Here is a 144,179-nt window from a genome sequence, read left to right on the forward strand (position 1 = left end):
CATCCTCCCTAGTAATCATTTATTGCTCCCAAAAGAATTACCTATATTCCCCATCTCTCTCTCTCCATTTTGACATAAGGTTATATAAGTATCTGGACCCCATTGGGATATTGGGTAATCACCCTGTAAATTCCCCTATGCACACCAATAAATTTACATGCTATTTCTCCTATTAATATGCCTTTTTTCAGATGATTTTTCAGCAAAATTGCAGAGGGCAAAATTTTCTGTTGACCTCTACATACATGTGTACCATAAGTTGTTTTCCATTCATTTGGGTAAATACCTAGGAGAGCAGTTGGTAGATCACGTGGTAAGTCCGTGTTTAACATTGTAAGAAACTACCAAACTGTCGTCCAAAGCACCATTTTGCATTCCAACAGCAATGAACAAAAGCTCCTTTCACTCCACATCTTTGCGGATATTTGGTATCATCAGCAGTTTGGATTTTTAAAAAAGTATTGATTTTTAATTGTGCTAAAATATTGAAGTAGACTTAATAAAACAGTTAAACCAATAACACAAGGTAACATTCTTATATAAATAGCAGTCCATGACAGAATGAAGAATAAACCATGGCTTAAATTATTTCTAATTCCAAATATACAGATCATGGATTACAGCTTGAAAATGTGTTTGCTACTGCATGTATACAGCAGCATTTTAATTTCACAAGACAGCAAAATTCAAATGCAAAGAGAACTTTATGATTCAATGTTTTAGTGCTGTTGGTAAAAAACCAAGTGAAACAAAACACCAAAGCTGAGAGTACTATAAGCATCATAGCTAGACTTAAATCAAAATATACACTATTACTAACACATGCAGAGTATTTTTATACTCATACGACTTTTTAAGGCTTTAATGCAAATTGATTGGTTTAATAAAATTAAATACATCTGACCCATTCCTGTGTAAATGTACATAAATAAACCAAATCTCTGAAAAGTAATCTGGAAAAGTTTAAGACATGTCTTACATAGTAATACTTACATTGGTTTATGAAGTGGTAAAGTTAAGATTACTAATTCATGATAAGAATTAGTAAAAACAGTAAAGAATATAATCAAGAAAACAGGGATTAGAGCCCATTGAAAAATTTTTGCTGACCATTTCTTAATTTTTTTATTCCTTTAAGTGTAAAGCATTTATGAATTACAGAGTTCATTTGGCACCCCATCATAAGCCTGTGATACCACTGTGCTGGTGCCTCATAACATACCCATTATTTTATTTGGCTTTTAATATCTGTTGCATATCTAGAGTTTTTTTAATTGGTATCTCTATAGAGGCGGGCATTTTGCACTGTATTTCTTATTGTATTCTATTACATGTGGTAAAAGATAAATATTTTTATAGAGGCACACAGAAAAAAATAGTCTTTGGATTTTGTCTGAATTTTATTACGAAATTGATGGCAAGTAGCTTTTTAAGAATTATGAACTATATTCAGCTGCAATTAAGCAAATGGAACATAAAATACAATTTTAAGAATATGGACAATGATGGAGTACTTTATAATGATGTATCCAAATTGCTGTATTTTAATACAAAATTGCTATGCTTTAATGCTAGTGTACAATATTGCTTGAAAATAAATTAATTTTTACCTTCGATAATAAAGCATTTTAGTGATATCACAAATGATACAATCCCCTTTGGCAGAGTTAACTGCTCACTCTACTGGGCTCCCTAGGTTTTTTCCTGGTGCCTTTAGCATATATACAATACTTATTACAGCATTTTGGATTTTAGCTGTTCTAATAGATGTGTAGTGAACTCATTGCTGTTTTAATTTGCAGCTCTCTAAAGATATATGGTGTTTAGCATCTGTCAGGTGCTTATTTGCCATCTAAGTATCTTCTTTGGTGAAGTGTCCGTATCTTTTGTCCATTTTTTAAACGAAATTTTTTACTTACTATGTGATTTTAATTCTTTCTATAGCTTGTTTTTTAGTATTTTATTTCCTTTTACAAAAATATGTTTTTAATTTCTCATAGAGACAGGGTTTCGCACTGTTGTCCAGACTGGGTGTCCAACTCCTGGCTTCAAGCAATCCTCCTGCCTGGGCCTCCCGAAGTGCTATGATTATAGCCACCTCGCCCAGCCTCTCTGTATACTTTGGATTCAAGTTCCTTCTCAGAGGGAAGTCTTACAAATATTTTCTCCTAGCCTGTGGCTTATCTTTTCATTCCCTTAACAGTATTTTTTTTTGCCAAGCAGTTAATTTTATGAAGTCTGATATCGATTTTTTCTTCCATAGATTATGTCTTTGATATTGTATTTAAAAATGCATCTTCAAACCCAATGTCTCCTTGATTTTCTCCTGTTATACTCTGGTACTTTTATAGTTTAATATTTTACTTTGGTCTATGATCCATTTGGAGTTAGTATCTGTGAAATGTGTAAGGAAACGTCTAGATTTATACCTATGCATTGGATGTCCAGTTGTTCCAGCAACACTTTTTGAAAAACTATCCTTTCTCCAGTGAATTGCCTTAGCTTCTTTGCCAAAGACCAATTAGCAATATTTGTTTGGATCCATTTCTGGGCTCTTTTCTGCTCCATTAGCCTACTTGTCTATTCCTTTGCCAATACCATACCATCTTGGTTATTATAACTTTATAGTATGTCTACAATAATAATTGTTAAATAACCTTTATAATAGCACAAATAATCCCTATTACCTTAAACTTTTACTTCTATTTCTTAGCATGTACCAATTCTACTGTAAAATTCTGCTGTTCTTAACCCTCAAGACTTTATTTGCTCACTTTATCTACCTTTTTGTTCACCTAGAAAACTCCTACTTAATAAGACACTTCTTCCAAGAAGTCTTTTAAGACTGTACCATTGTGGAGGAAGTGTTTCCCTCAAGGGCTTCCATAGAATTCTTTGCTTACTATACCTGTAGGAATTATTACTATATTTTTGTATATCCCTGTTACCAAGATCAGTGCTGGCACACGGACATTTAAACACTGGTTAGGAAATTACTAATGAGTATTTGTCTGTATATAAATATAACATAGCTGAAAACTAGGCTAAAGACAACAGCAAGCTAGGAAACTGATTTTGGAAAATGAATGATGACTAGTTGATTAAAAAGCTGGTAAAAATTAATAAATGACTACTAAGCTTCCATGGAGAACTTCACTCCTCTGTCTGAACCAATATTTTCTTCATTGATCATTACTGCTATTCATCTATTTATTTAATAGTTTCTTTATAATGCTGGATTCTGTACTAAATGCTAATAGAACAAAAAAATGAGTAAAATATCTGTCCTAAGCCCATCACAAATAATAATTTCTTAAGAAATAAATTTTAACTGTTATTTTCGATTCAGGGGTATATGTATAGGTTTGTTACACAGATATTATGTGATGCTGAGATTTGGGGTGTGACTGATCCCATCACCTGGGTAGTGAGCATAATGCTCAATAGTTTTTCTACCTTTGCCCACATCTCTTCCTCCCCACTCTAGGAGTCCCAGCGTCTTTTAGTGTCATCTTTATGTCCATGTGTACCCAATATTTAATTTCCACTTATAAATGAGAACAAGTGGTATTTGGTTTTCTGTTCCTGCATTAATTTGCCGAGATGGCCCCTAGCTACATCCATGTTGCTGCAAAGCACATAATTTCATTCTTTTTCATGGCTGCATAGTATTTCATGTTGTATATGTATCACTTTTTTAGAAAATCCAATCCTCTGTTGATGGGCACCTTGGCTGATTCCATGTTTTTGCTATTGTGAATAACACTACAATAAACATACACGTGAATGTATCTTTTAGGTAGAATGACTTATTTTCCGTTAGATATATACCCACTAATGGAATTGTTAGGTTAAATGGTGGTTCTATTTTAGTTCTTTGAGAAATCTCCATACTACATTCCTTTTTCTCTGCAGGTTCAACAGCATCTGTTGTTTTTCTAACTTTTTAATAATAGCCATTCTGATTGGTGTGAGACGGTATCTCATTGTGGTTTTGATTTGTATTTCTCTGATGATTAGTGATATTGAGCATTTTTCTTATGTCTGCTGGTCACTTGCAGGTCTTCTTTTGACAAGTGTCTGTACATGTCTTTTGGTCACTTTTTAATGGGGCTTTTTGGTTTTTGCTTGTTGTTCCAAACCCTTATATGGTTTGGATATTAGACCTTTGTCTGATGCATAGTTTGTGAATATTTTCTCTCATTCTGTAGGTTGTCTGTTTACTCTGTTGAGTTTCTTTTGCTGCCATCAGAAATAATTAAGTTGCAAAGTAATAAGTGCCAATTTATCAATGGGAACAAAGCCATAGACATAAAAAGAAGACTAAGATGGTGTAAGAAGATGAACATAGAGCTTAGCATCTTCCTTTAACCAATGGTTTAAAACATGCAGAACAAAACATAATGAGTTAGTTTGCATACTTGGAGTTGGTTTGATTATAAATATTTTAAACCTTCTAATCTATTTTATATTAATGATGATTTAAAGAACTTATTAATAGTATATATTAAAATAAAATGCAATCAGCTTCTATATCTGTTAGTATATTTAGCAGCTCAAGGTATCATTGGGAAATAGGCTGGATGACAGACGTGCTTTCCCCACATGAAGCAGTCCAAGAGCCTTCTAAGCCTTTATGATCTAAAACTACCAAAGAGAGAACGGATACTTGAACTGAGGTTGCAGCAGGAAAGATTTTTATGTAAATTTCCATTTATCCTTTCATAATGGCTTGGACATGAAATGTATTCCACCTACATGTCAAAGTTTTCATTTTCTAACACGAATTCCTCCCAGAGCCTCAATGCCAAGCTGTGTTCTCTCAGCCTTTTCTATCAACACGAGATAACAATTTATCTGACAGTTCTGTGATGAACATGTTAGGCAAAATTGGATAGATTGCTCTACCGTCACTGCATTATTATTCCTGCAATTCTAACTACAAAATGCTTCTTTCATGGATTAAGTAGGCAGTTATGATTAAATGCCTGGGCCCCAGCTATACTTGTGATTTCTTTCTTTTCACGTAAAAGACTGACTTGATTAGTAAGTTTTAGCAGCCACAGTATAATTTACTGTTAACATATAATGCACATTTGCAAGAGAATGTATATTACTGAATTTGTTGTAGACTAGATTGTTATATTTTCCATTTCCTTAAACTCAATTATCCTCAGCAAGTCACATTTACCCTGATTATATCCTGGTTAAAACATCTGCACTTTTGATTGCCCATATACCTCCCTGAATTTTCACTCTGGATACCAAAGAAGGATAATATTCAGTTTCATCTTTGACATGGAAGCATTTACAATTTTTCTGAATACAGATTGAACAAAGAACTTATTGCTTACCTCCCTATAAAGACAAGTTAAAGCATCTTTTTCTTCCATAATAACAGTTCTCAAAGGAATAGCACAGAGGGTCAATGTGTGGAGATGAATTGGCCACTATCTGTTTTGGGGGGGACTAGGGGCACAGTGTTCTCACAATCAAAAAGGCCTTAAGAAAGGAATAACTCAGAAAGACCCACATTTTTTTTTTTGAGATGGAGTCTCGCTCTGTCGCCCAGGTTGGAGTGCAGTGGCGTGACCTTGGCTCACTGCAAGCTCTGCCTCCTGGGTTCACGCCATTCTCCTGCCTCAGCCTCCTGAGTAGCTGAGACTACAGGCGCCCATCACCACTCCCGGCTAATTTTTTTGTATTTTTAGTAGAGACAGGGTTTCACCGTGTTAGCCAGGATGGTCTCGATCTCTTGACCTCGTGATCTGCCAGCCTTGGCCTCCCAAAGTGCTGGGAGTACAGGTGCGAGCCACCGCACCTGGCCAAGACCCACAGATTTATAATGGTTTTCTTCATGAGAAGAAACTTACGGAAAATTATATATTTTATGTAAATGTAAGATTCAAAAAAAGTCTGAAAGGTGCTAAGGATAAAAAATGCTGACCGAGTATGAGTTTACGCATGAAGTTTTGGGCACTGCCAAAGCACCAGGCTGTGGAGCTGAGGAACTTGGCTTCTGTGGCTGGAACAAACTCAAAGCTCCCTCAGGAGAGAAACCCTCTGATGCCACCAAGTTTACCTCCAAAAGGAAGCTCTGTGTTAAGAGACCTTATCTATCTTGGTCACTGCCAGAAGCATGAGTTTCCTCAGCTTATTAAAGCAAAAGTTTCAAAATATTAAATTATTACCGACTAGTTCACGGATAGCTGCTGTTGTGACTCCTCCAAATGATCTCCTACTGCTCCAGCCCCTTCTTGGTACTAGATGCTTCAGAGAGGCATCACCTGGCAGAAGGGTCATATCTGGCAGAGAAGAGCACTTCCAGGATACTGTCTGAGCACCACCAGTGTCAGTTCTGACTAATACTCCAGAACACTGGTTATCTAGTATCCTGGCTATCACTCTGTACCCAGTGATCTCAATAACACCACTGCACCCAGTGTTTTGGATATCACCTCTGCACCCGGCAATCTGGATATCACCCCTGTACCCAATGTTCGTATCTGCATCCAGAGGTCTGGATATTACCAGTGCATAGCACAGTGTCTGACACATAGTAGCTACTCAGTAACTTTTTCTCAATAGATTGATGAATATATAATCTATTTACTTATGTTATTTTTTATTTACACACTTTGCAGAAGCATTACCTCTGTGTTAGTTTAACCCTACACAGTTGTGTTCAGTAACAAAGTATCTAGCCCATTCATTCTGCACTGCTATTATCTCTATTTCCAATGCCATTAATCAAAACAACATTGAGTAAGCACCTACTAAGTGGCTGAAACCCTGGGCCTTGGAAAGACCCTACAGGAGTGAGCTGGAAATATGTTATATGCTTGGACTTCTTCCCAAGAGCACCGATCTCATAAATAATTCACAACTAGAAGAGAAAAGGAGATGTCAAAGAAATTAAATGACTCATAAGTGTGCTACTATTCTTCAGGCTCATCCTGACCTCTTTTTGGTTTTGGTGAGAGAGTCTATTTTTTTGACCATCTAAAAGACATAAAAATAGACACCAATTATATGACAAATTGCGAAAGCTTGAGGAGACCTCTGGATAGACATAGAATCCAAACCCAAAATAATTTATACTCATTGCCTACCTACTGCGTACCTAGCACTGTGCTGAGCCATGTGCACACAGCATTTCAGGCAGTGCCCACCACCATCCTACGAGCAAGTACTAGTCTTCATCCCATTTTATAGATGAGGTAACTAAGTTGTGGGGAGGCTAAATAATTTGTCTAACAGTACACGACTGACAAGTGCCAAAGACAAAATATAAATTCCTGTCTATCTACCTTATAATGATGTAAATTTAGGAGAGCCAGCTTCTCTTGAATTGTAAATTTTACGCTAGAATATCCAATATTTAAACTAGAGCATTCCTTGAACTTTTGTTTGGCCACTTTTTCTTTCATCTGACACACTTTGGTATGGTAACACTCTCCAGCATTTTCCTTGCACCCTTTTTTCATCATGCTCTTCTCTCCAATTCCCTCATCCAGAATGGCATGGCTTCCATAAGTGACTAAAAACCACCCTGGCAAAATGAGCTAGCATCTGCCCTGCTACAATTCAGACAGATCTGGATTTACTTCCTGACCCTCCTCACTTCATCCAACCAACACCTTGCCTCCCCTGTCCCCTGGTGCCCTTGACTACTGGTCTGTTTTCTATCTATTGTGACTGTATACACAGCTTGCCACTGAAGCTTGAGTCATAATCTATTCTATCTCTATCTCTGAAAATGATCTTTACTTCAACTTTCCTAAAGGATATAGATTTCGCTCTTCTTTGGCTCTGATAATTTGTGCCCAAACTTCAGACAAGTAATTCCTCAGATAAGCCTGCTGCTACCCTACTTGCATCTTACTTTTGCAAGCAGTTTCCATTCTTAGGCTAATAATTGAAGGCAGGATCAAGATATTCTATCTTCCTAGCCTATCCAAAATACCAAAAGGTTTTGTCACATTCAACAGTAAGTCAATATGGGATTATGTGCTATATATCTTCGTATTTTTCATAGTACCCAGCCCAGCCTTCTGCACTTAATATTACATGAATAAGTTAATCAATAAATGAAGGAATAGTTGGTTGTTTGATGAGCAGCTGGAGAAGAGCTGGCATAGCACATAGGTAAAGTAGAATATTATTTCATAGGTACCACTTGTATTTTTTTATTTCTACACAAAGTGTTTAAGAAATATTTGTTCATTAAGATTATTAGCATTGACCAGTAATTGATTTTGAGTCACTTATTTGGCTTACAATATTGTTAACTTATTAGCTACAATGTGTAAGACACCTACTGTATAGCAGCCAATATCTTGAGTACTTTCACAATTTTTCATTTTATAACGCAACAAAAGTTGAAGGTAAGTGTTAGTATCCATTTTTTACAGTAAAGGGAGGATAGAAGGTTCAGAGAGGTTAAGTAATTTGTGGAAGATCTGTTAGGAAATGAATAGGAGTCATGGATTTGATCCTACGTCACTCTAATTCCAAATTCTGAATCATTTTACTCTTTCTGCTATTTTGCACTACTTCATTGTAAAAGCAGTCTTATAAAATATCCTGCTAAAATTTTTCAGGTTTTTTTCAGGAGATGGAACTAGCACATTGTTTTTCATTAATACATTACAGCAGACTAGGTTGCAAGATCAGCTAGCTGTTTCCTAGCAGAAAAAAAGAATGACCTTGAATAAATGGAACCCAGGGTCAGTATATTTTGATGTGAGAAAAGGAAGTTGAAAAGATTCAGAGAAAGACTTCTACCCAGATTAACAGGGAGGTGAGTTCATAGTTCAGGGCTCTAAGTGACTGAGGAATAAAATTAGAACGCTAAATGCCCAGATGAGACAGTAACAAAAGACAAAAGGAGAAACTAATCAGACAACTGGGTAAGAGGATGATAGTGAGCAATGGGTGCTGAAAACATGCTTTCCTAGTTCACAAATATTTTGGGGAATAATTAAGACTTGTAGGGAGAAAAGTGAATTCCCAGCTCTACCTTCTCCCCATCTCTGGATTTGATTATAGGGATGAGGCTATTACTACAAAAAACTAACAGGGTATGAGAGGATAAGAGAAGTAGAAGATAATTCCAACCGGAAATAACATCAACTTTTAAAAGTTACCTAATGATGGATGAGGGCATTCAAGTCAAACTACAGATGTACTTTAAAAACTAAAAGCATGCCAAGCTTGAATTAGGGAATAAAGTAGAAGCAACCATTCTTGTGCATCAAAATGCAAAATTATTTGGTGGCTGCTGGTACTTTTAGATATAAGTCAATTTAATAGATAAAAATTTGTAATAGAAATGGCAGCCAGATGCAAAAGGTGACACCAAGCTATGGATAAATTCTTACTTCAGGTCCACAGGTCACCATAAAGAGTCATCTAAGCATGACCACTAGGTCTTTAGCTTGTAAAAAGTGAAATAGAGGTTCCTCTTCAAAGAGGCTTTCCTCCCTGTCTAATTAGGAATAAACAATAACTTCTCTTAGAAGCAAAATTTATTCAAAGGCCTGCACTAACATTCTTAGATGTCTGCTAGCCATAACAAAGAAATCAATGGACTTTATGTTCTTAGCTCCCACATTTTAGCCTAAATATTTGCCCTGGCATGCTTATACTGGTCCAAGCAAGCATTAGGTCATAGCCTGTTCCTCTTCCTTATTTGAAGGTGTTTTTACCTTTCTCAGCATTCCACGAGGTACTTCCTCCTTCCTTTGTTCTCCTCTGCCTTTGCCTCTGTTGGAAATGAGTAAGTTGCCAGCCAATCGGGACAAATACAGAATGTGAGGTCCCATTCCAGCCAGTGGAAACTGAACTCAGCAGTAGCATGGATGCGTCAGGTTATAAATGACCCTGTCTCCTTTGTTTGGTGTACTCTTGTGGCTAAACTGCTGGTGAGTGAACCCTTTCTGCAAAAAGTAAACTAGCCTTGCTGAGAGATCCCTTGTCTCAGTGTTGATTTTTGCGACACTGAGCATCTGTTCCCAACAAGCTGAAGTACCACAAAATGGAGTTTTTGGCCTCTCTCTCTCCACTTAAAGAATACACTTTTAAGGCTGAACATTTGTCTTAGGTTGTTAGAAAAGCTTAAACATGCAATTTTATCTGATATGAACTTAGGAATGTGCCCCAAGTTTGCTTTCAGGAAGAGATTTTTCCAACTTTATAAAAATCTTGCTCTTCTTTTTTATTGATGAGTTTCTTGAACTATGTCTGTGCACAATACAAGTCCTTTCCATTGTAGGTAAAGGTAGCCACTCAAACCAACTACAATCAGATGCCCTCTGAATCCCTTTGACTATTTCTCTTTGTCTTTGTGCTTGTTTCCTTGTGCTATTGTTTCTTGTGGCCTCATCAGGGACTTTTATTTCTAAGACTTCCTTCAGGCTACTGAGCTATGCACACAGGAAACTGGAAGTGCCTGAGAACTTGCATTCCCCCAGGGTGGTTTTAAAACAATGATTGATGGTGAAGGAAAATGAGAGTCCAGCTTTCTGGCCTCAGGTCAGGAGAGCTCTGAGGTTGGAGAAATTGTCCAGGGACTTTGCCTGAAATCATACCTTACTCTTCTCTCTGTAATGTTTCCTCTATTTCTTTAATAAATTACTTGCACATGAATCCTCATTGCAGAGTCAACCTCTAGGGAACCTGACCTAAGATACCAGCTCACATTAAAAAAGGCTGAAGTCATTTTAGTGAGGCTACTACAAGAGGCAATGACATGCTCTTGGAAACTGGAACTCAAAAGCACTTAGGTCCTAGTGCTTCTCTTCCAACCATTTACAATCCTTCCCCTCTGCTCTTCTGCTAGGAAATATGACCCATTAACCGGTAGACATGGCTCCCATTTTGGCATGGTTTTCAAACATTTTTGGTCCATAGTAATACCACAACCCAACATTCCCTCACATGTGCACATACACACAAAACATATAAACATAAAACAAATATTTGTGAAATAATGCTTGCTCTCCCTACCTGTGATAAACTCCATTTTCACTGTTTTCTGTTATAATTGAGTCTATTTCATTTTTTTTAAATGCTAGCAGCAACCAACTAAATTGATTTCAAGGCCCATTAATGGGTTATAACCAGTACCTTGGGACATTAAGTGTTTGCATCTAAATGCTAATATTACTACAAGAATTGTCCCAATAAGTCATTATCATCCACTAACACCTTGTGCAGCAGCTCATTATTCATGCAACAAATGTGTTTAGAGCATCTGCGCTGTGCAGGACATTTTTGCTGGGAGCCAAAAGGATACAAACATAAGAAGACATCAAACCTCACCTTTAAAAGTTCACTATTAGGAGCCATAGTCACAAGCAACAGAAGCCCATTTCGACTGACTGAAATAACATGAAATATATATCATATACACTATACAGTGTTCAATATGACTATCTATATAGTTTTATAATTACAGAGATGTAGTAGATGTTGATGATAGATAGAGAGAGAGTCATTTTTCCAGGACTATCAGGAGAGGGAGAGAACAAGGTAGAGAGTTGTACAGCCATAATTACAGTCATCATTGCACCCCAGAAGTGGAACTTTGCTGCCTCTGCTGAGCCCTCCAAGCTACAGCATATATGGCCAGCACTCCCAGCCCACCCTGGACCCCAGTTGCTATCACTGACATCACTGCCATTGCGGCCTTGGAAAAGTCTATGTGGCAGCCACAATAGACCTCACCAATACTAGATGGAGTACCCTATCACCACATCTCTGAAGCATCAGCTCTGGAATATAAATCCAAAGTGATTGTATCCTACTGTTTAAATCTGAGCCATGGGCCTTTGCATGGTGACTAAGAGTTTAGACTCTGGGGTGAGATTCTTTGGCTTCAAATCTTGGCTTTCCATTTACTTGCTGTGTGATCATAAAAATGTTACTTTCTCTCTCTGTGCTTCAGTTTCCTCAACTGTATCAATTAGATAGTAGTAGTACCTACTTCACAGGGTTGTTTAAGTATTAAATGAGTTACTACTTGTAAAGTGCTTAGAATCAAATGTTGGGGTTGTGACGAATATCTGAATTACTGGCAGCAAATCCGTATGGGTATGCAGCAACCTCAATTCTGGCCTCCTCACAAGAAAGAACTTGACTGAGGGCCATGAGGCAGATAAACAGACAGAGGCAAGTTTCAGAGCAGGGGTGGAAGTTAATTAAAATGCTTTAGAGCAGGAAAGAAAGGAAAGTACACTTGGAAGAGACCCAAATGGGCACCATGGAGATCCAATGTGGCATTTGACCTTTGGACTTGGGGTTTTATATGTTGGCATACATCCAGGGTCTTGCTTCCCTTTTCCTATGATTATTCCCTTAGGGTGGGCTTCTGCATGTGTGATATCCTTGTACTTTGGAGGTGAGCATGCGCAGTGTGTTTAAGAAGTTGTATGCTAGACAAATAACAAGTTCTGAAATTGAAGCAGTAATAGCCTACCAACCAAAAAAAGTCCAGGACCAAATGGATTCACAGCTGAATTCTACCAGAGGTACAAAGAGTAGCTGGTACCATTCTTTCTGAAACTATTCCAAATAATAGAAAAAGAGAGACTCCTCTCTAACTCATTTTATGAGGCCAGCATCATCCTGATACCAAAACATGGCAGAGACACACAAAAATAATTTCGGGCCAATATCCCTGCTGAACACCAATGCAAAAATCCTCATTAAATACTGGCAAACAAAATCCAGCAACACATCAAAAAGCTTATCCACCACAATCAAGTCAACTTCATCCCCGGGATGCAAGGCTGATTCAACATACGCAAATCAATAAAGGTAATCCATCACATAAACAGAAACAATGACAAAACCACCTGATTATCTCAATAGATGCAGAAAAGGCCTTTGATAAAATTCAACACCCCTTCATGCTAAAAACTCTCAATAAACTAGGTAATGATGGAACATATCTCAAAATAATAAGAGCTATTTATGACAAACCCATAGCCGATATCATACTGAATGGGCAAAAGCTGGAAGCATTCCCTTTGAAAACCAGCACAAGACAAGGATGCCCTCTCTCACTACTCCTATTCAACACAGTATTGGAGGTTCTGGCCAGGGCAATCAGGCAACAGAAATAAATAAAGCGTATTCAATTAGGAAAAGAAGAAGTCAAATTGTCTCTGTTTGCAGATGACATGATTGTATATTTAGAAAACCCCATCATCTCAGCCCCAAAACTCCTTAAGCTAATAAACAACTTCAGCAAAGTCTCAAGACAGAAAATCAATGTGTAAAAATCACAAGCATTCCTAGACACCAATAAGAGACAAACAGAGAGCCAAATCATGGGTGAATTCCCATTCACAATTGCTAAAAATATAATAAAATACCTAGGAATACAACCTACAAGGCATGTGAAGGACCTCTTCAAGGAGAACTATAAAACACTGCTCAAGGAAATAAGAGAGGACACAAACAAATGGAAAAACATTCCATGCTTATGAATAGGAAGAATCAATATCATGAAAATGGCCATACTGCCCAAAGTAATTTATAGATTCAATGCTATGCCCATCAAGATACCATTGACTTTCCTCACAGAATCAGAAAAAGCTACTTTAAATTTTATATGAAACCAGAAAAGAACCTGTATAGCCAGGGCAATCCTAAGCAAAAAGAAGAATGCTGGAGGCATCATGCTACCTGACTTCAAACTATACTACAAGGCTACAGTAACCAAAACAGCATGGTACTGGTAGCAACACAGATATGTAGACCAATGGAACAGAACAGAAGCCTCAGAAATAACACCACACATTCACAACTATCTGATCTTTGACAAACCTGACAAAAACAAGCAATGGGGAAAGGATTCCCTATTGAATAAATGGTGTTGGGAAAACTGCCTAGCCATAAGCAGAAAGCTGAAACTTGATGCCTTCCTTATACCTTATACAAACATTAACTCAAGATAGATTAAAGACTTAAAGGTAAAACCTACAACCATAAAAACTCTAGAAGAAAACCTAGGCAATTCTGTTCAGGACATAGGCATGGGCAAAGACTTCATGACTAAAACACCAAAAACAATGGCAACAAAAGCCAAAATTGACCAATGGGATCTAATTAAACTAAAAAGCTTCTGCACAGAAAACAAAACAAAACAACAACAACAAAAAAACTACCATCAGAGTGAACAGGCAACCTACAGAACGGAAGAAAAGATTTATAGGCCCCTCATCTAACAAAGATCTAATATCCAGAATCCACAGGGACTTAAAACAAATTTACAATTAAAAAACAGACAATCTCATCAAAAAGTGGGCTAAGGATATGAACAGACAGTTCTCAAAAGAAGACATTTATGCTGCCAAAAACATATGAGAAAAAGATCACTGGTCATTAGAGAAATGCAAATCAAAACCACAATGAGATACCATCTCATGCCAGTCGGAATGGCAATCATTAGAAAATCAGGAGCAATAGTTGCTGGAGAGGATGTGGAGAAATGGGAACTCTTTTACACTACTGCTGGGAGTGTAAATTAGTTCAACCATTGTGGAAGACAATGTGGCGATTCCTCCAGGATCTAGAACCAGAAATACCATTTGATCCAGCAATCCCATTACTGGGTATATACCCAACTGATTATAAATCATTCTAGTATAAAAACACCTGCACACGTATGTTTATTGTGGCACTGTTCACAATAGCATAAGACTTGGAACCAACCCAAATGCCCATCAGTGATAGACTGGATAAAGAAAATGTGGCACATATCCACCATGGAATACTATGCAGCCATAAAAAAGGATGAGTTCATGTATTTACAGGGACATGGATGAACCTGGAAACCATAATTCTCAGCAAACTAACACAAAAACCAAATGCCACATGTTCTCACTCATAAGGGGGAGTTGAACAATGGGAACATATGGACACAGGGAGGGGAACATCACACACTGCGGCCTGTCGGGGGCTGGGGGGCTAGGAGAGGGATAACATTAGGAGAAACACCCAATGTAGATGACAAGTTGATGGGTGCAGCAAACCACCATGACATGTGTATACCCATGTAACAAACCTGCATATTCTGCACATGCATCCCAGAATTTAAAGTGAAAGAAAGAAAGGGAAATCTGAACTGTCCATTATGTATTAAAGGAACTGAATTAATAAAAAGAATACCCCAAACACATAAAAGAAGTTGTATGCATGGTCATTTGAGGTTTTCTTCCCTTTTCCAGTGGAATACCCTTGGAAGGTCATACTCCATCATTTTTTCCCTTAATGTGCATGCCTGAGCCTACTGACCCAATTCCTGAGATTTTATTGGAAGCTGATTACCAATTTCAAGTGTTTTATCTGTTTGGAAAATTCCCTGTCCCTGGTGTGATCAATTATCACTTTAGTGTGACAACTTTGGACCATCAGGAAATTGTGTCTCCTTGGTGCTGGATGCAAATTATCATTTTTAAAAATTCATTATTTTTTAATTTTACTTTAAATTTTAGGAAACGTGCAGAACGTGCAAATTTGTTACATAGGTATACGTGTGTCATGGTGGTTTGCTGCACCTATCAGCCCATCATCTAGGTTTTAAGCCCTGCGTGCATTAGCTATTTGTCCTAACGAAACCTGCCTCATTGTCTGAGGTGTCAGCCGAAGTTTAGTCTTGCAGCCAAGGAAATCAAGGACACAGACACTCCAAAGGTGAGGTTAGAGCAGAAGTTTAATAAGCAAAAGGAAGAAAGCTCTCTGAAGCAGAGAAGGGTCCCAGAAAGATGGGCTGCCATTTTACAGTGAAATGCAAGAGTTTTAATAGACAAGCTGGTGTGGAGGGGTGCTTCATTTACATAAAGCATTAGTTTCTTAATCCCCATCCCACCCTTTCTAGTGCTTATATGGGCTTTTTAGCCTGAGTTACTCCATGTTGCTTATCTCTTCCTACTGCTCATGTATTAAAAAGGCAGGGGGCAGAACACTACAAGGTGGATGTGCCTGGTTCAAGGTAGCTCTCCTAATTGATACTGCTGCAAGCACTTCCCCTGTGTGAGCCACCTTGTCTGAACATGTCCAGAAAAGGAGAGGGCTGTGCTTACTGGGGCCCACTGTATGTCTGTACATCACACAGGAGGCCCCTTTCTGAGTTAGATGCGTTAGAGCTTTCCTTCCTTTATCTGTGTTTGCAGCCTGATCTGTCAGGTGATTCTTTACTGAAAGAGAAATTACCTCTTGGGTTATTTTTTGTCAGAAGAGAAGATGCTTTTTGTCAGAAGGGAATTCTACTGAGGACCCTGGCCCTATCTGCCTAGTTCATCTCTCTCTCTCTCTCTCTCTCTCTCTCCCTGCCCCCCATCTCGCATTCCTTCCTCAGGAGTGGAGACCCTAACAGTTGTTAGGGGGTTTGGGCAACAACTCGTCTAGCTACTTCCTGCTGGAGAGGGTCACTGAGTGGGGAAACAGCAACTAGGGTTCCTCCTGAGGTCAATCTAGAGGTCCTCAGGAGAATGGAGTGTCCAAGTGTGTGTGTGGGGCAGGGGCAGGGCTCAATTTGTAGCACCATTTGGAGTTTGATAGCTTCTAGGTGAGGAGATGAAGCTGGTCAGGAGATTTAACAAACATGGTCCAAATATTAAAGCTAGTACAATCATTAATAGTGGATTAATAGTGGGCCTGCCAAAGAGAGGAGCCAGGATCTCCAGTTTAGCCATTTAGACCAAGAGCCCCATAACTCTGACAGTTGTTATATCTCAGAAGCCTGATCAGCTAATTTTTGGGTGGCATACCTCACTATCCCTGATTAGTTGACATAGAAACAGCATTCTTCCTCCCAAACAAGGTGTAGGTCACACTTTTCAGCAGTTAAGAGGTCTAGAACCTGCCTATTTTATAGAGCAGCTGCTGCCAACGAGTCTATTTGATTTTGTATAGTATCAATGGTTCGGACAATGTCCTTTAAACTTTTTGTCAAGTCTTTGGATGAGCCTTCATAGTAGGACAGAGAGGTTGCTAGTCCTTCAGGCCCTGTCCCTACACTTGCTGCTATTCCCAAGTGACATAGTTTGGCTGTGTCCCCATTCAAACCTCAACTTGAATTGTATCTCCCAGAATTCCCATGTGTTGTGGGAGGGACCCAGAGGGAGGTAGGTAATTGAATCATGGGGGCCAGTCTTTCCGGTGCTATTCTCACGATAGTGAATAGTTCTCATAAGATCTGATGAGTTTATCAGGGGTTTCCACTTTTGCTTCTTCCTCATTTTTCTCTTGTCGCCACGAGGTAAGAAGTACATTTCACACCCCCCCACCCCCGCTATCATTCTGAGGCTTCCCCAGCCATGCAGAACTGTAAGTCCAATTAAACCTCTTTTTCTTCCCTGTCTCAGTTATGTCTTTACCAGCAGTGTGGAAACAGACTAATACAATTGGTAAGAAAATGTCATCCATACAACATTTCAAAAGGGCTTAAACTTAATTTTGAGGGGTATTTCTTATTAATAGTAGGACCATGGGAAGGAGACTAGTCCAGGGAAGGTGAGTCTCTTGAGACAACTTTCTGAGGTGTCTTTTGATAATGTCATTTCTTTTTCTACCTTTCCTGAGGACTGGGGTGTCCAGGCACAATGGAAATGATATTGTATGCCTAGTGCCTTTGAGACCCCCCTGAGTGACAGCTGCTTTAAATGAATGGCCATTGTCTCTTTGGAGGTATTTAGGGAGTCCAAAGCAGGGAATTATTTCATTGATTAATACTCTTACTACCTCGGATGCCCTTTATGTTTGACATAGAAACGCTTCCACCCAGTTAGTGAACGTATCCACCCATACCAGGAGATACTGAGTGCCCCTCGATTTTGGCATATGGGTGAAGTCTATTTGCCAGTCCTCCCCTGGATAACTTCCCATTCTCTGAGCTCGAGGGGGAAGAAGCCATCTGTTGAGGGAGGTGTTTTTAAGGCAGATTTCACAAGCATTAACAACCTGCTTGACTGTTTTTAGTAGGTTCTCCTCTGAGAATAATCTTTGGACACATTGATAAGTTTTACTCTTCCCTAGATGAAAAGTTTGGTGAAGAGTCTTAATGACCTTTCACTGGTTGGAGGCCAGCAAGTGGATCTTGCATCCTCTGACTGCAACTATTCTGATGGCTAGAAAGTGAATCCGTGAGAAATGGCCCATTCTGTTTCTGCAGGAGAATACTGAGGCTTCATTTCCCTGATGGAGTCTTCCCAGATTAGAGGGCCTTCGAGGGTGTTGGCACTCTGAGGCTTTCATGCTGCTGACTTGGCTGCCTAGTTGGCTAACTTATTTCCCTCAGCTATTTCATCTGTTCCTTTCTGATGTCCTTTACAATGCATTACTGCTACTTCTTGTGGAAGGAAAACTGAAGATAACAGCCTGCTAATTTCCTGATGGTATCTCGTGGGAGACCCATTAGGAGTGAGAAAGTGTCTCTCCTTCCAATTGGTGGCACGAGCATGGAGGATAAGAAAGACATATTTGGAGTTGGTATAAATGTTAGCTGTTTTTCCTTTGCTTAATTCAAGTGCCCTTGTGAGAGCTATCAGCTCAGCTAATTGGGAGCTTGTGCCTAGTGAGAGAGACACACTTTTAAAGATTCGGGGTGACTACTGCATACCCTGCCTTATAGACTCTCAGCTCTACAAAGAAGCACCCATCTATAAAGAGGGTCCAGCCTGGATTTTCTAGGGGAGTTTCCCTGAGATCCTCCATGGCTGCATAGGTTTCTATTACAACTTACTCACAGTCATGTTCAGGTTCCTCAGTTTCCTCTGGGAAGAAGGTGGCAGGATTCAGGTGAGAGCGTTTTTAGTTGGGCTGCAGACTCCTCTACTAGTAGAGTCTGGTATTTAAGGAGGTGGCTCTCTGTTAGCCAAAGGCCTCCTCTAGAGGACAGAAATTCTGCCACATTATGTGGGGTATAAACAGTTAAACTATTCTCCAGAGTTTATTTGGTGGCTTCTGGCACCAGTAGGGCCACTGCTGCAACTGCCTGGAGGCAGGCTGGCTATCCTTTAGTCACCAGGTTCAGTTCCTTACTTAGGTAACCCACTGGCTGTTGAGCTGGCTCCTAGGTCTGAGTTAAAACTCCCAGGGCCATTCCCTTTCTTTCTGACATGTAAAGACAATGCCTTCCCTATTGGAAGACTAAGGGTTGGTGCCTCAGAGCTTGTTTTAACTGGTCAAAGACCCTTTTTGACTCTGGATCCCATATCAAGGAATGAGTCTTGGCTGCCTGAGTTTCCTTTATTAACTGGTATAAGAGACAGGCCATTTCCCCATTCCCAGGTATCCATAGCCTGCAAAATCCTATAATGCCCAAAAATCCTCTTAGCTGCTTTAGGGTTTTAGGGAGGGTGAAGGAAGAAATGGGCTTAATCCTTTCTTCTCCCAGTGCTCTGGACCCTTCAGATAACACTAAACCCAGGTACTTCACTGAGGTTTGGCAAAGCTGGGCCTTGGATTTTGAAACTTATATCCCCTATTGGCTAAGAAATTGAGAAGGGCCTTGGTGTCTTCCAGAGAAGCTTTCTCCGTTGGAGCACAAAGAAGAATGTCATCTGCATACCGTAGGACTTTAGCCTGAGAATGAGAAAACTCAGAAAGGTCTTTAGACAGTGCTTGTCCGTACAAGTGAGGGGTATCACAAAACCTTTGTGGCAACATCGTCCAGGTTAACTGGGCAGTCTGGCCAGAGGGATCTTCGAAGGCAAATAGGTATTGTGAGTCAGGGTGTAGTGGTATGCAGAAAAAAAAGGCATCTTTTAGGTCGAGCACTGTGGACCATTTAGTTTCCTCAAGTATTTGGGTTAGCAAAGTATAAGGATTAGGGACTACTGGATGAATTGGGACTATGGCCTCATTAATGAGGCAGAGGTCCTGAACTAGTCCCCTTCCCCACTGGGTTTCTGCATCCCTAATATTGGGGTGTTGCAGAAACCAGTGCAGTGTTTGAGAAGGCCTTGCTTCTTCAGATTATTAATAATGATCTCTGGCCCTTTTCCAGCCTCTGGCTTTAGGGGATATTTTCTTTGGTTAGGAAAAGATGTGGGATCCTCAGGATGTATTTGGACCAGTATAGCAGTTATAACTTGGCCAATTTTCCCCTGGCTTGCCCACACCTCTGGGTTAATATTGGTTGACACCAAGGGAAGACAAAGAGTCTGTACTGGGGCCATAAGGATGCTGGCTCCCATGCCAGCTAAAATGTCTCTACGTAATAAGGTAGTGGAACTTTCAGGTATGACTAAAGAGGCATGTGTAAATAGTAGTTCCCCCTAGCTACAACTAAGGGGTTGAGAAAAATATAGGGTTAGAACCTTTCCTGAGACACCCTTCACAATCGTGCTATGGGAGGAGGGGAAGCCTGGATTGGAGAACAGAGAGACTGGCTTCAGTGTCCAGAAGGAGGTCTACCCTCCTTCCTTCCATTTCCAGAATCACCTGGGGCTCCTGGGTGTAATGGCAGTTTGGGCCACTGGAGCTGAGGAACTGAGCCCTGGGACCCATGGGTCCTGCTGGAGCATTTGGGAGACCAGTTCTGGACCTGGTGACCTATGTCTCTGTGGACAGTCTGACCTCTAGTTGTCCCTGCCACAGGCTGGACAGGGTCGAGGTGGCTTCCTTCTGCCTGGACAGTCCTTCTTAAAGTGCCCTGGTTTGCCACATGGATAGCAATTAGTGGATCCTGAACTTTACAGGCCTCTAAAGCAGCCATCAGAGACTCCATACTTCTCCTGTGCTTCCTCTCTTTTTCCTGGGCCTCCTCCTGATCCCTATTGTAAAAGACCGAGATGGCCACCCTCAGGAGGTTCTCCAGAATACTATCTGGTCCTATAGCCTGTTTCTGTAATTTTCTTCTAATATCAGGGGCTGCCTGAGTAATAAACTTGTACTTTAGGACTAGCTGTCCTTCAACTGAGTCAGGAGACAGGGAAGTATGTTTTATTAAGGCCTCTCTTAGCCTTTCCATGAAAGCCAAGGGATTCTCATCTGGTCTCTGATCTGTTGTGGACAGCTTAGAGTAATTAAGAAGTTTGGCCCTAGTTTTTCATAGGCCCTCCAATATGCACATTAAAAAGTGTTTCCTCTTCCATTCATCTGTGGGGTCACTACAGTCCTAGCCAGGGTTTTCAGGGGGTATTGCCTCTCTTCCTGTTGGGAATGGTTGTTCTATAATTTCCTCCGCTCCCTTATCTCTACTCTTCTTTTTTGGCCTGCTATAAGAAACATGTTGTTCGACCCTGAACTTTTCTGCTGCCTGCCTCTCAGCAGCTGTTAGGGTTTGGTTTAAGACTAACGTAACATCTCTCCATGTGAGGTCATACACCTGGGCTAGATTTTGGAAAGCCTCTGTATACCTGTTGGGGTCATTAGAGAACCTACCCAGGTCTCCTTTTATTTGTCTAAGGTCTTTCGATGGGAAGGGAACCTGAACCCTACTGGCACCACGTCCATTGGGCATTTCATGCAGGGGTAAAAGTGAAACTGGGGAAGTGGGGAGTTTTGGAAGTGGTGAAACTAGAGGAGCCAACAGCACAGTTGGAGGAGGGAGCCCTGGATAATGGGGAGAGGAGGGGCTGAGACACTTAATAGTTGTCTCAGAGGATTCCCCAGAAATTTGTTTTCTTAGGTTTGGGGAATCATTCTCCATGGGTGTGCCAGATCTGACTGCTAAAAGAGCTGGGTCAATTGTGCATTGCTTGCAGAGATCTGTGTTGTCCCATAGGGCAAAGAAAGCCTGTACATAGGGACTTCAGATCATTTAACCTCCCATCTACAGAAAAGATCTAATTGTTGGATAATATTAAAATCAAGACTTCCTTTAGAAGGTCAGGTTTGTCTGTCCCCAAGCTAGTAAGAAGGCCACCCCCTTGTGCAAAAGAATATAAGCCACTTTTTCTTCAGAGTCTTGGGGTCAAAGGACTTCCACTGCTTCAGAATGCACTCGAGAGGAGTGTAGGCTGAAGATGGTTTGTTACCCATCTAGAAAGAGCTGGGGAAGGAAAGACATCCCTTAGTCTTCTCCCTCCTTTTGGAGTGACCCAGGTGTAGAGGAAGACAGTGGGGGCATCCCCACTACTATTCTCCTTCCTTTGTTCCCTGGGCCCTGGCATCCATTAAAGGTACTGCTCCTGGGTGCAAGCATGATTATTCCTGCCTGACCCACTCCTCCGGATCCATGGATGGAGGACCCAGAGGAGTGGGTCAGGCAGAAATAGTCACGTTCACCTGTGTGAGAACCTAGTCTTTCGCTAATTCCCCTTTGATTCCTTAGATTTGTGTGGCCGGCGTGTCTCCCCTATAGATGGATCTCGGGAGAGACTATGTAATAGTTGCATCTGGGCCAGGCCCCTCAATGAAGGCAGCATTCTGAGTTGGGCCCTATAGTCTGCTATTATGGTCTGATAACTGCCAAACCACCACCTGATAGTCATCTAATATTCCCGGTGTGTGGTGGGGGAGCCCTCTGCTGTGCTGCTGATGGCTGACAAGGTTCCTACTCTAACACAATGGCTACTGCCATGAAGAATTGAAACAGGGAATATCTTGAGTTTCAAATTTTATGATGAGAGATGAGCTCAGCATCCAATCAAAACTCAAAAATTGCTCACACGATGAGCAATCCAAAAAAGAATGACCAATGTCTATTATCTAAGCTAGTAGAATGGCTGAAAGGATGAGTTTCATGATAGATTCTTGCCCTCTGAGATAAGCACTCTGTGGAAATGGAACATGGTGTGAAAGGAAAGGAAAATCTTGGGAGCCCAAACCCACTATAGCTAAGGGAAAGTTAAGCCTGAGAACTAAGTGATGTGAAAACTACCTTCCTTTTGTTCCCAAACAGATAGCTGTAATTTCACATTATGATTTTATCCTATGTGAAAATATAGATTTACTGAGCACAAGATGAATACACAATTCACTTTTCCCCTCCCTCCCTCTTTCACATGTAAAACGTAGATTCGTAAGCTCTAATCAAGGCCTCACAAGAATAACTACCGTACCAACTTTTTTTCCCTTTCCTCCTTTCCTTCCTATTTGTTTCTTTCCTTTTATATATTTAAACCCTCAAAAACCTCTTTGGGAAAGGCAGAGGCTACAGATCCTACTGTAACTTGTGTTTTTTTTTGTTGTTGTTGTTATTTTTCCCCAGGTGCATCCTCAACCTCGGCAAAACAAACTTCTAAATCAACTGAGATCCACCTCACTCTCTTTTTAGTTTACAATAGGACGCACTGTGAAAAGGTCTGAGGCTTTGTAGGCCCTGGACTGGAAAAGACTGGCAGCCAGAAATCGGTGTGAAGAAAAATCCAGGTACAAAGCAGAGTGAAGAGAAGAGAGGAGATGATTGCTAAAGACCTCTCTACTTGACAGTTGCACCATGGACCACACCTGCTCCCCACCACACTGAGATCATATTGCATTCTACAGCAGTAGACTTCAAGTATTTTTGCTCATATATCCCCTAAAAGAATTTTGCAAACTATTTATATCCCATAGACTTTTACGTTAACATCTAGAATTTTTATCATAAATTTAAATAGCTGAAAATGTGGTGATTTCTGGCACATAATAGAGATGCTTTAAATATATTTTCCTCAAAATCTTGAAGCTTCTGATTTAGTTTTTTTAATTTTTAGAAATTGTCTTTCCTTATAAGGAAAATGACAAATAAGGTTCTCAGTTTCAAATTGAGGAAAGCAGACTTAATTTATGTCAGAAAGAAATCTGACTGTATTTGAATTGAAATGTATGTGTGAATCCACATCCCTGTGCTACCATCTGATTTCTGAATTCCTGTTTTAGAAGAGATAGAGAAGGCATGGAACTCAGCCATGAGTTTGAGGTCTGATGAAATAATGTGTTGCCCCCTCTAATATTTTTCTACTGGAGGCTCTCTTTGTTTCCTCTCATACAATAATCCCTTATGAGCTGTGAAGTGTCAAGTTTTCCCCTGAGTAGCTTAGTGGTGAAGTCCTGAGCAATGCACCATAGTCGAATTTGGGATACGTGAAGTGGGAGGAAGTCAGCTGCAAAAGGGGAAATGGGAAGCGAGAGCCCATAGACCACAGACACATTTGTAGGTTGCCAGTTTAGGAAAGAATACATTTAGAAGTATGGAAGTTTATTCCTTAAAAAAGATCTCAGCTTACATGCCCATTGGAAAATCTTCATATACCACCCATTAGTGTGTATGTCCCAGTTTAAAACAAACAAAAACCCTAGAGTAATATTTAACTCAGTAATCTTTAAATTATTATATGTAGAATTTTCCATCAGGATGCATATAATGTATTTGTTTTATATCTAGTGTTTTAGCCAATCAGTACTGATATGGTGGAATGGGTAACACTCTCCTCCTCCCTATCCCCTCTACGACTAAAAAAAAGGATCACTTAGCAAATGGTACTAATAGTTTAGATTACACATTGAATTCTACCGTCTTTTGCTAGAAGCTTAACTTTTTAGGGGGCCCTAGAATGCCTTTGGTTCTAAATTAATCTTGGCAAAATAGTTCATTTAATTGTGATATGATATGAATATTTTATAAAGTGCTATCCTACTTAAAGCAAATATATAATTCAAGAAAAAGCAAAATTTAGGATACTAAGGAATTTTGCCAAAGTGTTTTAAAGAGGAGAGCCAATGAGATGGGGAGGTACTGAGTCCTTGGTTCTTTACCTACCATGGTAGGAAGCCTCAGGGCCTTTGGAGCCAATACCAGCAAACCACTTCTGCAGAGGTCTGGCCTCAGAGCAAGGATCTTTCTGTACCACATGCTCTAAAGAGCTTGTGCTGACCACATATATTTAGACAGTTTTTAACCTAGGTTCCACAATTATTGTCAAGTTGGTTTTAAAAAGAAATCTTCCTTTCTTTCTCAAACATGTACATGACTGATACAGAATTCTATAAGAAATGAGAAATTCACACAGTAACCTTTATACATTTTCATGGCTGGCAAAATTCTTAGGGAACTTCTGTGTTATTCAATTTGTCAAGGCAATTCCTGTGTGGCAAACCACGTTTTTCATTCTCAATCCTTTACTTTCTCTCTGAATGGTGAGAAACTGACACTCACAGATAGACTGAAAGCTAAATAAGTGATTAAGTGATTGAATGGATGAATGAAAACCTATTAAATGCAAAGCATCTAGCCAAATTCCTTTGGACTAAGCAAGTTTAGTTCTCCTCTCGAGGAGCAGATTATTCCTTCATTTCCTTTTCCTTCTATTTCCCTGAATTTGTCTGCAGGCAAGTGTCCAGTAATTCTAAAAACTCCTTGAAATGACTAAAACAGTAAAGCTGAGACATGACAGACTGCTGGAGAGCTAGGCTTGGGGCCAGCAATGCTGAAATCACCATGAACTGCTGTCAGGGTCTCAGGAGCAGGGCGAGGCAAGAGCAACTAGGACTATGGCCCTCAATCGCCTGTCTGATGCAATACTCTGGTTTAGTAAGAGCAGAGAGGATGGTAGAAGGGGAGAGGTGGAACAGAGAGGAGATGAGATATAAGGCAACCAAGTTAACTGATTACACAGCTCAGGTTTTCTCTTTAAATGTTAGGCTCCCATAAGGACAAATTCCACTCCATCTGTTACTAACAACAAATGAGAATAAACGTAGTACCCCACCCTCAAAGATATAATGGTTTCTTTGAAAGTGGTGAATTTAGTTTAATCTCTAACCTTTCTCTTCTATCAACACCGGATATTGTTAAAAATGTATTTTATGATTATGTTTCCAGAAATTTTTTTTACACCTTTTAACCAGAGTGAGTTTTATGTCAAGAGCTGCTAAAGGGCTCCCTAGACTTGATCTTCTGTCTGAAGTGTAAGCTTTTATACTCTACAAAGGAGATGATGTTGCCAGACCTATACACATGACTTTGTGACTAGAAGGAGGTCAAGGATTCACAGCTAGTTAGTTGTTAATTGCCAACCCAGTAGCTATTTCCCACTCTCCTTGTAGAGGGAACTCTAATTTGTTTTGGTGTCCTTCAGCACAGGTGGCTTGACCTAGCTCAGGCATACATCTCTGGTCTAAGTCACTCACGGCAATCCCACTCCTCTTGCCTGCTATTGGTTTTGTCATGAGCATGTGACACAGATGTGGTCAAGGAGTTAAGATAGAAGTCAGGTTAAGTCTTCTGGGAAAGGTTTCCTTACTCAAAAATAAAGTCACAAGCAAGACACTATCCACTTGTCCTGCTGGATGTTGTGATGGTACATGATAGCTCGTACTTAAGCAATCATTGTGTGTCTATGTGGGGAACTAGCCTGAGTATACAACTAAGACACTGAGCATGGCAGGGTAGAAGACAGAAATAATTTGGATCCTTGACAATGGCATTGAGATGCTGAATTAAATAATCCAGGTACTGTCCTAGCTTGCCCCTTCTTCTTGTGCCCTTATTATTTAAACCTTCTGTGGTGGTTTTAAAATATGTCCACAATTCTTTGATTCTGTTTCCTGTAAGAGATGAAACCTAATTGCTCTACCTTGAGTATGATTTAGTGGATTTAGCTAGATTTAGTGACTCACTTCTAACAAGCAGAATAAAGTAGAAGTGATGGTAGGCAACTACAGAGGCTACGCCTTAAAGGCACTGTGGCTTCCTCTCTAGCCACTTTCTCCAGGATTACCCAGACTGGGTGAAGCTAGCTGTCATGTTGTGAGGACACCCAAACAACCTAAGGAGATGCCCACATGGTGAGGAGCTGAGTTGGTCGCCTGCCAATCGATAGTAGGTGAGTCATACTGGAAGCCCACCTTCCAGTTTCAGTCAAGACTTAAGATGATTGCAGTCTCTGCCTACATTCCGACTACAATATCGTAAGAAACTTAGTACAATCCAGCTAAGCCACTCCAGAATTTCTGACTTGTAGGAACTGTGAGACAATATATATTTGTTGTTTTAACTCATTAAGTTTGGGGGACATTTGTTATGCAGCAGTAGATAACTAAAACAATTTCTAAGATTGGATTCTCTGACCTTCTCAGACAAAGGCACAGTAATTGATAAAATGTTCTAAAAGATTGCATCCTAAAACCAGAGAATTACAGGTTCCTCCATGGGTCTTCTGGTTCATTCTCTCTTTTTTTGAAAGATTGCGTAATGCTCTTTGAGATAAATAGATGTCTTTCTCATTAGGCCTTCCGAAAAAGGAGATAACAGTTGTTCCAGGGCATTACTTTCACAACCATCTGGTGAGAGGCTGAAATCACTCTGGTTATGATTAAACCAATTGCATCTCATTGTATCCTTAGAATAGTGTTTCCCAAACTTTCTTACAGAAAAAGTATCCTGAATTATACTAACTGATATCCTACAAAAAGAGTGCTGGAGACTTTGAGTTTTAAAATACACATACAGCATATTAAAGGCCATAGAGACTTTTTGCAAGAAAAAAAAAAAAAGGAAAAAGAAAAAGAAAAGAAAAAGAAAAAATCTGTTTAATTTTTGTAACTGAGAATTTCTCAAAGGCAGGGTGACTATAGATGGTCCCCTCCATACTACTTTCCACCAATAAACATACCTAAGAGCATTTCTTGGGGCATAAATGTTGTATCAAACACATAGAAACATGAGTGTGGATGAGAAAGAGCTCATCATAATATACACTGAATGGAATGTATTAGCATGAATGATCAAAATAATCCAAAACACTACACTCAAAATAACATAGCCATCCTACAGTTATACAGTCACATTCATTATCTGAGTAATCTGCAGCATCTAAGTTTAGACTTAGATCTTGAGTCAGAAATAGTACAAGAATTATCAATGTGCAGTTAGTAGCAAGTAAGACTCATGTACATTTATTCAAAAAGATCAGGACTGGTCTCCAAAACTCCAGACATACAGATTAGCTTCTTGTTTCCTATTAAACAACATTTTACCCCTCCTTTTAAAATGTTTATTTTATTACTGCAGGAAAATGTTTCATCTGAAACATTTGGTATAAAGAAACAACTTACAGAGATTTCTGAAATATTGATATCTGGTATATAAGACCCTGAATTAGCACACCTCTGCCAACTAAAAGGTCACGTAATTCACCTGTGATTCATACTGCCGAGGAAGCCAAAGCCCTCTTGACTGGTAGTGCCTTGGCAACAGAATCCCTGGATTCTATCACGTTAAGCCCCAAAGTCAAGTGAGTGAAGCCCCACACTCCTGCAGCGAGTAGGAAGATCACTCACAGCAATTGAGTAGGACTTATCCTAACCAGACAAGGTCCCATAAAGGAAATGGTTCTGTCCTGGGGCTGGGCCAAGTTTGACATGCCCAGAATAAAAAGATTCTTCAGTGAGGGAGCTTTGAGGAGGTAATAATTGCCTCTAACTCTTCCTTAGCATTTCAAATAATTTTTTTGACTCTTAAAATCAAACTACATTAAACCACCCTTTAAGACTTCAGCAGAAATGAGATCTATGGAAACAAATGTATGCAATTGGATATATAAGTAACCCCAATTTCTCCCTCCATGCCTATGGTTCTCGATCTCATTCCTGCTGTTTTCACTTTGTCTGCCACCCAGGAAAGGAGGCTGCTTTTATAACTCTGGTTCAAGTGAGGACACAAATTCTCTTCCTTAGTCAGTATGCTTAGTAGGAAGGAGACATGCTGTCATTTAGGTATTTGTTATCTAAAAAGAGATCTTCAAAAGAAAATAAATAGAATTATGGAATAATTTTTCAGTGGTCAAATTTTAGAAAATGGGATTCTAATGCTATAACAATTGCACCTTGGTCCTAATGGCAGGTAAATCTGTTTGGACTCCTTTCTGGCTTCTTAGCTCATTGCCCATACCCCTTTACTGAGCATTGCCATCCAAGCCAAGGACAGAATGACTATGTTTTTTTCTCACTCAGACCCATCATTCCCCAAACTTTCAAATTTCAGTTTTTCTCTAATATGAGGGATTTCTTGTCTACAGCTTTCCCAATTTCCCACATCCAATTCATCAGCAAGTCTGAGAAGGGTATCACTGAGTCCCAGAATTTCTATGAACTAAAAAATACTTGAAGAATTCTTTTTGCTCTGCTTGAGGGAAAGTCTATACTGTAGACTGCATTTATAAAGAGAACCCACAGCTACTAACCCAGTAGCTAGGGAGGACTTAGATAGTTGCAGAAACCACAAAGGGTCTATAACCAAAATGCAGTTTCGGTTGCTCGCCACTTGCAGAATTCAGCTAAAAAGAGCGAGGTTTGGTATAGAGAAGGTGACTTTATTCCAAAGCTTAGCTTAGGGGAAGAAGTACAGCCTCCTTCCTTTAAAGGTACCATTTTCCTTTTGGGGACAGAAAGCAGAGGCTTTTAAAGGGGCACTTGGCACAAATAGTATGCAGAGGAGGGAACAAGCAGGTACAGGGGCTACATGGCTTGCTTTGGTGCCTTATCTACCAGGTGGTCGAGCTGGCACCATCATGGGCAGAGCTAGGTTGTAAGGTGAATGTTGTCTCAAGATACTCTCCAGGTAAGAGAGAGTTCCATTGCGGGCATACGTTGGGTTATAAATTGACTGTTGTCTCTTGAGGCAAGCTCCAGTTAGGAGAGAATTCTGGCTCTGGTGCTTCTAAGTAAGCATATAGTTAGATAAGCTTACCATGTAAGGAGTGTCTGGTTAAGGGAAGGTAAAGGTTATAATCGCAATTCGAAAGAGCTAAGTAGGAAGTGGAAAATAGGCAAAGAGGAGGAAAGAGAAAAGAAGATGAAAAAATTGTAATTAAAATAACTCATTTTCTTTCTCTTAGAAAAATGGGAATACTCAGTTACAGGTCCACTGAGTGAAACCACATAGGACCTGAAAAGAAAAATAGACTAGGCTCCCTTAGACGATTTTCTCCCTAGAGTTAAACATGAGCTGCTCAGACATTACCTGCTGTCTTAAGCAATGAGTTGCTCAATATCCATTATCTGAGGCCCAACACAGGATTATCCCAGTGGGAAGCTCTACTAGCACAGGTGGCTGAGCAGCCTGGCGACAACAAACCTGTCCTGGAAAGATGGAGAACCTCCTGGGAGAATAGGCAGCAACCTCCAGGTGAGGGAGGCAATAATTCCAGCCAGACTCACCTACACAAATTTGGAGAGCCCACAGAGCCAGATGCTGCTTTGCCCGTGGGAGTTACCGTCATGGAAGAACACATTCTGATCCATATCTGAAACACAGTAGGGGGGGTGGGGCAAGTGGGTAAGAGGGGTATGGAAGAGCCACCAGGGAAAGAAATAGTACTTTTGTAGGTTTAAAACGTTTTAGTAATTATTTTTCTGGATAAGAAATGTAGATGTACAGTATTTTTGAAAACTGATAATTTCCCTCCAATATTTCCCCACTGTCTCCTTTGATACAATGCACTCAGAACAGTCAAGCTTGGCTCATGATCACATGGGAGGGAGGTGACAATGGAAAGCAGAAAAATAAACTTTTGCAGCCAATTCATGAGCTCAGAGAACAGTTGTTTACTGAATGTAGGCAGCTAGGACCTTATACAATATCCCAGAGATCAATTTACCCCAGCATGGCTTGGACTTAGCAGAGAGGACCAATGGACCTGAATGGCCAGGCACAAAGAAACAAGGAAATCTAAGCCTTGAACAACAGAGACCAAGTAGACTGAAGACTAGAGGGGAGGATGTACCTCTGCAGGGAGACATGCTGCAGAACAAAGAACATATGAAGTCTTACTCCCCTCCATACCATGGCACTTACTACACAGGTACATTGAAATTTAGCTATAACTCCAGGGAGAAGGCAGATATAAAGGCAGCTTGATCAAGTTTCCACTTTTCCAATAAGAATAAAATAAAAATTAAGTTTGAATATAGAGAAAAATAAGGGCATAACTGGATTGGGATAAAATTATCCCCGCAACAATCACATTAAAATAAAGAGTAAAATTGTAATGTCCACTCCTCTTGCAGAAACATAAAATGTACATCTTAGAATAAAGGAATACCATCCCCTTTCTATCATTTTAATGGTATGCCCCAGGCTTTCGTACCACACTTGGATAGGAGGCTGTACTAGTTTGCTAGGGCTGCCATGACAAAGGACTACGAACCGAGTGGCTTTAAACCACAGAAATTTATTTTCCCATAGTTTTAGAGGCCAGAAGTCCAAAATTGAGATGTTACCAGGCCATACTCTCTCTGAAGGCTCCAGGAGGGAATGCTTCTTGCCTCATCCTAGCTTCTTATGGTTGCTGGGATCCTCGGTGCCCCATGGCTTGTAGTTGAGTCATTCTCATCTCTGCCTTTATCTTCCCATGGTGTTCTCCCCTGTGTCTTTGTTTCTGTGTGGTTTTTTCCTCTTCTTATAAGGACATTGATCATATCAGATTAAGGGCATGATATGGTTTGGCTCTGTGTTGCCATCCAAATCACATCTGGAATGGTAATTCCCATAATCTTGTGTTGAGGGAGAGACCTGGTGGGAGGTGGCTGGATTATGGGGGCAGTTTCCCTCATGCTGTCCTCATGACAGTGAGTTCTCACAAGATCTGATGGTTTTATAAGTGGGTGACAGTTCTCCTTCATACACTCTCTCTCCTGCTGCTATGTAGGACGTGCCTTGCTTCCCCTTCACCTTCCACAATAATTGTCAGTTTCCTGAGACCTATCCAGCCACGTGGAATTATGAGTCAATTAAACCTCTTTTGTTTATAAATTACCCAGTCTCAGGTAGTATCTTAATAGCAGTGTAAGAATGGACGAATACAGGGCCCATTCTATCCCAGTATGACCTCACCTTAAATATTTACATCTGCAACAACCCTATTTCCAGATAATTAACATTCTGAGATTCTGAAGACATGTATTTTAGTGGAACCGTATTCAACCCTGTACAGAGGCTGTCGCCACTCTGACCACACAGTTGTCCCAAATGCATGACTACAATCCCCTTGATTTCCTACAGAGAGAACAGAAACCAAGTGGAAACTTGACGATTTCTTTTTACTAAAGGTGCACAGAAAAGTAACTGTAACACAGCAAAGAAAATGAGTTAAAACTCTACTAATAATGCCTACTTTCTGAGTGGGCATCTAGGCTATCTAGGTGTTTCTCTGACTAACACAAGGTGCTATGTTCATGGGCAGGAACTGAATTATTCTCACTCATGGAAGTGCTTTTGACTCTGTGCCCTTGGACAGTGGGCTCTCCTAAGGCCCCCAGAGAAGTATTTCTCCTTCACTATGGTCCAGCATCTACCTCCCTGACTCCATTTCCTGCCCTGGGATTAATTTCTTTACAATTGACAATAGGAATGACCATGCCCTTCAGGAGAACAGCACCTTTCGCCTTAAAAGAAGAGGGATCTTACCTAATAAATAATTCACAACATAATCAGAGAAGAGCTTAAGAGTTAAACTTCAGTACATTCTGAGGTTTTCAGTTTTAAATGATGCCAAAAGCAAAAACTGGACTTTACTGAGAAAGTGTAGCAGATAAGTGTAACCCCCTAGAGTCCAGGGGTCATATCCGTCTTTCTCACTAGAGTAACTTCCAAGATTAGCAGAATCCTGCACGTAGTGTTCAAGCATGATTCACTAAATGGACAAATCAAATTTGAATTGTTCAAGCCTTTTGAATGCTTTTTAATGGTCTCTTTCCAAGTATGGGGTAAAGATTATTCCTGTTGTATTTTTCAAATACTAATTTTCTATATACAGCTCTCAACACTTACTTCCTCTCTTCCCTGAAACTTGCTGCTATCTAACTGCATGCAGAGAAAAGGAGAATTAACATCCTTCCTTCTGACAGAGCAACAAACTTTGAAGAGACACAATCTTGGTTAAAGTATAAAACACATACTTTATGTTTTATGTACATAAAACTAGAACCTTCAGGTAGAAAGGACCCATCTATTATCCCCAAAGGAAGAATCTGCCCCAAGTCCCCAACTCCTTTGAACTCTTTTAAAGGGTACTTTTCCAGGCTTCTCTACTTCTCATCCTTGTACCAGATCCTTCCCTCTTCCTGTCCCACCAGGTAGCTCATGATTTGAGAGGGCAGCAGCCTCTCACCCACATAATCTCACAGGGCACTGGACCCAACAGTCCATGACTCCAATTTACCAGGTCACCTGATTCAAACTTAGGTTGGCCAAAGCTGACCTCCAACTTATGCCTGCTCTTGACTTCTTAGTCCTCCCCAAATTCTCCTTGTGCTGATGTTTGCACCCATTTCTGGCTGCTCTGTCTTGCTCTTGTAATCTAACCTTACTTAGTGTCTGCCTCTCTGCCTTGACTCCATTCTGGCTCAGCTTTCCCTCAGGGTTTCCTCTGGCCCTGTGTCCATCCAGTCCTTCTAGGATTACCAGTGACTCTGGCTTTGGTCTATGAGTTCTTGTAGTAACACATTCTTCCTGGCCATGCTCACCCAGGGCACTGGACTTCTGTCCCCTGCTGCATTCCTCTCTGGGTGCTCCGTTCCCTCACTCATAGTTTGTTTCTGTTATACAAAGGTTGATTCTTACTTTCCTTTCCCAGTTATCCTATATCTTTAATAAAGTCATCAGGTGGATCACCAAATTACTGAACACTATTTAGATAAACATTTTGTAAGCCAAAATTATCCAGATTTATAGTATGGGAAGTTATTGTCAATAATTGCATCCTATTTTTATTTTATTTCACGGTAAGAGTATGCTACTCAATTTAAAATCAATCTTTGCATCCAGGCAAGTGGAACTTAAACTAAAATTTCAAGATTCATTTTCTCCTTGAGAAAAAGCAGTATGGTGTAATGGTTAATGGTATCAGAGTATGAACTCTGTAGGCAGATGACACGGCCTAGTTTGCATTTCAAATCAGTCACTCACTATATGTGTGACCTCTAGAACAAGTTACCAAACCTATGCCACGTATTGGGATGATATCATTTCCAACCTCAAAGGCCTATTGTAAAGCTTAAATGCCTTCACATGTGTAAAGTACTTGGAACAGAACTTAGGGCATAAAAAGCCGGTGAATACTAGCTACCACTACTATTGTTCTTGATCAACAGCTTAGTATACTGCAGTCATCAGCTCAGAGATCACCCCTGAACTCTAACAACACTCTCAAAACCTTTTGACGAGTATTTAAGATAGATAATGACATCTTTATAACAAACAAAGTAGTTTTCTTACTGGATGAAAAGAATATAACCCTGCCATTATGGCTTGTAACAGCTGGAAAAGCAACCTGGATCAGTCCATCGATACTGGAGAGACTCTGATCTTACTTAGTATCTTACTCATAACCTATCTAGGATAGACTCACAGATAGATTTTGTTGTTGTTAATCATGCCTAGAAACTACCCTCTCCCTTGCTCTTGGTCTTCCTTCCTTTTCTACCCTCTCCCTATGACTACTTTTATTCCTGGCAAAGAGTCCATGGATCCTCACATCTTTCAGCATGGAACACCTCCTAGCAAATGAACCAAACTCCTTTACAAAGACTCATTACTTCTCATAGCAAACATCTGATGCACAAAGTAGGCTCAAGGGGCAGAGATTCTGATCCTGTCTCCTCTGGAATGATGGAGTAGGAAAAATACAAGGAGCTATCATTTCTGGCAGAGCCAGGACATCATAACCAAAGCATCAATTTCCCTTTTAAAGATATTTTAGAGCAATCAGCATTTTTCCCAGATGTTACAGTCTGGGAAATCCTCATTATTTGTAGATTCCATATTTGTGAATTTGCCTACTCACTAAAATGTATTTGTAACCCTGAAATCAATATTTGCAGCACGTCTGTGATCATTAGTGGTCATTAGCACAGTGTGGCAAAAACACTCAAACTGCCTCATGTGCAAGTTTGCAGCTGAGGTCAAACAAGGCAACATTCTACCTCTTTGTTTCAGCTCTCTTACTGTAAACAAGTGTCCTTTTCACGATCTATTTAGCACCATGTTATTTGAATTTTTGTGCTTTTTGTTGGTGATTTTGCAAGTGTAATACAGAAACTCTATCTAGTGTTCCTGAGCACAAGAGGGCTACAATGTGCCTTATGGAGAAAATGGATAAGCTTCATTCATGCTGTTGGCCATGAGCCCAAAGTTAATGAATCAGTGATACATATTATATAAGGTGTCTTTAAAAAGAAACATATATAAGACAAGGTTATGTTTTGATCAGTTGACAAAAATACTGTTATCAGAGGCTTATAGGAATCTGACTTATTTCCTCTGGGAGGCTTACTTCCTCTGGGAGCAATCATTCAATGTTCAGTTAACTTGGTGTTCATAGAAACTTCACAGATTTACAGTGAATAAGAAGAATCAACTGTACATCCAAATCTGAATTACTGCATTCAAAGAAAAATGACCATTGCTGGCCACTCGACAAGAATAGCACAGTAAGTTGTCAAAACAAAACTACTCCTTCAAGGTAAATTTACTCCTTATGTAAAGGGAAACACTGTGACAGCCTTTTGTGATAAATAAAGATGCCTAATATACCCTTACCGGAAAGAAGACTATGAAATACCAAAAACAAAATATAGTTTAAGGATAGGGATAAAAGATAAAATAAAACAAAAACAATTCTTGAAATACTGTTCCCTCTCTTTTCTACCTACTGATTATCAAAGTGCAGTTCAGAAGACAACCAGGAAGTTGCCACCTTCTCTCTGCTACCCCAAACTACAGCAGGCACGAAGTCGTATTGGCAAGGAAATCAAAGTGTCTGTCTGTCTCCCACGTTCCAGGTCCATAGAAAGAGAATTCAGTAGACACATATCTTCCCTCCCTTACAACTGGCAGAAACTTTGGAGAGAAGAGCTAAAGCAGGCATAGCTTTCTCTACCACACACCACTCATCACCCACCTACTCTGTCCTAGTGGAGGGGAGTCACAATTATAGGGATGGGCCCCGACTCTGAAGACAGAGAAGAGAGGCAGGTGACCTTGTGCAAAGATTAGGAGTACCCCGGACCACCCTCACTCTGAAACCTAATCCAAGTTTGGAGTTGCCCAAGGCCACTCTCACTTCTGGTACTCACTGCAAGTTTGAGGGTCCCTGAGACCACATTCATGCCCCATAATTCACTAGAAGGACTCAGAGGACACAACAAAACCATTATACTTTTGGTTATAGTATAGCGAAAGGATACAGATTAAAAATCAGCCAAAGGGAGAGGCACATAAGGCAAGGTCGAGATTTCTGGGTATGTATATGTCATATAATGTCTTCAATAAGTCTTCAATAAAATCCACAAAGTACATTTATGTTTTATAAAACACATTCCCTTTATGGGGTATGGAGCAAACCCTGATTCTTGCTTTAAGGTTGTTGCTGGAGAGACCACAGAATAACTATGGGATCCCAGAAATCTCTGGGTTACCAAGAAATAAATGGACATCAAACTTTTCTTCCACAAAGCAATTGTAAATAGACATTCAATTGCAAAGGAAGAAATTGATGAAGATTATGTGGGAAGTTATTAATCAGTCATATTTTCTGGATATTTAATTATCTTGTTATAATCTAGAGTATAACACCTGAGTGAAAGTCCAACATCACAACTTTTTGTATTAGTTTGCTCAAGTTGCCATTACAAAGTGCTAAGTGGCTTACACAACAGAAATTTATTTCTTATAGTTCTGGAGGCTACAATTCCAAGATCAAGATGTCAGCAGGATTGATTTCTTCTGATGCCTCTCTCATTGGTTTGTAGATGGCTGTCTTCCCCACATCTTCACATGGTCTTTCCTTTGTACCTGTTTGTGTCCTCCTCTGCACACTGTAAACAGTGTGCAGTAAACTGCACACACTCTGTAAACAGCCTGTCTCCAAATAGAGTCACATTCTGAAGTATTAGGGGGTTAGGATTTTAACATATAAATTTTGGGGACAACATAGTTCTGCTCATAACACTTTTACAATTGATGAATGCAAGCCTATTATTAATATTAGCATTTGAGACAGTACATCTAGGAATGGGATTGATACTAAAAACTTCAGTGATTCTGGACCAGAGCATGCCATATCTGTTTTAGGTCAACCAATTTAGAGGTTGACCTAACCGAATCCCACCAAAGTAAGTAAATCTACATTCTGTTATCCTCTAAATAGATTCAAGCTTATTTACAACTATGTCTTCCTTCCTAGACATGTCTACCTGTTATAGCAACATAATAATACCCTAACTACTTTGTAGCCTGCATTTTTAATACTGTGTGTGAACTTTGAATTAGATTTTTGGTAAATTCAGTACAACATTTTGTAGGATAGCAAAACTAATTTTTGTTTTGTTTTGCTTTTGTGGTAAGAGTACTTGTCTCAAAGATCAATTCCATGAGACATCATTTTATTATCATAAAAATAGTTATATTAACTTAGCTTTACAAAAGATATTTTCTTATGGTAACCATCTTAGCAAACATTTTTTCTGAGGATTTAATTGTTATTTGTTAATAAAATTTCAATCCTGATGCTTACCATAAAATGTTTATATCTTTTAATATTTTTATTGAGAATGACACCAAACAGTAAAATAAAAATGATTCATATTCTGAATTTTCTCACTTAAGAAAATCTCATGAGAGTCGCCTTTCCATCAGAAAAGTGAAAGTCATGGTCACATGTGATGCAGTCATTGCTTCAGTTCCCTGGTTCAGCTTAAAAACAGTCCCTAAAATAGGCGCTTTTGCCCTTCCTGGTGTCTTGCCTGCATCATACTAACTACATCTGCAACACTGCAGGTGTCTTTTATTCATTGCAAAGCAGTTTGTGCTATCAAATAGCAGCAAGTGCGACTCAAGACTGAAAATCAGGGACAGGGTACAAAATAATTGCAAAGAAATCTGAAATGATATAGAAGTTGATATTCTTGTTTAAAGATTTCTAAAGCACTAGTTTAAAAAAAAAAAACAGCATCAGATAATGGTACTAAAAAAAGCCTTGAAAATAGACTTTCATACTCCAGATTTAGTCAAAATATTTTACTATCATTACGCATAGAATTAAGAGGCTGTACATAAAAGAGATTAAGAACACGGACTCAAGAGTCAGAATGCCTGAGGTCAAATCCTGTGTTCATCTCATAGTCACAGTCAACGCTAGGCAAGTTACTGGAACTATCCATTTCTCAGTTTCCTTGACCACAAAATGTGACTAAGTCTAGTAATTATATGGTAAGGCTGTTTTGAAACTGAATCAGTTAAAGCACTAAGAACAGTACCTGGCACTAGGCAGCACTCAATAAATGGGGTTAAAAGTGTTATCCTCTCCCCTTTCTTCCCTTTGATCTCCCGTATGTATGCAGCTCCCATCTCATCACTGCTGTCTCCTGTAGTCCTCTTTTCTTTTTTCCATTTCCAGCTTTCTAGGCAGCTCTGACAACTGCCTCCTCTTTTGCATCTCCACTCTGCCCTCTGGCAAGTTCAATATTATATGAATAAAGCTGCCTGCTATTAGTCACTTCCATATTAATAATAGCTAACATTTTTGAGCATTCATCAGGTGCTGGTTAGGCTACCTTTTATGAAACACATTGAACTCCCTATACATCTTCTTGCCTGAACTCTCATGGGAACATACTGCCTTGATTTTCCTTGCCTACTCTGTCTTGCTCTTAAATGCTGGGCTTCCTTGGCATTCCCTCCCCAGCCCTTTCTCATTCTACACACGTTCCTCTGGGTGATGAAGAGCCCATGTCATCAATTACAAACCAAATGATTACTCTTAAACCTATATCTCTAGCTTGAACTTCTACCCTGAGCTCCAGAACTTTATATTATACACGGGCACTGAAATCTCAACTTCGATATCCCACTGCACTGCCAAGCCAGTGCAGACAGATCTGAATTCATTTTCATGCCGAAGCTATGCCCCTTTTTGCATGTCTGTCTGAGGAAATACCCCTACCTCAACGGGTTAAGTGCTGGATTTGCAGTAGTAAACAGCAAAAGCATAGGCTCTGCCCTCATGGAGCTTAGAATTTAACTGGAGGATATAGTAGAGGAAACAAGTAAATAAGTCATACTTAATTTTCGGTTTGGTGAATTGTTTCTTTGGATTTTTCCCATTAGCTCTTTATAAAACTGACAAAATCCTGGTCATATTTTGCTGCATATACTCTGTTCAGCAACTTATGTTTTTTTGCATTCAAGAAAATTGTGATTTTTATGTGATCAAATCTAATGAGCTTTCCTTTTATGGGTTTTTCTATCACTTCAAAGTTTAGAAATGTTTCTTCTATTGGGAGAGCTGATGAATATTCAAATTTGTCCCCTAGTTTTTTAATTTGTTTATGTTTCATTCTATTCTACCTATACTTTGTTTTGATGAGATATCAGTGAAGTCTTATTTATGAAGATTTCCAAAAGTCTTCTTAGTATATTGGATGAGGGACTCCTAGATGACATTCTCTTTTATTGCCGTAACATTTGAGACCACCAATTTTTGTTTTGAAATTTAAATCTTCCTTGGTTTATCGGTACAATTGTTAGGTTTCTTCCTACTTTTTGAACTTTGACACCTCTCTCCTGTACCTATTTTCTCATTCCTCTTTGTTCTTCCTCAATTTTTTTTTCTTTTTTGAGACAAGGGTCTTGCTCTGTCACTCAAGTTAGAGTGCAGTGGTGTAATCTTCGCTTACTGCAGCCTCAACCTCCTGGGCTCAGGCAATCCCTCCACCTCAGACTCCCAGGTAGCTGGGACCACAGGCATGTACCACCATGCATGAATAATTTTTGTATTTTTTGTAGAGATGAGGTCTTGCCATGTTGCCCAGGGTGGTCTTGAACTCCTGAGCTCAAGCAATCTGCAGCTTTGGCCTCCCAAAGTGCTGGAATTACAGGCATGGGCCATCACAACCAGCCTTCTTCTCTTTCCAATTGTATTTGTTCCCCACAGCTAAATTCTTGAATATCTGTTCTTAACTTGATTGCTTCTCTTGACTCAATTCTGGCCCACAGTATCAAAGATCACTTTGATTAGGATGACTTCCAGATTGATATTTTCAGCAATGATGTCTCTGAGTTACAAACCTACTTCGTTGAGCCCCTACTCACACTCAGCAAGAACACAACTTAACCTAACCTACAGTCCCCTGCAGACTTCAGTTAGCTCATCGCCCTCCTCATTTCTCCATTGATAATAAAGTTTTGTTCCATCTGTATTTTAGTCATATGTACTTAAAACCTCAGAATCATCTTCACCTCTCCTTTATCCCTCATATTTGATTAGTTAACAATGTCTATATATGCTTCTCTTAAAGACTATTATTATTTGTACCTGTCCCTACATCTCTACTTCTAACCGATTAACATTCTAAGGTAACAACTCTTTCTTGAAGGTTTGGACAACACCCTAACTGCTCTTCACACCCTCTCTTCATTCTTTAAAGTTTATTACACATTTGTTATCATCCTAACTCTTATTATACTATTTCCAAAATTTAAAAAATTAGGGTATAAATGATAAAGTCTAATGCTTTTATCCTAGTTTTCAAGGTTCCATATGAGTTGATCCTATTTGCTATAGTTTCTTATTAAGAACTTTTAAAGTAACGGGAGAAAGGAAGAGCAGAAAGGATAAAAAGGAAAAAGAAGAAAAATGAAAAAGAAGAAGCAGAAGAAGTGAGGAAAGAAAACAAGGGTTTGTTTTCTTGAAAGTGACATACTGTACTCTCACAATAAATTAACCACAAAAATGAAATTGTTGACACAGAGAACTAGGAATGTAAGAACTGAATCTGGCTTCAGGATAGTTGGATCCAGGGTCTTACATGATATCATTAGGACACTATGTCTCTCTCTATTTCACAGCCCTGTTTTCCTCAGTATCTGCTTCATTCTCAATCAGAGCCTTTGCAAAAAAGATGGAAAAGATGATCACCAATTTAGCAAGCTCATTTAAACAGCATCAGCAACTTTCTTACATTAACTGTAGATTGGCTCACCTTGGATCTTGTGCCCAACCCTAACCAATCACTGTAACCAAGGACAAGTTGTATACACAGTAAGCAGACCCAGGACACATTGCCATTCCTGGAGCTACAGCGTCATGTGAGCCCTACCTGAGACCAATGGACTAAGAGTAGAAAAGAGGAGACTCTCCAAAGAGATTTTGATCTCTCACACACACACACACACACACACACACACACACGTAAGAAAATAAATTTGAACGAGCTAGTGAGCAGGATAATCTAATAAGGTGGAGTTGCCAATTCTGCTAATCATCATCCATTGGTGAGATTTTGTCAAGTTAATTCAATTTTATTTTTGCTTTAGTTTCTTTCTCAAAAAAAAAAAAAAAATGGGCATAGAATTTATGCCACCAGCTGCTCCCAAAAAACAAGATCCTCAAATGAACCTTAACAAAGTACTGCCAACATCACAAATGGCAAATGTTTGGAGTTAAGTGTGGGCCCTACACTGAAGCTCTTCACAACGTTAATCTATACAAGTATGAAGATTTTCATTTTAAAGCCTTTCATGTTAAATCTTGTTTGGTCTGAATAACAAAACCAGAAAATACAAAGTTTTTAATTTTATATATGATGCATTTGTTTCTCAGGCCACAGTAAAAGATAATCCCCTGAAAACTCTTTCTCATTTGTCACATGGGATTGGTCATTTCCTCCCTTCCTAACTCTCATTCTTTCTAGTAGAGTCACATGTAAAGAAAGCCTAGGGACGTCCCTCAGTAGAGCCTCTATCAGGGCCTCTTTTTAAGAGGCCGACACCTGTGTAGAGGGCACTGAATTTCCTCTTTACTCTTCTTCCCCAACAAAAGATAAATTCCTTTTGGGCCCAGGCCCACCCCTACCTAATTAGGCCTTCTAATTTGGGCAGAATTAGGCCAATCAGGAACACTGCTAGATGATCACATCTATGTTATTGTTACAAGAGCAGCCACGTCTTCCTCCAAAATTGTCTCTGCTTCTTCCAATTTTGTAGACAACCAACTGGGAAACCAAAACCAATCAACCAAAAAAATATAATTCTTATATATAATAAAAAATAAGAATATACTAGTCTCCTCACTACTATTCCAATATTTTTCTACAGCATAATTTAGTTACTGAATTTTAACTCTCCTAGGACAATGGCTATTTGTAAGATTCCGAATCACAGTTTATACTTTTCACGTTAACAAAAATAGCTTTGACATTTTAAAGGTATAAATTCAAAGAAATAATGTGTAACTATAGAAGTCCCTATTTTTGTATCCACTCCTCCACAATATCTCATAGGTGTCTACACACAGTAGCTACTTAAAAATGCTTTCTTAAGTAAAACATTGTCTTTGGAGATCCTACATACTAAACTTGCTAGAGAAAAAGCTTTTTGATTCAGATTTTATTAATTCAGATTCAATGACCTTTCAATTAAGAACTGAACTAAATTATCTATCTTAGTATTGTTAATAAGAAATGTTACATAATAAATAATGGGTAATATTCAATTGCATTATATAAGGAGGGAGGGTTACTTATTGACTTTGAAAAAGGGTTTATGTTTTTACATTTACATATAAATTATATTATGCAATTATAATAGATATCATTTTTTGAGAGCTTATTGGAAGTGCAAGGAATTATGCTAATGATAACTGTCTTAAATTTTGTTAAATTATCACAACAAACCTATGAGGTAATGTAATCTGTTCTTTACAGATACAAAAACATAATTACAGAGAGAAATCATCCACATGGTATCTATAGAGGTTCAAATACCTATAAACATTAGCCTATTAATTATATTACACTCTTCCTCCTTCTAAGAGGTGAGTGCTCTTCAGAATGGCACATGAATGCAGCGATTTTAAATTATTGTTATACATAAAGTAGGACATCTTCGCAAGCAATATTTGAAAGCATATTTTAGTTATCTTGTACATTAGAAAGTAATTAAACATATTCCTCGTCAATCTTACAAATGTCTTCCTCTGAGTTACTGAGACTCCTAGACTTCTCTGCCCCATTTACTACCAGTTAGCAAGTTCACAAGTTATATTCCATATCTGTAAACCTCACTCACATTACTCATAATTTCTAATCCAATCATTGCTGCCACCTCAGTTTCCAAGAACCACATTAAATTCTTTGAATATCAATATTATATTTGTTAGAAAATCCATTTGTTAGTCCCAATTCTTGAATAATAAAAAGAAATTGCTGTTGAAAGAGGTAGGAAACTAATCTTCCTGATAAATCCAGACATATTTAATTTCCCACAAAAACCTCGTTCTAGTAATTTCATCTTTCCTGTAATGCTATTTCCCTGGTGGAAAGATCAGGTCAACATGTTCCACATTTTTGGACAGCTTTGTATTTTGGATCAGAAATGTATGGCAGCGAACAGCTGTGGAGAAAATAGACTGCAGTGTGCTGGATAAATGCTAGCCAAGTCTTACTGAAATAAATTCCCACTATTTTAGAAAAACAACCATGCAAACTATATGCCTCATGTCTTCATTGTAACTCAACTCTGGCCTATGCCATACATATGAGAGAACACTTTGGCAGTATTTGGTTCTATATCAACTATCTATAGGCTAGAATCTATCCTGAATATTTCAATTCTATTGAGTTCAAAAATCATTTGTCTTATGTACCCAGTAGAGACAAAAACAAGAGCCCCTCCCTGACAACTGTGCCTAACGGCCATGCAAAAGTGAGTTGGTTGTCCAAGACATGCCCTTATGGAAAAAATTTCTAAACACCAGAACAAATCCAACACTTCTCTCTCCTGCCCTATCAGTCTATCACCTTTCTCAAGCATAGAACAGCTCACTGTAAGTAGATGAAACGTTCCCAGCTGTGTCTGACTCATACCATGACTATGAGTCTTTCCAGTGTGGGAAAAATAGGAACTTCATCAATTCCCCATGTATAAGGCATTTCTAATTTTTTCTCATTCTCTCTAGAGAACAAGAAAGTCACCTAACTTTAAGACTTGGTGACCAAAACTCATCCAGCTAAGATAAATAACAAATAACAATATTGCTGATTCATCTCTTCCTAGGATGTACAAAGAGAAACACAAGGAAAAACAATGAAACCATGGAACCTGAGCAAAAAAACTAAAGTCATAGTAAAGTAACCAAAGACAAATAAAAGAAAAAACAAAATGAAATTCTGGAAACCCTTTCTTTCCTCAACCAGCAATTTTCCATAGCAATCTATTCCAATCACAAATAATAATCCTGCTGGCCAGCCAAGGCAATTAAAGCATATTTATTGTCCAGCACAAATGCTCTCATGTTAAATATGCTATCAAATGGGCTGAAAACATGGAACATGTGGGCAACACCATTGAATGAGACAAAGGATCAAGGTGATTGCAGCTTGCATCAACAGTGGCTCAAAAACTGCAGTCCAGTGCACAGGCAAAGATATTCAAAATTAAAAGCCCTAGGGACTTTTTTTTTTTTTAAGTAAACAACAAAACTTTATTTGGGAAATTCCTTTCCTTATACATAATGAAATCCCATCAAATGATTTTATTTGTTTGTTGTTCAATGATGTTTATGCTTTTTAAAATATATTACTTTAAGTTCTGGGATACATGTGTAGAACATGCAGGTTTGTCACATAGCCATGAGCCATGGTGGTTTGCTGCACCCATCAACCCATCATCTAGGTTGCCCTGGTGTGTCATGTTCCCCTGTGTCCATGTGTTCTCATTGTTCAACTCCCACTTATGAGTGAAAAACATGTAGTATTTGGTTTTCTGTTTCTGCGTTACTTTGCTGAGAATGATGGGTTCCAGCTTCGTCCATGTCCCTGCAAAGGACATGAACTCATTCTTTTTTATGGCAGCATAGTATTCCATGGTGTATATGATATGTGCTACATTTTCTTAATCCAGTCTATCATTGATGGGCATGTGGGTTGGTTCCCAGTCTTTGCTATTGTAAATAGTGCTGAAATAAACACACATGTGCATGTGTCTTTATGGTAGAATGATTTATAATCGTTTGGGTATATACTCAGTAATGGGAATGCTGGGTCAAATGGTTATTTCTTATTCTAGATCCTTGAGGAATTGCCACACTGTCTTGCACAATGGTTGAACTAATTTACACTCCCACCAACAGTGTAAAAGAGTTCCTATTTGTCCACAGCCTTGCCAGCATCTGTTGTTTCCTCTCTTTTTAATAATCACCATTCTAACTGGCATGAGATGGTGTCTCACTGTGGTTTTGATTTGCATTTCTCTAATTACCAGTGACAGATATATAGACCAATGGAACAGAACAGAGACCTGAGAAATAACACCACACATCTACAACCATCTGATCTTCAACAAATCTGACAAAAACAAGCAATGGGGAAAGGATCCCCTATTTAATAAATGGTCCTGGGGAAACTAGCTAGTCATATACAGAAAACTGAAACTGGACCCCTTCCTTAAACCTTATAAAAAAATTAACTCAAGATGGATTAAAGACTTAAATATGAAAATCAAAACCATAAAAACCCTGGGAGAAAACCTAGGCAATACCATGTAGGACATAGGCATGGGCAAAGCCTTCATAACTAAAACACCAAAAGCAGTGGCAACAAAAGCCAAAATTGACAAATGGGATTTAATCAAACTAAAGAGCTTCTGCACACAAAAGAAACTATCATCAGAGTGAACAGGGAACCTACAGAATGGGAGAAAAGTTTTGTAAGCTACTCATCTGACGAAGGTCTAATATCCAGAATCTACAGGGACTTAAATAAATTTACAAGAAAAAAAAAACAACCTCATCAAAAAGTGGGCGAAGGATATGAACAGAATACTTGTCAAAAGAAGACATTTATGTGGCCAAAAAACACATGAAAAAAAAAGCTTATCATCACCTTGGGGACTTTTAAATCAAAATATCAGAGACATACAAAAAGGTCTAGGAAACAGTATGAATACTGCTTTACTCACCATTTGTGTATCCTCCACCAGCTTAAGAAATAAAACCTTCGAAGTGCAATTGACATTTCCTATTTGCCCTTCCCTGAGAGCACTATCCTTATTCTCTGCCATAGGTTAGCACTATCCTGAATTTGGTGTTTGTCTTTCCCACAGATGTCTTTATATTTTTACTACATATGAATATCTCTCAAGACAATATATAAGGCCAGGTGCAGTGGCTCACGCCTGTAATTCCAGCACTTTGGGAGGCCAAGGCTGGCGAATCACGAGATCAGGAGATCAAGACCATCCTGGTGAACACGGTGAAACCCTGTCTCTACTGAAAATACAAAAAAATTAGCTGGGCATGGTGGCGGGCACCTGTAGTCCCAGCTTCCGGGGAGGCTGAGGCAGGAGAATGGCGTTAACTTGGGAGGCGGCGGAGCTTGCAGTGAGTGGAGATCACGCCACTGCACTCCAGCCTGGGGGACAGAGCCAGACTCCATCTCAAAAAAACAAACAAATAAACAAACAAATAAAAACAATTGTTTCATATATTCTAAAACTTTAAATAAATTGTATCATATTGTATGCATCCTTCTTGCTTTTTTACTTAACAATGTGTTTGTCACATTTATTTACAGTGATATAGAGGGCTTCTGTTTACTCATTTATTCTGCTATAACCTTGCATTGCACATATACATGACAACTCATTTACTTATTCTTCTAGTGGACACCTAGGTTGTTTCTTGTTTTTTCTATTACCAGCAATGTTGTTATGAACATTTTTATATAATTCTATTTGTGTAGATGATTTAGTATTTTTTTAGAGCAGGGGTAAACGAACAATGCCTGTAGCCTAAATATGGCCTACCATCTGCTTTTGTAAATAAAGTTTTATTAGAACATAGAGGTCGTATTGCTGATGGCTACTTTCATACTACAATGGCAGAGCTGAGCAGTTATGACAGAGAATGTACAGGCCACAAAACTGAAAATATTTATTATTTGATCTTTCACAGAAAAAGCTTGTCAACTTCTACTTTAGGGTATAAACTTAGCAGTGACATAGATGGGTTGAAGGCTCTATGAGTATGCAATTTTACCAAATGTTTCTAAATATACTCTAAAGTAACGTACCAACTTACATTCCCCTCAGTAATATAAAAATATATTCATTCTCCTTGTTCCTCATGCTCACCAGCACTTAAAATCTCAAAAGTTTTAAAATCGTGTCCATTAATTTGTGGTTTCATTTTAAATATCCTAGAGTTGTTATGATAGTTTATATCCATGTGTTTGTGAGGTATGCCATATGTTTTGGGGTAATACTAGAAATAATAGAGCAATGATATAACTGTACCAAGATGAGGCTAAGGCACAAAAGTGGATACCTCCCCATTTGATTTCACTTAGAGCTACTCTTTTCCAAACCTTATATTCTATTCTCTTTCCTGACACCCATGTCCCAGGCAACTATCACTCAGGATCTTTCTGTCTGTATTATGTGGACCAAGTTCTTCTACAGTGCTTACTGTGCTGACTGCAATATACAGCCTTCTACTCCTTCCCTTTCCATACAAATCATACAGCTAAGTGTTTTCCCAGAAGCCTTTGTCAAGTGGAGAAAAGAAATGAGAGAAAAGAAGGCCTGTCTTTTTCAACATGGGACACCTGGTCTCCACATTGCATCACCTAAGAGCAGTCTCTACCATCTACACCTAAGATCAGCCAGTTAGGCAAGAGTGAGAATACAGTCAAAGAAATAAGGATTCATCTGTGCCTTTGGATGCTCCCAGGGTGATGTTCCCTGTCAAGATACGTCTGGGATTATCTGGTTTTCATCATGTTCTTTGATGGAAAGAAATCTGCTTTTTATTTCTTCTTTATCTTGCGCTGGAATAGCAAGTATTGATTGACAGTCAAGGTTATTATTATTTATTTATTTGGCTATGGTAAGAGCAGTTCTCTTCCTTGTGGGTATTTCTATAACTTGGACAAGTAAATGAGGCAAGGACGTAGCTGGAGATAGCAATAGGACAAGAAGTGAAGAAAGAATCTCCTGTTTGGCAGTTATTGGAACATACCTAGAGCATTGAAATCTCAGTTTATGCCTCTGTTTTACAGTAACGTTGACCTAAGGAAATTTAAGGCATGGGGAACAGGATGAAAAAGAAGAGGGGGAAACTGGTTGGATTGTATCAATGTCAATTTCTTGACTGTGTTACTGTTCTACAGTTATGCAAGATGTTACCAATGGGGAAAGTATGTGAATATATGGAGTCTCTCTGTATTATAGTTTACAAAACAGATATGTAAAATATTAGACAGTAGGAATGGGAATGAGAAAGGGAGGACTCTTCACTTTTTACTTGATACCTTGCTTTTACTGTTCTTACCACATGCATGCATTATTTGCATTATGAGGACACGAGTCCCTGCCTCATGTCCTCTAAGTCTTATCACTTGCACCTGTCAGGTTATGATAGTCTAACCTATAGTTCACTGCAGCTGGAATTAGGCTTTTTATGATTAGATATCTTACTAAGTAGCCCTCTTCTTCAGCCTTCTCTCATGTTGTTATTGTCTTCCTTCAGAATTATTTTCTTTCTTTTTTCCTTCAACCAGTGCATCACCTTGCAGGGTGAATGATTTAGGAAGGCATAGGCTCAAAGCCCTGTCAAGCACAAACTTCCCAGATGGGCAGTGCACAAGCTGGTGCTGTGTGGCCACTGCAGCAGACGTGGCAGTGGGCCTGGGATACCTTGCGGCTGATTCAACATGTTTCCTTTCGAACACTCTCTGCATGGGTTTACAACCCTCTGAGGCTGTAACTTTTTTTCCCAAAGACTTTTCTCCTGCATCACTGGCAACCTCCTCCTCTACTATCTTTCTTTTTTCTATGAGATTAGTCATCTACCAAAAATTTCTTTCCAACTTTATCAGAACATTCTTTCATTCTTCAGGCATGATGAGTTCATGTAATATTTACTGCAGGCCAACTCTGTAAGTTTAAGTAGTGAGAATACAAAAAATTTTTAAAAGACAGGGTCCTTGCCCTCAAAAACCTCAGACACTTATGTTTATTATGGAATGGAAAGAACAAGGATACGAACCAAGTATCCAAGAAGAATGGAACAGGGAACAATGAACTCTGCTTGGGAAAGAGGAGGAAAATTTCTTAGAAAGTGATATGTAAGTTGCGTGTTGAAAAATAACAGTGAAACGGGAGAATCATCATCTCGGTTGAAGGACCAATGTATACAAAGAAAGGCACAACAAGATGGAAATATGTAATATATTTAGGGAAGTGTGTTGAAATAATTACCTTTGGGGATGATACATCCCAGTCTCATATCCTCAAAGCATCGCCATGTGTACCTCAGGACTATCAGCATGTTTAGCATGGACTGGGGCCAGAGAGGTGTATGCCTGCTAAGGAATTGTGACTTTATGTTCCAGGGCTCTGCAAATCTAACTTGAAGTAAAGTGAATTGACATTTAGCTTTCAGCCAAGCACATGATTAAGTCTCTCATGATCTATCTGTATCTGTGTCTATACCTATACCTATATCTATATCTATCTATGGCCAAGATGGAAACATATAGGTTCTGCAGTGGCACATTTGATGTCATGTGATCATCTTCAGATATTAGAACTGTCAGGTGAAAGAGGGATTTTATATTTTATGCCCATATCCAGAGGGAAAGCTGGAATCAAGAAATTAAAATTACAGGGAAGCAGATTACTGCTTTGGGCTCGAAAAAAAAAAGAGAAATTTCTAGGCAATGGCTAATAATTATGTTAATAGGAAAAGGAAATGCTTCACTGCACACATGTTCTTGGTTTGGCAGAGGTTGTCAATGTTATCATTGGTTTTACTAGTGATATGTTTTGGTTTGATTTTTTTTTTTTTTCTGAGCTCCAAAAATTGTCAAAGAGTGGTATTTCTTTTTTTAGAACTCCAAATAGATGTATTTTGATATCATTGAAACAACTTGCACTAACAAATGATAACTTCTCTCTACTTCAAAGTGCCCATTGTTAGACTGGAAAATAACATTTTTCTCCTAGGTTCAAAAAATATTGATGTCAAAGGCGGAAAGAAATAAAGTGATAAAGAAGGGTAGGGAACAGAGATACAAAGCAGGAAGTAATAAATATGTAAAATAGAGAGTGACAGGTTCCCTTCATGGTACAGTGAGGATAGTGACTTAAAAGCAAAAACTATTACCATCAAGAAATTAAGAATCTAACTTCACTGAGAAGTCAACATTAAAACAGTTTATTAGAAGTCTTTTTTTAAAAACAAAAATTTCCAAACTGCTCTTTCAATGAAGATCAGCCTGAAAGGCATAAAACCCTTGTTGCACATGTCTCATTGCTGGCTGCCAAGGAAGAATGCTAAAAAGAGCAGGATGGGAGTTAAATTAATAACTAAGAACAAACTAATTTTCCAATGAAAATGCATGAGGAAGAAGGCTAACTGAATTTTCTAGCGGGCCTGGCTTGTTTGTTTGCACTAGAAAGAAGAATGTGTCTCCATTCATTGATATTCTCTTCTACTATCAGACTTAAGCTATGCCTGCCTGACATAGAAACAGAAAAGAGAAGAGTAAGTAAAAGGTTATGGTGAGAGCCAGCTCTCAGAGTTTCCTTCTCTCAGCCAGTATTTTTTGAGTACCATCTCAATGCCTGGGATTATCAGAGTATGTATATATTTAAAGAGAAATATTATTCTTATGTGCCACCTCATCCTACAAAAAATGAGAAATTTTACAAAAATTCATACAATGCAGAAGTATAAAATTAATAGTTGAGTGAGCCAGTGAAAGAATAACATAAATGCAGGCCATCTAGGACCCTGTATCTATAGGTGTTAGATGTGAGCAACAAATTTGGCCATAAACTACACAGGGGGCCAATACAGAAAAAAGAAACACATTCAGTTCTGACTTGTGATAAGAAAAACAACTTTTCCTTATATGGAAACCTGTAAGCAATTTCTTTCTGAGTCTGTGTAAGGAGAACTTGGTGGAGATTTTCAAGTCAAGATGACATATTAAGTACCCATTGATATACTCACTTCCACTCAAATAACTAGAAATACTAAATAAAATCTGTTAAATTACACTTGTCTTTATGTACATAGCTTGGAAGAAAAGAATAATGAGAAATATCCAGGTGCCGGAAATGTCATGATTTTGAGCTAAAGTCTAGCAACCCACGGTTATAGGAGGCAGAGCCTGGGAGTAGACAGAGCAAAAAGGTTTGGAATTTCAACACTAACATGAGGGATGAGAGTTGGAACTACAAATCTCATTCCTGTAGTGAAAAACACAAAAACAAAAAGCAAACAAACAAAAACGTTGGGTTTCCTGTTTAAGAACAGGACCTGGAAAGCAAATTATCCACCTAATCCCTGATTGGAAATAGTTTCCTATGTAATCCCAAAATTTATTCTGTCATATGATTTAGAGGGCCTGTTACCCTCTCTAAATCCACAAAATCCAGAGCCGAAACACAAACCTAAAAAGTTGCAAAGGAACAGTGACAGCCTCTACAGATTAGGTAGATACCACCATGATATCCTCAAAGGGAAACCTCCACAACCCAGGACAGACACAAAGTTGCTCAGAGACAGGAGAATTCTTCAGGAAAATGGACTCACAGACAAGAATTGCAGAACATATGAGAATGTCTGCATCAAGAAAATAGACAACAGATGTAACTCACACCAACGGAAATAACAAAACAATAAAAAGGGGATTTTAAAAGGTGTATATTTAAAGTCTTCAAAGACATGAAGAAACACTTTTTATGAAACCAAAAAAGTGGTGAAATAGTATATTGATATCAAAGAATACTAGATTAAAGCACTTGAAAAAATTAGTAAATTTGAAGAGACCTCAAAAAAATTTCCAAAATGCAAGAAAGACAAATTAGATTTAAAAAAAAAAAATCAAGTGACATGAAGAATATAAACTTTAAAAAATTCTAAATAAAAATCATAAATATCTAAAAGGAATCACAGAAAGAGTAAAATAGAGGAAAAACAATATTTAAAAAGCTAATGGTTGACAGTTATCCAGAAGTGAAGATGTGGGTCTTCATATTTAAAATGCCAATTAAGGCTGAGTGTGGTGGTTCATGCCTATAATCCCAGCACTTTGGGAGGTGGAGTCAGGTGGATTACTGGAGGCCAGGAGTTTGAGACCAACCTGGCCAATGTGGCGAAACACCATCTCTACTAAAAATACAAAAATTAGCCAGGCGTGGTGGTGTATGCCTGTAATCCCAGCTACTTGGGAGGCTGAGGCATGAGAATCACTTGAACCTGGGAGATGGAGGTTGCAGTGAGCAGAGATTCCACCACTGCACTCCAGCCTGAATGACACAGTGAGACCATGTCTCTAAATAAATAAATAAAATGCCAATTAAGTATGATGACATACAGTATAGTGATATTTCAGAATATTAAAGTTACAGAAATTTTACAATTTTCCAGAAAGGAAAGAAGAGACTGCTACTACAATTGGGAGGGAGGGAGGAGGGAAGGAGAGAAAGAGAAAGAAAGAGAGAGCAGAAGAGAAAGACAGAGAATACACAAATTAAATATATCAGGAATTTAAAATGGTAATTAACATAAGTTATAATTGTGGTTTGATAAAACAAGAATCTTGGGCTATTTAATGGCAATACATTTTAAAATTTGATAAAATGGGAAATTTTCTAGAAAATGTTAAATTTTGCATACCTTCCTATAAAATGTTTTAAAAATCTTAATGGAGAGTCAATAAACATTAAACAAATTGAGCTAGTTTTAAAAACCACGCCTCCCCAAAAAGTCACAACCATATAGTTTTATAAAACTTAAAGGCACAAATAATACCTATCTTATATGAACTAGAAGGCATAGATAATCCCTATCTTATAACAACTCTTCCAAATAATAAAAAAGAAAATGTGTTATCTATGATGTTAATATAGTATTTACAGCAAACCAAGATAAAGAGAGTCCAAAAAAAGGATTTATAATCCATTTTCACTTATGAACATGAATGCAAAATTTTTAAATAAAATATGAGGTAAGCAAGTCCACCTTCATGTATGTGTATATCTATATGCATATATATATATATCTGTAATTTTATATATGTAAGGTGTGTGTACAAAATACGACATAACCAAGTAAGTTTGGAAGTATAGTTCATCATTAGAAAACCTATCAATGTAAATACATTAGGGAAAAATAGACACTTAAAAAGTCACAAGAAAAGCATAAAGTATAAGAAATATACATTTGACTACATCAAAATTTAAATGATCATCTCAATAGATTAACGACGAACTTGATAAAAATGCAACAATACCCATTCATGATTAAAAGAAAGAAAATAGCCCGGCAAAGTAGCACCAGAAGAGAACATCCTGAAGAGGAGCTTTCGAAAGCTAACAGCAAACACCTTATGAAATAACAAACTTCAGAAGCATTCCCATGAAAGCAAGAATAAGAGATGTTATTTTTCATCATATCATAAAATTTATGTATAAAAATAAGAAAACACTAACTCAAAAAAGAGTAATGTGATATATTCTATTTTATGTTTTATATCTATACTCTTAAATTGTTAAGAATTAAAACATTTGATGAATTATAAACTATAATTTTTCTAATTTACATAAATAAAGCTAATTGTCTTTATACAGAAAAAAAATTGGATATAAATCCCATCCAATGCAAAAAGAAAAACAAATGAGACATAAAGATGAGAAAAGAAACAAAATTGTCATAATTCATAGTTGATAAAATTTACCACATAGAGAAATCCAAGAAGGCAAAATGCAGTGTTTTAAAACTAAGAGGAAAATTCAGCAAAGTTGCTTTGCTCACGATTGATATTCACTCAAACATTTATATTTATTTTTATACTTAATAGCCAATTAAAAAAATTCATTCAAAATAGTAACAAAAATCAAAAGTATAGAGTTTAATCTAAAATACACAAAAGACTTTTAGCTAAAATATGCACAAAGCTATTGAAGACATAAAGAAGAATTAAATAATTAGAAAAACAGAACATGTTCATGGATAAGATTCAATATTTAAAAAAAATTCCTCTAAATAATTTATGATTTTATGCAATTCCAATCAAAAATTCCTATAAGAATTTGCAAAAAAACAGACAAGCTGATTATAAAATTTACCTTATAAAGCTGCATAAATATCAATAATTTTTTTAAGGATAACATTAGAAGTCTATTCTACCACATAGCAAGACATTAAAAATAATTTAAACCATGCTATCTTCACAAGAATGTACAAATAAAGTAATGAGACACAATAGATAGCCTTACGGTATATCACAAATCCCTGGGGAAGAACAATGTTCAATGCAGTACATTTGGTTTTCAGAAAGAAAAAAATTATATTTCTACTTCATACAAGAAAAAAATTAGATTGGTTAGGAAACTAAATGTGGAAATCAAAACTGCAAACCTATTAAAAGCATGTGTTAGGGTGGGAAAGGTTTTCTTCAGCAAGTTGCCAAAAAAAGCAAAAGAAAGATAAATATATTTGACTATATAAAATGTACAATGGCTGAACATCAAAATATACTCTAACTTACTCTATGAGTTCACTTATGTAAATTTTTAAGCAAGCAAAATTAGTCTATGGTGTTTGAAATCCGAATAGTGGTTAACTTTGAGGAAGGGGTGAGTAGTGATTAGAGAGGAGTATGAGGCAGCCTCTAGAGGTTGATGTTCTTTCTTCTGATCTAGGTGATTACACTTTCTGGAAATTCATCCAGCTGTATACATACATGTGCACCTTTCTGTATGTACATTAGCTAACTTTAAAATTTAAGATAAACACAGATAATCTAAACATGATTAAAAGGCAAACACAGCATTAGAGAGCATTTAGATTAGATATAAAGAAAACTTAGTATCCAGAATATATATTTTTGTAAAACTTCAGAAAATCAAACTAAAACAATATACCATTTTTGACCTATGGTCAAAATTGACATGAACTTTTAAGACTTCAAATATCAACAGTTAAAGAATTATGAAAAATGATATTTGCATATAAAGACATTGAAAAAAATTAACTGATTTGAACACTTTAAGAAGCAATTTAGCATCATTTCTATTAAAACTGAACATGTGTATTCCTTACAAACCAGCAATTCCACTGACGTATATACACCATAGAGCATTAATTTTCAAGCTGTATATTGTGGCTCATGAAGAAGTTCATAAATCAACTTCACGTATTATACGTATTATACATGTATTATATGTATTATAACCAGGATTTTTTCATGAAATAAAAATAATAAAATAGTTGAGGTGGGAAAATTCCAAAATATTAGTCCATGGACAGCTGCCAGTTTAAGACATGCTTATTACTAGCCCAAATGAAGAAACCAGAGTCAAGTTTTTCAAAAAACTAAATTTGTTAATTTAATTTTTTAAATTCTGAGATTGTCCTAACAACTTTTCAAGTGCAAAAATAGCTCATTCAATTATAAATTATGGTGATTCTTAACACTGGCTGTGAGATTTTTAACATTTACACCTAGCAAATTTAAAAATCAGACAATCTGTGCGCATCTTCAATTGTTTTTCTGAAATCTCACTATATTCGACATCCCAAAGCCTGACTCACTACTTTATTCCATACCTCAGCTGTCCTAAGTAGGTCAAAGTCATATATTGATTCTTTAAAGTGGTATTAATCACTCACTCATTCTTTAACATATTTAATGGATTAATATGAAGGGGGTTAAGACACACTGGTCAATTAGCTTGATTTAATTCCACACAGAGGACTTGCAAAAATATGTGCCATTGTTAACAAGGGCATGCCAATAGAAATAGATGGATTTTTGTCAATCCATCATCACTGTGAAAAACAATCCAGGGGATAGGTCAAAAACCTCATCTCTATTTGAATATAATAGTTCATGAGTACTGTATTAAGCAATCTGAGTAGGCAAGAATTTAGAAAATCAAAGGGCAGTAAAGGTCTAGAGCCCACTTGAATTAGCTCACTGGAGCAGTTGTGACAAATAGAAATGGAACAAGCTTGCTATTCTAACATGGGATTTACACTTAACTCTGACTCACTCTCATTGTATCTAAACTTAAGTTTACAGTCTAGAAATAGATGTCTATATATTGTCTAAAAGTTGAAATGCCTTGCAAGTTTTACATTAAAAATGTTAAGCAGTTAGGTATTTATAAAGCTGTAAAAGATGAAAAACTGATCCTTCAGTTACGTAAAGACTATAAAGTAATTTAAAAAAATCAATCTATGAACCAAAATAACTTCCAATATTATGAAATATTTTTAAAACATTTATTGAGTCATAAAATGTTGACATAGTATGGCAAAAGTCCTGGCTTGGTCATATTTTAGATTTCTGCCCATTGACAAATTACTTTCCACTTGCAATGTCTATAACATTTATCTTACCCCTTCCCACTTTGCAAGTGAAGAAGCTGAGGCCCAGAGAGGTGACAAGACTTTTCAAGGCCACGTAAGTATTTAGACCATAACCAAGGTTCCCTGGCTCTCAGTCCACTGATCCATGAGCTGCAGTACTTTGCTTCTCATGGATTATTTGTAAGCAGGACAGAAACTGAACCCACTCAAGAATAGTACACCTTACCCACTCAGCCACCAGTGCCCAGTGGATTTAAGTCTGAAGAGGAAAATAAGTGTTAATAAGCAGCACAAAATGCTGTATTCTTGTTTATAAAGAAGCAATAAGTGCCATGTTCCACTGATCTGCAGTCCACTTAGCAGAGCTTTCTTGATTTGACAGTAAAATAAAATAAAATTTGATGTAAGACTGTTTTTCTCCCTGGCTTCCTTTAGATGGTTAAAAACATGCTCTGAAAATATTCTAGTTTCATTTATGACTGTTTTCTATTCACTTAACTGCAAAAGGTTTTTATATGGTATTTTAGGATTATAAATTTTGCCATTTTTCTAAGATGAAAAATACTTGATTTTATGTACTCTACATTTATGGATTTCAAGTGGTCCTATAGTTCCTGGATATAATGTCTTCCTGTTGTGAACCCTACGCTTAAGGAAGACTTGAATATTACTGATTCCCTAATCTCTCCTGGTTGTATGAACTAGAGTTCCAAATACAAATGCCTTCAGAGGCTAAGCAACAACATAAATACACAAAGTGACCATTTTGAGTGGTGAGGACTTAACAAGAGAGTTCACGTCATTTGTTTTATTCTACCTGGATTTTGAAATCAAGTAGAATTATAACAGAAGTATTGGGGAGAGTGTCAGTGAGAAATTAGCTAAAAGCTTTGGAAGAAGGGAAGAAAAACTGAGATGATCATTTAAAAATGAAGGTCCTGCTTTCTTTCAGTTCAGACTCCAGTCAAGTGCTGAGTGACAAATCCCAAGGAGGAGGCAGGATTCGTGCTCTAGCAGCCTCCACAAGAACCAAGCTCAGGTTGCCTAAATAGTTCAGTGCTGTAAATAGTTCAGTTCCAGTACCATGGCTCTTTTATCCTAGCTTTCACCAATGATGACTACACTTTGTTTTTAATCACCTATAGTTCCCTTCCTATGCTTTATTTTGCCTGAGAAAATGCCTTTAATTCATTAGTTTTAGCTAAGAATAGATTATCCTAAACTTACATCATTAAAAAAAAAATAACTGATGTAGATGAATGAGCCAGAAAGCAATAAAAAAACTGAAGCACAAAGAGTACCCCTGGCATTCTCCAATCCCAAACCCCCACATTCTATCTATAAGAGGAGAGAAATCGGTATCACAGAAGAAATGTTCAAGTAGCTTTTCCTTTCTTAAATAGTTGTTTCCCTAAACTGTGCTTCTAAATACCCAATTAACTTCTCAGACCGAATGATGGTGATAGAGGCAGGAGGCAGAGAAATCCTAGGCAGACAGGGGCAGGTCCCCAGCAAAACCATATCCCTGAGCCAAAAAGCTTGAAACCTGCAGCCCAATCCCTGTCTGCCTCCTCTCTCTCAATTGGTTCTTTCTGAATAATGTCTTTTTATTAATCCAATGTTGCCTTTTCCAAACTTACCTATGCCCTGCCCCACCCCTCATTCTGTGCCTATAAAGACCCAAGACTCAGTCGGTAGAGAAAGAAAGAAGTGGATTGACTGGAGAGCGATAACTTGACTTCAGAGGGACTGCTGGACTTTGGAGGAGAGATGGCTGGAGATGGCCAGACTTAAGGGAAAGTTATCTGCCTTTTTTTTTTTTTTTTTTTTAGGTGGAGTCTCGCTCTGTCGCCCGGACTGGAGTGCAGTGGCTGGATCTCAGCTCACTACAAGCTCCGCCTCCCGGGTTTACGCCATTCTCCTGCCTCAGCCTCTGGAGTAGCTGGGACTACAGGCGCCCGCCACCTCGCCCGGCTAGTTTTTGTATTTTTAGTAGAGACGGGGTTTCACCGTGTTAGCCAGGATGGTCTCGATCTCCTGACCTCGTGATCTGCCCGTCTCGGCCTCCCAAAGTGCTGGGATTACAGGCTTGAGCCACCGCGCCCGGCCTATCTGCCTGTCTTATCCCCTCTCTAGCTCCCCTCTCCACTGACATCCACTTCTATCACTAAATAAAATTCTCTACCTTCACTATCCTTCAAGTGTCCATGCAACTTCATCATTCTTGGATGGCAGACAAGAGCTTGGGACTCAACATGTGTGGGTACCCAAAAAAGGCTGTCACACTGGCCATTTGCCCTTGCTGGTGGAGGGCAGCTACCCCATGCAATGAGGCAAGGGGCCTACTGAGCTGATAGTACATGGCTGTCCACAGACAGCAGAGCTAAGAGAGAGAAACCCTCTGGGGCTTCCAGGGTCACAGGCACCCCCACCTGAGCAACGCCATGTGGCCTGCACAGAGCCTGCTCCTGCTGGCACCCAAAGCAGCCAGCCAGATCCCACATTCACTTGCTCACACACTCCCTCACATAAGAGGTTGAGCGTGGTGGGCCAAGTAAATGGGGGCATCCCCATCGCAAGTCCAACTATGGGGTCAAGAAAAACTCCTGCATCAAGCATCTCAGAGAAACTCTCTTGACCATAAACTACAGGCCTTAGACCAAAATCTAATTCCACCAAGAGCACAAACGAGATTTTTTAACAGGCCATTTAAACTAAGTTCAGAATGAGAGGAAATACAGCAATTTGAGAATTGAGACAGTCAATTAAATGAGACTAAACTTCTCCCTAAAACCCTGCCCAGCGATATATTTCAGGGCTTTCTACTAGCCATGCTGTTTTCATGGTTGTATTTACTGCAGAAGTTTCTGTGATCAATTTCACAAATTTCACACAGTTTGTACTCAAGACCAGTAGCTTGTGAACTTGAAAAAGAGAAGAAAAGACAGAATGAAGTGATAACTGACTAAAAAATAGAAACTTACAGCAAGAAGGGACTCAGTTGGTTCAATTCTTCATTTTACAGGAACAGAAACTGAGCCTTTGGTAGTGCCATGGTCAAAACAAGAAAAATGTGAGTGGCAATCTTGGTTTTAATTTTTTTCTAACTTCATATCCAGTTCTTTTTCTACCACTCAACTCTGCCTATGTTGGTAAGGACTTTTTAAAAAAATTATATTGAAGTAATACCAATGTGCACATAGAAGAGCAATTAAACAGATACAGATTTTAAAAGTTAATAATAATAATAATGCAAGCACTTGTGAAATCGCCATCCAAATAAAGAATGAGAATATTGTTAGTCCCAGGGAAACCTTCACATGCCCGTCCTTATTGTACCTCCTTCTTCCCTCCAGGGGAAATCATTCTCTTATTTATGTAATAGCTGTTCCTTGGCTTTACAGTTTTACTACTTATTCCCCAATAATGTATTTTTTAATTTTTGCTTATTAAATAGAATCACATAATCATATGCAAACTTTTTATCTGACATCTTTCATTTAACATTTATTTTGCGATTTAACAAAGTTGATGTGTAAAGCTATAATTTCTTCATGTCATTGCTGTATAATATTCCACGTTTCATATATGAAAATATACCATATTTTAGTCATTTATTCCACTGTTTCAGGGGGGTTTTCTTTGAGACAGAGTCTCACTTTGTCACCCAGGCTGGAGTTCAGTGGCACCATCTGGGCTCAATGCAACCTCGCCTCCTGTGTTCAAGCAATCCTCCTGCCTTAGCCACCTGAGAAGCCAGGACTACAGGTACGTGCCAGCATGCCTGGCTACAAATTTTTGTATATTTAGTAGAGGTGGGGTTTGCCCATGTTGGCCAGGCTCATCTGGAACTCCTGACCTCAAGTGATCCACCTACTTCAGCCTCCCAAAGTCCTGGGATTACAGGAGTGAGCTACCATGCCCAGCCTATTCTACTGTTGATAGACAACTGGCTGTGTCCAGTTTGGCTCTATTATAAAAAATATTATGAACATTCTTAAACATGCCTTCCAGCTTACATGTACAAGAGCTTCTTTAGAGTATATACCTGTAGAGATTACAATTTCTAGGTTGTGGAAGGTGCACATAGTCTACTTAGCATGCCTTCGGCAGCAAAAATCAAAACAAAAAGAAACCCTGAAATTCTAACTTAAAATTACTTAAACAATAAGAACATTTACTATTTCTATGTAATAAGAAGTCTAGACTGAAGGAAAATCTAACATTGTTCATTTCAGTGGCTCAATAGTGTCATCAGCGATCCTGGTAATTTCCAGCTTCCACTCTGCCATCCTCAGGGTCTCTCTCATTTTGCTCTCAGGCCAGGCCCCTCATAATCACGAGATAGCTGCAACAGCTCCAGATATTATGTACAATCATGACCACACCCAGAGAGAGAAGAGGCCATCTCCTCTGATGTTTCTTTTTTGGTATAAGAAAACCTTTCCCTGAAGCCCCCAGCAAACATTCTCACACCTCGTAGGCAAGAATTACATCACATACCCTACCTAAAGGAATCACTGGAAAGGGAAATAAAATTCATCTAAGCCAATTAAAATATTTAATACACATCCTCAAAGCCTGAAGAGAGGCCCCTTCCCTGAGCACCTAAATTATTGGCAAGAGGTTGTATCTTTTACCCATTTCTCTTAACTTTTGCTGTCATTAAATATGGTGTGTATTTTTATTATGGAAAATGAAATTTCTAACATATTCACACTAGAGAGAACAGCATAAGAAATAAAATAATAAACCCCATCCCATAAGCTCACCATCGCCCAGCTCCACAATTAACTCATGGCCCATCTCCCTTTGTCTATATCCTACCCATCTCCCTTATCTTCCCCTAGATTCATTTGAAACATATCCAGCTATAATGTCATTTCATCTGTCAACATATCACTATATATCTTAAAAGGACTCTTTTTAAAACCAAACCACAATACAGTCAAGATATCTTTTAAAAATAACAGTTTTCTAATATCAACAAATATACTGTCAATGTTCACATTTCTCTAATATCTCATAAATGTGAGTGTATTTAAATATTTTGTTTGCATTGGGATTCAAATAAAGCTCAAATATTGCAAGTGCTTGATATGTCTCCTAAGTGGCACCAGTCATTCTTTAAAAAAATCAAAGTTCAGTAAATGAGGAAGATGTACAGTTGAGGAAATGATAGCACAGGTCGAAGCCCCCAGGTTAACAGGCTGCAACTGTGATGTGAATGGCCTCCCTCTAAGATCCACAGATGATGGTCAGTGGTCACACCCAGAAATGCTGTATCAGGGCAAGTTACATTATAATCTAGCCGAACTTTGTGTCCCTGAATAGGGCAAGAAATAGTAAAGATTCAGATCTCTCAGGAAAAGCTTATCAAAGAGAAAAGAAGATCATTAAAAGCTGAGTAGGGAAGAACATGGAATTAATCTTAATTTCATTTCAGCAGGAATTTGTCTTTAAGAAATTAGCCATTATCAAGAGATTAACACAGATGGTGAAAGACCAGAAAGTTATAGTTCCCTGGAGAATATCTATTGATTAAAATGAAATTAAAAGGTATAAAAGATAATGGCTCCAACTCAACACTTCATTATAATCAATCTGCTTTTAATCTATGCTTTGTTTTTAAAATTAGGTTATAAATACTTGAAATTATTGGTATTGGGATATTTAAAATGTAGAACTGAGAAGATAAACTACTAACAGAAGGAGAAGTGATATAGAGCTAATAAGACCTCTTGCTGCTATTTATTACTACCTCTCCTGCTTCTAATCTAAAAATGATTTGCAGTAACAAATATATAGATTTGATAAGACAGGAAAAACATCAAAGCAGAGTAAAAAGGCAGGATTCAAGAATGAGAGAAAGAGCAAAAAAGGAGAATTAAAGCAGAAAACATGGGTTTTAAAGGAAGGTATTATCAAACAAAAAATGATGGCAAGAAATTCCTTATACTTTAGATACTTAAGCATTTATTTAACATTATTTTAAACAAGTAATAAAACTAATAAAACTTTAAAAAGCTTGCTGTCCTCTTTCTCCATTTTTCCAATCTGTTTTTTGTCTACTATGTAAGGGAACCAAGGTCGTAAGTCAGCTGTGGTAGTTCAATGAACAGAAAATGCTGAATACCAGCACAGCTTCTCCAGGGGTTGGGCATGGAAGGATGGCTGTGCCCAAGGAAGGGTCTAGGCCAGTGCTTCTCAACAAAGAGAAATTTTACCCCCAAGAGACATCTGGCCATGTCTAAAGACATTTTTATTTGTACTATTGTCAAACAAAATGCCAATTTGATGTACTTTTGTCATCTATTGGGCAGAGATCAAGGCTGCTACTAAATACCCTACAATGCATCGGACAGCCCCCTACAATAAATACTTATCCAGCCCAAAATGCCAACAGTGCTAGATTGAGAAACCCTGACCTAGTGGATGGAGCTCAACAACTTCAGTGCACGAGCCCATCATGCACCATTAACATACATACAATAACTTCTCTCTCCTTTGTCCAACAAATTCTTTCTTTATATTTTTTCTTTGTCATTGCCTTCGCCATAATCAAAATGCAAAAACTCATTTCTAGTTTATTGCAAGCTTCCAACTGATCTCCTGGCTCACTTTAATTCATAGCACACAGCTGCCTGATTAATTTTTTTCAGATATTGTAATTCATTCCCTCTCACCTAAAGAATTGCAGTGGCTTCCATTTTGTCTACCATGGCTAAGCTAAAGTCTTCATCCTGACACCAAGCTAGTCCAAGATCAATTTTTCACTTTGATGATTTTACCTTCAATCACCATAGCTTTTTTGCTTCAGCCAAGGCATTAGAAGATCTTCCTGCAGCTCTGTGAGGAGTGCCTCTGCCCAGCCCCTGCCCCGTCTGGGATGTGAGGAGCGCCTCTGCCCGGCCACTGTGCAACCTTCAAAGTGTGTGATCTTTTCCTTCTTCCCCAAGTTTGAATTTTCGACATCAAAATTTACTTTTCAATTAAAAAAAAAAAAAAGAAAAAGATCTTCCCTCTTTCCCTTCACCTGGTTCAACCTGCCTCCTGGTTGTTTCTTGCTGTTTGGTAAAGAATAATTCATGAAAAGTAAAAAAGTTTTTAAATTGCTTCTACCATGGATGAGCAGAACAACAGCAGAAACTCCTGTTAGGTTGGTGCAATTACTTTTGTACCACTCTAATACAAATTTAATAAGTGAAAGGAATTTAACTAGGCTTCTTTTCATTTCCTATGTCAGTAAGCTATTTTCAACATTAAAGACAAACAGGCTTTTCAAGCAAAACATCTCAATTAATTACACTTTCTTATTTTCTAAAAGGTCTAATTAGTGTAGATTTTTTTCATGAAAATCTTGCTTTAGAAACCAAGTAAATTAGGGAGATATCATTCATGCCTTTTTAAAAATCTGGTTTTTTAAATCTTAAAAACAGGTACTTCAGGTTTAAAAAACGTTCTTTACATATTAAACCCTACTGGTACAAGAAAAGATAAGTTATGAAAATTGGATTTACATTTTCCAGTGAAACCTATTGCATAAGAAAATTACTCCCCTATTTCAGATAATGCTATGTCAATAACATTTCTAGTACAGAAATTGGACATGTTTAGTTTGAATAAAAGAAAAATGAGCACTGTTTTAAAATATTTAAGAAGTTGTTATACAGAAAGATGATTAGATAAGCTTTCAAAGTTGCTTACTAGGGGAGAACCAGGACAAATAGGAGGCAGTTGCAAAGGGTAAGATTTTTGGCTCTGCATAAGGAGGAAGTCATGTCGCCAATCCGATTTTGAAAGAGCTTCAGGAATGTCTCAACACCATTATTTCAGTTAGGAAAATGTCCTCTGGCCAAAAACTGATGACCTTTGCTGCAGAATTCCCTCCTTAATGTGTTATGTGTGATGCACACCCTAGCCCCACTACTTCCAGCTTCAGTTTCTCAGAACTTCAGGATTCCAGCTTCTTTCAGCATCTGGGCAGTACTACATATCACACTTGGATGCAATTATATTGCTTCTCTGTTCAGCTGCAGAAGTCCCCCTATTGTCTACAAAACAAAGTCATAACCCCTCAGCATGGTTTTCAAGGCCCTTCACAACCTGCTCTTCATCACTCAACCCACTGCCTCACCCGGGAGGATAAGTAAAGATTTTGATGTAAAATAGGTCAAACTTTGTTTCTTTTTAGGTAGAGCTGAAGAACTGACTTAGGAAAATGTTACAGATACAATGCATTCAGAGAGTATAAAGGAATTTGAAAATCTTTATGGTCAAGTTAGAGAAATATGAACCAGATATCAGGACATTTAGGAGGATCTATAACTAGATGATGATCAAATACTGATTAATGGAAGATTGTCAGCCTAAAGAGATGCTTCTAATGGTGGAACACAGAATGTTGCCTGCTCAATGTCATGGTTAAAAATATTGAACTTGTGTTCATCACATTTACAGATTTCATGATGCTGAGAGAGAAAGCAAATACATTGAATGGCAGAAACAAAAAGCTACATGACCAGGACACTGAACAAAAGCAGATAAAACCCAACAAAGGCAGGGAGACAATGACATCACAGAACCATTTGTGGGAAAGGCATAAAGATTTCATACACTTGCAAGCTTAACCCGAGTGTGACTCTTACCAGAAAAGAAGTTAATATAATCTTGGGTTGTATTAATAGACATACAGTAGCCATAATACAGAAGATAAATGTTCCCCTGTCTTCTATAACCTAAGTGAGAAAGGAATTGGTGATGGTTAGCCTGAGGAAAGAAGGTAGATTGATTGTTCTCTTTAAATATTTTTAAAAGGTGTCATGTTGAAGTAGCCCTCAAAAGTTCAATGTACAATGGGTAAAATAAAAGAGGAAATAAATTTGGGTTTTCTCTCTAGCAATGAGAACTACCATGGAGAGAATAAGGTCTCCATTACCAGAATGGAGCAGTTTTACATAAACTGTAGGTTGGATTTATGTCCTAGAGAGGAGATTAGAATAAATAACTTGGTATTTTAAGCTTTGAGATTCTACAAGTTGAGTATCCCAGAAAGCTGAGGGTCACTGGGTAAAACTGTGGTACTAGTGGATTGAGAAGGGTGGGGAGTAGTGAAGGAAAGCTGCTCCATTCTCAAGAATTATGGAGCAAAACTCCTGCTGTCTCTGAACAGTTCTATTATACATGTTGAACTGTACTTCCACACTCATTTGGTACAAAATCTAATAATATAATTATAGGGGAAATTTTCTTTCCATTTTATGCTTTGTAAAAACTTAAAAACGTTTCCTCTTCCTAAATACTCTGTAAGATCTCTTTTCTAAGTTGTGTACAACATAGATTTGCTAGGCATTTTCCAGGAGTAATTTTTCGACTATAATTAAGAAAAAGCCTAACAATCAATTGTACAGTAAATCTGGTACTGAGAACTACAATTTGTGGTTCTAACTTTTGAAATTATTTTGTGTCTCAGACAACTAGTAAAATAAACATATCTGCCTATATACGTGGATCTCTTCTCACATCGCTGTCAAAATGATGGCATTGGTCTTGAGTGTTTTTGCTCTTCCACAGCATTACAGGCATTTGGTCAACATTCCTACAGGATTTACCTGTGCTGGCTTTGTATCAGTGATTTATGGACACATTCACTGTCTCAGGCTCCTAAGGACTTCCAGGCCTCTAATGTGGATATTTCCCATTCCCCACTACCTCATCATATATTTCCTTGAAGCACTAGATATGGCAAAAAGTCTTACTGGGTCAGGCGTGGTGGCTCCTGCCTGTAATCCCAGCACTTTGGGAGGCTGAGGCAAGTGAATCACCTGAGGTCAGGAGTTTTAGACCAGCCTGGACCACATGGCAAAACCCCATCTCTACTAAAAATACAAAAAGTAGCTGGGCATGGTGGCATGCATCTGTAATCCTAGCAACTCTGGTGGCTGAGGCAGGAGAATCGCTTGAACCCAGGAGGCAGAGGTTGCCGTGAGTCTAAATCATGCCACTGCACTCCAGCCTGGTTGACAAAGCAAGACTGCATCCCCCCCCCCTCAGAAAAAGAAAAAAAGTCTTGCTGACCAGAGCTCTCCTAACTTCATTTTTCTGTCTTTCCTTTCTCTTGAGACAGTAGTTTCCAAATTTAGTGTTCATCAGAATTACCTAGGGAGCTTGTTGGAAATATGAACTCCAAGGCAGCATCCTTAGGTGTTCTGATGTGATGCTGCCATGAGAGGGGGAAACCATTTTTAACAAGTTTCCCTTCCCCCAGTCCGGGTATATATTATTTACTTATTTACACAGGCAGTCAATAGATTATGCTTTGAGAAACAATCTCCAAAGGATTCAAAATTGTCATGAGGAGAGATGTACACTGTAGTATTTTTCTCATCAGACCTAATAAAATTTGTTGATGATCTACTTCTTTACATTAATGACTGATTAAGGTAAAGATGTCTCCCCATCCATATTCCCGAAAGTGACCTACAGATTCAATGTAATGCCTATCAAAGTTTCAATTACATTTTTTCACAGAAATACAGAAAACAATTCTAAAATTTGTGTGAAACCACAGAAGACCTTGAGTAGGCCATCAATCTGTAGCAAAAAACAACAAAAAACAACCAAACAAAAAAAACACTACGAAGCTGGAGGCATCACACTACCTGACTTCAAATATACCACAAAGCTACAGTAAACAAATTCAGCATGGTTCTGGCATAAAAACAGACACATAGACCAATGGAATAGAATAGAGAACCCAGAAATAAGTCTATGCATTTATGGTCAATTGTTTTTGACACACATTTCAAGAATGCACAATGGGGAAAGAACAGCCTCTTCAATAAACAGTGTTGGGAAAACTGGATATCCACCTGTAGAAGAATGAAATTAGACCCTTATTTCATATTATAGACAAAAGTCAACTCAAATGGATTAAAGACATTTAAGACCTAAAACTGTAAAACTACTGGAAGAAAATGATATCAAGGAAAAGCTCCTTGACATTGGACTGGACAATGATTTTTTTAATGTGACCCCAAAAGCACAGGCAACCAAAGCAAAATAGACAAACAGGAGTATATCAAAATAAAAACTTCTGCACAAAAAAGGAAAAAATCAACAGAATAAAGAGACAGCCTATGGAATGGGAGAAAACATTTGCAAACCATACATCTGATAAGGGGTTAAATATCAAAAATAAAAACTCAAATTGAGTATAAAAAACTCAAATAGCAAGAAAACAAATAATGCTATTTAAAAATGAGCAAAGGACCTGAATAGACACTTCTCAAAAGAGGACACACAAATAGCCAGCAGGCATATAAAAAATGATCAGCATCACTGATCATCAGGGAATAGCAAATTAAAACTACAATGAGATATGACCTCACACCTGTTAGAATGGTTTGAATAGAAGAGGAAAAAATTAACAAGTACAGATGAGAATGTGTTGAATGTGGCTGGTACAGCCACTACGAAAAACAGTACACAGGCCCTCAAAAAGTTAAAAATTGAAATTAAAACTATCATATTTCTAAGTCTGTGGATATTTGTTTTTCAGTACTGCAGTGGTTTTCAAACCCAAAGATTCTAAACTCTTTGAAGAATCATAATGGTTCCCTGATCTGCTTTAATTGCAATGTCCATTCATATGATTTTATTTTTTGATTATTTACTGACAACATTTACTGCCTTAGTGGCAGCGGTTCCTATATCAGAAAGCTCAATGCAGAGAATTAATATTTGTGCACAAGTCAAAGGGATGGGCTCCCAAGATGGACTGCAAACTAGGGTCACAGTCTGGGTCCCAGTGCTGCCCCCATGCCATACCCACCTCTTTTTCAGGGACAGGGCTACTGCTATCATCACCACCAATCTAGACCCAAGTCTTGACCCCCAGCTGCAGCCCACCCCACTAGAGGAGCCAAAGGATCCCAGACTGCCTAAGGCATGTGCTTGCCAGGTCAGATGCTCATTGTGTACCACTGCCTGCTGCTAGGGTACCTGCCAGCTTGAACCCAAGGGGGCCACACCTGCAAGGGCTCCTCTGCTCATGCAGATGTTCCTTATTCCATAAGCACAAAACTAAAATTATGAAGAATTCGAGAGAGCAACAGGAGAGCGCTAAACCAAGTGTGGGGCCCCTTCTGAGAGAAGGGTTGTGTGTAGCTGCACCAGGCTGTGCACCCATGAAACTGGCCCTGCTGGAAAGAAAAGTGATGCAGTTCCTGGGAATAAGTGGATGTGACAATTTATACTGTCATCTTAGGAGCACAATAGGAAGAGGGACTTCTTTCCTCTGTATTTTACTGTACTCATTTCTCAAAAATATAGCCCTCGGCATTTCTTCTGATCTTGCAGTGCCGGAAGCTGAAATCTTAATTTATAATTTTCCCTGCATGGCAAATTTGCTGCCTCCTTAAAAAAAAAAAAAAAAAAAAGGTTGTCATTTATTTTTCTGATTAAGATGAAACCCAGCGGATCTGTGATGCCGAACTATCTTTTATCCACACACAACACTTGCAGGTATTCACTTTTTTGAGGAAAAAGTATTTCTTCCACATTTCCTGATCCATACAAAACTATTTTTAAATAATACAGATGCCAGTCATTTGACCAGAATGGAGGCCTGTCAGAACTTTCACCAGAACAGAGTTTACTTTCCAGCCAAAAGTCTTGCATCCTGAGAAAATGACATTTAGTCTGGTGACCCTTACCAGCCTGCCAAGCCCTGTGACCCAAACTTTTCTGAAATGTCTGTGTTCCTGTATTCTGCTTATCATAGAGTCTCTCTCTACCTTGCTGCTTTTGCTAACTAGAATAATCATCATTCCAGCACAAGTTTATAACTACCTTGGAATTCTGACTTATGGTCTGTTATTTTTGTGATCTAGTTTTTTACATTTAAGGATCTCTCTCCTTCAATTTCTGTTCACAAGCCTAAATCAAAGTACTACGTTTTGAGTCCATTTGTGTTCAGCAAAGAAGGCATATTTGGAAACACTGAATATATATTTACAGTTAACTTCTTTTTCTGTCCAAGTTACCTGGTTTAATGCTGTTTTATCTATCCCTAATTTGTTGTAAAGCATTTTGTTTTGGAAATATTTCCCCAAAATATGTACACATATATCAATATACGTATACACTCTATTTCATTTCTCCAATACTAAACATTTTCTCTGTGCTCTGACTACTACGATAAGCACTCAACTGCAAGAGTTTATACACAGGCTAAAAAACGCTCACTGCTGAGTTCCCTCTTGTTTTGCCTTCCTGCAGTGACTGTGTTTTGCCTTTCTACAGTGAGTGTGTTCTGTATGGTGTCCATGTTCCTCTTTGTTTCTGCCAATTATTTTGGGTCTGGTCAGGCACTTTAACAGCTAACAGCCAACAAAATGTTTGGAAGTAGTAGAGGTGGGCTTGCATCCAAGAAAGCAAGGAAAACATCATGGTGTATTATTTATTTAAGTTGTAAGGCAGCTGGAGTTACCCTCAAAGAAATAGATGTGGAAACGGGTGAAGCTCAAAAGACGATTTCTTTCAGGGACTGGTGGAAGCACAGTGACATTAGAATGGCATCATAAACATATCTGTAGCATGGGACAATTGACCTGCCTAGAAGACGACTGGGCCAGGAGCATGACATAATTTCAAGTCACTTGAAGAAAATCGAAAAAGTATTCAACATCAACATAAAATACCAGGAATCCTTGGTCTTGACAGCTGTGCTCTAACAACCTTGTATGACATTAATTAAGTTAGCAATCCTATGTTCCAATATACATCCTCCTTGAAAAACAGGGTGTACATATACAATACAGTAGCATCTTCCTATGAAGCTAATCACTATAAGAACTACTGCTGTTCGATTTAACCTAATCCTAAAATTATTACTCAGCTAAAATGAATTATTATATTTAAGTTCATTTTCCATTGTACTTTCAAGATTCTTACATACCTACAAAATGATAGTTGGCAACATCATATTTATCAAAACTGAGTAGCTACAATGTTTAAGGCACTGGAGAGACAGAAAGGTAAGACATAGTGTCTCAGTACTCAAGAAGTTTGAAGAAAAGGCAAGAGCCAGTGATCACATACTGAGAACAAAGACCACATGAGTTCCAAGGTTGGAGGGAATGCTGAGGGCTCAGGTGGTTGGGGAGAGGTGTACAATGGTAGAGGGACTTGGGATGGATGCTAAATAAGGATTGCACTTCCACAGGGGATGGAGTGATGGCAGTTACAATGCAGAGATGCAGAGGAAGGCACACAAATGGGGTTCAGGAAATAAGCTGAAAAGCCTGAATTAATGGAAGGGCTTTTACAGGGCAGTGGTGGGCATGATTGCACCAGTCAGGAATCACTTGGTTGCATGTGATGGAAACCCAACTTGAACTAGCTTAACAAAAACGAGCAAATCAGGATAGCAGTTTGTCTTACACAATTCGGAACAGAAATCTGGCAGTGAACCTGGAAACATTTGGAACCAGGGACTCTCACTGTCTGTCATCCTGCTCCTCTGGGTTCGTGTTTCATCTTCTCTTTGGCTCTGTAGACAAGACACATGGTAGAAAACGTGAGCACTAACCTCCCTGAGTGCCGCAACTCACAGCTCTAGCAATTCAGAGAGGAGGAGAATGGGCATTGTTCTCATTTCTAAAATGAGAAGGATACTGACTTGGCCAGGGTATATGATCAGTTTATTTACATGAAGACTCTTTTGAGAAGCCCAGAGATTAACTCAAGGGATATAAGGTACTTTGGAAAGGGGTGTGGTTCTAAAAAAGGTGTTTGAGAAAGAAAATGGTTATACTAAAAATGCATCCATATTACATAGAAAAACAGTATCCATAAACATAGATACTCATTAAAATTTTCAAATGCCATATTTTCCATTTCTTAACCTACTCAACTTGAAATTACAAATGCTTAAAAATCTCACATCAAAGTGCCAACCTGAAATAGAATTGATTCATTCCTTTTATTCTTCCCCCAAAATAGTTAATTTCACCTGCAATTATTATAACAAAATGCTGAAGTAGATTTATCTTAAGGACTCGCTGATGCTTTGTATTCTTTGTCAATGTCTCACTATATCCACATTTCTTCCTACTGCTTGTTTTTCTTTGTTTAACTAAACCAGCATATATAATTCTTTTACAAATTAATCTGCTCTTTCTTCTAGTTAGAGTGAAATCTTTTTATAATGATAATTGAAGGAAACTGAGCTAACTCCCAAAGTATAGATTAATTATGTTATATCAGGATTTTATTGTGTATATTATGTTTTGAGATCTAAGATTTTACCAGTTTCTTATAATAAACCGTATTATAAGGAGTAATTACTGCCTTCATTCAAAAGAGATTATGCAATAGCTTTTGACTTAAATAGGAGCTCTGCATATTTCAAGGCTATAGGAAAAACTATAGGTAGAAGCATGATAGAAAAACTAATATTTGTTCTATGGCATCTCTGATATTTTAAGGGGTATAGGTTCTACAGTCAACACTCCCCTTGGAACAATTTTGACATTTGTTTCCTGGAACATTCCTCTTTGCCATATTCAATCCCTTCAACCCAGGTCCGTTACACCATGTACCCCAAAAGCTGAGACTCAGCCTCCTTGGAAGCAGGAACCTCCTCTGACTCATGTGGCACTGCATCCCAGTACCTTCAATGGTGCTGAGGCCAGAGAAGGCAATCAAGCAAATGCTGAATAAATGAATGAATCACATAAAATATTTGTATTTGTAAACAGAGTCAAAACATCCTTCAAGCAAAATGAACAAGGTTCAAATGGAGAGGTCAGTGAGGCAGAGACAAACATCCTATAATTGTTTCCTTCCTTTAAAAATGTCCCCTCATATGCATACACAGTAAGTTATTCTTCACATACCAAAGCTGAATAATTCCAAACTCCTTTCATTCCAGTTCTGTTACTGCTTGAGGATAAAGTTCAGTCTTTAAAGGACAAAGAAGCTTCTTGCCGGGAGTTGGCCAGATAGCTCAGGACACAGCTCTGCAGCCCATTCTGATTGTCCAATGTTTCTTTTGATAAACAGTATGATTGCACTGCCTGGAAAAGTAATTCCTTCTAGATGCTGGCAACAGTCATTCTGAACCATAAAAACTGTACAAGGAAATGATGAGAGTGTCAGCAAACTCAATCAGTAGGATGAGATCAGCGTTTACTGGGCTCCTTGGATAACCAGACAGCTCATAGCATGCTCCATGAATCAAATCTGCCCAAGCCCCAAATCTAGTTTCATACAGCACACCACATGTCTTTCTGTTACACCCAAGACATCGGCCTAATTAGCAGAAATGAAGAGCATATGGTTGGAGGGAGGGAAAGGGCAGACACTAGGAGTTTGAGGTATGTATGGGGCAATCCAGGGGGAGATATGGATTAGCAGATATAAAAGGCTAAAGATCAGTGATGACCTAAATCATAGCTAACATGTACTAAACACTTGCTAGACACTGTGCTAAGAGCTTAGCATATGTGACTTTACTTCACCCTTGCAACAATTCTTTGATATGCTCTGCTTTATTCCTCATTTTACACACAAGGAAGAAGAGCCTAAGTGAGAGCAAGCAATTTGTTCATAACTAACAAATGACAAAATTAGAATCCAAGCCACTGTTTTTCTGAATCCAGAGTTTTCTGAATCCAGAGTTTTCTGAATCCCTTAATCCCTACATACACTGCCTTATAGAAAAAAGTTCTAAGCTGAATCTCCTTTTTCCCTACCTCCCATCACAGTCAGCCGTCTTATGGCCATTGTTTCTCTCCTTTGAATTCAGTTTAATCAGTCTCCAATGATAGCCATCACTTCCCATCCTCACCACTCCACTGGACCTGCTCTGAGTGTACCAGTTAGGATGTTTAGGAATGCAACTAGCGGAATACCCAGAGAGAAGCCTACATAAAAGGGTTGTTTTATTTTATTTTTCTCCCAGAATAGGAAAGCCCAAAGCTGAACAGGCCTATGATTTGTTCAGTAGCTCAATAATGTTATTGAGGACCCAGGCTGTTTCTTTCACCCTACACTCTTGTACACTTTGGCTTCATCCTCCAGCCTCTTGCCCCATGATTGCAAGGCAGCTGCACTCCCTCAACCGCAGCTAAACTGAGGAAAGAAGGAAGGAACAGGAAAATACCACTGCTTTTGAACTTTTTTCATTATATCAGACAAGAAATCAGTCATATTTTCCCTATGTCTCACTGGAAGTGTGTTTTAGGGCTATCTCTAACTGAAAGGGATGCTAGGAAAGAAACGTGTCTGGCATTTTTATAGTCTCAGTTGTGGGAGGCAGGTTCTAGGATCCAGCAACATTAAAGAAGAGGAAGGGCTCTTGCTCTTTAGAAGCTTTTGTTTCCTCTTGAGTAAGCAAAGAGAAGTGTCTGCCACCTCCCTGTTAATTCAGAGGACCACATATGGTAGAGATTTCTGGTGTTCACCAGCATCTGTATCCTTTTCTTCTTCAGGGGTTCTACGTTTCTCAGCCCTTTGGGATCTAGACCAACAGAATGTGATCAGGTGACAGGATCACATAGGTTGAAAAGATTAAAAATGAATGTACCTCTTCATAACTTCTCCTCTACCCAAATGCAAAAGATTCTGTAGAGGATCAGGGAGTCACAGAGCTACAAACTGGAAGTAAGCTGGATCCCTGGATGACAAGCATGGAGCACAGCTCCTAAATCTACTCTGCTTTGTTACATGGATGAGGAATATATTATGTTAAGCCACTCAGATGTGAGGGTAGTTTGTTACTGCAGTTAACCTGCCTTGATTAAACAGAACATACATTTTTTGGAACTAAGAAATATCCTATACGTTCAACAAGCAAAAAAGCCTATCCCCTACTACTTCATTAATTTGTATTATCTTTCAAGTCTCTGAGGTATCTCAACCCCAGAATAATATAAAGTGTGGAAGAAGAAAAATGGGTTATAACAATGGCAATTCAAGTAAAATTGGTCGGGGAAGCCAAAACTTGTAGAAATGGGATGTAAGATGTGTGCCTGGAGAGGGTAGCAAGAGAAATGAACAGAGGAAATCTATTTCACAATTTTTCTCTTCTCCTCTACTCAGCTACCCCTCCCTCTCACATACACATTCCTCTCTCTTTTATATTCAGTATGTGCATAACGTTTGCACTTTTTTACTTGTAGATCTTGAAACATTCTTTGGAGTTTTGTAAATTCCCTGTTAACCTGAAACTTAAGATTCATGACATAGCCATTAAGAATCATGCCAACCTAGCCCCCCTAGCTAAAGAGATCTTCTATTTGGTAGAAAATGACTGAGGTCTAGAGCAGGAATTTTCACTTGGTCTGAATTAGGTTTTTGGATAAAAAAGAACCACAGACTTACTCAGGTTAAGTCAAGGTAACAGGGATAACTATAAAAAGAAACAAAAAACAGAGACTTCCTAGGAATCCAAGAACAGAAATAAACAAACTCCACAAATACAAAAGTTGCACTGGGGACTTCAACAGCAAAATTTCCACATCTTCTCTTTAATGGCCATACTATTAAAGGATATATTATCAATTACTCTCTACATTTCTGTTTCTGTTGGTATAGCTTCTCAATTCTCCTACAATAAGTAGCTGTTTCCTCAACATCTACTTCATACCATTTTTCTACCTTAATACCTCTACTTACTTACTGCTTTTTTTTTTTTTTTGAGACAGAGTCTTGCTCTGTTGCCCAGGCTGGAATGCAGTGGCGCGATCTCGGCTCACTGCAAGCTCGGCCTCCCAAGTTGACGCCAGTCTCCTGCCTCAGTCTCCCAAGTAGCTGGGGCTACAGGCGCCCGTCACCACGCCCAGCTAATTTTTTGTATTTTTAGTAGAGACGGGGTTTCACCATGTTAGCCAGGATGGTCTCGATCTCCTGACCTCGTGATTCGCCCGCCTTGGCCTCCCAAAGTGCTGGGATTACAGGCGTGAGCCACTGTGCCCGGCCTCTTTCTTCTTTATAACCTTATTTGTTCATAACCCCCCACAGCTCCTATTCTTTCCCATGACATTTCTGCATGTATAATTTTATCTTCTCCTCAACTGCACCATCAGCTCCTACTGCTACTTGCCTTAGTCTAGCTCAGTTGACTATGGACAGGTGGAGGCAGACATTTGTCATACTGCAAATGGTTATCTAGGGCCCAGCGGCCATGGTCCTAACAAATACTGGGATGGACATAACCAGTATAACATTTACCGAGCTATTAATTCTCAATGGATAAACTTCACAGACCTGTGTTATGTAGTTTTATCAGTGTTCAAGCTGAAGCTTGTGTGAATAGGCAAGGCAGCTATATATGCATTCTTTGACAAATATTCATAAGCATTGACTAAATAAAGCTAACTTTAGGTTTTGAGCCCTGCTGGGGACAATCTGTATACCACTACATGAGTGTACATAGTTGTACTTTGTAAGTATACATAGTGGTATACATAAAGACCTAAAATGAATTTCACAGTACCTCCTTCTCTTACCACTTTCATCTACTAAGGCTACCTGTTATGCCCACATCCAGCAATTTTTTAAATACAGGTAAATTTCAACTTTTTTTTAAAAAAAGTAATACATGCAAATGGAAAATTTCAAATATTATACAAGAATACTAACAAATTACATGTCTCCCTGACCTCCTACCCAAGGCTCCTATTACCCCTCCCTAAAAGTAACAACTATGCTTCCATAATTTTTATACAAACAAATTCAAATGTAAATGGGAAAAGGTAGCTGTAAAGGTGAAATGGGGAAGAAAAGCAATCGTACCCAATTTATTTGGACAATTGTAGGACCCTTATGGAGCTGAAGAGTGGGCTCCTTTTCTTCCCCTAAGACACATAATGAGTCTCACTGTCCTGCTAGAAACCTCAGAGGGGAAATTCCACTGATTGCCTCCATCAGATCCGAGTGAAAGTTCTTTGTGCAAGTCAGGTAGCACCTTTTAGCTTCTCGCCAAAATATACATGAATTGGTGGGTGAAAGCTAGCTGGTGTCAAAGACCAGATTTTATGTCCCATTAAATAAGACTGCTGCAGGAAGAAAAATCTGTCCATTCAGCAGGAAACTCCCAGACGTTCAGCCTGATAAATTAGAATCTCATCTAGCCCTTTTGTCCTCCCACCTTCATTTATACATGTCAGTAAATATTTCTCTCTCCAAATAGCAAACGTCGAAGGTCTGAGTCAAAATAGATTTTGTTGCTTCAGGAAATCTCATAAAGTTTGCAGCGATGGAGGCAATGCCCACTGCTCTGTGCTTATGATAAAAATCTCTAAAATTACTAAGGACCATCTAAAACCTCTAAGGGTACCCTGGTGTAAGTTTCTTGCCTCCTCATAATTCTGTCTTACCCTTTTAGTCTAGGTAATACACTTCTATTTGCCTCGCCTCTACTAAATTCTCAACTGTCCAGTAATGTCCTGCATTGCCCTACAAGAGAAAGTTAATCTCTTACTTTCAAAATATAAAAGATGTAGGGCTAAGCACGGTGGTTCATGCCTGCAATCCCAGCACTTTGGGAGGCCAAGGCAGGCAAATTGCTTAAGATCAAGAGTTTGAGACCAGCCTAGTCAACATGGCCAAACTCTGTCTCTACAAAAAATAAAAAAAAATTAGCTGGGCATGGTGGCATGCACCTGTAGTCTCAGCTACTTGGGAGGCTGAGGCATAAGAATTGCTTGAGCCTGGGAGGCAGAGGCTGCAGTGAGCCAAGATCTTGCCACTGCACTTCACCCTGGGCAACAGAGCAAGACTCTGTCTCAAAAAAGGAAAATATTTAAAAATAAAATATATAGTTAACCTACAAAAGCTGATACCTTGCCACTTCTTAATGATGATCTAGGACATGGTTCACCAAACTATAACCCACAGGTAAAATCTGGTTGTGTAAATAACACTTTACTGGAAAACAGCCACATTCAATTGTTTACATATTGTCTGTGGCTGCTTTTGCACTACAATGGCAGCATTGAGTAGTTCTAACCAAACTATATGGCCCACAAAGTCCACAATACTTACCATCGGCCCCACACAGAAAGAGTTTGTTTACCCTTGATGTAGGAGGTTGGATGGGGCAATCTATCATGAATGCACTTTTGGCAAAATACATAAGACTTGACAGACATTGGCCTTGTTACAAGACTACTGCTTATCTAACCTAAAGTCTAGAGGGAGGTGGTCCCAGTTAGTTCATAGATTCAACAATAACCTCAGAGACCCTGAATTTTTACTCTCTCCCATTCTGCCATCTTTATCAGATTAATTTACCACTTCAGAGTTTCCAGATAGGTACAACAGCCACAGGCATCCTCTTAGGACAGCAACTGAGACAGAAGAAATGGAGAAGGCAAAGGAGATTTTCTTATGAAATTCTTTATCATGAAAAAAAGGTTTTCCCAGAAACCCTTGATAGAAATTCTCAAATTGTTTTGCATGCATAACCTTGGACCAAACACAAAGGGTACTGAGGTTGCTATGGTGGGTTTGGAGCCAGGGTTGTCACGCCTACTTGCATATTAGAATTATCAGCAAAGTAACCAACAAATTAGAAAACATTAACATCTATGCCCTATCTCAGTCCAATTATGGCAGACTCTTTCAGGTGGTTCCTAGTTCTCCTTTAACTCTTAAGAAGATTCTAGTAGGTAATCAGGACTGAGAACCACCAGTTGAACTAATCATGATTCACTTCCTGGGGCTGAGCATGTATGTTTCTACATGAACAAAAGCAGAGTTTATTGTCTGGGAAGAAAAAGGAACAACTGGGTAGCTTTTGGGTGGGCGATCAATGAAGTTTGTCACAGTCATCTACATAGACACTGAAGCAATTCAGATAAATGGTGGACTTAGGGGAAAGAGACTGGGAGCCAGGAACCACCCAGAATCTTCCATGAATGAGAGGGAGCACCTAGGAAGTTTATGGGCAACCCCTTCAAGCAGGGTAAAGGGCCATGAACTTCAATGGAAAAGAAGCCTACACGCAAAGATCACAGGAGACGGAGGTGTCGAGGGAGGGAAGGAATGTAGGAAAGAAAGGAGTGCTAAGGATACAATTAGTTCAATATCGGGCATATTGAAAGTAAAGTGTCTGTTATTTCAAGGTTGAGGTGTCTAAAAGACTTACCAGTCTAGAGTTCAGAAAAGAAGTGAACTGCATTCTTTCTAGGACACTTTTTAGAACAATAGGTGGCTACTAAGAATTTCCCCCAGGGAATTGGCTTAAACTGGAAATGTCCCAAGAGACTACTATCTACGGGGATGACGGAAATCACGAACCTGAGGTTGTTCTGTGAGATGCTTAAAATATAAAGAAAAGTAAAGATCTGCACCTTGAGATACAACAAACATAAATCAAACCTAATGCCAACTGTTAAGACTGTCAATTTATCCTGAACCCCTTCTAAAGATAATAGACATTTCGATGTTTTACTTGACATATTTCAAGCTTTGATGGTAAAAGGAAATCACACTATTTTCAACTAATAAGAATAATAAAATGAGCAGGACAAATCCAAGTCTTTCAATTCCAAATCCCTTGGATTGAATCCTCACTTAATCCAAGCTCTGATTTGCACATGACTGCAAAATCTGAGTGACCTTTCTGTCTCCAAGAAACACCCTGGGAAAATTGTTTTCCTTGCACTCATTTCAAAACAGTAACTGCTCTACTTCATTTAAGATTCCTTGTCAAGGGAATTCAATTAGCATCAGTCTGAGGTTACTTCCGGACCTCTTAAACTTTTTTAATCCTGTGAAGTCCCTTGGGTTTTCCATGACTCATATCTACTGTCCACAAAAAATAAGTTCACATTTCATCTTACAAATTCTGAGGTATTTCTGGTCTCCCCCCACTATCACATCAAGTCTGAAAGGAGGAAGTGCCCAAGGGGAGGCAGTAGGTGGTGAATGTTGGGTCACCCATAGTTTACTGCCTTTTCCCCAAGCAGCTATCCAGAGCCAAGGGGCTGCAGTCTCTGTGGCTTCCTGAGAACAGCCCATGATCTCCCTATGGGTCAACTTCCAGTTTAGAAACACTGGGAAAATACTGAACGTCTACTTTGTATAAAGACAGCCTCTGAGTTAAACAGAACCCAGGAATGCTGAAACAATAACATTTGCCAAATTTACTCTACTAATAGCGTACAAATCTCAGCTTATCAATGGGAAAATATTTATTGCTTGCTATTATTAAAATTAAACATGCCATCTTCATTGAACTATCATAAGATGAAAATTCCATTTATTCAGCCTCTAGTTCGACAAGTACTTGAGTGCCTACTATGTGCAAGACACAAGATGACTAAAACACAATTCCTACTTTTCAGTAAATAAAAAAATCTTAAAAATAAACCCTTGCAGAAAACATAATATGATGCTATAACATGTCACAAAACTGTCAGGGTATACCTGATTATATCGATAGGATTGCTATGATAGGCCTGCCAGAAATCCAACCACATGAGGCTCTTTCTAGAAAGGCATCATGAGGCCACAGCATCAGGCAGGTAAGTCTGGCACTTCTGTGCCTTCCTGGTCAGAAGGGAAGTGCAATTCTGACAGCCTATGGCTGTCAATTGGATGTCTGCTCTGTTCTTTGAGTAAAAACAGAAAGAGTTGTTTTCACTAACATAAGTGATATTGGGCCAGATAGGAACACATCTTGGTACTCTTTTCCCAAAAATAAAGATCTATTAATATTACCAAATTTTAAAAACAATTGTTTATCAACAGCCTACAATGTAGCGCAGTCACAAAGTTGAGGCCTAAGAAAAACAGGTAACAAATGAATAATCTGCATAGAACAGGAAGTAATTAATCTGATATATTTACAATGAATGAGATCTTATTGGAACAGTGTCCAATTGGTGACAAATTTTTAATAGATGTGTGGAAACTAAAGCAGATTCAAAGTGAAATAGTAAGAATGATTAACAAAGAAAATTAGGTTGCATAAGAAAAGGTTATATTAGAGTTTCTAAACTTAGAGAAGACTAAGGGCTGACTTGATTATCATCTTCATGATTGAGAGAGACTTGATGCTGTTTTCCTTAAAGACTCAGATGTGAGACAGTGAAATAAAATTAAAGCATCTGTTTAGCCATTGATCCAATCAATAAACACACATAATATGGGCATCTGCCTTGTTACCTAAAACAATAGGAGACTGTAGAAGCATGAAGATGAGTACAACATAGTCCCTGCTAATAAAAGGCATTCATTTGGACATAGAAAATAATTCCTTAAAAAATCAGTTGATAAAACTCAAGAATTGGCTGAAGGAGAATATGTAATATGAATAAATGCCTAGACACTGCCAAGAAGAAAATCGATTGCTACTCAAGATCATTATAATCAGGACACAGAGCAAGATAATAACTCAAGTTTCTTTATAGATTTGTGATACTAGAATCTGCACCCTAGTTTTACAGTCAACAGTTCCCTACAAAGTGACATTAAAAGTGATATATAACTACGATGTAAATAACTGGATTTATATTTGACCACTGACTAATATTATGATTTCATGTCATATATTCTTACATCTATTTCTAATTGCTAATTAAAAGTGACATCTAACTCCTTGGATTTGAGGGAAGTCATCTGATAGTCTCCTTGGCAAAGAGTTGAAAATGTAAACTCTGCATCAAGATTATTGCTACTAAACAGACTGCAGTTATAACATGAGAAAACTATTCAGAACATACAGTTTGTAATCTTTGGGAATGGGCTTTTTGTTGTCAGCATAATACTCTGGAATTTCATCCAAGATAAATGCAAATGCATTTATCAATAGTTTATTTCTTTTTATTGCTAAGTAGTATTCCATGGGTATGTATTTATCACAGTTTATTCACTTTTTGAAGGACATATGGGGTAATTGCAGTTTTTGGTTATGCCAATGAAGCTATGAATGTGTGTGTGCAGATTTTTGTGTGAGCACACTTTTTCATTTCTCTGGGATAGATACCCAGGAGTACAATTGCTGGGTCATATGATAGTTGAATGTTTAGATTTTTTTTTTTTAATAAAGAAACTTTCAAACTGTTTCCAGGATGCCTGTACCATTTTTCATTCCTACCAGCAATGTGTGAGTGATCAAATTTTGCAGCATTCTCACCAGCGTTTGGTGTTGTCACAATTTTTAATTTTAGCCTAATGGGTGTGTAGTGTCCTGTGGTTAGTTTTATTTTAAAAGGATAAATACACTGCTCTGGGAGGCAACGGAGAGAGCAACTAAGTCCAGGGAGCAATGGGTGTGGCAGCGTTGGGGTCAGTAGAGATCTGGTTAGGAAAGCTTCCAAAAAATGGTAACATTTGGGTTGGGTGTTTTTGGATTTTTAGACAGGGTCCCACTCTGTCACCCAGGCTGACGTGCAGTGGCACCATCATGGCTCACTGTAGCCTTGACCTTCTGGACTCAAGAAATCCTCCCAACTCAACCCTCCGCAACCCCTTAGCTGGGACTACAGGTGTAAGCCACCATGCTCAGCTGAGCTGGGCTTTAAAAAACTAAGTAGGTGTTCAGAAACTAGGGAGAAGGGAAGAATACATCTGGCATAATGAATAAAATATTCAAAATGAAGGAGACATGTGAGAGCATAAAGCATGGAGAGAAGGTCTACATAGGTGGAGCCCAGCATGCCATGCTTGCATGAGGAGGGTGGGAAAGCAAAGGGAAAAGAGAAAGGAATCAGTGCAGGTGGAAGACAACTTGTGTGTCATGCCAGGGATTCCAACTGTGAGCTGCAAGTACAAGGAAACCCTCAAGTATGCTAAGGACAATGACAGGGCTGTTTCCATGCACTATTAATTATACCTCACAATGTCACCGTCTCTGTCCCCCTCCCTTTCTTTTCTCACCATCATTCTACTTCAGAGGCTCACTATACCTTGCCTGGAGAACCCTGCTTCAATTAACCCCACCTACTGATACCAAAGTCATTCTCTTTAGTCCCACAGCTCATAGTATGTTATTTCTCCTCCAGAAATCCTTGTTGGCTCTTTTCTCTGGGCAGAACAAAGTCTGAACTCCTGAGGTGGGATTTAAGAACAGAAGTGATGTGGGACCACTGCTTCCCTCTGGTAAGATAACCTCCAGGTTTATGGGGCTGATTTCTATTCTCCATATGGGTAGTTATTTTTACGGCTCCTAAGCTAGAAACCCATGTTTCCTCTACCTCCTTAGCCTGCAGAAGTGCTCCTGATTCTTAAAGAGTCAGGCTCAATGTCACTCGTTCTGTAAGGGTTGCACTAATCCCCTTCCTTCCTCCACTCCCAAATTTATGCTAATCACTCTTACTTTAGGTTTCACCACTGTTTTACTCATATCACCACTAAAGTGTTTATTTCATCCTACTTTGCATTACAGTTAGTCTACAAATTTCCTCCTCAAATAGACTGTAAACTATTTGATGCCAAGCTTTGTGATATGGATGTAAAGTAGAAACTTGAGTTGTGCATTTATTTACATACCAATGCACCTATGTGCCCAGGATTTGGTTATACCTTAGGGAAGATATATAAACTCCAAAAGAGTGTAGAAACTAGGAAGGGGACATAATATGTTTAAAAAAATAGTAACATAAAGCAGGATATAATTTGCTCAAGAAGCTATAATTGACAAATGGGATCTAATTAAACTAAAGAGCTTCTGCACAGCAAAAGAAACTATCAACAGAGTGAATAGGCAACCTACAGAATGGGAGAAAAGTTTTGCAATGTATCCATCTGACAAAGGGATAATATCCAGAATCTCTAAAGAACTGAAACAAATTTACAAGAAAAAGCAACCCTATCGAAAAGTGAAGGATATGAACAGACACTTATCAAAAGAAGACATTTATGTAGCCAACAAATACATGAATAAAAGCTCATCATCACTCATCATTAGAGAAATGCAAATCAAAACCACAATGAGATACCATCTCATGCCAGTTAGAATGTTGATCATTAAAAAGTCAGGAAACAACAGATGCTGGAGAAGATGTGGAGAAATAGGAATGCTTTTACACTGTTGGTGGGAGTGCAAATTAGTTCAACCATTGTGGAAGAGACAGTATGGCAATTCCTCAAATATCTAGAACCAGAAATACCATTTGACCCAGCAATCCCATTACTGGCTATATACCCAAAGGATTATAAATCTACTATAAAGACACATGCACACATATGTTTATTGTGGCACTATTCACAATAGCAAAGACTTGGAACAAACCCAAATGCCCATCAATGATAGAATGGATAAAGAAAATGTGACTCATATACACCATGGAATACTATGCAGCCATAAAAAACGATGAGTTCATGTCCTTTGCAGGCACATGGATGAAGCTGGAAACCATCATTCTCACCAAACTAACATAAGAACAGAAAACCAAACATCCCATGTTCCCACTCATAAGGGGGAGTTGAACAATGAGAACACATGGACACAGCAAGGGGAACATCACACACCCTGGCCTGCCAGGGTATGAGGAGCTAGAGGAGGGATAGCATTAGGAGAAATACCTAATGTAGATGATGGGTTGATGGGTACAGCAAATCACCATGGCACGTGTATACCTATGTAACAAACCTGCACCTTCTGCACATCTATCTCAGAACTTAAAGTATAATAATAACAAAAAAATTAGCCATGTGTGGCAGTTCACACCTGTAATCCCAGCTACTCAGGAGGAGACTGAGGCACAATAATCACTTGAACCTGGGAAGTGGAGGCTGCAGTGAGCCGAGATAGCACCACTACACTCCAGCAAGGACAACAGAGCAAGACTCTGTCTCAAATTAAAAAAAAAAAAAAAGTATTGGTATATGATAGATAAGATAGATTGGCATTTGGGGTTCTCATATAAACTAAGTTTTTATTGTTTCATTTTATTTCATCAGGTCAAGCAAATATTCTTTAATTTTAAAAGAAATTTAGAAGTATATAGGCCATGACTTTTATTAGCTTCTAAAATTATAGCTAATATCTCAACTATATCTTTGGAGAGGCCTTTAATCAATTTTTAATCACATTCTCCACAAGCACCAGGCACTGTAATCAAAATTTCCTTCTAACTTATTGGACCTGAAAGGAGCATAATCTTTTGGAAATTTCAACACACACTCAGTTGAACACACAGAGATTTCCTCAAAGCCAAATTTTCTTTTTGCACTCCTCTTTTCTGATTAGAAAATGAAAATGAAACATATTTAACCATTGCGTGTATCAAAGAAATTGAGTGACTGTACCTCCAAGGGGAAGCTCTCCCAGCTGAACAATACCCACATAAACGAATGCTAGTGAGGTTCAGTGTCACCAAAAGGGGAATCGCTACTTATGAAAGTGATTTTTTTAATGTTTCTTTTTTTTCAGTTTTTCCTTTTAAGATTGAAAACAGTCTGAAAGAGTGTTATGAGGCTAAAGAAAGGAACAAAGGAACACACTGGACAGAAGAATCAGGGTGAAAAAAGAGCCATGGCAGGGAAATGCCATAAAAGTTTCTGATGAATCTATTTTATTGTATTAAAGTGAAATCAGAAAATAAATTTAAACAGGAAAGAAAGGAGAGACTTCGAAAGTCTGCCATTGTTTCAAAAGCAGACCAAAAGAAAAGCAACACTAAATTAGTGCTTCTCATCTGATTAGTGTTTGGAAATTACATTCCACTTTCACCTACATATGTTTTCTTTCCTAATACTTCAAAAAGGTAAAAAAGTTAGTTTCACACCACATACCACGAAGCATTCAACTACAGGCGTGGCATACTTTCTCTTTATGTCTCTCTGCAGAGAATCTGCCTTCTCTGTCTTTAAATATGCAGAGTAGTGGATTCAAACATCCATGGCCTGAAGAAAGTCTGCTAAGACTGCATGGATCCGACAAGATGGTGGATCGTTGACTTCCTGAGCATAACTAACCCAGCTGGTCAGAGCTTACGTCATGTACTGTATTGTAGATGCTGCACCTTTACTTCATATAACTTGATTGTGCAGTCAGTGTAAGATATTCCCTTAATGACACATTTGACAGGATTAAAGGGCACTCTGAGGGTTTCTCTACAAATAAGATAAATCTGTAAAATGTTATTAGAAATCTTTCTAATTAAATCCATGTGAATGGAACAGCTGCAATTTAACTGCAAAACTCTTACTGAACCCTTAGTTCTATTTGTGAAATTTAAGCCTTCAAACAATGACTGAGGGGTCAGAAATGAAAGGTAACAGTTACCAATAGAGTTGGATTTGCAAAAATATTTTACATCTTTTTATAGTTTGTCATCTAAGACATGTTTAGTCTAAAATACAGCAGAAGCCATGAATATAATTTCTGTGGCCTGGGTGCTGGCCACATGAGACTCATATGGCCTCAGACAGAACACACTGAGTCAGCCTTGTGGTCTAGCGTGAGGAGCTCATATCCATGGAATGGAGCCTCACGTGCACCAAACAGCTAATGGAATTGAGTCATCAGTGTCTGTGGGCTAAGCCACTTGTTTCAAAACCAAGGAGCTCTTGAGAATACAGACTTGCAGACCACACCCAGGATCTAATACACCTACATCTCTGAGAGTAGGGCCCATGGATCTGTACTTTTCAAAGGCTTCACAGGTGATTAAGATAATCAGTCAAGTTTGAACCAGATGACCAAACTAAAATTAATCTATGTGGGCATGAGGAGTGGGAGTAAGGTCTTCCATCTGCTCACAGACAAAAAAAAAAAAAAAGCCTCTGGAAGTCTGATTATTCATTTATTTCTCACCTACATGTTAGTGAATTTGATTGATTAAATGATTTATTTTCTCTCTAAAAGCTTTAAAAATTTCCTTTTAATCTCGAGGTTGGAAATTTCAGTAGGATGTAGAAACATAAGTGCACCCTTTTAATCTGAAGACTCAAATCTTCAGCTCAAGGGAAATTCCTCTGTCACCTCCTTTTCATCCCCTCCATTTGCTATGTTCATGTTCTCCTTTCTGGAATTCCTGTTAAGTGTTTCTTAATTAATTATTTTCCCTTGCATTAGATTTTTTTCTACTTTGCCAATCAGATTTTCAATTTTTAGAACCACTTTTGTCTTCTCTAATTACTCATCTTCATAAGAGCCTTATTTTTCTCCTCCTTCTCCTCTCACACCTTTTTCTTCTTTCCTTTTAGTAGATAATCACCACTTGATTCTCTCTAAAGATTTGTAAAAGGTGTCTTTCGTTAAGTTTTCATCTGTTCCTTGAATTATTTATTTTATAACCTTGGATCCGTGGCTGTTAGTTCATTCTTGTCCTCCTATTGGTCTTCATTAATCCTCTGTGGTGATATAGGTCTGATGTTCCACCAGGTCTCAACTTTGAGTGAAAAGGCTACTTTTAGGTTCTATGTAAATAGTTAAGGTGGGTCTACTGGACAATGTCTGTTAAGTTTCCTGAGGCATAGACTGGCAGGTAGGCAAGGAGCTCATGCCCTCTCCCCATTGCCAGCCTAGGAAGGTGATGAGTTCAGCAGAGAAGCACTTTAAGGTTTAACCTCCTGACAGCAGAGTGTTCCTTTTTTTCTTGCCTTCATGCCTGTCGGCATCTCAAATCACTGCACAATCTAATCTTCTTCTTCCTAAGACCCAAAAGAGATTAATTTTGATACTTTTCAGACTTATCCTGACATTGAGATCTATTTGTGCTTGCCATTTAGTATAGTGGCGTAAATGACAGGACAGAACAGTTGCACTGTTCAGATTTTAGCTCCTATTTAATTACTCTGGTGGCTGTCCTTTGACTTCCTTCTCTACATTAGGTCACTCTGAGCTTGGAGATTCTCAGGATTGTGTCCTTTCTAACTTGCAAAATTTCTCACAATTTTCTACTGGCTGATGACTTTCTCTCTCTCTTGCCAACACTATTCTGAATTTCTCTGTCTTTCTGTCTGTCTGTCTACATATATATATATATGTGTGTGTGTGTGTGTGTAATCTTTTTTTAGTCACATAAGGAATTTAGGGCAGGAAGAGAGCTAGATGTGTGTTCAGTTCAATCTCCTCCTACAATACCCTTTCTTAGATTCCTCCATATTAAGCCACTGACACATTTAACCACAAAAATACAATTACACAAACATTAAACCACATAATTCCTATAAGAAACAAGTTTTTAAAAAGTCATAAAGCTCATAGGCTAATGACATTTGTTTATTCATGAAAGCATAAATAGATGAATTACTTTTTATTTGACCATTCTGTTTTATTTTCTTTTTCAGGAAAATCAGTTTTATTGACCAGATGCCTTTTTTTGTAGAGAAATATCACTAGAATTGATCAAACCATTTGATTATATGTAAAAGTTTCTATCATTTTCAAAATATTTTCAGAGTAACCTAAAGCAAATCTATCATTGTAACCTATTGTGTCATATAAATGTATAATACAAATGATGCTTACAGGAGATTGCAAAATATCTACATTAATCCTCAGTCTCTTTGATAGTTATAAACCATCTGCAGTTGCTAGGTACACAAAGAAACCATTTCATGGCAAAGCAGAACCACTAGCAGAGGGTTACACATTTCTCTTAATCTGCATGTATACTTGCCTTGGAGATTGAATTTTGAAATCGTATTATTTGCTATTTGTAAATGTCATTCAGACACTATCTCCCATATGCCCAGAGTGAAGAGTAAGGAATCACTCATAAGTCACAAGCTAATTCTATGTGTTCACTGCAACATTAATCTTAAATATGCGTATCGTCCAATTGGAATGTTAGTTCAAAACTAAGGTCTTCAGAGTATCCTTACCCTATTTCCAATTTACCTGCCAAGGGCAAACTGGGCATGACACTTGACCTGTGACACGAATTTGCCTATCATGCATTCATACATTCAATTTGATCTTGAGGTAATGAGACAGTATTCTACATAGATAAAAGTATGAAGGGAGAAAAATAAACCTTTATAGTGAAGAGTAAGTTGTCCAGATTCCTAAAATAACAAAGTATATAATTAATCTGTGGGCCACAGGCCATGAAAGCAAGCTAAATGCATATCTAAAAATCAGGAGATGGGAATACAGCTGTTAATAATGTCAAAAAGTATGATTAGTCTTTTCTTTGTTAATTTATAGACATTTTAAAATCAGTTCTATATTAGGTCCCTCAAAATTATGAATAACAAACCATCATTAAAGTAGAAAAGAAAAATCATGAAGAAATCCAGGCACATGTGGGTGGAAGATCCTACAGTATACATGTAATACAGGCCCCTGACAGAGACCCAGGAATTGGATGTTAAAATGATACATAGGCCATATGCAAAAAAATACATTTTATATATATTAAATATATAAATACATATATTATATATTTATATATAATTTTTAAAATATATAGCATATATATTTGATACTATATGTTTTATATAATATATATTTAATATTTATATACAGTTTTAAAAATTTAAAATATTTTCCAGTGAAGACACGAAACTCATGTTGAGTTCAGGGAGAGAAACAATTACATAATAACTTTTTATTTACTGTGTAGAGATGTATTTTTCAAATCTGAAATGGTATCAGGGTTTCAAGCAGGGAAGTCTGAGGAGTAAAGCATCCATGCGGTATAAATTTGCTGAGACTCCCACAAAAAAGAAACACTGACTGGGTGGCTTAAACAACAGACATTTATTTTCTCACTTTTCCAAAGGCTAGAAGTCCAATACCAAGATGTCAACCGCATTGGTTTCTTCTGCGGGCTGTGAGGGGAGTGTCTGTTGCAGGCACCTCTCCTGGGCTCCTAGGTGGCTGTCTTCTCCCTGTGCCTTCACATCATCTTCTCTGTGTCAGTGTCCAAATTTCCTCTTTTATAAGGACATCAGTCATATTGGATTAAGCTGACCCTAATGACCTCATTTTAACTTCGTTACCTTTGTAAATACCCTATCTAGAAATATGGTCACATTCTCAGGTACTGGGAGTTAGGACTTCAACATATGGATTTTTGAGGGAACATAATTCAGCCCATATATACATACTATGTATTTCTGCTAAATTTTTTAGCAAAGTTTTTGAGTCTTTGTTTTAGTTTGTTTAAAGAGCAACAGTGAATGGAGGAGTAAAGCCTTTCCACATAATTCAGTATATGTAAGTTCACCAGAACCCAAGTAACTGAATTAAACGTCAAGCAAGAGCCCAAAGTAGATGAAGGAAGAAACTCTACATGTTCTTTACTAGAAAAGAAGCAGTGGCAATTTGAAGGAGACACCTTAGTCCATACATTTGGCCCTTCCTACCTCATAGTAACAATAATACTATCCAAAGAGAGACCTTCATCAACAAATTAAAGAAACACTTTTAATTGCAAAGGGAACAGATAAATTTAGGATTCTTTATGTTAAAATTAGAGTCAATTACGTATGAAACTTCTTTACTGGAAAATATGATAAAGTATTGTGATTATAATGATATGGAATATCAAATCAATGATATTGTTTATTCTCATATTTTTTTCAGTTTTCTGATATCTATATAGGCTGCTTTTCATTATTAGAATGATTGTTGATTGAAGTATTTGGCTTTTTTTTGTTTTTAGGTTTGTCACCTTTTAGTATTAGTAAGAGGATATGAGTAGGAATATGAGAAACATGAGATTTCCTGAGGTTTTTTTTATCCTTACTGAAAAACCAGGCAGACCTGCCTGGATATGAGTGAAGATCAGCCTATCACTTCCTGCTAACATCTTCCATTTCAAAATTTTTACCAAGAAACATCTATGCATTTCAAATAAGAAGCTATAGCAAATCCATTTCAGGAGGGCTTTTGACTTTAGATTTATACTCTCCCCTCCAGACGTCATCAGTTCCCTGGAAATGCAACCAATGAGTCTAGGTTGAAAGAAGTCAAAAGCATTGACGTTTCTTGGCAAACACATATTCCTCCCTTCTGACTTTCAATCATAGCTTCAAAACACCATGGGATGATGCTAGGTTCTGTTTCATTTACCTTGGGATGTGGCCTGTTTTAGCTCTTGTGCTGGTGACTCACCGAACACATCTCTTTTATTAATTCTTATATCTATTACTATCAATCAACACTGAGGCTGAAACAGCTTTTCCGAATGTCAGAAATAAACAGTGTTTTCCTGTAAGCTTGGAGGGGAAAAAATAGATGAGAGCATTGGCTATGTAAAACTCTATATAATTGGCTTAGAAAACTATGTTTTTAAATCTGTCTTTTGAAAGTTGGAGCCTATTCTAAAGTTTTAATTGTCCCTGCTCAGATTTGGGGGCCAAGATTTGCTTGTCCTATTTTCAGTTTTCTGGTATCTACACAGAAGCTGATTTTCATTATTAGGACAAGATTATTGGTTAAGGTGTTTGGGGACTTGGGGGTTTTGCCTATGTGTTTGTTCATTTGTTTATTTGGAAGTGTTCTATTTACCATTCACTGAGTTTTCCTGAACAGCCTTCTATCTCTGCTCCTCATAGTTCATAACTATAGTTACTGCGTCTTCTCTTTAAGTGGGAAGGGATATAGGGACTTGGCCTCTCTAAACACAGAGGCAAAATGTAAACAAACTTAATAAAAGCCTCCTTTCGGTAGAAATTCTAGAGAAACCTTCACATGTGTTCAGAGACATATACAACTATTCATTGAAGTATTGTTTGAAGTAGCAACAAACAGAGAAACTATAATGTCTGTTGATGGAAGAGAATAAATAAACCATAGGTTATCGAATCAATGGAATACTATGTGACAATTCAAAAAATGAGGTGGATCCACGTGTATGTAAGAGACATTTACCAGGTCTCTCTGTTTGATTTAGCTATCATCCAGCCTAGAGACCCATTTCTCGTTTGGAGAGATGGAATACATGGAGGGTTCAACATGTATAGCTTGTCCATCCCTTATATATGTTCCTGTGTGAGCCCAGGAAAAGTATTTTTTATAACAAGGCCTTTAGATATTTTGATGGAGATACCAGCATTTAGAATATTTAGAAACAAGTATTTGAATAGTGCCTGACACATAGTAAGTGCTCAATAAATGTTCTCTATTTATATTGTCCATCTACACAGGAACCTACAGCATTAAATAGAATAATTTTGCACTGATGAATGTGAAATACACCCTTTGCACTACTGCATGCTGGCTCTGAGCTAACACTAATTCCTGGGGACCCGGAATAGCTCTATAGTCTATGAATCAGATTAAGTGCATAGGGGATTCAGGTTTAAAATGGCATGTTAGCAGCCTCATCAGTGGGCCCCTCCTGCAATCAATTACGTGGTTATCTGCAATAACACACTCAGGAGCTGAAGAACTGATACCCTTAATCAACCACTGGGCCCCCCACCCATATAGGCTTCCTAATTCAAAGAGTAAAGAATATGGAAATAAGTAATAAATGATATACTCTGAAACATCTCTCCCTACCACTATATTTAACCAAAAACCAAACTGCAACTCTGAGGACCGACCAGTATCATAGCAAGAATGAAGACTGGAAATGCCGGGGACACATTCCCAGACTCCCCAGTGGATGCCCGAAACTGCAAATGGTACTGCATCCTATATACTACGTTCTTTTCCTATACATACATACCTCTGATTAAGTTAAATTTATAAATTAGGAATAGTAAGAGATTAACAACAATGACTAATAACAAAATAGGACAATTATAGCAATATGCTATAATAAAAGTTACGTTAATATGGTTTCACTTTCTCCCCAACCACCATCCCCATATCTTATTGTACTGTGTTCACCTGTTTTAGTGGGTAACTGAAAGCATGGAAAGCAAAACCACAGATAAAGGGGGACTACTGTATATGCATGGTTACTTCTATTTCATTGTCATTTGATTCTCTACTTCTTTGATGAAAGAGCTAGGCAGGTCCTGGAGAATACAGTGGGTGAACATCAGCCGTGAAGTAAACCTTTGCATAGAAGGACTCCATCATCGAATAAAAGTAGATTTAGGAATAAGGTTTGAATAAGCCTGAAAATCCAAGTAAATCAAAAAGGGAGATTGCTTATGCTTATTCTGGTCTAATTGCAAAGCTGCTGTATTGCAGAACCGGATCTTGAGAGTCACTGCCATCACACTGTGACTACCTTGGCCCGTTCAGAAAAACCATCCCTCTCAAGAAATAGAGGCATCATGTGTCCCTAGACTGGTTTGGTTTTAAAGACCCTTTGTTCTGCATCCAAGATCACCAAACAACTTCTGATTCCTAAGTTGCTTGACTTTGAGGAAAGAACAGACTAATGATACAGATTTTATTCCTGAAATCATTGTACATTTTCTATGGTTTCCGGCCACGATGAAGCTTCTCATGGAGGCTGGTCTCCAGGGAAAGACTGTGTTGCTCATGCTCTTGCATGTACTCCCAGGACACAGAGTAGTTATATTTTCCTTTGTTAATAAATTGTCATTTTTGTGTTTACCTCAGTCATGAAAGTATTTTGGTGAGCATGAGTCAGATTCTCAGGGCCTGATCATTCCTGAGAAATGCAAATTTTTAGGGCTTTAAAAGACAACCACATGTAGCTAGTCTCTTTTTTAGATGACATGGCATATAGGAACACATGTCCCTTTGGACTCTTTTAGGATGTTTTCACTTCCTTCCTCTTCCCTTTGTATGTTCATTCTGTGCCTGATGTTCCCATTTTTATTTCTTCATCCCTATTTCATAATAATTTGATTTCTAGTTATCCTTCTACTCCTAGGTCTTCACTAGAGATTTCAAGAGAGTTTTCTGGGAACCAATGGTTTTGCTGACATTGCAGTTGTTGCCATTAGAGATCATGGTCATCTGATGAACCTAGGCCAGGGCCCAGTTTTTCCTTCTCTATCCAACTGTGTCTAAGAACAATTGATACTTGATGTCTGCCCAGCTAGAAAACTGGCTTCTTTATGGGTTCCTGGGATTTTGTTTCCTGAGAGATACATATGCTTACTGGTGGCTTTCCTGAGAACGCCCTGCATTTGCCTATTGCTCAAACCTGCTGCCAAAGCCAATACTCTTTATTTCCTGAGTCTTACTCAAATACATTAATCTGGATTCAATAAAGCAGTTTTCTGCTGACCTGTCAAAAAACCAACCCCACAAATGATTAAACTTTTCTCAAGTCCTCTTCCAAACAAGTACTGGACTGCCCAGAGATTTATCTTGGCAAAACTTGAACACAGCAAACCTGGGGCATGCTGGGTAGAAATCCCACCATTAATCCTCAAAGAAGTGACTGAGTTTACTTGGCATTCACCTTTGGCCTTTGGTCAAACGTGTAAAAATTTTTTCTTAGTGACAAAACAGAACTAAAGGCACTTAGAAGAGAAATGGAGAAATGGAGAGAGGAAAGAGGGAAGGAGAATGGAAACATAAAAATGTTTCTTTTGACTTACGAATCAGACTGATGTGTTACAGGCAAATCCTAAATGTAGACTGAAATTTCTTTTATATTGTATTATTTTGTAACTGGCTTTCTAAGAGTGAATTTCCAAAGGGGAATTGTTACATCCTAAGATTTTACAATGGAAGAGCATGGAAGTTTGAAACACTGTTTTAAAAATTATTATTTCTCCAATTCATGAGTTAGCATCTGAATCATAATAGAATAAATGACTCACCCCAAAAAGAAAAGTGTGTTACAGTTCCTATTGTATTTTTAACTATAGTTAAAATATATATAGTATTTTTTAACTATTTTAAAATCAAGTAGTTGTATCACCTAAAAACAGGTTTGGATTGGTTACATTTTGAAAAGTCACTGTTTTCAAAGCCACAAGGCTCTTACACTAGCGCAGTTAGTAAACAATCACATTTTCTCATATATCTAGTTTCGTCTGCTTAGAAGATGCCCCATTTTCAAATACATGCTTCAATTAACTAATCACTTTTATATGAGGCACTCTATAACATCACTGCACATACATCTGAACTTGTACTAATATACATGATATGAAATTAATTAACATATAGGATTTTATTTTTCAAACCTCGTTTACAGGAAACATTTGTCCTGCATCAATAAAAGTAGTAACTTAATACACACACACTCCACTATATAAGTATAAAAACAATAATGATGGTAGAATTTACATCTTTAGACGCCACTAGCTCATTTTACAGATGAAGAAACTGACAGAGAGAGTTGTAAGTTAGGTGACATCTGGTTTCAAGATAGTAAAGACATTTTTGCCCACTTCTTTTAAAAATCACTCTCAAAAGACACAGGTAACAAAAACTTTAACTTCTGTGCAACTAAGAGATCTCTATAACCCTGAGCCAAATATACGATTGCAGAAAGCATATGGGGAAATGGTAAATTACTCATCAGGAAGATTAAACCTACTGGCATGATATGAATGAGAAGCAAGCCAATCTGATCTTCAGAACCCTGGAAAGTTTCAGGAAATGGAGGTGACAGTCATTATTTAAGCCAGTTTGAAAGTCCATATAAGGAGCAGTGAAAACTTCAGGTCCCTGTCTCTACAGCTGAGCAACCATACCTCTCCCATCTCCACCCAACTACTAACCCAGTGCCCGAATGGGACATCAAGCACAGAGGAGGCTGGGGCATAGTGCCTTACTGAAAACTGGAGGATTCGATTTTATCTCCATATAAAACAATAAAATCCCTAAGCCTCTCTGCCTGCCTAGAGTTAATATGCTAAAAGCCATCACTGCACCCCACAGGAAGTCGGAAAATCCTTTTTCTGAGCATCATTCCAGAATAAAAATCAACAGAAACTCATATTTGGAGGGAAAAGACTGCTAGCCATCTTGATAATATCCATCAGTCTATATGTCCCATCCAAACACACTGATTCCAATCAGTATTTTGCTGCTTCTCTTCGAAATATAAATAGATAGGGAAGGGTAATCAGACATTTGAGAAATGTGAAAAATGGAGGTAAGATCTGCCTTGCTGGGCTTTGTGATAATTACATGAATTTATAAGTTCACAGCATCTGGCAGAGTGAAGGTACCTGTAATGCATCCATGGAATTCTTACATAATATGGAATGAAAATTAAATATATTTTCCCCTCTGAAAATAAGTTAATATTCATCTTCACAATAAATCTTTAAGGATAGCATTGGAGCATTTAGCTGTGTTGCTGCTGCCCTTGTTGCAGTTGTTTTTTAATAAAGAGGAAGGACTTAGCAGTTTCATTAGGGAAGCTTAAAGCAATAGATGCTACAAAAACTGGAACATTTATTATCTGTAATGCACATTCATGGGTAGTTACACATTTAGCAACACAAAGAAACTAAAAATCTTTAAAGGCACATTCTTCTTTAGAGGTGTTTGCATCATAACCCCTCCTGTCTATCTGAAGCTTCTCAAAATAGTCCCTGGGTCAATATAAATAAGTTGCAAACCAGATAATACCTTATTATATGAATTAACAATATATTTGCCCTGTAATACTGAAAAAAGGAACTGTCTCATAACACAGTTAGAGAAAACACAGTAAACCATATTTCTAAATAGAAGATCTGATCCCCAATGTTCTCCTCCCTGTTACCAACTCCAGCAGTTTCTAACAGTTCTACGCCTCACACAGGGATCTTTGCTGTGGATACTTATGAGGCTGCTCACTGGTTACTCCCCCTTCCTTGAATAACAGGACCCAGATGATACTTCTTGCCAACTCTCAAACCAAGTGGTTCAGAGAGAATCAACTCCATCCTTAGGTCTAGAGGCGAACATTTGATCCTTAAGAGTCAATCAGAACATCATTCCCCTGTCCCCAAGCACAACAATTGATTAAGCAAAGAGCGCATGATCACATCAGAGATGGTTCCAGACCTTTGGCCGTAGACACTAGGTGAGAATTTCTTTCCTTTCTGCTATGCTTGAATTTGGGAAGACACAAGTCTGCGCTGCTAGGGGATAGCCCAAGGAGAAAACTCACCTGAGAAGGAAGCCAAATTCTGAAGGGATGTAGCACCAAGATAAAAAGGGTGGTTTCATTCTCATTATGTCTGTCAACTGGATCTGGCAGTGCTGAAAACAAGAAATACCCTAGCCTTCAGAAACATGATCCAATGAGTTCCCTTTCTTGCTTAAGCTAGTTTAAATTGGGTTCTTTTCTTTACTTTTCTTTTTATTTATTTCTTTTGAGACAGAGTCTTGCTCTGTCAGCCAGGCTGGAGTGCAATGGCATGATCTTGGCTCACTGTGACCTCTGCCTCCCAGGTTCAAGTGATTCTCCTGCCTCAGCCTCCCAAGTAGCTGGGATTACAGGTGGTGCTACCACGCCCAGCTTTTGTATTTTTACTAGAGACAGGGTTTCACCATGTTGGCCAGGCTGGTCTTGAACTCCTGACCTCAGGTGATCGACCCACCTTGGCCTCCCAAAGTGCTGGGATTACAGGTGTGAGCCACCATGCCCAGCCCTAGATTGGGTTTTCTATCAAACTACAACAACTCCAACTAATACAACCATGAATTTTTATATAAGTATATTCAAAATAAAACTTTATAATTTAGTGTCCTCATCAAGTAGGCTAAACCTTCCCCATACATCTCACATCTAAATATTCTTCACATCTAAATAGTCTTTCAGCATAAATACAAATCACATTAATAGAGCTGAAAAGTTCTTTATAATCTTTGATTCCCTAACATCAAGTATTATTAATGCAAAGTAAAAAGCGCTTAATGTTTATTGAATGATTTGAAAGTGACAGGCTGAATAAGCAAACGAATTTCTGACCTTGTCTAACATCAAGCCATGCAGTATAGATTCTCTGTATAGATAATCATTAATCCTAATTTAATGATTTCCAGGAATGGATGGAAATTCTCAGTCTCCTTCAATGGAAAGAAAAATATTCAATTAGCTTGCTCTAATCCTAATACCAAGTATCTACAATATTCTTAGCACTTGGTTAGAGACTGGAAAAAAACAGTTAAAACTGACATGGCTCTTGCTACCTAGGAACTTATCAGCTAATATGAATAATATATGGGAACAGTTCTAATGGAAATATGGATATATATAATATATATAAATATCTAAATAATATATAAAAATAATATATATAATATATATATATGAACATGTACTTATGGAGCAAGGAACATTATCATCATCTGCTCAAGTCTCCCAACCTGTAAAAGCATTTTTCAGATGTATCTGTGACAGATAAGTACCCTCTGCATTTGGATACTTGCAGGCCCGGAGATGTCACTTCCTCTTAAGGCAGGCCAGAGCACTGTTGACAGGGTCACATATCTAGGAATTTTGTCTATATATTAAAAAGGTGATTCTGTCCTTTTTGGGCATGATGATGCTCCACATAAACTATAGGTCCCTTTCCTTATAAGAGCTTTTCATGTCTGAGGACACAGATCTCACTTGCTTATGAGTATTCTCTTTAAGCTAAGCAAAATTATTTACATGATACTGAATCTCTTTCACAATTTTCTAAATATATATCAAATTGTTGTAGAATAATAATGGAAATCATTTATTAAGCAATTGTTCTATGCCATGTATTATGCTAATTTCTTTATACACATTACTCTTTCTTAAATTCCTCATAACAATTGTTTATGGTACAATAGAAGATAATTTATCTGAGAGTTTAAATACTATAAGCATTCGAATCACTAATTTTTCATTTTTTAAAGAAGGTTTTTTATGATTAGACATGTTTAGTCACACCATGTAATAAAAGAAGATCAGTTTGTTACAATATGCTGTGCTACGAGATGGTGTGATCTCCAAGGCTGCAAATAACAGGCAAGTGATGACAAAATGGACAATGTGGTGCTGATTATAAAGAATCATTAGAAAATGATTCTAATGAGGCTCTTTGATGCTGTAAAAATTTCATGAATCCCATGGAAATATTAGCATGTTTATATGCTTACAAATCTGACATAGTAGAGAGGAAAAAACATGACTGTAAGGAGTGTTGTAATTGCTGGGATGATATTCTTGTGGAAATGAGAGAAGTGGGATCTAGTGTATAATGGTGGCTATGTGCTGGGTCAATAGATAATTCATCTCTCTAAAAAATGAAGGAAGGCAAAGTATGTGGGTGCACAGGAAGTGTTGATGATGTGGAAATTCTCATCAGATTGCTTACATTACTTCAGTGAAGAGGAAGAATGGTCATCTGCTGAGAGCAAGAATGAGGAGGTGGTGATAGCATTTGGAGAGAGGGGGAAAAGTCTAAAATGGCCATCTGAGTAAGTTGGCGAGAAAATGGATTAGGGATGTAGACAATGATTGCTGGCTGTGCTAGGAACCCATTTCACGTGGGCAGTCATGAATTGAAAGTGCAGCAAGTCAGCACGGTGGTGGGCTTTTCCCCAACCATGTTTATCCATGATGTAAGTAAAGAGTTGTATTTATCCAGAGTTATGCATGTGTGAAAGACAAATCCAGAGAGACACAAAAGAGTGATTATAATGATAAAGCATGAAATGAAGCTTGGTGAACAGGTAACAGAGAATAGCAAGGGGATAACAGACAATAAAAGATGGTAGGATCAATGAAGTAGAGATACTAAATCTTTTTAATTGGACCCATTTTTAAAACCACTTAATTCTCTCAGAATCTTAATTCTGTTATTTGTCACATTATGTATTTTTGTGTCATGTAAAAATAATGGTAAGTGTAGCATTAATCCACTCATCCATTTACCTATTCAACAAAATTTTACTGATGGATACTAAGTGCCAGATGCTGTGGGATATAAAATTAAATAAGATTGGTCTTTCACCTCAAGGACTTTATAGCCTAGCAAAGAAAACAGGTAAATGAGGAACCACAGTACAGTGTGGTAAGCACCATGAAAAACTCTCTAGGAGTACAGAGGAAAGACCTCTAAATCAGACTTGAGGGTGACAGAGAACTTCCATTAAGAGGGGACACTGGAATGGGGTTTTGAAGATCAAATAGAACTTAGTCAACAAGAGAATGAAAAAGAGCTTTCCATGACCCATCTAAATTATAAATCAAAATGGTTACTGGGGTTGGGGTAAGACTAGAAGCTTCTGCATACCCCTAAAGACCACCTCCTCAATTATATAATTTTACTGAGTAACTACAACTGTTCCTACCAGACACAGCCATTTCACACAGATCTGTTTTTCTCCATCTTGTCCAAGAAGCCATCTCAAGCAACTACTTCAAATGCCTTGCCAGAATCAAAACGCCCTATCTAGTTTCTCAGACCTCCCAATCAGGGAAGCTATTTAAGGAGAAATTGGTTTGCCATTTGTTCCTAGAAAATTTAGGCAGACCCTCATAATTAATCACTGACTTTTATCCTAAGTGCTAACAAAACACTTGTTTAATAACCTGGTACAGGATTTTGCCACTGACATCAGACTCATGAATCTGTAACTTGCATGTTTCTAAAGGATGAAATCAGTCTGGAGATCAATATCTTTTTCTGAATATATTTGAAGGATATGACAGTGTTTGAGAATCACTTTTGTGCTAAGGGAATTGAGAGGAAGAAAGCATTGCCTAAGACAAAGGTTGAAGATAAATAGGGCAAGATAAATGGAAGAAAGAGTCAGTGCAGTGGCCTGGAGAAATAGAGTGATATTTAAGAGGTTTGCATTCAATTCACAGAGAGGAATAATCCAGATCACCCTGGGTAAAGTCCTTAGAAATCAAAGACAATGTCTTGGTTCTGACATCTGGTAAACGGCTCTCTCATAGCTTGAGATAAAAGCCAGACTTACTTGGGGGAAACTTGGAAACCTTTTTTAAATAAAACAAAGGAAATTATTTTCTATGACATCACACCAACTCTGCCAACTCCCAGTTTGCCAATGCTTGTCACAATGTTTACAATTAAAAATTCAAATACACAAAGTCCTTGGTTCCACTGCAGTTTTGGAAGGCTGCCAAGAATGTGGGATAATTCCTTCAAGGGAAAAGAAAAAAACAAACATCAAATTGATGACAAAGAATTACAGCTCAACTCAGATCATAGACAATAGAGGGTTAAAGAAGTTTCATTAAGTGGGTCAGCCCAGGGCCTATCTGATATCAAGGAACTAATTGCCTTTTCTCTCATAATTGTAAAAGTTTATTCCCAAGTTTTGTTTTAGTTGATTTCCTTAGTGCCTACATTAACTTTTCAATCTTAAAATCAAAATACAAACTTAATACTACTTTCATCAAGGTTAAAAGCAATGCCCAAGCAAGGATGAGACATGACCAAGAGAAAACTACTTTTGATTATCTTTTGGTTAAATCTTACCTAAAAAAAAAAACAATTTTAGGCAATGCTTGAGTAAAGTATCTCATGAACAGAAAACCCAATTCCCTGTTCAGTTTTTGCTAAGGAAGCAGCAGGTAGAAACTAGAAACTCTGACATTGCCAAATGTAAAACAGTCTTATTGATTAAATTGCTTCTCAACTTAATGTTAGGAACAATTTTTTATTATGCCAACAGCAGTCAGCCCTGAAAATAAGTATGTTTTCTTTAGGGAAGGCAGTTAAAGCAACTAAAACAATATGCCAATTGTTTCAGGTTAGAAATATCATTGAAATATTATATATTTTAACATAACAATCTTTTTTTAACCAGCATTATCTATGAAACAGCAACCCAAATGTCAGGAACAATTATAGAGATGGATATTTTATTCTATAAATGGGTGTCGTCCCCTATATTGTTTTATATGCCCCAAACAACCAGGCACAAAAGCAAATTTTGAAAAATGAACAAAGGAATAGGTTGTACTGAAATGAAATTAACTATATGCTAAATGAATATGACATTTAATGATGATCATTGTTGTGGTACATAGCAATTATACCTAATTGCCCATTTACATATTTGTTATAACTAGTATTTTAACAATTTTTTTCCTCTTTACTTCTCAGTATCTACTATCAATGCTGCTTGACAGTTTCCCTCACTCCATGATAAATTTTAATTCTCACTACTTTACTTCTCTCATACAAGTTAAAACAAGATTCTACACTGGCACCTCAGAGTTAGGCCCAGGGCTCTTGTCTGTGCCCTGCCAGTGACTAACCCACCCTGGACCAAAACAGCAGTCCTTCAAATGCCATTTAACTGCTCTCCCTCCCTTCAGAACCATGGAAGTCCTGATGTCTGAGGCACCAAGAGAATGAAAATGTAGGTTATAGGTCTGCATAGGATTAGTTGGGGATCTGACAAGTACATGCTGGAAGCAGAATACAGTGAAGTGCTGAGGGGAGCAGGTCAACCTGGGCTCGACTAAAAGGTGGAGAGATAAGTCTGTGAGTCTGCCCTCCGATACCTTCAGAGAAAACACGAAGCTGCTTGCTTTGTACATTTTCCTGTTTACTTTCTCCCTAACATTTAACCTTCATATTGCATGGATGCCTTACAAATGAGGGATAGTTCAGCTCCAAGTTATTCCATGGGCATCTTTTTTATCTTATGTATTGCTTCCCACTAGAACTTACACATTGCCTCATATACTGTGGGAACTCAGTAAATATTACCAAACATATTATTTTAAATCATTTTAAAATAAATGGCTCTGTATTAGATGTATCTTGCTCACTAGAACCAGGTCACCGACTGACTTCGCTGATTGAAGGTTACTGAATTGTTGATCTATAAACCCTCCAGGCATCTAGGGCATTGCAGGAAGTGTTTCCGCCCGTTTCAGTTCCGGGTTGTTATCCAGCGTTCTAGGTCCAAAACAGGTAAAAATCTATTTTCTGCCACAAATCTACATTTTGTCTTAAATAACTGTGTGAATTTAATCCTAGCTGCTTGATCTGAGGGCAGACAATTATACTACTTCAGTTGTCTCATCTTTAAGAAGAGGGGATTATTCACTTAACTAAATTGTATTAAATGGTTTCCTGCTGCAAAGAATGTAGTAGGCACTTCCACGGAGGAGAAACACAGGAGTCTGGTGCCTCCTATTTTCCTTAGGGACTGTGATCATCCAAAACAGGTAGTAATCTATTATAGTCTAGACATTCACAAGGAAGGGTATTTAGGAACATCTCTTAATAAACAACGTTAACAAAGTAAATCTTCCCCTCCACTTTCTTTTCCTTAAATCTTTGCTGGGGCTTAACAAGGACACTGATAAACCACCTGACACTCCCTAGAGTTAGAAAGCTTTATTTTTATTTCTGATCTAAATCCAGGCTGCTATTGCTTAAATCCATTTTCTCTTATTCTATTCTCTTGGAAGACAGAGAAAAATCATTCATCCTCCTCTATATTATAGTCCTTCATGTATTAAAGATTTCAGCCTTCATTTCTCCAAGTTACATAATGCCAATTCCTTTCATTTTACTCATATATCTTATTTTCTAAGCTTTTAAATTAATTCCATTGCACTCCTCTTGGACTCTATGGATAATGAAATAGTTATGCAGATCCTTTCAGATACTAATTGGGTAATAAACCTTCAGGGAGGGAAGTATTTTTAAATCTTAAATCAGAATCTCACATGATCTGAGATTTAAAACATTTCTGGAGAGCAGAAGGAGGTTGGAAAATGCACATAAAATTGGCACAGAAAGCATGGGAAGAAATGGGAAAGTACCATTTGGATATTATTGTTTTATAAAAAGGAAAGCTGAAGCATGTGTTACAGCAAATAAGTAAAAGATACAAGATCAAAGTCACAATTAAAATAAGCAGCTGCAATTCCTGGTTCCCTACCAAATTGCTGTCAAGTGATTGTGATATCTGATCATAACAATCTTGACTGAAGCTTAAAAAATATTTCACAATATCACAGTTTAATTGGGCAGTGGAAGTTCACCATTCACTGTGTTAATATTATTTTGCTAGAAAATCTTCCAGTTCTCTTCTATTTCCAACTCAACTGAATAGAACAGTCCCACTTCACTGATGTGTTCTCCAGAGAGAATCAAACAAAACCTCTGAGACTGTTAATGTATTAGATCTCAAATGATATCTTAAATCAATTACTATGTCTATAAACATTATTTTCATAAATATCCATCAACCAACAAACAGATATATCATACAATGGAATATTATTTGGCCATGCAAATGAAGTACAGTCAACCCTCTGTATCCACAGGTTTCATACCCATAGACACAACCAACCACAGATCAAAAATATTTAGGAAAAAAATAAAAGAACAATAAAAATAATACAAATTCTTAAAATGCAATATAACTACTATTTGCATAGCATTTACGTTGTATTAGCTATCATAAGTAATCTAGAGACGATTTAAAGTATACAGGAAGATATAAGTTATATGCGAATACTATGCCATTGTATATAATGGACTTGAGCACATGTGAATTTTGGTATGTGGGGGTGTGTCCTAGGACCAATCCCCTACAGATACCAAGCGATGACTGTACTAAATGCTACAACATGGATAAACCTTGCAAACGTGATGCTAAATAAGCTAGACACAAAAAGCCAAATACTATATGATTCCATTTGTATGAAATGTCCGGAATGGGTAAATCCATAGAGACAGAAAGCAGATTAGTGTTTGCCAAGGGATTGGAGGAAGAGGGACAAGGAGCAACTGCTTAATAGGGACAGGATTTCTATTTGGGATGATGATGAACTACTGAAACTGCATAGTGGCAATGATTGTACGACAGTTGTAAATGTAGTAAAAGCATGGGAAGAAATGGGAAAATACCATTTGGATATTATTGTTTTACAAAAAGGAAAGCTGAAGCATGTATTACAGCAAATAAGCAAATAAGTAAAAACTGTTAAAATGATAAATTTTATGTTATTTGTATTTTATCACAATAAGGAAAATATTACTTGTATTCTCTGGTACTGTATGTACTAATGCAAAATGAAGCCAAGATAAAATAGGACACCACAGTGGTTGATTCTCTTGCAAGTCGGTAATCAGTCGGTTGAGTATTCATTGACAGCCTGCTCAGCGCAATGTACTAGGCTAGGTCCTGAGACACAGCAGCAGAGACAGATATGGCTTCTGCCTTGGCAGAGCAGACAGTTTAACAGGGCATCCATTCTTCTATTTATTCTCTCCTACCAGTGCTATGTTTGCTCTTAGAGGAAAAATATGAGGAAAAAGTAACGCGTGAGCTTTATCAATCTATCATATATATATGTATATAATATATATGATTATATATCTGTAATGAAAATAACCAAAAACAAGTCAAATAGCTGCTTAAACACATAAGAATTCATCTCGGGATTCTAAAATAAGGATTGGCAAATTTACACTTAAATTAACATTTAACCATAATATTATTAGATGCCTGAAAAAAAAGAGATAGTCTGCCTGCACCTTAATTCACAGAAAGGGATCCTTTCGGTATTATACAGTGTTTAACCTAAAGAACAAAACACATGAAATAGTTTGGATTATTGGATTACTATTCAGTAAATACTCCTTCTACCCTTCACCACCCCTCTAGGGGCATGGTGTATTTCCCTGCACCATGGATTTGGGTTTCGGGCACATACTAACTTTAGCCAATGGAACCTTAGAGGATGATAGGCATAGAGGCCTTAAATGTGTTTGCACAGTTAAGTTTGGCTCTTGTGTTCTCGCTCTTTACGCAGGAACTGCTGAGTAGACACACTGGTCCAAGAACACTGGAAGACATCTAAAGCAAATGTAACCCCAATCGGCAGCTGAAGAAGAGTTGCCCAACTCCTCCAGCCTAGATCAAACTGCAGTCAAATGTACACCCTTGAGCATGGGAATAAATTCACATTTTTGTGAATCATGAAGTTTTGAAGGTTATAGAGCATTATTTTGGTAATAGCTTATTATTAATACAGCCCATGCACTGAAATAAACCCCAGAATTCTTTCACAATGTATGATTTTTAAAAAACACTTAGAAAGTTAACCATCAATAATAAACTAATTTTTCCCTACTCAGTTATAGATTCAGTGTTAAAAATTGTTAACTATATAAAATGAAAATTTAAACTAAGCAGCCTAACTTGTATCTATCAGCAGTATAACTGGTAAAATCTGCAAGGATGTATTACTCGGATGTCAAGAAATATAAAAACTCTATTTGCTGAATATATGCTAATATAATCAGGTTCCAATAAACATCTTGATGAAAGCAAATTAATCACTAATCTGACATTTTCTTTTGGCAGATTAGCAAGTTTAGGTTTCACATTAAATGAAAATGTGTGTGTAAGGACATAACTGAAAGAATATAATTCAATTAAATATCCTCCCAATATTCTTCCATTTCAGACATTTCTATTCCTAATTTTCTTGTTTTCAGATCTCAGGCAGGGCTTGTAAAGCAGTGTCATCTTTCTTGTGAGATTTTCTTTATAGAATAGCCAAGACATTTGTAGAGAAAGCATTTGGCACATTCAGAAACCTTATGATGTTATTCATTTAACCTGTGTCCCTCAATTGTTCTAGGTGGAAAATTAAACACACTACACTTGGTTCTCACAGTGAAAATTAAGAAGGCATTTTTTTTTAAGAGAGCCTCTTAAAGAAACATAATTCAGTTTTAATTTTTTACTGAGCTCCAGGATCTTTTCCTAATAAAATGCTAGTTTATTAGATAAACAGTGTTTACAAACTATAACAGAACATCTAATGGAAGTAAATTTTACTTACATTGGACGCTCTCTGCCACTAGTAAAAAAAAAAAAATTCAAAATAATACACAAAGAAAAAAATGAAACAGTGTTCATTAAGAAATACATTCCAAAAAAAGGAATTTAATCTTTATGAGAGTTAGGAGTAATGCTTGAGGATAGATAAATGATACAGGTGACCAAATAAACACAGTATTCAATTTTCTTGAGATGGCTGAGAGTTAAAAATGACAGTGGAAAAAATAAAACATATCCCTAAACAACAACAAAAAGAGATGTGGCAATCAAAAAAAAATCCAGAAGCAGGTCTCCAAAGTAAAGCCACTGCATGTGTCTTTTAGCTAACTTAAGATAGAACCATGAAAATTATTTCTTGTGTGTTCATGCATTGTAAGGCAGTCGATCTTGTGATCAGGAAGAAAACTTAGAGAAAGCAAAGAAAGACCGTATTTGTGGAAGGCTATAAATTTTCCTGTCATAAAAATTGCTAGATGTAATATGTTCCTATGTTAATTCAGAATTGCAATGGAACTCCTAAATCAAAAAACTAGAAAAATTTTAATTAACCTCTAATAACCATAAGACCAAGTATATTTCAATTCTAAATTATTTTAAAGTTTAATTACTCCCAAGACACCTTAAAAGTTTTCCATCTTTGGTGGTAGGCAAAATTCTAAGACAGCCCCCCAAGATTTCTGGCATCTTGTGTACATACATCTTCTCCCAGCTATTCAAATACTAGTGCCGCTGTGAAGGAATTTTGTAGTTGTATCATAATTAGAGACCCTAATCAGTTAATCAGTTAAGTTAGCACTCAACTATGAGTGAGCCAGGCTTAATAACATAAGCCCTTTAAAAGCAGAGAATTTTCTCCCTATGGTTTCAGGAAAGGAAGTTAAGAGAGTTTCAAGGTGCAAGTGAGATTTAATGAGGGGAAAATTCCCCTTTGCAGACTGTGTTCATTTCCTATTGAACTGTAAATAATTATGACAAATTTGGTGGTTTAAAACAATGTAAATGTATTCTGTCACAGATCTGGAGGTCAGAAATCTTAGAACAATGAGTCCTTAGGGGCTAAAATGCAGGTGTCAGCAGGGTGGATTCCTTCTGGAAGCTGCAGGAGACAATCTGTTCCTTGCTCTTCCAGCTCCAGATGCTTCAGCACTCCATGGCTCTTAGCTGCATCGCAGCAATCTCTGCTTTTGTTGTCACATTGCAGTCTCCCATAAAAGGATGCCTGTGATTACATCAGGCTCATCCAGATAATCCAGGATAATCTCCCATGTCAAAAATCTTAATTATCACACCTGCAAAAATCTTCTTTGCCATATAAGATATCATATTCACAGGTTGCAGGGATTAGGACATGGAAATCTTTTGGGTGAGGCATTATTCAGCCTACCACACTGGCTTTGAAGATGAAAGAAGTTACATGGCATGATGGTGAATTTATGTGTCAACTTGACTGGGCCACCAGGTGTCTAGGTATTTGGTTAAAAATTACCCTGGGTGTGTCTGTGAGGATGTTTCTTGATGACTCCAAAGACACTTTAAAAGTGTGAATCCTTTAAATCAATAGACTGAGTAAAGCAGCTTACTGTCCTCAATGTGGGTGGGCCTGTTCCAATCCATTGGAGGTCTGAATTGAGCAGAAGCAGAGTAAGGTAGAATTCACTCTTGCTGCCTGTTTTCAATCTGGGCCATCAGTCTTCTGCACTCAGACTAGAACTTGTAACACCAGCTCTTGTGGGTACTCAGTCTCCAGCTTGCACATGGCATGTCATGGGATTTCTCAGCCTCTATAATCATATGAGCCAATTCCTTATAATAAATAAATATTAACAAATATTCAAGTAATATAAATATAAATATCTTATTGGTTCTGTTCCTCTGGAGAACCCCGACTAACACATGTGGCAGAGAATGTGGGTGGCCTATAGGGGCTGAGAGCAGCATCCAGCTGACAGCCAGCACAAAGCAGACAAACCTCAGTTCTACAACTACAAGGAACTAAATTTTTCCAACAACAACAACAAAAAAATGAATTTAGGCCAGATGCAGTGGCTCATATCTGTTATCTTCATACTTTGTGAAGCCAAGGAGGGAGGATCACTTGAGCCCAGGAGTTCGAGAACAGCCTGGGCAACAGAATGAGACCCTATTTCTACAAAAACATTTAAAAATTAGTTGTGTATAGTGGTGGCATTCACCTATGGTCTCAGCTATGTGGGAAGCTGAAGCAGGAGGACTGCTCGAGCCCAGGAGGTTGAGGCTGCCGTGAGCAGATATTCTCACCACTACACTCCAGCCTGGGCAACAGAGCAAGAACCTGTCTCAAAAAAAAAAAAAAAAAAAAAAAAATGAGTTGAGAAGCAAATTTTTCCAGAGTCTTCAGATGAGTATTCATCCAAACGAATACCCTGATTTTAGCCTTGTGATAATCTAAATGAACTCTGTCATGCCATGCCAGACTTCTAACCTATGGAAGGGTGAGCAAAACAACATGAATATTGTTTTAAGCTACTAAATGTGTGGTCATTTGTTAACAATAGAAAACTAATACAATCCAAAATATTTTCACTTCAAGATATTTTGAACATTATTAAAATATTTAATATTTGTGCCTGTGTTCATGGTACTGTGTGCTTTGAATTCTATCCTCAAGTCATGAAAAACTGTGAGTAGCATGGATATGTGCAGACATCAGTATCACCTAGTGATTCATGTTCTTTGTTGACATCAACAAAATTATTAATAATTTAGTCAACACATACTCTAGCAACATATAAATGAAAGCTTTTGAAAAGATAATACTCGGTTACTTAGTAAGAAAGCAAGAGACACAAGCAAGGACTTACAAGAAGATGGCACCATGAGAACATACCTGCATACCTATTCTTGAGGTCTATCAAAATAATGTAAACCTGATCTAAAGACAAAAATGTCATCTTTAATAATACTAGGGAACTACCACAACATAAAGATTTCCAGTAATATCTACTCTTCCACATATAATTTAAACCCAACCACAGGAGAATACTGAGAGATAAAATCTATCCCCATAATCTTGATCAGAGGGTAGATTTTTTAAAAAGAGAGCTCCTTTTTTCCAATGGCTGAATCATATTCTAATGTATTATATACAGTATGTATATGTGTATATGTGTGTCTGTGTGTATGTGTATGCCACATTTTCTTTATCCATTTGTCCATCAAATTCCAAGATTGATTCCATATCTTGGTGAATAATGCTGCCATGAGCGTGGAAAGTATATATCAACACAGATGAACCTGGAGGACATTATGCTTAGTGAAATAAGCCCAACACAAAAAGACAAATACTGTAAGATCTCACATACATGTGAAAATTTTGAAAAGTCAAACTCATGGAAACAGAGACTAAAACAGTGGTTACCAGGGACTAGGAGATAGGAGAAATGGACAGATGTTCATCAGAGGGTACAAACTTTCAGTTATAAAATAAACAAGTTCTGGGGATCTAAGGTTCAGCATGTGTGGTGATGGATATGTTCATTTGATTTTATAATTATTATACAATATATACATACATCAAATCATCATGTTGTGTACTTTGAATATATAATCTTTATTTGTCACCTAAGTATCTTAACATTAACAAATAGCTAAATAAATAGAAAGGCCAATATCCTTTAAGTAAACAGGGAAAATACCAATGGCCAGGTGGAACCATGGAGAGAAAAAAGAAGCACCCAACTTGAGTCAGATTTGCATACCCAAGGACAAAGCATGAGGCAAAGTTGAAGAAGGTACCATGTACCACTGTCCCCACATGTGTACACATACATGTACTGTGATATCTTCATTTTGTGTGAACCTGAGATAATTCATCAATACATTTCAAAAAAACAAGATTAGAAGACGGTCCTTTTTTCCTGTATACTATCCTAAACTCACCCCTATACACACATACACACACACACACACAGTGACACATGTCTCAAGGCAGATGATTAATCAGATCTCGAGAGAAAGTGTTAGAAACAACATACCTAAACCAAGGCTACAAGTTGCCTACTGTCCAAGCTCATCCACCACTGCCCCAACACGTGTACATACATAAAATCTTCTAGCCTGCCACCTAAGTTTTAAGAAGACAGTTCAAACAATGTCTGTGTAAACCTGATTGAGATCCCACCTACTCTCTGACAAATAGCAAATCAGTGGTCCCATGTATAACCCTATTGTCAATCACCAGAAATCAACAAGGCCAGTTCACAGAGACTGACATCAGTTCTCCTCTAGGCCTTCCACCTAGATTACCAGTGATGAAGATGCTACATAAAGTAGCATCAAGCTTCCCCAGAATTTCAACTCCACTAAGGTTCAAAAAAGAGCCCCTCCCTGACCTGGGGTCCACAGTAAACCCATGGACTGTGTCAAAGTCAGGAAAATGCCTCCCCCAGGCTTATTAACCCTATAGTATGAAGTCCAGTTGGGATTCATCTACTGAGTCAAAGACTTACTTCCCCATTTCTTGAGGGAGCTTCAAGCACATAACTGTTCCTGCCCATAACACTCAGCCTTGCTACCACTCACCTTGAATTAACCAAGGTGAATCTTATGTGACCTTTAGTCTTTTTTATCTTAAACAGTCCCAAATGTCTAGTTCAACACTCATCTCCTACCCTATAATCTCCATAAGGCTCTGATAGCTCTTCTTCTATTACCTTCTCTCATCCTTCTTGAAATCTTCCTACTAGACCTTCAGATTCTCATAATCTGTCCATCATCAGCACAATCGTACCCATCCCCAGCCTCTTCTCTCACCTTTTCACAAGGGAAACTTGGCACTGCTTCCCCACACAGTCCTTTCAAGCAAAGGCTGATTTTCTCCCTGCCCTCTTATCACTGAGCATGGGAGTGGTTGGAGATCTTCTCTGTTGCTCATTGCTACTTTCTCACTTCCGTCCACCTAAAAACTTCCAGCTTGACACTTCTTGGCATGATAATACATCACCTCCTATCCCTCAATGTTGCCCCATCTCCAGACCTTCCTCCAGATTACTCCCTCTTGATTTTCAAATACTTCCACTTCTGGCTCATTGTCCATATCCTCATGACTATTCCTTCCTTAATTTTTGGAGTTTTAATATACATGTAGATGACCCTTCAAATTCTCTGCTTTCTCAGTTGCTTGAACTCTTCTCCTCCAATGATCTTGTCTTCAACATTATTTTAGTTGTCATACCATAAACTTTAATATTATAACTTTTATCTCTGCATAATCATAATTTCACATACCCTACTGCTGAATAACTACCTCATTTTATTCCTCTCACTCCACTTAGCACCCCAACTCCAACAATCCTTTGACCCCGTCAGACTCCAGCTTATTCGTCTTACCAACATTTTACTGTCCCCAATCTTCCGGATATTCTCTTTCTAGGTAAGCTTTATTTCCATGGTCAATCATTATAATCCTTCCTACTATACACCCTTAACTTACTTCCCCTTTCTCCCCATCATTGTAAACACCTGGAAACGTCTAACCCTGGTTAAATGTAACCTTTCAACCACCCCATACTTGTGCCCCTGTAGCAGGACGTGGCTGAAGAAAAACACACAATTACCTTGTCTAGTCTCACTTTGAATTCATAGTTGCAAATCTCAAACCACCCTATAGTACTCCTTGACTCTCATACTACACTTCCCTAGCCTGTTCATTTGCTACTCTCCTAGAAAACTATTTTCCTTTTTCTCTTTTGCCTCAAATTTTCATCATCTCCTCCTGCTTCCTCACTCTTAAATGATGAGCTTGCTTCCAACTTCTCTATGAAAATGTAAGTAATCAGAAGATAACTTTTATAAACTCCTACTACCACATCTACCCAACCACCAGTGCCTGTACCTGCCACCTGTTACCAAGGCAGCTTAACTGTTGCAGAGGAAGTAGCTACCATGGTATACCAGTTTTGGAGTACCGTTCTAGGAATCATTCCACGTAGTCCAGCTTAGAACTTGTTCCTCCTGTCCTTCTGGTAATGTTGTAACACAAACTTTCCAGTTGTAAATGCTTTGCACTTAAAAGAGCTAAAGTAGCTTCCTGTATCTGCACCTTAACCCTGACTGATAACTCAGTCAAAAATTAATGATGTACAGAAAAAAACTAATAAGATTGATAGCATAAAGGATAAAAAAGAATGAAACATACCCAATAAAAGGCAGGTGAAGAAAATATTTTGAAATAGATACTACAGGAAACAGAAGAAAATTTTAGACAAAATATCCCAAATGCATAGTTATATCAAAGAGAAAGATGCAAGAGAACAAAGGTGAGATACTATTTTGACTGAGGAAGATTTAAAAGTGAGTCAGGATAGCTAAGGGAAAACACCATTACAGAAATGAAATCCAAATTGGAATCAGCAATATAATAAGCCAACCCTGGTAGAAACATGGCTGTAACATGGAAGGATACCTCAAGAAAATAATACAGAAATGAAGAGGGTAGATTTGGAAGGCAGTCATTATATAAAGAGGAGAATAAAACATGAAATTATTTATCAGTAAACATTTCTTTTCTAAAAGAAAATCTGTATGTTCCTATTGAAAGGGCTTGCTGTGTTCCATGAACAAATAATTTTAAAATCATGATATTTCCTAATGATATTATTGAATTCCAAAGAGAAAGACAAGCTCTTATAAACACTGAAGGAGAAGAATCAGATCCCCTACAAATGTTTAAAAAAAAAAAAAAAAAAGACAACGGATAAATTCAGACTTCACTTCAGAAACACTCAAGGTCAAAAAGACAAAGGAACTACATCTCCAAAAAGTTGAAAGAAAGGGAATGGAACTCAAGAACTATATATTGAGCCATGCTGACATTTATAGAGCAGGAGGAAATGTTCAATTTTGCAATACTTCTAGAATAACATCACTTAAAAGCTCTTTCTGAAAAAGAAACATGCGTGAAGTCTTATTAGAGCCAGTTGGAAAATGATTCAAAATAAAAAAGTCACAAGTGAAGAACACCCACTGTGAAAGAACTCATGGCACACACTGACTCATAATGTAAATATTCACAGTGACCTTGACAGTAATGTTACCAATCTTGAAAAAACAGCTATGTAACTATTAGTTATAATAATACACTAAGTGATCAATGTAAAACTTTCAAAATGGCCTAACAAAAACAAAGGAAAAAATTGAACAAGATTCACAATCTACCACAATATTGCTAAATATAAAATAAAAATACTCATTAATCAAATGAAATTTAACCACAAAATAAACCTAACGGAAGTAGAAGGAAATAGTGATAGTTTTTAAAAGCAAGATTAATTAACTAGAAAATAGCAATGCCATACAATAGATGAATAATCCTAGAGGCAACTCCTAAAGTGAAAAATTAAGTAACTTAATTCCTAAACAGTTAAATATAACACAATCAATATGCAGAAAATTAGGAATGAGGGGAAAACACAAATATTCCATAAAGTAAGAAAATTACAGGCATACCTCAGTCTGTTGTTCTTCCCTTGATTGTACTTCACAGATATGGTTTTTTTTTTTTTTTTTTTTTTTTTTTTTTTTTTTTTTACAAACTGTAGCTTTGTGGCAACCCTGCATTAAACAAATCTATTAGCATCATTTTCCAAACATGCTTTGCTCACTTGGTGTCTCTGTGTCTCATTCTGGTAGTTTTCACAGTATTGCTAACTTTTCCATTATTATTATATCTGTTACGGTGATCTGTGATCAGTGATCTTTGGTGTTTCTTTTGTAATTGTTTTGGGCAGCACAAACCATGCCCATATAAGATGGTAAACTGAAAGGATAAATGTTGTGTGTGTTCTGACTTCTCCACCAACCACCTGTTTCCCCATCTCTCTCTCTCTTCTCAGGTCTTCCTACTCCCTGAGACACAACAGTACTGAAATTAGGCCAATTAATCACCCTACAATAGCCTCTAAGTGTCCCAAGTGAAAGTAAGAGTCACATGTTTCTTACTTTAAATCAAAAACTAGAAAAGATTAAGCTTAGTGAGAAAAGCATTTTGAAAGCCAAGGTACACTAAAAGCTAGGCCTCTTGCACTCTTAGCCAAGTTGTGAATATAAAGGGGAAGTTCTTGAAGGGAATTTTCTTTATCTTACTTCTGTTTGTTTCTATTAATTTGTTTAGACAGAGAGAGAACTAATCCCCAAAGCATAGGAACTGTGCCTTCTACAGGTCCAAGCACAATGTTCTACACACAGCTGGCACTCCTTAAGTATTCGTTGGTTGAGATGAGGTGACCAGGACATTTAGCAAAACTACAGCCCATAGAATCAGAATTCTAGGTTTACAAAGCCTTTTATTATTATTATTATACTTTAAGTTCTAGCGTACATGTGCACAACGTGCAGGTTTGTTACATATATATACATGTGCCATGTTGATGTGCTGCACCTGTTAACTCGTCATTTACATTAGGTATATCTCCTAATGCTATCACTCTCCCCTCCTCGCATCCCACAACAGGCCCCAATGTGTGATGTTCCCCACCCTGTGTCCAAGTGCTCTCATTGTTCAATTCCCACCTATGAGTGAGAACATACAGTGTTTGGTTTTCTGTCCTTGTGATAGTTTGCTCAGAATGATGGTTTCCAGTTGCATCCACGTCCCTACAGAGGACATGAACTCATCCTTTTTTGTGGCTGCATAGTATTCCATGGTGTATACATGCCACATTTTCTTAATCCAGTCTATCATTGATGGACATTTGGGTTGGCTCCAAGACTTTGCTATTGTGAATAGTGCCACAATAAACATACGTGTGCATGTGTCTTTATAGCAGCATGATTTATAATCCTTTGGGTATATATCCAGTCATGGGATGGCTGGATCAAATGGTATTTCTAGCTCTAGATCCTCAAGGAATCACCACACTGTCTTCCACAATGGTTGAACTAGTTTACAGTCACACCAACAGCGTAAAAGTGTTCCTATTTCTCCACATCCTCTCCAGCACCTGTTGTTTCCTAACTTTATAATGATCACCATTTTAACTGGTGTGAGATGGTATCTCAATGTGGTTTTGATTTGCATTTCTCTGATGGCCAGTGATGATGAGCATTTTTTCACATGTCTATTGACTGCATTAATGTTTTCTTTTGAGAAGTGTCTGTTCATATCATTTGCCCACTTTTTGATGGGGTTGTTTGTTTTTTTCTTGTAAATTTGTTTAAGTTCTTTGTAGATTCTGGATATTAGCCCTTTGTCAGATGAGTAGATTGTAAAAATTTTCTCCCATTCTGTAGGTTGCCTATTCACTCTGATGGTAGTTTCTTTTGCTGTGCAGAAGCTCTTTAGTTTAATTAGATCCCATTTGTCAATTTTGGCTTTTGTTGCCGTTGCTTTTGGTGTTTTAGACATGAAGTCCTTGCCCATGCCTATGTCCTGAATGGTATTGCCTAGGTTTTCTTCTAGGGTTTTTATGGTTTTAGGTCTGACATTTAAGTCTTTAATCCATCTTGAATTAATTTTTGTGTAAGGTGTAAGGAAGGGATCCAGTTTCAGCTTTCTACATTGGGCTAGCCAGTTTTCCCAGCACCATTTATTAAATAGGGAATCCTTTCCTCATTTCTTGTTTTTGTCAGGTTTGTCAAAGATTAGATGGTTGTAGATGTGTGGTGTTATATCTGAGGGATCTGTTCCGTTCTATTGGTCTATATCTCTGTTTTGGAACCAGTACCATGCTGTTTTGGTTACTGTAGCCTTGTAGTATAGTTTGAAGTCAGGTAGCGTGATGCCTCCAGCTTTGTTCTTTTGGCTTAGGATTGTCTTGGTACTGTGGGGTCTTTTCTGGTTCCATATGAACTTTAAAGCAGTTTTTTCCAATTCTGTAAAGAAAGTCACTGGTAGCTTGATGGGGATGGCACTGAATCTATAAATTACCTTGAGCAATATGGCCATTTTTATGATATTGATTCTTCCTATCCATGAGTGTGGAATGTTCTTCCATTTGTTTGTGTGCTCTTATTTCGTGGAGCTGTGGTTTGTAATTCTCCTTGAAGAGGTCCTTCATATCCCTTGTAGGAAAGTACTATTTTGGTGAATACATGAATGATAAGAAGCAAAACAGACTTATTACTGATATGGAGAGAGTTTTAGTGATGTGAATGCACGATTTAACCAGCCACAACATTCCCTTAAGCCAAAACCAAGGCCCTACCTCTCTTCAATTCTATCATGGCAGAGAGAGGTGAGGAAACTGCAGAAAAAAAAGTTTGAAGCTAACAGAGGATGGTTCATAAAATGTAATGAAAGAAGCCAACTGCATAACTTAAAAGTGTAAGGTGAAGCAGCAAGCATTGATGTAGAAGCTGCCACAAGTTATATGTGGACATAAATATCAATATTAACAGGAATTTTGAAGAAGTTCATTTCAACCCTCTTGGAATACTTTAAGGGGTTCAAGACTTCAGTGGAAGAAGGAACTGCAGATGTGGTAGAAATAGCAAGATAACTACAATTAAAAAGGGAGCTGGAAGATATGACTAAATTGCTGCAATTTCACAATAAAACTTGAACGAATAAGGAGTTTCTTCTTATGCATGAGCAAAGAAAGAGGTTTCTAGAGACGGAATTCACTCCTGGTGAAGATGCTGTTGTTGAAATGACAAAAAGTTTTCCCAAGAGTACATAAACTTAGTTGATAAAGTAGCAGCAGAGTTTGAGACAATTGACTCCAAGTTTGAAAGTTCTACTATGGGTAAAATGCTATCAAAGAGCACTGCAGGCTACAGAGAAATTTTTCGTAAAAGAAGAGTCCATCAATGTGACAAACTTCCTTGTTGTATTATTGGAAGAAATTGCTACAGCCACCCCAACTTTCAGCAACCGCCACTGTGATCAGTCACTAGCCATCAAAATCAAGGCAGGCCGAGCACAATGGCTTATACCTGTAATACCAACACTTTGAGAGGTTGAGGCGGGACGACCATCTGAGGCCTAGAGTTCGAGATCAGCCTGGCCAACATGACAAAATCCCGTCTCTACTAAAAATACAAAAATTAGCTGGGCATGGTGGCATGCACCCATAATCCCAGCTACTTGGGAGGCTGAGGCAGGAGAATTGCTTGAACCTGGGAGGTGGAGGTTGCAGTGAGCCAGGATCATACCACTGCACTCCAGCCTGGCAACAAGAGCAAAACTCCGTCTAAAAAAAAAAAAAAAAAAATCAAGGCAAGCCTTTCTACCAGCAAAAAGATTGATTTGTGAAGGCTCAGATGATCATTAGCTTTTTAAGTTATTTACTTTTTTTAAAATATAATGCTATTGCTATTGCACACTTCAGAGGCTAATGTATAGTATAACTTTTATATGCACTGGGAAACAAAAAAAAATGTGAGTTTTTACTCACTTTATTGTGATATTTGCTTTATTACTGTAGTCTGGAACTGAACCTACACTATCTCCAAGGTATGCCTATGTATGGAAAGATTTGCCTAATTTTGAGCTAATAAATACTTAAACCAAAATAAAGTGAACAATTCAAATTAAAAATTTCTGTTTTTTTTTTATTATACTTTAAGTTCTGGGATAAATGCACAGAATGTGTGGGTTTGTTACATAGGTATACATGTGCCATAGTGGTTTGCTGCACCCATCAACCCATTATCTAGGTTTTAAGCCCCACATGCATTAGGTATTTGTCCTAATGCTCTCCCCTCCCCCTTTTTAAAGATAGAGCCTCATTCTGTTGCCCAAGCTGGAGTGAAGTGGAGCAATCTCACTCAGCTCATTGCAACTTCCGCCTCCCAGGCTCAAGGGATCCTCCCACCTCAGCCTCCCGAGTAGCTGCAGGGAGGTGCACGACACCACACCTGGCTAATTTTTTGTATTTTTGATAGAGGTAGGGTTTCTCCATGTTGCCTGGACTGGCCTTCAACTCCTGGGGTCAAGGAAGTTTGAGGAAGTAGCTCTATAAAAATTTAAATAACAATCTGGACAATATTAAATAATAGGACTATATTAAATAATTGGACTATATTCATTAAATAATCCATGATTGTAGGTTATTTTAATTTTTATAGAGCTATTTCCTCAAACTTCACCAAGTCTCGCAGTTTCACAAATAAATTATTTCAGATCTCCAAGGGATAAAATTTCCATGCTATTTAAACTATACTAGAACACATAAAAAAAAAAAAGAAAAGAAATGTTTCCCAAATTATTTGTAAAGTTAGCATATTATTGCCACCACAAAAAACAAAGTTCATATTTTCAGGAAGGCAAGGATGGTTCAAAATTAAGAATTCTGTAAATAATGTTCATCATATAGTCATCCAAATAAATGGCTAAAAATCATTTTATAAAATGAATTTTATAGTCCTCTAAATAAATGGCAAAATTCATTTATAAAAGCTTACTTTATAAAAGTTGGTTTAAAAAGTTATTGATTTCTGATTTTTTTAAGTCAATATAATAAAAATGTCTAGTGACTAAATTAAGATAATAGCATATATAATGAAAAGCCAGCATCATGCTTAATGTTAAAACACTAGAAGCATAATTGTTAAAAATAAGGAACAAGATGAGTGGATGCCCAATATCACAGTTAGAGATTTGCTTTGCTCTGGAAGAACTCTGAAAACAGATTGCTGGAGTAAGATCTATAAACATTTTTAAAAAGTCAATTTAATAATTTATAGACTATATGATTGTCTATCTGGAAATCAAAGGTAAGCCAGTAAGAAAGTACTAGAAGAAAACAAGATATTTAGCATTTACCTGGACCCAAATTTAACACAGAAAAATAGCTTTATATTTTCTTATAGAACATAGTAGGAAAATATATCAATAATTGAAACAAAAACTACAAAACATTCCAGGAGAGTTTAACAAGAAATGCATAGTTTCTAAAAGAAAAAGAGTATAAAACTCTACTGCAGAACATAAGACTTGAAAAACTAGCTTAATTTTGTATAGAAAGACTCAATAGTTTAAAAGTGTTATTTTTCAAATTAATCTGCAAATTCAATGTTATAAAAGTCAATAATATCCCCACTCTACTTTTTTTAAATGACTCTGTATTTTAGCAAAAAGGAAAGTGAAAAGCCTCTTAGATATTCAAACATATTAAAGCTACAGTAAATAAAAACATCACAGTATTAGCACAGAAATAGCCAGAACTAGCAAAATAAAATAGACCCAAGTATATGGAAATACCGTCTTTGATAAGGACAGTATTTCAAATCAGCAGAGGGGAAAAGTAACTATTCAAAGAAGCAGGTTGTACAATAAACCAGCCACTTGGAAAAGGACAGCAATTTGGAAAATAATTATGCTGAATCCATTACCTTATATTTTGTTACAAAATATATTCCAAAAAGATGAAAAATGTACACAAAATTGCTAAAGAGTAAATTCACAAAAAACTAAATGAAACTAAGGTAGATATTTATTGTAAACTTAGAAGGGAGAATATATTTATAAACATGACATAAGATCCAGAAGAAATTATGAAAACATACGTTCAGATAATTTGGAAGTTCTCCAAGGCGAAATACAGCATAAGCAAAATAAATAGAGACAATAAGGAGAAAGTATAGAAAATGCACAGAAACAGCAACACTCTTCCAAAATTTAGTTTTTAGATTTTCATGGAGCAATTTCTTTTTTCTCTTTCCCTTATTCTTTTCCTCTAGATAACAGAAAGTTGTTTATATCAAGATAATTTATGATATTTTCAATAAAACTAAGAATCAAATAACTTACTAAGGCCTACACTTTATTACTATATATTAATATATATGAGATGTTAATATATACTATATTAGCATATATGCATAAATAAGTATTGTTTAAAGGCAAACAATAAAACAATTCACAAAGCAAACCTTGTTTTGAGTTACTGGGTTATTAAAGGCAAATAGCCCAATCGGGAAAAAATGTACATGAAGAAATACATTTCATAGAAGAAATATCATGGGCTAATAAACTTATGAAAAGAAGAAATAAATTCAAATTAAAACAAGATTGGCAAATATTGATTTAGATCTTTATATTGATACTAGCCAGTACTGATGAGTGTCTGGAGAGGCTTAACACAACTTTACTTGGTAGAGCAATTACTAATACATTGACCAGCAAAATATTAGGAATCTATTAAAATCTTAAAAGTTAAGAATCTTTGATCCAGCAATATTGTATGTACTAATTTAAGAGTACAGAAACAGAAAGAAGAACAGGGGGAAATGAGAAATAGGGATATGAGCAAATGAAGAAAAGGGTTCTGGGAAAGAGAAATAAGAAGAGGAGAATGAAAAGTATAGGAGATAAGTAGAAAGGAGAAAGGGAAGAAGAGAAAGGAAGAGAGGAAACCAAAGAGGAGGAAAAAGAATAGTGGAAAGAGAAAGAATTGCTACATAAAAATATGAAAAATAAGTTCTAGAAGAATGTCTACAAACTTGGTCACAGTTGCTTCTGGAGAATAAGATTTTAGAGAATTTCATCTTATTGTTAAATGTTTGCACAGAATTTATTTTTTTATAACAAGTATATATGATTTTTGAAATGATCAAATATGTCAGAGTAAAATGAAAATGCAAGCAAGCTTAGAAAGACAGCATTTCTTCCACATTGGTTTCACTTACTTTTTTCTTACCCAGTCTTTATCTTAAGCCCCCCATAGAAACAGTTTATTACTTCCATCCCAGCTGTGGCCTCTCTCCCTCTTTGCTCAATGACTGAAAAGACAGAAGAGAATGGAATGGTTTCCATCAAAGCTTTACCTTTAACACCCAACACTGACAGAATCTCTCTCTCTAAAGTGCTCAGGTTGTTGATTTTAAGAGCTATTAGGCAAGAAAAGTTGGAAAGCTAGTACTGAGTTATATAAATAATGATCTAAAAGAAATGGAAATGATTGTACTTTGCCAAATCAGCAATCTAAGAACTCTGTTGGAGAAGCAGCAGAAACTTGTTTATATCAAGACAGTTTGTGATGTTTCCAATAAAATTAAAAATCAAAGAACTTACTTGGACAGATCTACTCCTTATTAATACTTTGGAAATGTCTTATCAGCAGAAGGCCTCCTAGGAATTTTTATCCTTACTCAGCAGAGTAAAGATGAGAGTTTTTACCTTTTGAACTAAATTTTTGAATCCTTCCTTGCATTGGATCAGTACCATAAAAATTCAGTTTTGTGCAGTATTGACTACTACATAATAAACAATATATTAAATTGTTTTATATATATTCTTTTGTATTTTTCTGCGTATTTATATTTCCACAGTATAGGCAATAATAAAAATGATGAAGGGAGCTAAGAAAAATATAGTTAATAACCAACTCTCCCAATCAACACATAAATTATTTCGAAGACAGAGAGCCAAAGTTCCCTGAGGAATTTATTTTTCATTACACTGCTAAACATAGGGATGAATTACAGAAATGACAGTCAGCACCAACCCATCTTCTGTAACTTGGTAATCGTTTAGAGGTGTATATGTGATGGACACACGCACACCTTACGTGTCTCTGGGCATCCTTCATTTAAAAAAAATAACAGCTTGCTTCTTTATACCCTTTTTATATTCTGAATGACAGCCCTCAAAACTGCTAGATAATTGTACCTGACAGTCACTTTAATTCAAATCTTATATATGGATTTAGAGCAAGATAGTCTTTTCCTCCTATAGTCTACTTCTAGATTCTTCTTCAAGTGAAGTGTGTGGTCATCTCAAGACAGATCCAAAATTCAAAATGATGACTCTTTCATGAGCAAAACTCCACTGCAGCTGACCTCCGGAAGAAAGAAATCCTGGTAACAGACCTCCAAGGATTATTTATTTATTTAATCTTCTTGTAACTTTTATTTTAAGTTCAGGGGTATATGTGCAGGTTTCTTATGTGAGTACACTGCATGTTGCTGGGGTTTGGTGTACAAATGACTTAGCCACCCAGGTAGTTAGCATAGTACCTGGCAAGTAGTTTTTTAATCTTTTACCCTGCTCCCACCCTCCACCACCAAGTAAGTCTTGGTGCCTATCATTCCCCTCTTTGTGTCCATGTGTACTCAATGTTTAGTTCCCACTTATAAGTGAGAGCATACAGTATTTCGTTTTCTGCTTCTGTATCCATGTTGCTGTCAGTGACACGATTTCATTTGTTATGGCTGTGTAGCATTCCATGGTGTATATGTACTACATTTGCTTTATCCAGTCCACTGTTGATGGGCACCTAGGTTGATTCTACGTCTTTGCCGTTGTGAAAAGTGCTGTGATGAACATATACACACATGTGTCTTTATGTTAGAATAATGTATATTCCTTTGAGTATATATCAAGTTATGGGATTGCTGGGCAGTGCTGTTCAAATAGTAGTTCTGTTTGTAGTTCTTTGAGAAGTCTCCAAACTGCTTTTTGCAGTGGCTGAACTAATTGACATTCCCATCAGCAGTTTATAAGCATTTCCTTTTCTCTGCAATTTCGCCAGCATCTGTTATTTATTACTTTTTAATAGCCATTCTGACTACTATGAGATGGTATCTCACTGTGGTTTGATTTGCATTTATCTGATGATTAGTGATGGTGAAGATTTTTTCAGAAGCATGTTGGCCACTTCTATGTCTTCTTTTAAGAAGTGTCTGTTCATGTTCTTTGCTTTTTTAATTTTTAAGTTCTGAGATACATGTGCAGAACATGCAGGTTTGTTACATAAGTATATGTGTTCTTTGTCTATTTTTTAATGGGTTTTTTTTTCTTGTAAATTTGCTTATGTTCCTTGTGGATGCTGGATATTAGACAACTGTCAGATGCATAGTTTGCAAATATTGTCTCCCATTCTGTAGGTTGTCTGTTTACTCTGTTGATAGTTTCTTTTTCTGTGCAGAAGCTCTTTAGTTTAATTAGGTCCCACCTGCCAATTTTTGTTTTTGTTGAAATTGCTTTTGGAGTCTTCATAAAGAAATCTTTGTGAAGGCCTATGTCCAGAATGGTATTTCTGAGATTTTCTTCCAGGGTTTTCATAGTTTTAGGTTTATGTTTAAGTGTTTAATCCACCTTAAGTTGGTTTTTTTATGTGGTATAAGGAAAGGGTTCAGTTTCAATCTTCTACATGTGCATAGCTAATTATCCCAGCATCATTTATTGAATTGGGAGTCCTGTCTTTCTCCTTAAGACAGCATACTAAGCTTAATAATCAAAGGAGAAATAAAATCCTTCACAGGCAAGCAAATCCTAAGGGAATCCATTAACACCAGACCTGTCTTAAAAGAGGTCTTTAAGGGAGTGCTGAACATGAAAAAAAAAGACTGTTATCTGCTACCACAAAAACAAACTTAAATACAAGGGTTAATCAATAAACATAAACAGAACCAATGACAAAAACCATATGATTATCTCAGTAGATGCAGAAAAGGCCTTCAATAAAATAAAACACCTCATCATGCTAAAAACTCTCAATAAACTAGGTATTGATGGAATGTATCTCAAAATAATAAGAGCTGTTTATGACAAATCCACAGTCAATATCATACTGAAGGGGCAAAAGTTGGAAGCATTCCCTTTGACAAGGATGCCCTCTCTCACCACTCCTATGCAACATAGTATTGGAAGTTCTGGCAAGGACAATCAGGCAAAAGAAAGAAAGCATATTCAGATAGGGAGAGAAGAAGTCAAATTGTCTCTGTTTGCAGATGACATGACTGTATATTTAGAAAACCCCATCATCTCAGCTCAAAATCTCCTTAAGCTAAAAACCAACTTCAGCAGTCTCAGGATAGAAAATGAATGTGCAAAAATTACAAGCATTCCTATACACCAATAATAGACAAGCAGAGAGCCAAATCATGAGTGAACTCCCATTCACAATCACTACAAAGAGAATAAAATACCTAGGAATCCAACTTACAAGGGATGTGAAGGACCTCTTCAAGGAGAGATACAAAGTCAAGGAAATAAGAGAAGACACAAACAAATGGAAAAACATTCCATGCTCATGGATAGGAAGAATCAATATTGTAAAAATGGCCCTACTGCCTAAAGTAATTTATAGATTCAATGCTATCACCATCAAGCTACCACTGACTTTCTTTTCAGAATCAGAAAAAACTACTTTAAGTTTCATATGGAACCAAAAAAGAGCCCATATAGCCAAGACAATCCTAAGCAAAAAGAACAAAGCTAGAGGCTATACTACAAGGCTACAGTAACAAAAACAGCATGGTACTGGTACCAAAACAGATATATATAGACCAATGGAAAAGAACAGAGGCCTCAGAAACAAAGCCACACATCTACAATCATCTGATCTTTGACAAACCTGACAAAAACAAGAAATGGGGAAAGGATTCCCTATTTCATAAATAGTGTTGGGAAAACTGGCTAGCCATTTGCAGAAAACTGAAACTGGACCCCTTCCTTACACCTTATACACAAATCAACTCAAGATGGATTAAAGAACTAAATGTAAGACCTAAAACCATAAAAACCCTAGAAGAAAACTCTAGGCAACACCATCCAGGACACAGACATGGCGAAAAACTTCATGACTAAAACACAAAAAGCAATGACAACAAAAGCCGAAATTGACAAATGGAATCTAAATAAACTAAAGAGCTTCTCTACGGCAAAAGAAACTATCATCAGAGTGAACAGGCAACCTGCAGAATGAGAGTAAACTTTTGCAATCTATCTGACAAAGGGCTAATATCAAGAATCTACAAAGAACTTAAACAAATTTACAGGAAAAAAACAAGCAACCCTATCAAAAAGTGGGTGAAGGATATGAACAGACACTTCTCAAAGAAGACATTTATGCAGCCAACAAACATACGAAAAAAAGTTCATCACTCGTCATTAAAGAAATGCAAATCAAAACCACAATGAGATACCATCTCACGCCAGTTAGAATGATGATCATTAGAAAGTCAGGAAACAACAAGTGCTAGAGAGGATGTGGAGAAATAGGAAAACTTTTACACTGTTGGTGGGAGCGTAAATTAGTTCAACCATTGTGGAGGACAGTGTGGCGATTCCTCAAGGATCTAAAACCAGAAATACCATTTGACCCAGCAATCCCATTACTGGGTATATACCCAAAGGATTATAAATCATTCTACTATAAAGACATATGCACACATATGTTTACTGCAGCACTGTTCACCATAGCAAAGACTTTGAACCACCCCAAATGCCCATCAATGATAGACTGGATAAAGAAAATGTGGCACATGTACACCATGAAATACTATGCAGCCATAAAACAGGATGAGTTCATGTCCTTTGCAGGGACATGCATGAAGGTGAAAACCATCATTCTCAGCAAACTAACGCAGGAACAGAAAACCAAACACCACATGTTCTCACTCATAAGTGGGAGCTGAACAGTGAGCATACATGGACACAGGCGAACATCACACACCGGCGTCTGTCACAGGGTGGAAGACTAGGAGGGGTATAGCCTGGGTGGCAGAGCGAGACTCTGTCTCAAAAAAAAAAAAAAAAAAGAGACATACCTACTGTAGGTGATGGGTTGATGGGTTGATGGGTACAGCAAACCACCATGGCACATGTATACCTATGTAACAAACCTGTACATTCTGCATGTGTATCCCAGAACTTAAAGTATAATTTCAAAAAAGAGAGAGAAGAAATGGAGAAGATAATGATAAAATAAAATAAAATAAAAATACAAAGATTAAAATTAGAGGCAGATTGTGGCTGAGTATCAAGAAAGAATATATGAAAGAGAAAGAATAGTAATTTATAAGGTGTCTTCATCTCATTCAACTAGACAGAAATGAACCTCATGCTGTGGTAGACATTATCAGTGTTCACCAATGTTCAGATCTTCCTCCTGGACACAAAAAAACTCTACTTCCTAGCAAATTTTTAATTCTGATCAATGCTAGTAGTGGAACTGCTGGGTGCCTCTTCCAGGCAGAAACATTTAATTGCTGCTGTGAAGCCTCCTAGAGCTCCGCTCTGCCATGTTGATCACATAAATATGATCATATGAGTTGGCAGTGTCACAAGATGGGGTGCCCCTTCGTTCTAGGTCTCTGAGTGACTGTGAAGAGCAGAGACTTGCTGCTGGCCATCCTTGGGTGTATTCTTGTTTCAAGCCACTGCAATCTGAGGATTATTTGTTACAGCTCTATAACCCAACCGGTCTTGATTGATACAAATGCTTACTCAATTACCATAACAGTGGAGGAAAGATCTTTTTGATGTCATCATTATGACCAGCAAAGTTAAGCGGGGAACTTACTATTATCAATTCAAATCTAGAATAGTTCATGTACCTTAATATGTATTGTTCATTATATATAATATTCATATATATATATAAAATATACGGGTAGATAAAAGAAATGTTATAGATTATTTACCTAGACTAATAATTAGGGATGTTTTGTTTACTTTTGGTTCTATATACTTTAATGAGTAATATTTTTTAAAATTAGAGATATTTTTTAAAAATAGAGGATGGGAATAAAAATGTAAATTCACCCTTGTCTAGTTAGCAACATGTATTCAGGGAACAAAGGTGTTTTTCTCTATATTAGTAGAGGGAAGAAGCTATTAAGTTAGCATACCATGCTTCTAAGCCATAAGATTTGTCAACATAAGGATACATGCTTGGACTGAAACATTTAGCTAACGTACTGGATATTTTCTATTTGCCCTATACAGATTCATTATGCCTCCTTTACACTCTGCTCTTACCCAAAAGGCGTCTATGAATTTAAGCTTCTGGTTGGGTTCAGCCAATGGGGAAGCTCAAGAAAAAGTAAAGATGCAAGAAAATGAAGTCAGGATATTATTCCTCTGATTCCCTTCTTGGAGGGGTCACTTAAAACTGGCAGCATCCATGAAGAGAAAATCACTGGTTCTCTCAACCTGTGTTTCCTACCATCTGTTTTTTTTTTTCTTTTTTTAAATTATACTTTAAGTTCTAGGGTACATGTGCACAACGTGCAGGTTTGTTACATATATATACATGTGCCAGGTTGGTGTGCTGCATCCATTAACTCATCATTTACATTAGGTATATCTCCTAATGCCATCCCTCCTGCCTACCCCCTCCCCACAATAGGACCTGGTATGTGATGCTCCCCTTCCTGTGTCCAAGTGATCTCATTGTTCAATTCCCACCTATGAGTGAGAACATGCAGTATTTGGTTTTCAGTTTGCTGAGAATGATGGTTTCCAGCTGCATCTATGTCTCTACAAAGGACACGAACTCATTCTTTTTTATGGCTGCATAATATTCCAGGCTTCTAGTAGCATCTCCCTTCCCTTGTTCCTTTCATTGTAGGGGTGGTAAAACTCCCCCCATGTAGGTCTGGATTCTTGCACTAACCTGTGGTTCTCCTATACCCACCAACACATTTGGAATTGATCCTTCATCAAATTTTCTAATTTCTATACATCATCTATTTCTTTAGAGTTATTTAGCTAAGAATCCTGTGTCAGCTATCCTATTGCTTACTGAACCAAAAGATTAATGAAGATAAACAATTTTGCCTGAAATAGAGGCCATGTAAACAATCAATTGCAGTCAGTTTTTCCCTACATAATGGGAAATCACATAAATATTTTGAAATACATATATATACATACCTACATCACATGTGTATGTACATATTATATACACATATATGTGTATCTACAAATACATAATACACATTAATATGTGTATTATATTATAGGCATATCTATGAGCACAAAGCCTCCTGGAGAACTTTGCCCCAGCCCTGCAAAGTATTGTCCCCTAGTTGGTGTTGTAATTGTGACTTGAAAAGGCCATTCCACCATTCCATCAACCCAGCTGCTTTAGGACGATGCGGAATATGGTGAGACGAGTGAATCCCATTAGCATGGGCCCACTGCTACACTTTTTTTAGCCATAAAGTGAATGCTTTAGTCAGAGGCAATGCTGTGTGGAATCCCTTGATGGTGGATGAGGCAATCCGTGACTCCACGGATGGTAGTCTTGGCAGAAGCATTGCATGCAGGATAGGTGAACCCATATCCGGAATAAGTGTCTGTTCCAGTGAAGACAAACTGCTGCCTTTTCCATAACAGAAGTCCAATATATCAACTTGCCACCAAGTAGCTGGCTGATCACCCCAAGGAATGGTGCCATATCGAGGGCTCAGTGCCGGTCTCTGCTGCTGGCAAACTGGACACTCAGCAGTAGCCTTAGCCAGGTCAGCCTTGGTGAGTGGAAGTCCATGTTGCTGAGCATATGTGTACCCTCTATCCCTGCCACCATGGCCATTTTGATCATGGGCCTACTGGGAGATGGCAAGGGTGGCTGGTGAAAGAGGCTGAGTGGTGTCCACAAAACAGGTCATCCTATCCACTTGATTATTAAAATCCTCCTCTGCTGAAGTCATACAAATATATTCACAGTTTTTGGCCACTCAGAGAACTCTATCCACATACCTCTTCCCCAAATTTCTTTGTCACCAATTTTTCAATCATGCTTCTTCCAAGTGTCTGACCATCCAGCCAAACTACTGGCTACAGCCCAGGAATCAGTATATAATCACACATCTGGCCATTTCTCCTTCCAAGTAAAGTGCACAACTACGTGCACTGCTCAAAGTTCTGCCCACTGGGAAGATTTTCCTTCACTGCTGTCCTTCAGGGATGCCCTGTAAAGGCGCTGTAGTGCTGGAGCTGTCCACTTTGGGGTGGTCCCTGCATATTGTGTAGAACCATCTGTGAACTAGGCCCTAGTCTTCTCTTCCTCTGTCAACTTATCATAGGGAACTCCCCAGGAGACCATCAATGCAGGCTAGGGGAGAGAAAGCAGGGTGGCAGGAGTGGAGACCATGGGCATTTGAGCCACTTCCTCATTAACTTATTTGTGCCTTCAGGACCTCCTCAAACCTGATCACATATATACCACTTCCATTTGATGAAACGCCGCTGCACACACCCCACTTTGTGGCAAGATGGGTCAAAAAGTACACAGTTCATAATGGGCAGTTTAGGATGCATGGTGACTTGATGACCTGTAGTCAAATATTCAGTTTCCATAGCCCAGTAACAGGCCAAGAGCTGTCTCAAAAGCAGAGTAGTTATTTGCAGAAGATGGCAGGGCCTTGCTCCAAAATCCTAGTGGCCTCCGCTGTGATTCACCTATGGGGACCTGCCAGAGGCTCCCAACAGCATCCTTATTTGCCACTGACACCTCAAGCATCACTGGATCTGCCGGGTCATATGGCCCAAGTGGCAGAGCAGCTTGCACAGCAGCCTGGACCTGTTGCAGAGCCTTCTCCTGTTCTGAACCCCACTCAAAACTGGCAGCCTTTTGAGTCACTTGATAAATAGGCCAGAATAACACACCCAAATGACAAATGTGCAGCCTCCAAAATCCAAACAGGCCCACTAGGCATTGTGCCTCTTTCTTGATTGTAGAATGGGCCAAATGCAGCAACTTATCCTTCACCTTAGAAGGAATATCTCGACAGGCCCCACACCACTGGACCTCTAGAAATTTTACTGAGGTAGAAGGTCCCGGAATTTTAGTCAGCTTTATTTCCCATCATCTGGCACGTAAACGTCTTACCAATAAGTCCAGTGTGTTTGCTACTTCTCACTCACTGAATCCAATTAGCATATTATGATAAATGTAATGGACCAGTGTGCTATCTTGCGGAAGTGAAAAGTGATCGAGGTCTCTCTGAATAAGATTACGATACAAAGCCGGAGAGTTGATATACTCCTGAGGTAGGATGATAAAGGTATATTCCTGGCCTTGCCAGCTGAAGACAAATTGCTTCTGGTGGGCCTTATGGACAGGAATAGAGAAAAAGGCATTTGCCAAATCAATAGCTGTATACCAGGTACCAGGAGATGTCTTAATTTGCTTAAGCAATGAAACCACATCTGGTACAGCCGCTGCAATTGGAGTTACCACTCGGTTAAGCTTACAACAATCCATGGTCATCCTCAAAGATCCATTTGTCTTTTGCACAGGCCAAATAGGAGAGCTGAACAGGGATGTGGTGGAAATCTCCACCCCTGCATCTTTCAAGTTCTTGATGATGGCACTAATCACCGTGATTCCTCCAGGGATGTGATATTGTTTTTGATTTACTATTTTTCTAGGAAGAAGCAGCTCTAATGGCTTCCATTTGGCCTTTCCCTCCCCAATAGCCCGCATCCTACTAGTCAGGAAGCCAATATGGGGGTTCTACCAACTGCTAAGTATGTCTATACAAATTATGCATTCTGGCACTGAGGAAATGACCACAGGATGAGTTTGGGGATCCACTGGACCCACTGTAAGTCAGACCTGAGCTAAAACTCCATTCATTACCTGACCTCTAAAAGCCCCTACTTTAACTGGAGGACCACAATGACGTCTTGCGTCCCCTGGAATAAACATTAGCTCAGAGCCAGTGTCCAGTAGTCCCTGAAATGTCTGATCATTTTCCTTTCCCCAGTGCACAGTTACCATGGTAAAATGCCAGAGGTCTCTTTGGGGAAAGATGGGAGAAAGATTCACTACATACATTATCAGTAATATAGTGAGGTCCTTCCTCAAGGGTACCCAGCCTCCCCTTCATTCAAGGGCTTCTTGTCTGTAAACTGGCTCAGTCTGGAAATTGATTGAGGGACTGTGATTCTGTTTTCATAATTCAAATTAGTCTTTTGTCCATTCAACCTGGAAGTTTGTTGCTTATATACATTAAATAAGAATGCAGTAGGCTTCCTATCAATTTCACTTCTAGGAAAACTGTGATTAATTAAACAATGTCAGAGCTCTACATGAGTCAGACTATTCTGATGGCTGCTTTGCCTCTGCTGTCCATTATAGTAGCTACACCCACCTTGCCTTTGATGGTTGAGTGCCACCACTTGACACTTGGCCCCTGGCACCTCAGGATCCAATTATTCCTATTGCATTTAAATTTTGTAGTTGAGTGACTGCAGTTCCTACTGTAGTATCTGGCATACAGAGAAGAGCAATCACAGAGCTCTTCAAGGATACAGGCACTCCCCTAACAGATCTATTTCACAAAGTATTGGTCAAGGGTGTATCTTTTGGACTCTCCCATCTGGGATAAGTAGGTTAAAAGTGACTAATCCACTCCAGTATCCCTATCCCTCAAGCCTTTAGATCCCTTCTTCTACATTAAACCAAAAGAAATTAGGCATTTCCAGCTCGCTCACAATGGGCCATCTTTTAATTCATATTTCAGCTAAGCAAGCAAGCAAACTATTAGAACCTTTCTTAACTCCCCAAGTTGCAACATTAAGTGCAGAATCCCTGCTTAGTGGGCCCAAATCAATAAATTCAGGCTGATCCAACTCTATGTTCCCCCCACTATTATTGCACATCCTTAATATTCATTCCCATGCCTGTTCTCCAGATTTCTGCTTATATAAATTAGAAAATTCAAATAGTTCTTTTTGAGTGTATCTCACCTCCTCATGGGTTACACTCTGAACCTCACCTCTAAGGGCCTGCTGGGACTTTAGTCTAGTTATAGGTCTAGAAGCAAACAGGGGTGTGAGGGTGGGTCCTGAGAAGAATCAACATTGTCTTGCCTGGCAACTGCCTTGGGGGAGGCCATCACTGTTGCCTCAGGCAGTGTGGGGTTTATCTCTTCAGATAATGGTGGAAAAGCTGATGGCAGCATGGGTCAGGGAGAGGATGTTGCTACTACTGAGAATGTGGAAGCTGTTTCTTCTGGCAAAAAAGGTTCATCAGAGTTTACAAGCTCAGTGTCCCCAGCTTCATCAGGGTCCTCTCACACATTCCCATTCCAAGTTGCTGGGTCCCATTTTTTTTTGATCAATGCCCTCACTTTAACAGTAGACACCTGGCAAGGATGTGCACACACCTTTCATTGCAGGTCAGCCACTCTCATGATAAAAGCATGTGTCTGATTTTCTATAATTCCAGTTCTTTCTGTACAGGAGATAAGACTCTTACTCAGGGCAATCTTACAAGATTTGAGGCTCAGTATCTGCTTCTGAAGCAGGGAGTTAGAATCCCTGAGTTCATCATTTCCTTTCTTCACTTTGTCCAGTGAACTTAGGAGCAACCAACCAACTTCATTTTGTTCGCTGCTTCTCTGCATATGGTAAAAGGTATTATGTATAGAGTCACTAAACTCCTTGCCTCTCATGATTGGTGAATCACGAGTGTCAAATGCATTTATTTTGCATAACTCTCTAAAGAGTTCATGCCAAAGACTATCAATGTTCTCCATACTATTAGAAGTAGAGTCCTTAGCATCTTTGGGTCTAATCATATTAAGCAGCCAACTCCAGAAACCCCAAAACCAGTGAAAGAACTCCATCCTTAATATTCTGTTCCTCTAGAACCCCTCCTAGTTCCAAATTCTATATTAGTCAGGGCTCTCCAGATAGACAGAACTAATGAGATAGATGTATATATACGGGGAGTTTATTAAAGACTATTAACTCACACAATCACGAGGTCCCACAACAGGCCATCTGCAAACTGAGGAGCAAGGAAGCCAGTTTGAGGCCAAAAGGTGAAGAACTTGTAGTCCAACATTAGAGGGCAGGAAGCATCCAGCATTGGAGAAAGATGTAGGCTGGGAGGCTAAGCCAGTCTAGTCTTTTCATGTTCTTCTGCCTGCTTTTATTCTGGCCTTGCTGGCAGCTGATTAGATTGTGCCCACCCAGATTGAGGGTGGGTCTGCCTTTCCTAGTCCATTGACTCAACTGTTAATCTCCTTTGGCAATACCCTCATAGACACACCCAGGATTGATACTTTGAATCCTTTGACACTCAGTATTAACCATCACACCACTAAACCTATCTTATGAGAAATGGGTCATTTCTGACCCATTTCAGATTAAAGGGAGTTTTTTAATATGAAAGAAAAGGATGATAAAGTGCCAAAAGAAAACAATTGAAGGAATAAAACTCAGTAGTAATAGTAGGTAAGCAGACAAATTCAGAATACTCTAATACTGTAATTGTGGTATGTAACATTCATATCTCTAGTATGAAGACTAAACGATAAATATATCAAAAATAATAATAACCACAGCCACCTGATGAGAGACAATGAAAAAATATTTAATGTAGATAATAAAAAGTCAAAATGTATGGGGGATGAAGTTAAAGTGTATAGATTTTTAGTTTTTCCTTTGCTTCTTTTCTTCCGCTGTAATCAAAGTTTGATTTTCATCTGTTTAAAATAACTTATTATATCCACAAAATGGTGTTTTTTGTTGTTGTTGTTGTTGTTGTTTTTGAGACAGAGTCTCGCTCTGTCATCAGGCTGGAGTTCAGTGGTGCGATCTCCCCCTAGTACTTCCCCAGAACTAGAGGGTGACACATCCTGGTTTACAACTGACCCAGGATGAGAAAAGTCCTTCAGTGGGAGCAGGCACACATCCACAAATGGCAAACAAGAGCACTGCCTGCAGAGGAACCTACTCCACAAGAAATTCCGGGATTTGGCAACAAGGGCCAGACCCAAGAGGAAGCCCAAAACCTCAGCAAGAAAAGTATCACTTGAGGGAGGGGCAAAGATGGTTGACTAGAAGCTAGTGTGTTAGTGTGCATGACTCTCATGAAGAGGAATGGAAGGGGTGAGTAAATATAATACCTTCAACAGAAACATCCAGGTACTTAAATTGGGAATAATCAAGGAAACAACTTGACTCACAGAGAATGAAGAAAAGCAAGACAGCAGCCAGGCGCTGTGGCTCATGCCTGTAATCTCAGCACTTTGGGAGGCCGAGGTGGGCAGATCACTTGAGGTCAGGAGTTCAAGACCAGCCTGGCCAACATGGCAAAACCACATCAATACTAAAAATACAAATTAGCTGGGCATGGTGGCATGTGCCTGTGGTCACAGCTACTTGGGAAGCTGAGGCATGAGAATCGCTTGAACCCAGGAGATGGAGGTTGCAGTGAATTGAGATAATACCACTGCACTCCATCCTGGGAAATAAAGTGAGACTCTATCAGGGGGGAGGGGAGGGCAGGGGAGGGAGAACAACAGCCCATCTGGGAGCAACCCAGAGCCAGGGGAACCTCCCCCATCCAAAGAAGCAATGAGTGAATGTGTGACCCCAGGAAACCATGCTTCTCCTATGGATCTTTGCAACCCTAGGGTCCGGAGAGCTCCTTGTGAACCCACAACACAAGGGCCTTCAGTCTAACAGACAGAGCTATGGGAAGTCTCGGCAGAGCAACTGCTCAGGCATATTTGGAGACCCTGGAGCCTTAGATACTCAGGCTGTCCAGGAAAAGTAGCTGCCCTCTGGCTAAGTGTGAGTTTAGACTCCCATATATACCCCTAGGAAAAATGTTAAATCCAGGGGGCTGAGCTGTGACAGTCATAGGTCCCACTTGCATGGCACCTCACAAGATAAGACCCACCAGTTTGGAATCCCAGCCAGCCACTGGTAGTGACGTTGTACCTCCCTAACAAGGAGCTCCTAGCGGGAGGGGGAGGGGGTAGGCTGCCATCTTTGCTGTTTAGGTGCCTTAGCTGTTCCAGCCTTCAAGCTTTGGAGATTCTGAGCAGACCAGGGGCAGAAGGGAACCCACAGCACAGCTGCTGTATCAAAACATGGCCAGACTGTTGCTTTAAGCAGGTGCCCAATTCCATTCCTCCTCACTGGGAGGGACCTCCCAACCCGGGCCTCCAGCCATACCTGTTGGTGTTCTCCGGTCGACAGAGAGTTGAATTCTCCCTGGGACAGTGCTCCCAGAGGGAGGGGTGGGCTGCCATCTTTGTTGTTTCTGCAATTTAGCTGTTTCAGCCTTCAGGCATTGGAGATTCTGAGCCGACTGGGGATAAAAGGGATGCCCTAGCACAGCATAGTTGCTCTACCAAACGTGGCCAGACTGCTGCTTTAAGTGGGTCCCGGATCCCATTCTTCCTTGCTGGGCAGGACCTCCCAAGTGGGACTTCCAGCCACCCTGTCAGTGTTCTCCAGCCAACAAATATTTGTAAGCTTCCTGGGACACAGCTTCTAGAGGGAGAGGCTGGCCATTACTTCTACTGTTTGGGTGATTCAGTCATTCCAGCCTTTGGGTTTTAGAGTGTCTGAGGTGACCAGCTGCTGAAATGGACCTCCAGCCCAGCACAGCTGCTCTATCAAAAGGTGGTCAGACTGCTTCTTTAAGTGGGTCCCTGATCCTGTTCCTCCTCACTGGGTAGGACTTCCCAAATGGGGTCTCCAGTCACATCGTATTGGTTCCTTTGAGCCAGCAACAGGTCTATACCTCCCGGGGACAAAGCTCCCATAGGAAGGGGCAGGCTGGCATCTTTGCCATTTTGCAGACTTCAATGGTGATACTTCCAGGTACTAGAAAATCCAAGGCAACTACAGACTGGAGTGGGCCCTAAGCATTTCACAGCAGCCCTACGGAAAAGTGGCCAGATGGTTACATGGGTACCTGTTTCCATATTTCCGCACCAGGCAGGTCGTCCAGGCCTGGGCCTCCAGCGCCCCCCAGCCAGAGCTATTAAGTCAGTAGCAACTCAGCAACTCCCTGTACAGAGCCTCCAGGGGCAACAGACAGCCTCTCTGCTATACCCTCTGCAGTGGAACTCTCCTTGCCATCCTTGGAATAATGAAGGAGCAAAAACCCTAGGTATCTTATCCACACCACCAACAAGTTGCAGTTGACCCAAGGAGAGGAGGCCAGTCCATATCCCATGGGTCCCATAAATACCCCACTGCTCATCACCAGACAGTGAACCCCTGGCTTGGGCCCACAGCACAGACCCTCCATCCTGAGCTGACTGCACTGAGCAATTACTGACCTGAATCTCTCTGGTGTGGAGCACCCAGGAGACAAGCAAACAACCCCTGACCACAATCACTACTAAGATCTCTTCCTCTGCTGCCTACAAACTGGGGAAGGAACATAAACACTGAGATCACCCCAGAGCTGCAGTGGGTGGTCCAGGAGTGCCAAGTTATGATCTATAGCCAGGACTTGATGGGGAGAAGAACCCACACTTTCAGAACATTAAGAGGGAACATAGCTATAACTGTGAGAAAACAGGGGAGCCACAGAACCAAGCAAGAGTCTACAAACTGACCAATAAGCCTAAGTGCCACCTGCTGGATCACACCTCAAAGCTTCAACACCAAAAATACCTCACTAACATACCCCCTTCTAAAACCAGAGACAAAAAGGCAGCTTCAAATAAAGATTGCACAAAGCCTTGGCCCAGTGAATACACCCAGAAATAAAAAAGTCTATCAACTATATTCACTCTACACTGAAGTTAAAGGAACACCCACACGCAGAGACGAAAAAGAAGCTGTGCAAGAACTCCAGTGACTCAAGTGGACAAAGTGTTTTATGTCCTCCAGATGACTGCTACCAGATAATACAAAAACACACTTAACCACACAGACCAGTGTCACTGTAAAGCCATACAAACCATACAAACAAGCTAACATAATAACCACCTAATAGTACAGTGACAGGACCAAATCCACACATATCAATACTAACCTTGGGTGTAAAGGGGCGAAATGCTTAAAAGGCACAGAGGAAAGTGGGATACAAAGGCAAAACCCAATGGTATGCTGTTTTCAAGAGACTCATCTCATATGTAATGACACCCATAGGACCAAAATAAATAGATGAAGGTAAATCTACAAAGCAAATGCAAAACAGAATAAAGCAGGGTTCCAATTCTAATTTCAGAAAAAAAAAACAAAACATATTTGACACCAACAAAGATAAAAAAGACAAAGAAGGCTGGGCGCGGTGGCTCAAGCCTGTAATCCCAGCACTTTGGGAGGCCGAGACGGGCGGATCACGAGGTCAGGAGTTCGAAACCATCCTGGCTAACAAGGTGAAACCCCGTCTCTGCTAAAAAATACAAAAAGCTAGCCGGGCGAGGTGGCTGGCGCCTGTAGTCCCAGCTACTCGGGAGGCTGAGGCAGGAGAATGGCGTAAACCCGGGAGGCGGAGCTTGCAGTGAGCTGAGATCCGGCCACTGCACTCCAGCCTGGGCGACAGAGCGAGACTCTGTCTCAAAAAAAAAAAAAAAAAGACGAAGAAGGGCAATATAATGGTAAATGATTCAATTCAACAAGGTGACCTAACAATCCTAAATATGTATGCATCCAATACAAGAGCACCCAGCTTTATAAAGCAAGTTCTTAGAAATCTAAAAAGAGATATAGACTCCCACAGAATAATTGTGGGAGACTTCAACACTCCACTGACAGTATTAGATCATTGAGGCATTAAATTAACAAAGACATTAAAATTAACAAAGGACCAAACCTCGACCTTGGACAAAATGGATCTAATAGAATTTTAAAGAACTCTCCACCCCAAAACAACAGAATATACATTCTTCTCATCACCACAGGGCACAGACTCTAAAATCAACCACATAATTGGACATAAAACAATCCTCAAAAAATGTAAAACAACTGCAATCATACCAAACACACTGAGACCACAGCACAATAAAAATAGAAGTAAACATAATTAAAATTTCTCAAAACCATGCAGTTACATGAAAATTAGACAATATGTTCCTGAATGACTGTTGGGTAAATAATGGAATTAAGGCAGAAATCAAGAAGTTCTTTGAAAATAATGAGAACAAAGATACAACATACCAGAATCTCTGGGACACAGTTAAGGCAGTGTTAAGAAAGACACTCATAGCACTAAATGACCACATGAAAAAGTTAGAAAGATCTCAAATTACCAACATAATCTCACAACAAAGAATTAAAGAACAAATCAATCTTGAAGCTGTCAGAAGACAAGAAATACAAAAACCAGAGGTGAACCGAAGGAAATTGAGCCACGAAAAGTCATTCAAAAGATCAATGAATCCATGAGTTGCTTTAGAAAATAAAATATATAGACCACTAGCTAGATTAACAAAGAAGAAAAGAAAGAAAGTCCAAATAAACAATTAGAAATGTTGAAGGGAATGTTACTACTGATCCCACAGAGATAAAAAAACAACCATTAGAAACTACTATGAACACATCTATGCACACAAACTAAAAGATCTAGAAGAGATGGATAAGTTTCTGGACACATATACCCTCCCAAGACTGAGCCTGGAAGAAATTGATTCCCTGAACATACCAATAATGAGCTCTGGAATTGAATCAGTAATAAATAGTCTACCAACCAAAAAGAAATCCAGAAACTGACAGATTCACAGCTGAATTCCACCAGATGTACAAAGAAGATCTGGTTCCATTTCTACAAAAACTATTTCAAAAAATTCAGAAGAAGGGACTCCTCCCCAGCTCATTCTATGAGGCCACTATCATCTTGATACCAAAACCTGGCAGAGACACGACAAAAAAAAAGAAAATGTCAGGCCAATATCCTTGATGAACATCAATGCAAAAATCGTCAGCGAAATACTTGCAAATCAAATCCAGCAGCACATCAAAAAGTGAATGCACCATGATCAAGTAGGCTTCATCCCTGGGATGCAAGGTTGGTTCAACATATGCAAATTAATAAATGTGATTCATCACATAAACAGAACTAAGACAAAAACTGCATGATTATCTCAACAGATGCAGAAAAGATACATTCAAAAAACCTCCAAGAAAAGATACATTCAACAACCCTCTATGTTAAAAACTCTCAATAAATTATTGAAGGAACATATCTCAAAATAATAAGAGCCACCTATGACAAACTCACAGCCAACATTATACTAAATGGGCAAAAGTTGGAAGCATTCCCCTTGAAAACCAGCAAAAGACAGGATGCCTTCCATCACCACTTCTATTCAACATAATATTGGAGTCCTGGCCAGAGTAATCAGTCAAGAGAAAGAAATAAAGGGTGATATGGTCTGGCTGTGTCCCCACCCTAATCTAATCTAATCTTAAATTAGAGTTCCCATAATCTCCAGGTGTCATCGGAGGGACCTAGTGGGAGGTAACTGAATCATACGGGTGGTTATTCACATGCCGCTGTTCTCCTTGTAGTGAATGGGTTCTCACAAGATCTGATGGATTTATAAGGGGCTTTTCCCCCTTTTGCTTGGCACTTCTCTTTCCTTCAGCCATGTGAAGAAGGATGTATTTGCTTCCCTTTCTGCCATGATTGTAAATTTCCTGAGGCTCCCCAAGCCATGCTGAACTGTGAGTCAATTAAACCTGTTTCCTTTATAAATTACCCAGTCTCAGGTATATCTTTATTAGCAGTGTGAGAATGGACTAATACAGTAAATTTATATTGAGGGAGTGGGGTACTGTTATAAGTATATCTGAAAATGTAGAAGCAACTTTGGAGCTGGGTAACAGGCAGAAGTTGGAAGATTTTGGAGACCTCAGAAGTAGACAGGAAAATGTAGGAAAGTTTAGAACTTCCTAGAGACTTGGAGGGCTCAGAAGACAGGAAGATGTGAGAAAGTTTGGAACTTCTCAGAGACTTGTTAAATGACTTTGTCCAAAATGCTGATAGTGTTATGGGCAATAAACTGAGGTAGATTCATGGAGATAAGGAACTTTCTGGGAACTGGAGTAAAGGTCATCTTTGTTATGCTTTAGCAAAAAGACTGGTGGCATTTTGCCCCTGCCCTAAAGATCTCTGGAACTTTGAACTCGAGAGAGATGACTTAGAGTATCTGGCAGAAGAAATTTTAAGAGGCAGAATTCAAGAGGAAGCAGAATATTTGCAGCCTGATGATGTGATAGAAAAGAAAAACCCATTTACTGCAGAGAAATACAAGCCTGCAGCAGAAATTTGCATAAGTAATGAGGAACTGAATGTTAATCACCAAGACAATGGGGAAAATGTCTCCAGGGCATGACAGAGACCTTCAGGGTAGCCCCTTCCATCACAGGCCTGGAGGCCTAGGAGGGAAAATGGTTTTATGGACAAGACCCAGGGCTCCACTGCTCTATGCAACCTTGGGACATGATGCCCTGCCTCGCAGCTGCATCAGCTCTAGCTGTGGCTAAAGGGAGCCAACATACAGCTCAGGCCATTGCTTCAGGCCCAGGATTTGGCAGCTTGCACATGGTATTGGGCCTGTGGGTGCACAGAAATCAAGAATTGAGGTTTGGAAACCTCTGCCTAGATTTCAAAGGATGTATGGAAATGCTTGACAGTCTAGGCAGAAGTTTACTACAGGGGTGGATCCCTCATGGAAAATCTCTGCTAGGGTAGAGTGGAAGGGAAATGTGGGGTCAGAGCCCCCACATATAATCCCCAATGGGGCACTGCCTGGTGGAACTGTGAGAAGAGGGCCACCATCTTCCAAATCTCAGAATGGTAGATCCACCAACTGCTTGCACTGTGCACCTGGAAAAGCCAGACACTCAACACCAGCCCATGAAAGCAGCCAGGAGGGGCATCGTACCCTGCAGAGCCACAGGAGCAGAGCTGCCCAAGGCCATGGAAGCCCACCTCTTGCATCAGTGTGCCTTGGATGTGAGACATGGAGTCAAAGAAGATCATCTTGAAATTTTAAGGTTTAATGACGGCCCTATTCAATTTTGGACTTGCATGGGGACTGTAGCCCCTTTTTTGGTCAATTTATCCCTTTTGGAATAGGTGCATATTTACCCAATGCCTGTACTCCCATTGTATCTAGGAATTAACTAACTTGCTTTTAATTTTACATGCTCATAGGCAGATGGAACTTGCCTTGTCTCAGATCAAACTTTGGACTTTGACTTTTGAGTTAATGCTGGAATGAGTTAAGACTTTGGGGGACTGTTGGAAGGGCATGATTGTGCTTTGAAATGTGAGGACATGAGATTTGGGAGGGGCCAGGGATGCAATGATATGATTTGGCTATATCCCCACCCAAATCTCATCTTGAATTGTAGTTCCCAAAATCCCTCGATGTCAGGGAGGGACCCAGTGGGACATAATTGAATCATGGGGGTGGTTAATCCAATCCTGCTGTTCTCATGATAGTGCATGAGTTCTCATGAGATCTGATAGTTTGATGAGGGGTTTTCCCCCTTTTGCTTGGCACTTCTCTTTCCTGCTGCCATGTGAAGAAGGATATGTTTGCTTCCCTTTCTGCCATGATTGTAAATTTCCTGAGGCCTCCCCTAGCCATGCTGAACTGAGTCAATTAAACCTCTTTCCTTTATAAATTACCTAGTCTCAAGTATGTCTTTATTAGCAGTGTGAGAACAGACTAAAAAGGGCATCCAAATAGAAAGAGAGGAAGTCAAACAATCTTTATTTTCAGACAACATAATCCTATATCTAGAAAACCTCAGTGTCTCAGCCCAAATGCTCCTCCAGCTGATAAGAAACTTCAGCAAAGTTTCAGGATACAAAATCAGTGTACAAAAAGCATTAGTATTCCTATACACCAACAACATCCAAACTGAGAGCCAAATAAAAAAGGCAATCCCACTCACAATTGCCACTAAAAGAATAAAATACCTAGGAATACAGCTAACCAGGGAAGTAAAATATCTCTACAATGAGAATTACAAAACACTGCTCAAAAAAAATCAGAGAAGACACAAACAAATGGAAAAACAGTTGATGCTCACACATAGGAAGAATCAATATTAAAATGACTATATTGCCCATAGCAATTTATAGATTCAATGATATTCTTATCAAACTACCAATGACATTCTTCACAGAACAAGAAAAACAAATTATTTAAAAATTTCTATCAAACCAAAATGAAATCCTGAATAGTCAGGTGCAAAAAACAACAACAACAACAACAACAACAACAAAAACAAAGCTGAAGCCATTACATTACTTGACTTCAAACTATACTACAAGACTACAATAACCAAAACAGCATGGTACTGGTACAAAACCATGCACGTAGACCAGTGGAACCAAATAGAGAACCCAGAAATAAGGCTGCACATCTACGACCATTAATTTTCAATAAAGCTGACAAGTAATGGGGAAAAGACTCCCTATTGAATAAATGGTGCTGGGATATCTGGCTAGCCATATGCAGAAGATTAAAACTGGACCCCTTCCTTACACCACACACAAAATCAACTCAAGATGGATTAAAGACTTAAATGCAAGTTCAGTATAGTGGCTCATTCCTGTAATTCCAGTACTCTGGAAGGATGATGTGGGCAGATCACTTGAGGCTAGGAGTTTGATCAGCCTGGCCAACATGGCAAAACTCCACAGAAAATACACACACACACACACACAAAAAGTTGAGTGTAGTGGCACATGTCTGCCTGTAATTCCAGCTACTCAGGAGGCTGAGGCACAAGAATCCGTTGAACCCAATGGGTGGAGATTGAGAGGTTGCAGTGAGCCGAGATCACACCACTGCACTCCAGCCTGGGTGAGAGAGCAAGACTCTGTCTTACAGGGAAGATGGGCAGGGGGGAGGGGTGGGGGTTGGAGACTTAAATCTAAAACCCAAAACTCAAAAACCCTGGAGACAACCTAAGCAATATCATCCTGAACATAGGAATGGGCAAACATTTCATGACAAAAACACCAGAAGCAACCACAACAAAAGCAAGAATTGACAAGTAGGATCTAATTAAATGTGAGAGCTTCTGCACAGCAAGAGAAACTATCAACAGAGTAAAAAGAAACTTCAAAGAATGGGAGAATATATTTGTAAACTGTGCATCTGACAAAGGTCTAATATTCAGCATCTATAAGTAACAAATTCACAAGAGAAAAACAGTCCCATTAAAAAGTAAGCAAAGGACATGAACAGACATTTCTCAAAATAAGACATACACTCAGGCAACAATCATATGAAAAAAAGCTCAGTATCACTGATAATTAGAGAAATGTGAATCAAAACCACAATGAGATACTATCTCGCACCAGTGAGAATGGCTATTACCAGAAAGTCAAAAAATAACTGATGGTGGTGAGGTTGCAGAGAAATAAGAACACTTATACACTGTTGGTGGGAGTGTAAATTAGTTCAACCATTGCAGAAACCAGTATGGCAATTCCTCAAAGAGCTAAAGGCAGAACTACCATTTGACCCAGCAATCCCGTTACTGGGTATATACCCAAAGAATATAAATCATTCTACCATAAAGACACACGCACACGAATGTTCATGTAATACTATTCACAATAGCAAAGAGATGGAATCAACATAAATGCCCATCAATGGCAGACTGAATAAAGAAAATGTGGTACATATACACCATGGAATACTATGCAGCCATAAAAAAGAATGAGATTATGTCTTTTGTGGGAATGTGGATGGAGCTGGAAGCTATTATCCTTAGCAAACTAATGCAAGAACAGAAAACTTAATACCACATGTTCTTCCTTATAGTTGGGAACCAAATGATAAAAACTTCTGAACACAAAGAATGAAACAATAGACACCAGGATCTACTTGTTGGTGGAGGGTGGGAGGAGATAGAGGAGCAGAAAAGATAACTATTGGGTACTGAGCTTAATAACCAGGTGATGAAATAATATGTACAACAAACCCCCATAATACATGTTAATGTATGTTACAAACCTTCACATGTACCCCCAAACCTAAAATAAAAGTTTGTTTTTTTTTTTAAATGGGAACCTGACACTTAAACAGCTTCTCACAGGGTCTGGAGCAGAGGTGGGAGGATCACCTGGAAAGAGTTTTAGAAATGCCATTATTCATCCCTTACCCCTAAACCAACTAAATGAGTATCTCTGGGGCTGGTATCTGACAGTGATCTTTCATAAATAGAATTATCATTAGGTAATTCGTAGCCAGAGGTGAAAAACTCCTGCTCTAGACAAGTAGTAGTTCAAAGTGTAGTTCGTAGACCAGTATCACCTGGGTAACTGTAGAAATGCAGATTCTCAGGTCCCACCCCAGATCTGCTGAAACAGAAACTCTGCAGGGGGGATGCAGGGATTTGTTTCTTAAAAAGCCCTCCAGGTGATCTGATGCTTGCTCAAGCTGGAGAACTATTGATCTAGATAAGTCATGTCAGACCAAAAAAAAAAAAAAAAAATCAGGAAGGCAGGCAGGTTGAAATGGCTCAGGTTGGAAATCCACTATGGTTCCCTTTTATACTTTAAAGAAGAATGAAAAATGCATGATGCTCTCCCCCATACAGCTTTTGACAGGGGAGGGCATCTAACCTTCCACCCTTTATCTCTCAAAGAGCCAGGGAAAGACATAGACCTCTTGGTTCCAACTGTATTTTAGGATTGTAAATAAAATGCAGAGACTAATAAAGGAAGGTTGCCTAACCGACAGAAAGGACAGCTGGCCCTTGTGCCTAAGAGGGAGGTAGGGAGAGAGGTAGGGAGGGAGGTCAAGGGCTTTACGGACCAGAAAAGAATAACCTGAAAATAAAATGATTAAAACTGAAAAAAAGAAAAATA

General features: G+C 38.3%; 1 long non-coding RNA gene across 1 annotated transcript; it reads left to right on the forward strand.

Moving 5' to 3' along the window:
- The first annotated feature begins 7,775 nt into the window (after positions 1-7,775).
- Positions 7,776-105,042, forward strand: LOC105523465. Its single transcript, XR_001003611.1, has 4 exons — positions 7,776-7,990; positions 35,276-35,373; positions 69,874-70,006; positions 104,876-105,042. It is a non-coding gene; the product is annotated as an uncharacterized LOC105523465 (long non-coding RNA).
- The last annotated feature ends 39,137 nt before the right edge of the window (positions 105,043-144,179 follow it).

Source organism: Colobus angolensis, unplaced genomic scaffold (assembly GCF_000951035.1).
Source record: "Colobus angolensis palliatus isolate OR3802 unplaced genomic scaffold, Cang.pa_1.0 Scaffold465, whole genome shotgun sequence".
In the NCBI taxonomy this organism is placed as follows: Eukaryota; Metazoa; Chordata; class Mammalia; order Primates; family Cercopithecidae; genus Colobus; species Colobus angolensis.